Below are 139,864 nucleotides of genomic sequence, written 5' to 3'. Positions count from 1 at the left end.
CATTTGGGTTGTTTCCAGTTCATGGCTATCATGAATAAAGCTACTATAAACATTCTTGCACAAGTCTTTTTGTGGACATAGTTTTGGTTTATCTTAAGTAAATATCTAGGACTGTAATTGTTGGGTCGTAAGGTGAGCATGTATTTAATTTTACAGGAAACCACCAGATCTTTTTGCAAGGTGGCTGTACCATTTTAAACTCCTTCCCACAATATAAGAAAATTCTTTTTCCCATAACATATGACAAATTGGGGGTCTTTTTGTCTCACATTTCTCCATTTCTCCCATTTCTGAGGATCCCATGTTGCCATAGAACTTACCTTCTATTGCAGGAAGGGAGACAATAAGCAAATAAAGATCAAGGAAGTCCTTGGAGAAATAAGCCAAAGAAAAATAAAGAATGAAGGCTCAGAATGGGAGATTTTCAGGAGCAATCACTGGGGCCCAGCCATACCACCTAAAGTTTAAATAGAAGCCTAATTCAGCTGGGATGTCAGCTTTTTCAGCCTGCTCTCTGAGAAATGTTGAGTATATTCTGTCTATTTGATGTAAAAGGAAAGGGTAAGGGAATTGAGAGGATTTCGACATCATGAGAAATGATCAACCAATGAAACAAAGCCAGTAAATGGGGACTTCAGTATTCAAATGATTCCAACACACCTGGTAACATTCACAAGTTAGTAAGTCAGGTAGGTAGCGCCTCACCCTGCCACTCTTCACCTGATTTCTTGTCACTCACTTTTTTGTATGTTGCAATAGTATAATTGGTTTTAGAACCCAATTCAAAGAAGTTTTGAAATGAGTCTGGATGGATAGAAATAAGTTACTAAATATGAAAGCCCACATTGACAAGAGGTGACAAAGGGAGATAGACTAATCCAGTGTCCATCACTGCCTCCACAAATCAACCTGTTCCCACCCTTTTCTAGACTGCACGATCTGTGAGGGGCAGTGGCTCCCCACGGGGAGGACGTCTGTGCTAGCCTAGGCCACACTGAGATTGCTTCTCTGTCTGGGTGATCTATCACTGATGTAAGTGGAGTGTTACATTCCCCTTCTATTATTATATTACTGTCAATTTCTCTCTTTATGTCAGTTAATATTTGATTTATATATAGGTATTTCTTTGTTGGGTGCCCAGATATTTATAATTGCTGTTATCTTCTTGTGGGATTGAGCCCTTAATCATTTTATAATGTCCTTCTTTGTCTCTTGTTACTGTCTTTGCTTTAAAGTCTATTTTCTCTGATATAAGTGCTGCTGCTCCAGCTTTTTTCATTTCTATTTGCATGGAATATCTTTTTCTAACCCTTCAGTTTCAGTCTGCATGTGACTTTAAGTCTGAAATGAGTCTCTTATGGGCAGCACATAGATGAGTCTTGCTCATTTACATCCATTCAGCCACTCGATGCATTTTGACGGGCATTGAGTACATGTACATTTAGAGTAATTATTGATAGGTATGTACGTACTGACATTTTGTTAAATATTTTCTGGTTGCTTTTTTCATTGCTCTCTGACCCATTCTTCCTCTCCCGCTCTCTTCCCTTGCACATAATAACTTTCTTTAGTGTTACGGTTGGCTTCCCTTTAATTTTTTTTGTGTAGCTATTATAGGTTTTTGGTTTCTGGGTAACCGTGGGGTATATATATGACATCTGATGTATATAACATCTTATATGTGTTAAATTGGTGGTCACTGAAGTTTGAACACAGGCTAACAGCACTACATTTTCATTCACCGTCCCGTTTTATGTATATGATGTCTATCACACCTTTTTATTTAGTGATTCCCTTCACTAATTTTTAGAAGTGATTGATTTTACTACTTCCGTCTTTTAAACTTCATGCTAGATCTTTAAGTGATTGCTCTACTACCTTCACTATACGCTTCCTTCTACCAATTAAATGTTTGCCTTTCAAAATTTTCTTGCTTCTAATTATGGTTTTTTTCTTTTCCTCTTAACGAAATCCATCTAACATCTCTTATAAGGCCAGTTTAGTGGTGTCAAACTCTTTTAATTTGTGTTTATCTGGGGAGCTCTTTCTCTCTCCTTCAATTCTCAGTGATAACTTTGGTTGTAGGCTCTTTCCTTTCAGCACTTTGAAAATATCAAGCCGCTCCCTTGCGGTGTGTAGGGTTTCTGCCCAAACATCAGCTGATAGCCTTGTGGGACTTCCCTTGTAGGTCATAGATTACTTTTCTCTTACTACTTTTAAGATTCTCTCTCTGTCTTTGACATTTTATCTTTGACATGTGATCTTTGACATTTTAATTATAACGTGTCTTGGCGTGGACCTCCTTGGGTTTATATCTTATTTGAGGTTCTCTGTGTTCCCCAGGCCTATATGTCCATTTCCTTCCTCAAGGTAGGCAGTGTTTCAGCTAAATAATTTTTTCCACCCCTGTCTCTTCTCTTCTTTCTGAAACTCCTCTAATGTAAATATTAGGATGTTTGATGTTGTCCTAGAGGTCCCTAACCTATCCTCATTTCTTTTTATTATTTCTTCTTTCTGCTCTTCAGCTTGAGTGCTTTCCATTACTCCATCTCCCAGACCACTGATCCCTTCTTCTGCATCCTCAAGTCTGCTGTTGATTCCCTATAGTGTATTTTTCGTTTCACTTACTGTATTCTTCATCTCTGATCAGTTCCTTTTTATGTTTTATATCTCTTGTGGAGGTTCTCACTGAGTTCATCAACTCTTTCAAGTCTGATGAGCATCTTTATAACCATTACTTTAAACTCTGTATCAGAAAGGTTGCTTAAGTTTGTTTTATTTAGTTCTTTTTCTGAAGTTTTGTCATCTCACTTTGTTTCAAGCATATTCCTCCATCTCCCAATTTTGTTCGACTTTCTGTGTTTGTGTCTACAGATTAGGTGAAAGGGCCTCCTCTCCAAGTCTTAAAGTTGTGGCCTTGTGTAGGAACAGCCCCTGGGTAGATTGCATATGCCTGGCAGTTTCGGCTGGCTGTTTGGACACTGGGTGGTCATGGGCTGGAGTGTCCTGGTCCCAGGGATCCTGGGACATGGGCAAGGGGTCCCCTGGGTGGGTGCCATCAGGAGCCATGCTGAGGGGCACAGTTCAGAGGGCAATGGCAACTGAGCTGGGGTTGGAAGGCATGGTCCAGGAGTCCCCCAGGTGGGCCACGCAGACAGGGTGGCTGGGGATGGAAAGGGCCTGGGCAGGGTGATTCTGCATGGGCACCATGCTAGCACAGCCTTGGTGGAACTGCTGGATCTCTGGCAGGCGTGTTTGGGCACAGGCAGGGTCCAGGGGACTGCCGTGGTTAAATCCGGAGCTGCTGTGTGCACCTGACCCTCCTCTCCACATCATCAGTGTTTGGGGAGGAACATAGGCGCCGGCGCTCATGCTCCTCCACCTGCCCCGTCAGTATGCAGGGGAACATAAACAACGGTGCTGCCCAGCACCTCTGGTGCCAGAGAGACTTCTAGCAAAATTACCCCATCCTTTAGCAGGTGCTTTAGTTCTGAAAATTAGTTCCTGTTAACCCTTTCATTCTGCAGCTTTTCTTCTGTGCCCCAGGGCAGACCAGTCTGTGCTCTGGTCCCTCGGCGATACCCTTACCTACTTCAGGGCTGGGCAGGTAGAGGGGATCCCTTGTCTCCATCTCTCCTGCCAATTTTCATGTAGTCTTTTTGTCCTTCATGGTGCAGAAGGCGCTCCCGCAGGCCTCAGGTCTTCCTCGGGATGAGCTGCTCTGTGCGTAGGTGTAGATCTGGTGTGCACGTGGGAGGAGCCGGGCTCAGGCTGTTTCTGCGCTGCCATCTTGGGCCTGCCTCCCTAGACCACAGATATTTTTTAATCTCCGTTCTCAACTCCAGGAAGTTTCTCAACAGTCAAGAGAATGTGCTAGCAGGGGACTGAATAGGAAGACTTAGAGAGTCAAGGCCAGGAGGACCAGGGGAAGAAACAGCCAAGGAAGGAGGCACAGGACATGCAGAAAGGAAGCGAAAGACAAGGTACCATGTGTTTATCCAAAGGAAAGTGGGCAGAAAAGTCTATTTGGCCAAAATCAACCAAAGTTCTTCCTAGATGCAGTGACATAGCTTATATTTGAGGGAAGTAAACCTCCTTGTTTGCTTGTCCCTTTGCAGAGATTTCTATGGGACAGAACAAGAAAAACCAGAAACTTCCAGTATCTCAGGCCTGTGAGTTTGCCAGGCACTTAGTGACCTTGATGAATGTTAGGTTAGAATCCAAATATTTGGATATGAGGCCAGAGGGAGCTGGAACTTTTGTACATTAAAATACATTATCAAAAAGACATGAAAAGACAACCTACAGAAAGGGAGAAAACATCTGCAAATCACATATCTGATAAGGAATTACTATTCAGAATATATAAAGAAGTCCTGAACCTCAACAACAAAAAACCACAAAGGACTCAATTCAAAATGGACAAAGGTCTTGAGTAGACATTTCTCCAAAGAAGATGTATGAATGGTTGATAAGCACATGAAAAGATATTCAGCATCATTAGTCATTACGGAAATGTAAATCAAAATCACAAAGAGATACCACTTCATACCCCATAGACTGGCTATAATAAAAATAAACATTAAAAAGAAAAAGACCACACACACAGAAAATAACAAGTATTGTGAGGATGTGGAGAAGTTGGAACCCTAATGCATTGAAAATTGAACATGGAATATCGTATGACCTCGTAATTTCACTGCTGAAGTGAGGCTCCCCTCAGAGAACTCACACCGTGAGCCAGAGAGTGTCTGAAGTTGAGGATACCAGTTCATACTTTTGACCCAGCTGATAAATTGGGTCCCCCTCCACCCGCTGTTGCCCTGGCCACCTCCTCCCCTTAACTCTCCACCCCACTGTACCCTCCCAATCAGGGACCTGATATGAAAGGGGTCCTCCGGGAACCTGCTCCAGCCTTCTCCAGGTGTCAGTTCCCATCAGAAGCGCACAGAACGCGATGATAGGAAACCTCACTAGTGGGTTTGTATTCTCACTTTAGCAGGTGAAACTTTTAAAGTTGCATTTGACGTCCCATTCTCTCAGTACCCCTTGCCTCTCTCCAATTCTCCAGAAAGTCTACACTGTCCTCTGGTGGAAGAATGTTGCAATTGCATGGTCTCCTTTAGAAGTAATTTGCACATTTTCCTCTCCAGAGTCTTCCGGTTGTCCATCCTTAACCCTCTAAAGAAATAGCTCAAAATGAAGGTTAGAAGTGCCATTATTCCCTTCTCAATAACAGCGGAATAACGTAAGGAATTGGTGCATGAACTGATTTTCCTATTTGGCAATTCATGTGCCCATAAATGGACTTATGGCCTAGACAGATGTCTTGGATCAATATGTGAGGGGGGCCCTGTGACTTTTACTCTTTTCCACCTGCTCTCTGAGCTGCCCATCTTCCTAGGTTTTTGAGACCTTCATTGGGCCTGAGAATCCCCAAGGACAAGTATCTCTGGCCTCTGGATTTCCCCTCGGCTGGAATGCCGTGCCCTGAGCTCCCCTCAGAGGACTCAGGCAGTGAGCTGGGGGGGTGGGGGAGGGTATCTGCAGTTCCAGGGCAGTGAGATGGCTGTGGGATACCCATCTTCCACCAAGGCAGAGACCCTGATGGCTGCCACTGGCTCACCCTACAGCTCCTCCAGTCTGCACTTCCTGCAGGTGAAGTCAATGGTGGCTTGAACAGAGAAGAAAAAGCTGGGTCTTGAGGTGAACATAACCACAGCAGACAGTTGTCCTTGGGGGGATGTGAAGCAGGATGAATTAAGTAGAAGCCACCACGGAGAAGGCTTCATCCCGGCAGCTAAGTATTTTCTGGCATGAGTTAATGCACAGCACCTGACCATTGCTCTGGAGGCGATGTGTGGTGGGGAAGTGGCTCCCCACCAGAGGTGACATAAAAAGGGTCCTTCTCACCAGTGGGAGTTCTTTCTGTGAAATGTGTGGCTGACAGACAGAACCAAACACTTTGTGTGTTCGTGAGGGGTCCCATACAGAGACAGGCTGGGTCTGCTCAGACTGACAACCATAACTAAGGTGGCAGCATAGCTCTAGTATCCGCCTAGAGCATCCGCCAGAGGCAAGCAAGTGATTGGAGCAGGTGGTACAGTGCCTGCCTGGAGTTACCTGTTTCCCCTGTGCTGTGAAGAAGAAAGCAGCCTACATGAACAAAAGACCTTCATGTCACAAATCCTGAAAATCAAAATCCCAAGGAACAAAAATCCTTAATGCGTTTCCCCCTGGCACGAATATTAAGAACTCTTCATAAATTCTAAATGTTTTACTGGACAAACATTGTGACCTTTTCCAAATGTTTGTTAACAATATTGTTTCCGTATTGCCTTTTTGAAGAGTGTTAACTGTGGACTGCAGTGTTCCATCGCCCTGTCCCTGCTAAGTGTCTGGAGATCTCATTTTCCTTACCTACTGTCATGAGGCTCTTCTGCCCAGCTGAATCCAAAGCAATCCATGGAGGGGTGAATAGGTTGTATTCATGCTACGATTTCCAAAAAAACAAAAGCAGCTCACAAATATAAAACACATGTGAAAGATTTAATTAAATTAATTAATGAGGACCCAGGAAGATACTAAAATTGGTTCAAAGGAGATTTCGAGGCGCTGAGATTTAAATCAGTCAAGTTGAAGGAATGCGGAAATGAATTTGCTAATATATGCAAAATTTGTTAATATCCACCTAGGCATAACTATCTGAGGTCATCTTTTCTGCCAGACAGTTAGCAACTGCATCTCTCCCAGAGAAAATTCATTTTCATTACTATGGATAAGAATCATTTACAAGGCTTTCAGATAAGAATCATTTGTCATCTGTTATTATCAGTTTTCTGCAAGTTAACCTCTATCTCTTACAGTTATAAAATACCCAGGACACTAAAAGGTCAATCAGAGTAACAAGCTCAGCACTACACTAAAAGGACACCCAGTAATCTCTAGTTTGTTTGATAGTGTAGGAAATGAATGTATAAATTTGATACATTAAGAAACTGGGGCGTGTTGGTCCCCAGCCTCTGGCTGTGAGCATTACCTTCCTCCTATGTCCATACAAATGCTAAAGCTTGTTTAAAAGTTCTGAGCCTATAGGTTATTGTTTCCCTACAATACTGCTTTTTGCTCAGGTGTGTTTATGCCAGCTGTGGGGCCACATGAAGCCCCAGCGCGCCAGGCTGGCATCCTGTAGGCTCGGCACAGTAAAGCACAGAAGAGCACCTGGGTCTGGCCTTTCTGAAAGCACATTAAAGTGGGCCTGGAGCAAACTTGTTTTATAAAGGACCAGACAGCAAATATTTCAGGTTTTGTGGGCCAGAAGGTCTCTAGCAACTGGACTCTGCCACTGTGGTAGCACAAAAGCAACCACTGATAACATACAACAAATGACATGGCTGGGTTTCAATAAAACTTTATTTACAAAAATAGGTGGTAGGCTGGATTTGGCACATAAACACTCTATTTCCCCTGAGTCCATTGAGAAAATGCCACTTAAATTGAAACCAGATGTTTATTAAGATGCTGAGTTTGAGGTCCAGGGGATATCCAAGTAGAGATGTCATTAGGCAGGTAGATACTCTGAGTGGAGAAAGCAGGCTGGGCTGCAGATACTTGGAAGTTTTAGGAGGGGTTAAGGAAGCATAGGAGAGCAACTGGGACGAGACGGGTAGTGTGAGTGTCTACACCGGTGGTTCTCAAACTTGAACAAGCGTTGGAGTCACCTGAGGGCTTCTGAAAACACGGATTGCCGGGCTCAGCCCCCAGAGCTTCTGACTCAGTAGAAGGGGTGAGGCCGAAAACTTTGCATCTCTATAAAGTTCCCCAAGAAGAAGATACATCTGCAATATAGTTCAATTTTAGAAAAAGGGCTCTTAATTGCAAACTGGGTGTAACCAAGTAAGAGAGCCTTTAGTACCTGCCAGAGAAATGAAGACAGCCAAGTCCAAGATCTGACACCTTGGTTATAGAGTCAAGAAATAAACCCAGACAGAATGAAAGCAGACCGAAAAAGTCATCCCCACCATCACCGTCACCGTCATCCCCACCATCACCGTCACCGTCATCACCACCATCGTCGTCCATCCGCTGTCCATTTCCCTAACATCAGTCACGTTGGACCATCTAATTCAGAGCAATGAATCCCTTCCACGGGGATGGGGGTCACTTGGATCTCCATGTAAGCAATTTCTAAAGGAGAAAGCTTAATGGGCACCTATCAATGAAATAAAAGTTAATTATACAGCACAAGAGATCTAAAGGTAGAAATCCTCCACCCATTGAGCGGGGCTAGCCCTGGGCTTGATTTCTAGATCCATCATGTACTTTCTGTGACCTGAGGCACGTTACTTTCTATGACTATTTCTTTATATGAAAACAGGAATAATTCTAAGGTTGTTCTGAGAAATAAATTTTAAAATATGTGCAGAGAGCACAGTTCCTGACCTGTCATAAGTACTCAGTAAACAGTAACTATTTTTTATCAGTATTTCCTGTTTCATTATTGTTTGGAGAAGAAATGAAAAGTTGAAGAGTGTTTAATCAGCTCATAAAGCTGTCGAAGAGTTTTAACAGCTCGCTCTAGAGTAAAATGATAAAACAGACATCCTTCTAACATTAGGGAAGAGGTTTAAGAGTTATACAAAAAGCTGAATGGCCTTTATATTGTGTAAAAAACACCTTTCATGAGAAAAGAATACAGTTATAAATCCCAGGGGAACAACTAAAAACAGAAAAATGCAAAGGCAGCAAGAAGAATGATAAAGAGGGGCAGAGAACCATGCAAGCAGGGAAAAAAAATCATTTCCAAATTTATGAATAATGGGTAATAGTTCTTTCTGCAGAGGATACCAGAACAAAACACACTCTCCATTGCAGGTGTAACAGTTTGATTTCCTTTGGAGCAGCTGCAGGTATAGAGATCAAAATGCCCCTGCTGTTGAGTAATGGAGTCCCCAGGATGCAGGGCAGACCAGGTCAGGACAATAGCCACAGGACCCATGAACAGAATTGGCTAAACTGGAACAGGACCAAGGAAAAATCAAGGTGGGACCAGAAAAGTAACGATCCCAGTGCCCTGCTCTTCCTCAAGAAGAGGAATCAGTAGCTCAGCTTCGGCCTTTCCATATCCATGAATTCTTTTGTTGTCTTGGAATCTGGACTTAGACAACCCTCCGAGTAATACCAAGACAGCCGTGTTGACCCGAAACACCATCAGACACTTGCAGTCAAAACTGTAGACTTATTTCCATATGATTCCCAGGGATGGTTTTTGCAATTGCCTTTCTCCACCCATTTACACTCTTTTCCTCTTGTTTAAAAAAAAAAAGAAAAGATATTTTTTTACAGTGAAGAAAAAATAACTTCACTGAAGTCATTTTTACCTTCTAAGATGTGCAGGGGAGGAGTTGAGGAGGTGGGAATCAGAGAAGCAATCCTGACAGCAAATTTAACTCTGCCCATTACAAAAAAACAATCACAGGGTTTCTCCCTGTGCCCTGTGATGCTCAAAGATGCTAGAGGATGCTGAGGAGAGAGATGTCCTATGGGATGGGGGGACATTTATGAGTCTGGGGCAATGAAAAGATGATCTCCAAGCCCCTGTTGGAGACAGATTGGAGGAAAACATTTAGTTTCTAAAGAAGCAGCTGATAGAGAAGAAACGGATTAGAGCAATAACTCTGCAAGCTAGAGTCAAGTAGGAAGATGCTCCTGGTCAAGACTGACAGGACTCCCCTCTACTGCCTCAAACCTTCAGTAAAATTTTGGTCCATGCCGCTTCTTGGAAGGTTTTCAACAAGGCAGTGCAGGGGACATACAGAATGCCCAGGGGAGAAAAAAGAGCAGAGATGAAGGATTAAAAGGCAACAGAAAAAATATAAACCTTCCAGAGGCTTACCCTGAATGGGATACTGGCTCAAGCTAATGATCATTCATTCATTCTTTCACTTAACCAGTATTTATTGATCACTGCCCGTGTGACAAGTATAGAGCAGCAGGCTCCACGGACTCATGAAAGCCACTTGTGCTTATCAGTACCCAGCTCACATTCAGGGAAATTGGTCATGGTAGGAATATTTCTTTACACCACAGTAATGAGCAAATGCTACAGATTTTGTTTTTGGGGCAGGGGGAGGGAGGTGTTTCAGAGACTTGTTTTACCAGTATGCCATTGGCCAGCTACTATTTTTTGGAACACAGTAATGAATAAAACAGTCAAAGTCATAACTCTTGTAGAGCATGCGTCCTAGTAGGTGGTGATTGATATTGGTTGATTGATTGATTGACTGATTGGCTAACAAGCTATTTTCAGATGGTGAATATGGCTACTAGGAAAATAACATAGATGAATCCAATAGACTGTGGGCTCTGGGGAGGCTTCTTTAAGGAGGTAACACTTGAGCTGTCACCTAAATTGTCATTAGCAAAATTACACCATCATAGTGGAGTCACCCATAAAGCAAAGGGCTGTGATACACCTTTTGTTACTTTGAGGCATTGTTACACTCTCTACAATGAACTCTCGTGTGCGTACTCTATTACATTGCCAAAAAAGTTACCATGATTGATTCACTTGTGCCCTTGGCTAAGGTCACACCTCCGACATGCACACTGGACCTCATGCCTTCCTATCTATTCAAGGGCATCACCTCAGCAAGTCTACCCTCCACCTACTGCATCAGCAGGTTTTCCACAATATTAGGTCTTTTCCAGCAGCATAAAAACATACTACTATGTCTCCATCCTAAAAACACCATTTCCTGTCCTATTCCCCCTCCAGCTACTGCCCCATTCCTCTCCTTGCATTTACAGCAAAATTCTCCAATGAGGAGTTTTTATTCACTTTCTCCAATTCCTCTCCCCCCTTCTCTCCGGAACCACCACTCACCAGCCCTGCTCTGGTCAAGGTCAGAAGCAAACACTATATCACTGAATCCAGCGGTCAACTTTCCTCCTTCATCTGCTCAATCTTCCTGCAGATTCGACAAAATTGATCACTCCCTCCTTCTTACATGCCTCTTGCACTTGACTTCCAGGACTTGACCCTCTCCTGGATCTCCTACCGCCCCAACTGCCGTTTCCCAGTCTCTTGCTGGTCCCCCCCTTCCCACCTGACCTCTAAATGAAGACATGCTCCGGAGTTCAATTATTGGGCTTCACTGCTTTCCTAACTATGCTCATTCCTTAGAGATCTCATCCAGCTTTAGCTGCTTTAGATACTGTCTCTGAGCTGATGATTCTCAAACCGTTTCACCTAAAGCTAGAAAAATCCTTTGGAGTGTGAGTCAGATTTGTCACTTCTTGATTTAAAATCCTCCAATGGTTCCCATCTCGTTCAGAAAAAAACCCATCACCAAACTGGTCTACAGTACACCCCCATACACTGCACTCCCGTGATCCGCCCTGGATTCATTCTAAGACTTGCTTTGACTGCAAGAAGTTTGGAGGGAGTGGGGGAGACTTGTACCCTGTACTAGTTCAGTTTCCTCCAGAGGCAGGTAAAGGAAACTAGAATGTGTCACCCCAAAACATGCCTGTTTAATATGCAATTTTTTTTGAGCTGGAAGCAATAAAAAAGCAGGAAACACAGGAAGAGCTCTTTCTACCCTCCCCTTTTCAGCGTGAAGAGGATATGAATTCACCTTGTAGTAGAGACAGACTTATCAACAGCAGAGGAATCTGCAAATTACTCCATCAGTTGCCTCAGGCATATTGACCTTCACACAGTGAACTGCCCTTGGAAGCCTAAAATTGTATCCTTTTGTCCTGTCGTTTCTCTGCAGATTTTTGTTCTTTGTGGAAGATGCCAACAACCCAGGATTCTAAGCGTCCTCTTTGAGTTACATTTCATTGAGGTTTCGCCCACATGATGTGCCCTGCACAAGTTAATAAACTGTTCCTCTTGTTAATCTGTCTCTTCGATCAAGAACTCAGCTGAAAACCTAAGATGGGTGGAGGTGAGGTTTTTCCTCCCTTACTTAGGACTAAGGCAGGACTTGGGGACAGGCGGTCCATTTGCAGGATGGGCTGGGACACACACAGTGGCGGGGAGGGAGAAGCACCAACAGAAGGCCTGTGTTCCTGAGGGAACGGACATCTGGGCCTCCTTCCTGCGGGGAACCCTCCAGGAAACTGGGCAGCTCCGGAAGTGGCCTGCAAGGTGGCAGGCAGCCACTGCTCACTGGGCGACCCCACTGGCTGGGAGAAGCAATTCTCCCCTAGAGCTGTCAGAGAAACTCACCCTGCAGACACCTGTATTTTGGACTTCCAGCTTCCAGAATTGTCAGATGATAAATTTCTGCTCTTTTAAGCCACCCAGTTTTGAGGACTTTGTTACAGTGACCCTAAGACATTAGTACAATGGTCTATTCAGCAGCATCTCCCTCTTAATAAACCCACATTTTCATTTGTGTATTTACTCCTTCTGCACACTCACCATGTACTATAGAGGAAGTAACCTACCTCCAATGCTCATTTCCCACTCCCTCACCCATAAGTCATTGGTTCACAGGGGGACATGTATCTTAAACTGGGCCTCAGAATGATTCTCAGGACTCTCACTTAAATGGTGAGCAGAAGGCTCTCAGTGATCCACCGGCTGTGTACCAATACATACGGAGCCTGAATTGTCATCTGCCAACAGTCATCTTCAGATCAACCAACAGAGGGAGCAAGAGAGCACAGAAAAGCAAAGACCTTGGGTCCTTGGAACCATCTTTAAAGCACTAGATCAGTTTGCCCTGAAACAAATCAATCTTCCGTTAAAGGCTTTGCAGTTTAAAGAGTTTGACTTGCATTTAGCATTCCTTGCAACCCAAAGCTTCCTAGCCATCAAGCTGACATTGCATGGCATATGCATCACTTCAAGCCAGTGAGAAGGGCTTTAAGAGAATCCCTTGGAGAATTAGACAGGAAGGACACAGGGCTGGAACCATACCCGCAGAATCTAAAAGCTGGAGGCTGTGGCTAGAACTTATCCCAAGAGTCGCAGGAAGCTGGCAGCTGGAGAAAGAGACATGGCTGCAGTGGGAGTGGCCTGCCCTCTGAGAGCCTGACAGGACAAGGATGGATGTGCATCTTTGAAAGGCCAGAGGAGGGCTTGCTGAAGGGAGCTGGACCAGATCTTCTTGAGGGCGGCTCTGCCCTGCAGAACCACATGAAGTAGAGCAAGGGAATGAATCAGAAAGCAGAAAAGGGAGCCTTGCGCTGGAAATCAGTTGGCCAAGCAAGAGGAGTCGATGCCCACTTCAAGGGAAACGTAGGTGCAAGATACCCAGCAAGGGCAGAATCATCGACCAGCCCTCCAAAAAACGCTCCCTGAGAAAATAATCTAGCAACTGGGCATCTGACCCATGCAGAGACCACTGGGGGCAAATTACAATGGAACGAAATCACGCAAAGCCTTCCCTGTCCCTTACCTCCCCTCCCCAGCACCCTCAGCCCTGCAGACCAAGAAGTACGGGTGGTAAAGGAGGAAAAAGTTTGAGTCAGAAAGAAGAACAGTCAGATCATTTTCCTGCTGGTCCCTAGACTAAAGTAGCCAACATCAGGCAGAAGGATTTAAGTATGATACAATATCAAATATCAGAGCAGGTGAGACTTCTGATTATTAAAAGGAGTTTTTTCTTGTGATTAAAAAAATCTACTGGAAAAACTACAGGCCCTCCCTAGATTTTAAGCAGTTTTAGAGGACACTGTCATACCCATGTCCCTTGGCACTAACCCCAAGCAGGAAGTCTGTGTGTTGCCAATACCTGCAACTCTGGCTGAGAGCTTTTATTTGGCCAGGGAGGGTGCCCAGCCCTGCAGCAGGGCCAAGGAGAAGTGCAACAGAGCTCAAGTACCAGGACACAGTCCTCAACCGATGAGGGACAGGAGACTGGGCCACAGCTCCTGGCCCCCCAACTGGGATAGCTCTGGGATACCTGACCCAAAAACTTGCTCTTGACCAGCTTGCTGCCTTTCCCATCTCACTTCCTCACCCCTTAACCCGAGGGTCCTGGGATTACCTCCATATAAACTACTTACACTCATCTTCCTGGCTCTGGCTTTTTTCTGGTGAGACGCAAACCAGTACACCAGGAAAAAATAAGATGATTTCAAAGAGCAGGTTGGAGTTGGCATTAGAAGAAAAGATGGTTCCTTGCAGCTTGTCCATTCAACACATCAATCACACAGGCATTCTGGTTTTACTCATAATGAAGAAGTGTCCTGCCTAAAACCTGGGGACCTGAGGCAGTGGGGTTTCCCATTCTACTCTGCTTGTTCACCACATCTAGAAATTGAATCGAAATAGAGTCAGATACTCATCACAGAACTTTCTGACTTCCTCCTGCCAATTGAACTTTCCACTTCCTCCCATGATGTCCTTCGAATGGGCTTAACTGCACACGGATGGGGGCAGGTGGAGCTCACATAAGGCAAATATCATGGAGTTAGGACTGGTGGCTGATTCTATGTCAGGGTAGCTTGCTCCAGACAGCCCAAAAGCCTTACTTACTTTGTTTTTCCACTTTCTTATTAAAGTGTAATCTACATAGAAAAAGTCAATCATTTTCATGTAGAGCTCTGTCACTTCCTTTTTGCTTTTTTAAATAAATTTTTATAGTGAAGTACAATGAACAGATTAAAAGAGCACAAAATGTGTATGTGTGCATGTGTGTACTTGTGTGTAGCTGGATGAATTGTCACAAAGTGGACACTTTTAACAAGTCATACTGTCAAATAACTATCACCAGGGTAAAATATTCCATCCTGCTTATTGTTTTAATTTTCACATTCAGGACTACAATCTATCTCAAATTAACTACTACGCACTGTGTAAGGTAGAGGCCAAAATTAATTTTTTCCATATGGATGTTCAGTTGATCCACATTATTTATCGAAAAGCATCCTCTCCTTCCCGACTTGCCATAAATCCAGCTGTCATATACACGAGGACAGTTTTTTGACTCTCTTCCATTCCATCAGTCTATTTGTCTATTCGTACACCACTGCCAGACTGTCTTAATTACCGTAGCTTTATAGTAAGACTTAAAATGAAGTAGTGTAAGTCCTCTAGCTCTTTCTTTATTGAGAATTGCCTGAGCTACTGTACATCATTTGAATTTCCATTTATATGTTAGAATCTTCTTCTCAATTGTCACAAAATAACCAGCTGGGGCCTTTACTGGGATCGCTCTAAATCCACTGGTGAATTTAGGAAGAACCAACACAACTAGTTCTTAACGATATTTACTCCTCCAATCCACAAACAAGGTATAGATCTTCACTGATTTTGTCCTTCCTTAAATTCTCTCAGTAATTTTCAGTGCATTCACTGTTGAAATACTGAACGTCTTTCATTAGGTGGAGTCCACCCTATTTGATATTTTCTGATACTTTCCTAAGGTCAGGACTAGAATGAAGCAAGAGCAGAGAAGAGTGAGTGAGTGATTCCTTAAATTCTACACCCTGGGTGCTGCTTTAGCCTCCCCCAAGCCAACTCTGGCCGTTCTACAAGACGCTTCTTTAAAATTTTGTTTCTACTAATTTGTTTCATGTACATAAAAATTCACTTCAAGCTTGCATATAGACTTTGCATCCAGCAACCTTTGTGGCCCTGATGCTTACCTCCCAGAGAGGAGTGTGGGGCACCCTTGCTAACTCATGCCTGTAAGAGCTCAGGGACACACAGCTGCAGAAGGGGCTGCCCCAGAGACTGAAAAAGAGTGTCATGTCTGTGCTTTCAGGGATTTGTGGACTCTCCCCAAAAGCTCTCTTATCTATGGCATCCCTCCACTTCTGAGTCACGTACCAGGCTCCCAGGGCATCTTTGGCAACTGGGAATCCAGGAAGTGGAACCAGAAATCAGGGCCAGATAAATAACTGGGGAAGGGCAAGCATGAGCAGGAGCCCAGCTTCTGTGAGTCCACAGAAGCCCTGAGTCTATCCACCCATCTCCCTATCTACCTCTTGATTTTCCCATGCTTTGGGCTCATTAGGAAGGGGATATGAGGCGATTTACAAAACTGCCTACAATTTGGCAAGATGAAGTTAATATATAAGGAAATTGACGGGAAAATGGGGACGTGGATATAAACAGAAGTCAGACAGGGGTAAGCAAAACTAGGTAAAAAATAAATAAATGGGTCAGAGCCAGGGGGAGTCAAAGACAGTGCCCGGGCCAGAACAGGTAGAGATTTTAGAGCCAACCTATGGTTCTGCCTCAAAACATCGAGTCAAAATTTATTTTGACCACCATCAGCTCTTGTCTGGATGACTGCATTAGCCTCTTATCTGTTCTCCTAGGTCCCAGCTCTGCCCCCTATCCACAATCTACTATCAAAATAGTAACCACAGTGATCTTCTGAAAAGACAAGTCAGCCCCAGAAAGGGAGAAAATATACGTAACTCATGTACGTGAAAAGGGTTTAGTGTATAGACTATTTAAAGAACTCTTAAAAGTCATCAATAAAAAAGACAAATACCCAATTTTAAAATGGCAAAGCGTTTGAATAGACTTCTTTCCAAAGAAGACATACAAATGGCCAATAAGCACAATAAGTTTGCTCAGCATCATTAGCCATCAGGGAAATGCAAATCAAAACCATGTTGGGACACCACTTCATACCTGCTAGGATGGCTGTAATCAAAAAGACACTAATAAGTATTGGTGTAAATGTGGAGAAACTGGAACTCTTACACTCTACTGCTGGGCACTTAAAATGATTTGGAAGTTCCTCAAAAAGTTAACATGAAGTCAGCACGTGGCCCAAAAGTTCTACTCATGGGTATGCACTCAAAAGCTTTAGAAAACTAGAAAGCAGTTAACATGAAAAAATGACCACAACTGGTGACAAAATGGACAAATCTCACTAATATATTGTGTCAAAGAAACCATGACAAATGGGTACAAATTGTATGATTCCATTTATACAAAGGTTGAAAACAGGCCAAGCTCATTTCTGGCCATATCAGAAGTCTGGGAAGGGCCTGGAAGCCTTGGCTTGGGTATGGCAGGAATCAGGACCTGACACTACTTGGGCTCTGGAGTTTCCTTTCTTCATATCTCAGCTTGAATTTAAAACTCAGCTCCAATCTCTCCAAATGTCATTCTCCACAGTACAGAAACTGTGGTACTCAGAGGGACCCATATTTCCAACCCACTTCACTTGATCAAGACCTCTCTTTCCTTACTTCCCATTCAAAAAATGCTAAGGAAGGCTTCTAACTGGCCAGTGATTGTACTTACTGACCCGTGGATAGGCTGGCAAACAATAGCATAGGCAGCCCCTACTAGAACCCAGTGGTTGGCACTGAGGAGTGGGAGGAAATCTCTGCCAAAGAGCTGTGCTGTTTCCAAAGGACAGGTGGGTGCTTGACAGACAATTTCATACATGTCCCTTCATTCAGGTCCCACCTTTCCTGGAATTCACTCAACTGATGACTGCGGTTCTTTGCCGACCAATAGTTCATGCCTCTGTCCTCTCCTGGGTTAGTCCTCGCATGCACAGAGGCTGAAAGTCTTGCAGGCAGCTGGGGCAACACTCTCTTGGGTGTACCCAGGATGAACTGCCACTCCCTCTTGTAGCTGGCGCTGACCCCTCTAGGGGCCCACGGCATATTCTACCTTCAAGAAATTCACAAAATAACCCATGCTTGCCTTGTCAATTTGACAATGCCCAGTAAGTTTTAAGTGTTTATACCTTTGCCCCAGCATTTCTGCTTCTAGAAATCTATCCTCTTTTTATTAGATACACTATGACACTCTCACAGTTTTCCAAAAACATGTGTGAGGATGAAGTATTGGTCATGTAAAAGAAAAACTGTGTTGCAAGGGGTTGAGTTCCAAATATCTATCATTAGGAAACTCATTCAATAAATGAGTATTCATGGGCACAATCGAACGCTGTACATTTGTTTAAGAAATGACATCCTAATACTGAAAAGAAGCTCAAGAAATATTAAGTCAAAAAACAAGTTGCAAAACAATATCTAAGGCACAATGAAGAAAAGGATGGTGATAATAAAACTATCTATGTTAGTAGGTGCAGAGAAAAAAATCTGAGCAATATACAGCAAATACAAAAAACAAAGTATTTACAATAGTTTTCTGGCATTGGGGGTTGGGGTGAAGGAGGAGCAGATTTATGAGGGATTCATCTCCCAAAGTATATATTTCTGTGACATTTGAATTTTTAAACAAAAATGGGTTTCTCTAGATCTAAAACAAAATAAGATTTGCTTTTAAGAAAGGGTCTTGAAAGTGGGGGACGGTGTGACAGATGCTGTTTAATTGCCCTTTCAGACAGAGGTCTTGCGTTCACAAAGTTGTTTAAGAATTCAGACTGATCTCCTGGCTCACTGACCCAAAACACAACAGACTAAATGTTTGACATGGGAAAAATCTCCAGGACAAAAGAGCTTATTCAAGCAGACCTAACAGCCAAGAGCTGTCTCATCATCAGCAGAGAGACAGACGGGATGTGCCTATGCTGGGGGCGGGGAAAGGCTGGGTAGGACAGCCCCAGGCTGGGAAGGGGACTAGCCCTGTCCTCTGCTGCCAACCCTGGCAGCCTTGGCTTTGCTGAGAATGAAGCAGCAGTGGTGGGCTGGGGAGCGCCCGTGCGGGTCCTGGTGTAGGGGAGCCTGGGTGGGAGGCCGCAGGGAGGAGTCAGGAAGCCATGCACCTCAGAAGGCTTCACAGCTGGAGCAATCGGGAGTTAGAAAAGAAGGTGGGTGATGGGGGAGTTGAATGCCATTGAAAAGCAGGCCTCTTTAGGGAGACCAACGTAGCAGCTGCATCTTGAGGTTTTTTGGCTTGGAGCGGATTATCTCTAAATCAGATGAGAATAATCATAAGTCCCTGATTTATAAGCGGCCTTCTTTTCCAACTATGTTCCCAATCTAACCTTTATCCCAGTTGATCATCACAGCCTTTGAGAGAGGGAAGCGGGGCAACTGTCATCTCTGTGGACAAATGGTCACAGTGTTTGGCTCCCTCATCCCTCAGGGTGCAGTGTCCCCTCCAGGATCCCTGACATCACCGATCCCCATGAGTCCCCGTTAGACTCCAGGAAACCTACCACATACTTTACTGTTGTCTTAGGACATGTTTTTGTGTGACAGCCTCTCTTTGTGGGAGAGGAAGGGAAAGAGCTATTTCCACATCTCCTCACAGCCACACAGACATGACCACTTCCCACCACCGCACTCAGGGCAGCAGGGTGGGCAGGGCACTGGTTCCCACCAGCCTTAATTCCACTGAAGTTCATCAGAAATTTACTTCTACATTTCATCAGGACTGCTGGTTTCTTCCCAGAAGGAAATTGCTGATTGCTAATTACACAAAAAAAGTTCTATCTCAGACCTGTTCAGGGACCATTTCTCTTCTACAGATCGCTGACAAACAAAAAAATCTCCCCAGGTGCTGATTAAAGACAAATATGCTCATAGAAGAGGGTGGGGAGTTGACTCCTCCACACCCCAGGTTTGTCCAAGTGACCCCTCTCATCACAGGTGACCTCAAAGGTGTCCCCAGAGCTGTCTGCTCCATGGGGCACTGATCACTTGGCTGCTGTCACACTAGGGTTGAAGCCTCCAGGGTAATAACCTAGGGCATCCCCAAGGGCAGGGGAGAGCAGGGAGTCTGAACTTGGGATGGAAAGAGCCTCCCTTCCCTTTCCAGAGTGAACTCTACAATTTAGGTGCAGCCCACTTTCCTGAGTTTGAAGTGACAAGCCAGGGGCCTCCAGCACTGCAGCTACAAAGCCCCCGGCCATTCCACCTGCAGTGTTCTCCCCTCCCTGCTCACCCCCTTTGCCACCACAAACCTCACACCAGCTCCAACTCCTAAACGTTCCTTCCCATTTTATCATGCAGAGCAATTCCCTGCTAAGGAATTCCTACCACCAACCTGAGCCTCAGAGGGTCTTTCGCATTTTTAAAGAGTCATTACCATGCTTTTCCAGATAATCAGGTACCTTCTCCAAGTCTCACCCTCTCTTCCAGCCCCTCCCCACTTTTGAGAAAGGAGGTGTACAATGGGTGGATACATTACTACTGCATATCCACCGATAAGGCACTATTTCTCAAGATAGGTATTCTCTGCAGATTTGGGAATTGCAAGGGGAAAGGGCTCTTTAATATGAATGAAGCCACCAGCCTGCCCCTACACTCTCTCCCCCAGAGACTCGGTGGTCATCCCCTTCAGTCTTTTTCAACATGCTGAGAATGCATCTCAGCAAAAGCCAGGGGACAAAGGCCAACTGCAAGACAAAAGGCAGAGCTGATGCCAATTAGGCTTCAGAATGCCCCCCAAGGACCCACCTCTTCCCCCCAGCATCTGGACACTTCAGAGAGGCACTCTGCTACAAAAATTAGGAGGAGAAAAAGGAATAAATCAAGCATAAACTGGACTGCTGGGGAAGGAGTCACAGAAGCGGTGGATTTCCTGGACCTGGCTAAAGTACCTACCATGAGGCAGAAAGGGGCTGGAGATAGAGACTAAGTTTAGTTGTAGAGTAATTAAACTATTTTGTTAAGTCACATGCTTGGGTCTATAGCTTTGAAATAGGATTTGCTGCTATAAGAACTCAAGGTATTTTTTTAAATATCTTTATTAAACACTCAATATAATTCAGGATCTGCTGGGTACTGAGGATAAAAAATCAGCAGACAAGAACAGACGTGCTCATGGGAGGCTCCAGGTTGCCCACGTGAAAAGTACCTGGATGAGCGTCAAGGTGAGGGAGTAGGAACTGGGGGGAAAATGGGCTGGGATGCAGGGGTGTCCCAGCAGAGGGAGCAGGTGCTGAGGAATGGGGCCAGGACCCAAGGCTTCAGATGGAGATTCAATGGGACTAGACCCCATCTTGAGGTCAGAGAACTGGGCAAGTGGGAAGGAGATGGGGGGCCAACCACAGGGAGGGGGGCTGTGTTTGCTATGGGATTTGGGTTTTATCTAGAAGGTAATTAAAAGCCATTAAAGGAAACTCTGGCAGGGGCACTTGGATTTCTACACGTTTCTTGTTTGGCTCTTTGGAGAAGGGCCTGGGAGGAAGAGGCTGGAGGGGAGCCAGGCTCCGAGAGGCTGATGTGAGAATGGCTGGAGGAGGGAGGAAGGACCGAGCGGGCCAAAGGGTCAGATGAGTGGAGGTCAGTTGGACCTATGTGGGAGGCGTGTCCCAAGGGGAGAGGAGGTGAGCTGGGTAGGTGACGGGGCCGCATCCCGGATGCAGAGCAGGTTGTGAGGCACAGCTGATCGTTGGAATGATGCCCTGACTTCTCCGGGGGAAGGTGAGGTGGGGGGTTTTCATCTCTGTTCTGAAACATGGTCCAGAGTCTCTCAGGCTGCCATTGGAGTAATGGGAAAGGGTCCCCCTCGTGGGCAGTGAAGTCACTTCTCCAGAGGCCACGCTGGCGGCATCCGGAGGACGGAGAGGACCAGGCAAGGCAATGGGGCTGCTGCTCCACCACCTGGGCCTCAGCCCCGAAGGACTGGGCTACAGAGGGCGGGCCCGGGGCCTGCCAGGGGAGGGGTTGAAGGGCACCCAGGTTGTCTCTAAAATAGGCTAACACTCAAAACTCAGGCTACCTTTTCCAGTTTGCTGGGGGCTGTGTCCGGTAGAGATAGTAAGTACCACTTACTGGGAGCCAGCACTTAGCTTCTGGTGTCAAGCCCATAGTGACGGGAGGCCCAATTACTAATCCCTAATTACTTCTAGTCACTTTAATTGTGACTCCGCAAGCCATTCACACAGACACATGCCCTCATCCTTGTCTCTGTCTCCCTGTCTGTGGCCCATACAGCCCTGGAAGCCAAGTTCAGGCCACTTGCTCCCTGGCCCCAGGCCACCGGGCTGGCCCCACTCGGGAGTCCACACTCTGAGTCTTTTTAAAAAAAGACTTGCTTGGGTGCCTGGACCTTTCTGGTTTTTTGGGGGCTCAAAACCAGGGTCCTGCCTTGTTCACTTTTCTCTACAAGGTGTCTTGCACATATCAGGCTCTTTGCAGGCATCTGGAAGGAGCTGCTTCGAGCCCTGCAGCTGGGTAGGGGTCCCCAAAAGGGAATAGTGGGTGGGTATAGCCTCTGCTCCCCAGATGGGGCAGCTGACCTCTCAGTGGTGTTGTGTCCAAACCACATTCTCTGCCATAGCCTTTTGGTGACTGGATGGCACAAGGCCTGCAGAGACCCTTTCGTGGACGTGCTGGAAGCCCCTCCCCTGGTCACCAGCCCCACTCTGGGTTGTAGCACCCAGCCACAGCTTCAGGGCCTCTGCAGCAGCCCTGCTTTCTTCAGGCCCTTTCAGAAGAAAGTTCTTCATCCTCCTGTCTGACCGCACCCTGACCTGCAAACTTGCATGACAGGTAGAGGCTCAGGCCACTTGCTTCCACCCAGGCCTCCAGTGATCCCTCAACAGTCCTGACGTGGAGCAAACAGCAGCTGCTCTGAGCAGGCCTTTCATGTGCGGTCACAGGTGTGGCCCTGGGCACCTCGGCCACAGCCCTGGTGACCACGGCCCCCAGGAGAGCCCTGCCCTGGAACCTGCCCCACACTCCAGCTCCCAGTGAGGGAGCTTTGCCTGGCCTGGTGCGTCCCCAGCATCTGTAGCCAGACCTCTGCTGCTGTCCCTGCTACACTCCCCTTCCCCCCCACCTCCCTGCCCTCCGCACCTGCCCCTCCAACCCCAGCCAGGAATTACCAGTGCTCCCCTCCAGGGCTCTCCTGCTGCCCCTCCCAGCCCAGCAGGCCCAGGAAACCCAGCCTGCAGGAGTTCAGGCCCTGGGGCCTCTCATTTTACCCCTTTTAGCTATAAGTAGCCAGAGGTGACCCACGGAGTCACAAGGTACATGTCACCCACTTCCCAGGGAAGGCAGAAAACTCCTTCTCAGAACACAGCAGATTCTAATTTCTAAAGCTGCAGAGTCATCCAGAAAATGAGAAACAGGGTGTTGGGTGTCTGATAGGTAAAGATAGGGGTTTCAAAGGGTTGTAGGTCATGGGGGGTCAGAAGGGAAGGCAGTTAAACGACTTGTTCTTAAGAAGAGCCCAGAAACCAACCTCTAAAGGAGGATAAGTGTGATCCCATTAAGCCCATAAAGGAGGATAAGGAACTCGCCCTCGTTGTGGCCCAGCTCCAGCCACTGGTGCCAAGCCCAGCCCCCACAGGCGCGGGTTGAGAGGCCCCGGATGTGCAGCCAGCCTTTGCCCAGGCGGTTGGTGGGTACCTGGAGCCCGGGCCCTGCCACTTCCTCAGACTCAGGCAGGTGGGCGTGGCCTCGTGCAGCCGCCTCATGCCCTCTGGCTTCCCACCAAGGCCATCCAGCCCACCTGCCTCTGTGTCGCAGCCCATTGACACCACTGCCCTCTTCCTGTACCAAATGCCTTCCTGTCAGCCGCCCAAGGACCAGTGACAGGGCCCGGAGGCAGGGGAAGTGGGGAGAGGTACAGGCTCACTAGCAGACACATGCACTCCACCCCTAAGCAGGACATCAGACATGGAGGGCATGCCACCCCCACCAAGCTGCCACTCTCACCCCTGGAAGAGGCGCTGGGTCACAGGCAACTGCCCTCTGGGCCTGTGGAAGGAGGGAAGGGCCCTCCCTGGTTCACCAGCACCCAGATGCTACCCTGCAGAGGGTCCCAGGCTGTGAAGCTTGAAGCTGGGCTTACACAGCAGGTGATCAAAGGCCTCAGAAAGCCCCTCCTCAGGGCTCTTTCCACGCCAAGGGGAATGGCTGCAGTGTCGCTGAGGAGGAAAAGAATGTGGGCTCTGGCGGCCAGAGGCAAGGGGTTCTGAGGGCAGAGCACAGCAGCCCACCAGCCCAGGCCCGCAGATTCGCTTTGGACCTGTCCCCAGGCTGTGCTGAATCCCCTAGAAGGGCCTGGGCTATTCCAGCCGTGGGAAACTCCCTCCCCTCCTCTGCTGCAGACTGGCTAGGATGCTTTACAACCACCAGCCTATGACATGGAACTGCTGGCAAGGAGCACCACTGCCTCCCCCGGGAACCTGGCTGAGAGGAGCACGAGGTGGCCCTGATGGGGGAAGAGCCGGACAGAGGGACACCCTCAGCGCCCAGGCAGAGCCATCAGAGGGGGAGGTTTCCGGCCACCCATTTGGACTTCACATCACGGTCACGCTGCTGCCAGCGTTTCCATCTCTTCCCCACGAATTTCCTTCCTAGCTCTCTGCCCAGCGCAAAGAGCCTGGGGAACATTCTCCAGGGACTATAGCCTAAGGCAGCATGTGGCCGGGTATACAGCCAGCGCCACTTACGGTAGAGAAGCAGCACTGGAGTCAGACAGGACCCCGGCCCGACCACTTCGTAGCCAAGGGGTCCCTAGCTCACTAGTCACTTGAGGTTTCTGAGCCTGTATCCTCATCTGTAAAATGGTGATGATGTCAGTGAGCATCTTACACAGCTGCTCAGAAGATTAAATAAGAAACTCCATATAATATACTTAGGACAAGCCGTGGCACCTGTGAGGACCTCAGTGCCTACTAGCCACTACTGTCATCCTGATCTGGGGGACGGCTGAGCAGCCCGTGGGCTCCTCGCACCGTCGCCTGGGAGAATCGACCTCTCTGGACAGGCCTTCGGGCCAGCGCACCAGGACCAGGCGCGCCCTGAGCAGCCCCGAGGACATGCTTCCCACCCAGGGCTGCCTGACTTCTCCTCCCGCTGCTGGCCTCGGCATCTGAAACTGCACCACGGAGACCAGCTCCTTTGGGTAGTGCCCAACTGCGTGTCAGACGGCGTAACTCTGCACAGAGCTGCTGGTAGAGCATTTGGTGTGCAAGGGACCCAGCCTAGGCTCGCTGGGGTGGGAGGTGGGAACGGGCAGACAGAGGATGGCCTGATGGCCCATAGGACTCCAGTAAGGAGAGGCCCTAGTGCTGCCTTGTCCCCCCGCCCCATGGGGCCCAGCTCCCCAGGATGTAGCCTTTCCCAGGCCCCTTCCTCAGCACTTCCTGGGCCTCAGCTTCTGCATCCGAGAAGTCAGTACTTACCTCTTAGGGTTGTGGTTAAGATCAAATGAGGCACCCACACAAAACCCTTCAAACAGAGCCCGGCATGGCTGCTGTACTTCTCTGCTTGGGCTGCCATGACATAGGACCACAGGCTGGGTGGCTCAAGCTACAGAAATTAATTTTCTCATGCTTCTAGAAGCTAGAAGTCCGAGATCAAGGCATCAGTAGGGCTGGTTCCTTCTGAGGCCTCTCTCCTCGGCTGCAGTCAGCTGTCCTTTCCCTGTGGCCTCACGTGGTCCTCCCTGTTTGTGTCCTGATCTCCTTCTCTTGGGAGGACACCAGACGCATTGGATTAAAGCCCACCCCAATGACCTATTTTAACTTAAGTACCTCTTCAAAGGCCCCATCTCCAAATACAGTCACATTTCGAGGTACCGGAGGTTAGGACTTCGGCATAGGAATTTGGGGGAAGCACAAGCCAGCCCATAACAATTGGTGCTCAGGAAACATCACTATTTAATTCAGTTCAACAGACACCTTCCTCATACCAGCATCATCCTAGGCTGCTAGAATGTGTTAATGAGCAGAGCAGAGCAAGACCCTTACCTGCATGGGGTTTACTCTGGGGGTGGAGAGAGGAGTGACAGACATCACACAGCCAATACAATAAAAGCAGAGCATGTAGAATGCTAGAAGGTGATGAAAAATAGAGCAAGGGAAGGGGACTCAGGAGATAGGGGTTGGCATTTTGAATAGGGTGGTCAAAGTAGGCCCCAATGAGGCCACATTTAAAAAGGCCTTCAGTGAAGCTTTGATCTATTAATACTGTTGCCGCTGTTCTTATTCCCAGGGAGTCATATCAGACTCATTGGGCTGTGAACCCCCACATCTCTGATGCTTTACTCTGGCTCTTTACTAGCTGTGTGGTAAAGAGCAAGTCACTGAACCTCTCTGGGCCTCTGCCCCCACAGGCTGTACTCTTCTGGGCCATCACCTCTAGGTGGTGGGGTCAGGACAGAGGCACAGCCATCCAGAAGCCAGGCTGGCTTGGGCAGCTGCTGAGATTTCAGAGGAGCTTCCGGACTTTGCGTAGGGAGGCTGTGTATCAGTTAGGACCATGTTCAGCTGCAAATAACTAAAAACTAGAATAACAAGAACTTAAACAAAGAAGGGATTTTTTTTTTTAATGTCATACAGAAAATAAGTTCACAGTTGTCAGTCGAAGGCTGGTGCCACTGTGTAAGGGTGCCAACCAGACCCCTCCTTATCTTCTTCCTGCACCATACTTAGCACCTGGTTTTTATCCTCCTGTTTGAAAGATGGCTGCTGTACCTCCAGGCATCTAACCTATCTTCTATGAAGGTAGCAAGGAGAAAGGATGAAGTCAGCAATCAGAGGTAAAGAGCTGATGAACATGCCAGCTGAGTCGGTTCCTTTTTCAGTATCCACCCACTGGCTTCCCCTCCTTCCACCAGACAGAGCTGGTCAACATGGCCACCACTAGCTACAAAGGATCTGAGGAAATATTTTAGCTGGGCATTAGCAGGACCCCAAGTCAGGGTCCTGCTAGTAGGAAAAAGGGGAAAGCAGTCGTTGGGTAGGCACCTAGAATGCCGCTCTCAGCAGAGCTCAGTACAGCAAGGGGAGGTGGCACATCAGACCCCTGGGGAGGCCAGCACGGAGCCAGCCTGACTCAGGACCACCCCCACCAGCAGCCAGGGCCCCAGGACTGGCAGGAGAGTCCAGAGCTGAGAGGGGTAGACCTGGTGGCTGTGGGTCTGGAGGGGCTGTGGCCAGGCCAAGGGTGGGTAATTTCTTCCCTTCTCTAACCACAGACCCTCCCCTGTCATTTCAGAGACAAGGCCCCATGCACCAGCACTCTGCAGCCTCCCTTTTCACAGATGGTGGCATTCTCATCTCACACTCACCTGGGGGCTCCCTGGCACCAAGCTGGGGCCAAAGGGGGTGAGAGATGGTGACTGCCCCCTCATTGCTGCTCTCTCAGGTTTTCCCCTTCCACGTGGCCAAAGGAGGGATGTGGAGCTGGGGAGTGGGGGTTTCTTGCCAGGTTTATTATGATTCCTAGGGAATCCTGGCCAGTTTGCCACCCTTCAAAGTCTTTGGTAGACAGGCCGTTCTAGGTACCACCCATTCCTAAGGCCAAGACATTGCTGGAGATGGGGTGACAGCAGACATGCAGAGAGGAACCCCAAGTTAATATTTCAATAAATGATACTGTCAGGCACGTGGGATGACTAACAGGGTGTAGGGACAGCTTGATTCATAACAAGGCGTTACGGGCTCGCTGTCATCACACCTTCACAGGAAGACTCCCTGGGCCCTCCTGCCCGCGCTCAGTAGTGCTCCATTCTCCAGAAGCTTTTAGCAGAGCTGTAGATCAGGTGACTTTGTGACCAGAGGTGGCATTTGTGAATTCTTAGAGCCACATGGAAGCTGGAGGTGGTGACCCGGAAGAAAAGACCCCAGACTGGAGGCAGGTGAGAAGACAGCATTTTGGAAAGAGGCCCCAGCGTCAGTCAGCCACGGCTGCCATCACAGCACTGCACACTGGGGGCTTCAAACGACTAACATTTATTTTCTCATGGTCCTGGAGGCTGGAAGTCCAAGAGCAAGTTAGTGAGGTTGGTTTCTTCTTAGCCTGCAGCTGGGGCCTTCCCCCTGCATCCTTACAGAGTTGCCCCCCATCTTTGTCCCAATCTTGTCTTCCTATAAGGACACTAGTCATGTTGATTAGAGCCCACCCACATTTTAACATCATCACCTCTTTAAAGACCCCATCTTCAAATACAGCCACATTCTGAGGTCCTGGGGGTTAGGAGTCCAACATTTTGGGGACACAAGTCAGCCCATACGAGTAACCACACTGCTGGATGTGTGATGTGGGGATGGGCCCTGTGTGGGGAAGGGAAGGAGGGACGCAGAGGAGGCTGCCCAGCTCCCCAGTCCCCACTCCTGCCACCACCACTGGGCTGGGCTGCCTCCTTCCCACCTACCCTGCACCCACTCACACAGTGAGTGGCATCCTCTCCTCACCTCTCAAACCAGTTCCAGTGCCTTCTAAGGCAAGATGTGCTTCTCAAACAACTCGTAAGCCCTGCTGACAGCTCCTGCTCTCTCCTGGTGGTGACTAATGGAGGGACTTTCAGGCAAGGCCAGGAAGGAGGCTGGCACAAGGCACCGTGGGTGGCATGAGGGTTTCTGGTTGCTCTCTCCCCACCATCCCAGGGACCTGCCTATCTAGGCCTCTGGCCCTGGGTTGCTGGCCTAGGCCATGCTGCCAGAGCCTGCAGATCTGGAAGGGGAACGGGAAACCAAATAGGAAGCAGAATCAGGAAGGAGGGGACAGGCAGGGGCTCCCCCTCCCTCTTACCAGGCCCTCAAGATTGGGGAGCCCCCCATGGGAGACCGTGTCCTTGTTAGGAGCTGTACCCCCTGCCTGGCCCCAGGTGACCTGTTCTGCCTGCTGTAACCTGGGCAAAGCATGCCATTCCTGCACATATTCGTGCTTTCTGAAACCTGAGGAGGCCTGGAGGGCAAGGGGGAGTCCTGCACAGTCCAGGTCCAGCTGGTTGGACTAATTTTAGGCTTTTCCCAGCCTGACTGAGACCTACTAATCTCCACGCACCCAGAGAATGCACAGCAATCAGATGGTGCCTTCACTCACGGTGTTCCCCCTTTGCCCCCCACAAGAAAGCATATCCCTCTAATTTCAACCTCACTTTAACCTGCCCCAGTCCTACCCCTCTGAGGAAACCTGCCCTAACCACCACCTCCCAAGAGAGCCTTCCTCCCTCAGTGCCTGGAGCAAATGTGGTCTGAAGGTACAGTGGAGCTGTGTCCCCAGAGCTGGCACAGCACTAGGTCAAAAATAAGTACTAGGTAAGCTTGGGTGGAAGAACGAATGAATGAGCACTCTATTACACTGTGGCATCGCTACATGGACGTGAGGTCTAAAGTTAGCAAGCAAGGTCAAAAGAACTCAGAGTTCAAATCACCCTTGAAACTCCACCAAGGAGGCATAAATCAAATCTCTCCATAAGCCCAATACACCCATATTTATTTGGCAAGACCTGCCTTTCAGACCCCTATTCCCCAGCCTAAGGAGAGGGACTGGTTCTTCCTCCCAACCCAGACCCCTAGACCCCTGTCCCTCAACCCAAGGCTTGGGGCTAACAGGTGCTTCCCAGGGACCCTCAGGGTTTATGCAATGTGTCCCCAAAAGAACCCACATCTAGAAATCTTAAGAGGGTCTCCATGAATTTCTTAGAAGTAAGAGGGTTGCCGTGGCAGCCAGGGCAGGGTTTGGTGGGTCCTCAGAAAGTCCAGCAGACAGAGAATGAAGCCAGCGAGGGGCACAGAGGTGGCTGCAAGGCAGAGAGCAGAAACTGGAGGCCTGCGGTGAACAGCCAGAATGGCCCACTTTGGAAGAACCCTGAAGTGTTCCAGGAACATTATCCGGCCTGAGGCATGAAAGGGGAAGTGCCCTAGGCTAGAGCCAAAACCACCATTCAGGAGGGACCCCCATTTCTCTTGCCTCATTTCTTCTCCTTTAGTTCAATGGGTATGTCCCCCAGCTCCTGCACTTTTATTTGACAATTTCCAAACATCAAGAAAACAACCAGTCAAGACCATCCATCTAGAGTCAACAGTCGCTCATACCTTGCCTTCTTCTCTATCTACTTTGTATTGGAAACACTTGAGAGTGAGTAGCTACTGTGACGCGTCAGCCCGAACGCCTTCAGCTGCACCCGCTAAGAATTGCCTGTTCTCCTGCATAACCACAAAACCAAGGGTAACAACGACCTGGAAGTAAAATTTTTTCTAAATAAAGATGCTTTGCATGGCTAGAAAAATAAGGGAGGGTTAAGGATTACAGAGTAAAATCCCACCAAACCAAGCCTAGATTTGTTCCGAAAAACTTCTAAATTGGGTTCTCATCACAGAATAACAAGTCAGTTTCTCAGCTCTGCCAAACATCCAGGAAGCCTCTGGGTATATATTTAACAGCAAGCCTCCAAGTCATATATTTATACTTCCCAAAATAATGTTTTGTGACCCTGAAACTGTTCTCTAAATATATGCTTATCACATAGTAGGTGTTTAATAAATCCAAGTGCAGACTGCCCTGGGGCAGAAGAAAGTCTTCGGATCTGGGTCTGCACGGAACTGGCTCAGCCTGAATCGGCCTTAAGTCAGCCTCTCAGTAGTCTCCCTTATTTCACCAAGGATGCCTCCTCTAGTCCCACGGAGAGCTAGCTCTAGCTGCCCTGAGACCCTCTTAGCCACCCAAGTCCTCCCTTTTCTTCTTATCTAAATCCCTAATTTATTTGTGGCCAATATCACAAGTTAGCTCTTAATTTATCCTCTGTTTTCTTTCCATGGGTTAGTTTTATTTCCCCAACCTGAGCCTCAGGCCCTCCTGGGCAGCTGGGAGCTCACAGCTAGAGTTGGTTACACACTCCAGGCAGGTAAAGGTCAGAATCATCACAGAATCCCTGAGTCCTGATGTGTCAGATGCTGTGCTAAGCCCCTTCCAAACTGTCTCATTTAATTGCAGACAAAACCCTATGGCAAGTCCCAGCATAATCCCCGATTTACAGACAAGGAAACTGAGCTCAGAGAGATTAATAGAAGCCACACAACTAGTAAATTGCTGCAGAGGCAGGATCTGAACTGGTCGCTCAGGAGCTAAGTCCCAGATTAGATTTGTAATCACTAGGCACCAAAGATGGGACGTCAGGCAACGGGGCCTGTCTGGGTTCCCGTGCAGAGTGGAGTGGGCAGGGGTGAGAGAGAAGATTGAGGCCCTGCAGATGCAGCCTCGGGGCAGCATTGCTATGATTCTCTGTTCTGAATGCCAGTTTTGCATCCTCCTAGAGAGGGGGTCCCACAGAGCAAGGGACTCAATTTTCTCTAGCCTTCTCCTTGGACATTGCGTGACAGGTGTTCCACAAACACCAAGCAAATACAGGCAGGTATGAACAAATGTGGTTTATTTCTCCTTTGCCATGCCCCTAAGCAAATGTCCAGATGGCAGGGTGCAGCGGAATGTCCCAACCCACCCATTTGTGTCTCCTGACAACTGCCGTGCATGTGCTTGCCGCTGTTCAGGTTGTGTCCTGAGATCCTGGCACTGTCTCCCAGGGGAACGGATTTTCCACAGCAGGTGACCAGAGGTAGATATCCCACATTCTTCTCTAATACGGAGGACAGCTGTGTGGGTTACAAGGGGGGCCAGAAATGGATTGGAGATAGTGGAACTTGAGACAAGAGAATAAAGGGCTGGCTGCCCCCAACAGATTCCTTCATTGTTTGACTCATTCATTGTCTAGAAAATATGAAGAAGGAAACAAAGAGGAGAGCTCAGTTCTTTTCCTCACACAGCCAAACTGAACCTTTTGTGGATTTCTTGAGCAAGAACTTTGTATTTGCGCATGAAGAATGGATGAGTAGGAAGGTATATGATTTGCTTGAAAAATATTAATGAGACCTTGAACTTTCACTTTAGCCTGGGGAAATTTTAGGGTTTGTTACAGAAGTTAAATGAAGAAAAAAAATCTAGGTGCTCTTCAACTTAAAGAGAAAAGTCTTGCAAGTTAGGTTATTGCCTTGAAAAAGATATTCTGAATTACTTTATCTCCCCTCTACCCCACCTACCTCCTAAGTTAGCTTTTAACAAAATGTGCTCTCCCCATCCTGTGTGGAAGCAAGAGAAAAGTTGGCCCTGTCCAGCCCAGGAAACAGTGAGCAGCCTACAGAGAGAGGCGAGGGCCAGTTCAAAGAAATCCAGTGTCTATCCCAACCCATGGGAGGCGAAGGGAAATATAAACAAAGGCAAAGAGGAGGATAGAGGGGAGCCCTTCCCCACAAAACCCTGTCCCACCCCTACTCCTTACTTAGGCCTCTGGGGAAAGGCTGTCCATGCCTGCCTGGGATGCAGCCACATCTGTGCCCACCTGAGGGGTTAGGCAAGGCCCACTCTACATTTGAGCTCTGCCAAGCCATGCTGGATCTTGGGGTCAGGGCTGGACTTCGAAGGAGCAGCAGACAGGGAGTTTACCAGAGGGGCCATCATAGCAGGGGGGTTAGGGTGTAAGACTGCTAGTGGGACCAAGTACGAGTCCCAGGCTGACCTCAGAAGGGCCTTCTGCCCTGTGGATGCTGGGTGAGGAGAGTCAGTGGCGCAAGGAGCATTGCAGGGCCACAGGATGGTCTCCATGGATGCAGCAGCCAGTGTCCAATGTCACCGCCTGTCCCCCTGCTCTGTAGAGCTGGCCTGGGGACAGGTGGCACATTTGCCTAGGGGCCAAGGAGCTTCCCAGAACAAAAGCAATCCAGACCCTGGCCCTAGGGCCTCTGACCTTCAGCATCACTGATGAACTGAGACTGTCCCAGATGAGGACTGGTGGCAGGAAGGGCCTCAGAGGGAAACTCACCATGGGGACAGGTGGTGACAGCACTTGGGGCCCAGGTTCAACACATAGGCTAGAACGTGGAGCTCAGCCTGTGGACTGACCCTGCTTCCCCAGAGTTGCCTTCAGAGACCACAGCTGAGCAGGAGATTGTAAATGGAACATTCATACCTCGGCAAGCCAAGGGTGGGGCTCCACTGCCATCTGGGCTAAAAGTAGAGCAAGGGCATCACCCCAAGCAGAACAAGGAAGCCTTCTTCTGCATGGGACCCTTTCCCGGCAGCAACTCCATGTGGCAGGAGCAGCCACAATGGCAGCCAAAACAAGGAGCTGGCTTGAAGCCACCACCTATTTACTGTGCCCCTGACAACTGCAACCCTGTGCTATCAGAGGTGCTTGCCACCATGTCCTGGCCCCTCTGTCCCTGTGCTGACCAAGGTCCTAAGCCTCTCTCCTCTTACAGACCCAGTCCCAAAGTGCCCTGGGCTCTGTGGTCCCGTGTGATCCACTGCAGAGGAGCTTGGCTGTCCAGTCACTAGGAGAGTTCAGCACATGCCTTGGCCCTCTCCTGGTCTGACACTGAGTCCCAACACAGGAGCGAGTGCCTGTGTGTGCCCCAACCCTCCCCTCCCCAAAGAGGAACACCTGTAGCATTAGCTCTATTTCCACCCAGTCAGTGTCTACCTGCTTGGATGCCTGCCCCAAGGGGCAGGAGAGCCTGCCCCTTGAGAGTGGCGGGTACAACTGCGCCCACACCCGGGAGGCTTTCTGCTCTGAGGGCAGCCAGTCCAAGCATCAACCAGGCTGTTCCTTCCTCTGAGCCTTTTGCTTGTGATGCCCTCTCTCATCTGCCTACCTGGATCTACCTGGCTGATGCTTAGAGACACAGCTTATGCACCCTGACTTCAGAAAGCCACCTCTGAATCCCTAGTATGGACTAAATTTCTCTAGCACCCTGCATAAACCTTGCTCCTAGTCATTCATTCCTTCCTTCAACAAGTACTTAAGTCCTACTACACACCTGGCCTAGATCCCAGGGATACGGCAGTGAACACAATTAAAAAAATAAAAAAATCCCTGCTGTTATGGAATCTACACTCTAGATTGTGGCATCCAGAGTGTGTAGGAGGAAGGCAAATAAAAAACCTAAATAAATAAGTAAGCTGTATGGCATGTCAGATTCAAAGTTCTATGAAGATCAACAAAGCAGCAAAGGGGGTGAGGCATGGTGAGATCATTCATGTGCCTCTCACTGCGTGCTCCTAGAGGACAGGCATTTGGTTGTGTTTCTCCTGGGCCCCCAGGTGTAGCAGGGCACCCTACTTAGTGGTCTTGTCCACCAGGGCTGCTGCACAATGGCCACCTGCCCCTTGAGAGCCCAGAGACCCCTTGCATGTCTGGACCCTTGCTTCTCCCTCCCCACATCACCCAACCAGCCTTCTAGGAGTGCGGACCCACAAAGCCAGGTACAGCTTCCGCACAATCCCAGGACCACCCACGCAAACCCTTCTTGCACCCAGTTCTGGGGATCAAGTCAATATGATTTCCTTCAAGAAGAGGACTTCAGGCAAAAATCAATGGGCAGAAAATTCTGATTTTCAACAAACATATGAATCACAATGCAGCATTAACAGCCAGATGCATGAGAAGACAGCCCTACTCAGACAGCCTCATAGTAACCATAACTGGAGAGGCTGGCTCTGGACATGAGGGGCCACTTTAGTGCTGCTTTCTAGAAGATTCTTCACATGAGTTATTTTTAATCCATTATACTAGAGAGGGGTGTAATTTTCTCCCCGTCACAGCTCAGACAGGCAGCCCGTGTTCCAGAAGATCCCACTCCTACCCCCATTCCCTATTTGCCCATGGGTCACTTTCTCCTGGGGATGCGGAAGTGAGTCCTCAGTCCCAGAGATGCCGTTGCTACTTGGAAGCTGGCTCATGGGCACTGCTACAGGAAGGTGACAGAGCTGGTGTCAGTACCATCTGCAAGGCTCCCCCAGCTGCCAAGGGGAGTGTGGAGTAGAGGGTGGGGGCTGCAAGAGAGACAGAGGCACGGAGAGGTGGAGAAAAGAGGGAAGGCAGAACTGGGTCTGACTGTCTGAGATAATGTGCTGCGGAACATACAGTGGTAGAGGCATGCCCAGAAGGGGGGCATATCCCTCTGCCTGAGGACTCCAGACAGGTAAAGCTGACTAGCAGAGATCGGAGGGGCCCAAGGTGGGCACTCAGGATGAGTAAGAACGAGGCCTAGAGGAAAAGGAGCAGAACGGAGTCTCAGGCTGCACATCCCAGAACTCGGAGGGATGAGGCGTTGTGGTGTGGGCTGGGAAGGCCAGCGAGTCTGGAATGACGAGGCAGGGGATGAGCCTGAGGAAAGAGCGGGCACAGAGACCCGAGGGCACACACGCCATCCAGAGGAACTCGGGTTGGTGATCCACCACATGGCGATGCTCAAGGGGCAGCTAGAGGCACTCCACAGGCAACAGAGTAACTTTTTAGAAGCAGTATCAGTGTTGGCAGCAAAGAGGCGATAGAAACTCCAAGGTGGATGAGCAACAAGGCAGGGGGTGAGGAAAAGAGCACCATGCTGAGCACAGAACCCCAAGGAGCAAGACCCAGGCCTCAAGGCACTAAGCCTCTATCGAGGAGTCTCGGAAGAACCAGCTGATGAATAGAAGGAACACCAGGAGAAAGCTGTCTGGGAAGCCAAGGAAGCGGGAGGTCTCAAGAATAAGAGTGTGGTCAGCATGCCAAATCAACAAAGCAGGCCAGAAGGACAAGGACCGAAACGCATCCAGTGGGCTTGATAATCTAGAACTCGCTGGAGACTTTTGTGAATAGTTACCTGAAGTGGCAGGAACAGAACCAGAGTGCCATGGGGTGGGGAGCAATTGAGTGTTGAGGGACAGAATGACTCGGAGAAGGTGGCTCTTTTATGAAGCTCAGAGCAAAAGGAAAGGAGAAGGACATATAGGGCCAAGGGAAGATATTTGGGGGTTGGGGAAGCTTGAGTATGTTTCCCGGTAGAGGATAAGGGGGGAGAGACTGAAGACGTCAGAGGGAGACAGAAGTAGAAGGAGCACATCCTGGAGGTGCCAAGGGGAACAGAATCGAGTACATATGCGGAGGGACTGGACTGGATTATGAGGAAGGATGCCCAGTCCTCAGAGACGGGAGGGTGGGCAGGTGTGTGTGAAACAGGAGCTGGAGCAGCGCTCAATTCGGGGTGAACACTGGGAAAAGGTATTAGCAAGAGCTCAACTGTGGATCCTGACCCTTTCCAAAGGGGGTCCAGAATAACTTTCCCATTCCAAATAAATAAGCACTCTTACTGTCACCCCAGGAATAAGGAAGGATCAGAGTTTGGCTTGGAAACAGTTTATAACAGATATTGCAGGCATGGAATAGTTCTAGGTGATAACAAGGTCCAGGATTGGGATGTGGTACGGTGCTAAAATGAAGCAGAGACAAGAGTCACTGGAAGTGAGGGGATCAAAGAAATCTGAGGCTAGGCTTCTGGTTATGTGTAGAAGTGACATTCAGCTGCAAGCAACAGAAAATGACTACAGTGGCTTACATGAGTAATGGGTATATATAATAAGAAGTCCAGAGGTAGACAGATGTTGGTAAGAGTTCACTCACCTTTTGATGACAGGGTGGCCTCTGTCATCCGGTTCCTCAGTGTTCAAAGATGGCTGCCCCTGCTCCAGCCATCACATCCTCAGTGAAGGAAAGGTGGTACCAGTCATATATGTCCCGGGAAAGCAAAAGGTTTTCCAGGAAATACTCCCTCATCCTGGCAGATTCCCACCTGGGTATCTTTAAGAGAACTGAGTTACATGGCCTTCCCTGGCTGAAAGAAAACTGAGAGAACTGAACATGAGACTGCCTTGACAGATTTAAACCCTGAGGCTTGGCACACTGCTTCGTGGAACTAAATTCAAGGAAAAAGTGGGATTAGGTATGAGCTAGGCAAAGAAAGGTAAGACCTGCCACAACAGGTCCTCTGTGTAGGGAATGCCATCTTGACCTCCTGCAGAGTGCTGGGACTCAAGAGAGTGAGGGATGACATAGCTGTTAGGTTCAGCTGAGAGCAGGATTGGGAGGGAAGTAACGAGAAGGTGGTCAGAGGGGGGCTCTTAGCAAGGTTTTGAGCATCTGTGTGACAGGTAGAGCTGCACACAGGAAGATGGAAGCGATAGCCTTGGTCAGACAAAAAAGAGGCACGAGAGGACCACAGCAACAGTTTGGATGGAAGCAGTGGCTGCCCAGATTCCCATACCCCTTTTAAGCCATCAGGCATGCCAGAAACATGAATTAAGCAACCCAAGCTGCCATGGTCCATACACTGCTCTATTCACAAGAGGAAAGCCCTGTGGCATGTCACCAGAGGGGGCTCAGGTTGCACTGGTCCTCCACAGGCCTCAGTGCCCCTGACCCCCAAGCCCTGTGGTGCTCACCATGGACCTCTCATTTGAGGCTGGTCCTCTTGTCCACCCTCAGGCTCTGCTCACAATATTCTGGGTCCATCCCTCTGCCATGCTGGGTAAGGGCATACCAGGACTCCTGCCCCCACTCTTTCCCATGAGCAGAATAGGCAGGGCAACACAGAGGGGCAAACCATGGGTGAGACACTACCCAGGGTGGCTACTAACTGGCTGTGAGGGTCTGAGGGAGGTGGGAGGGCAAAGCTGACCCCATTTCTAGCCTGGTGACAGCCCATGGCAGTCCAGGGTACTTGGGCAGCAGTGGTATCCCAGATGTGGCCTGGATGTCAGCCTTTGTCTCAGGTCAGCCGGGTGGTAGGTGGATGAGCCCATGCTGAGCTCCTCCTGTTCCTCTGCCCTTTGGCCATCCTATCAAATGTGTCTTGCATCCTCTAACCACAGGGCCTTTGCACAAGTTGTCAGTCTACATGGAATGCTCCTCCCCATACGGTTTTCCAAGTTAACGCCCATTCTTCTTTTAGACTCTGGCTTAAATATCACTTCCCTAGGGAGATCTTTCCTGGCCTTTTGCCTGGTCTGTTCTTTCCCTGTTTTCCTTCACAGGGACATGGGATTCTGTGTTAGTTAAGGTAATTACCACCAGAGGCCAAGTCCAACCTGAGGTGTCAGTGAGCAAGCACAACAGAGGTTTATTTCCCTGGGAAGTAAAGTTTGGTGTGAACTGGGTAGAGCTCCTTCATGTTGTAGCTACACCATCTAGAACACAGTATCTGGGGGTCATCAAAGCAGAACAGAGAATTGAAAGAGACACACCAGTTCTTAAAGTCTTTCCCTGGAGGTGACACACATCACATCCACTCAAGGTCCTTGACCAGAATTAATCACATGTCCCCAATCCAAAGTGTACAGGGGAACGGGGCTGGGAAATATGGGGGAGCATCCAGACTATTTTGGGAGGTGCTGCCTCTGCCACAACTTTTTCTGAAAACCTTTTATCATAGTTGACATTCTTCATTTATTTACAAGCATCTCTGATGACACATGTCTCTCTTGCAAGACTGTGAACCCCAAGGAGATGGGAACTGTAAGTTGGCTTATCATTTGTCTTCAGAGTATCTGTATATTGTGGGTGTTCACTAAATATTAATCAAATCACTGAATGGATAAATGGAATAAGTGGGCAATGGGCTCAGCAATTAGGAGTTCACCTCAGGAGACAAAGAGCATCAATTCAAGGGGAAGAAAACTTTGAAGTTTCAGAGGTGACACTGAGTTAGGGATGAGAAGGGCAGCTCACATTGACAGAGATATGCAAGAAGATCTGACAAGGAGAGGCGTGGGTGAATCAGCCCAGCAGCTTCTAGCTCCCTAAATCAGCTTTTATTCATCTACTTACAAGTGCTGTGGACCCTGCCAGGCTGCCTCAGGGCAAGAAGCAGCAGAGCAAGTTGCTGTTGGGGGGAAGGGGACGGCTGCGTACCATCCCCAACACCCACTTCTTCCCTTCTGACCCTACCAGCCTCTATAATTAGGGGCCATGCTGAAGCGGGTGGTCTCAAAAGAGCCGCTGTTTTAGCTCTGTTAGCAGTCCAGCTAACTTAACAGGGGGTTGTGGGGGGATCCTATTTTCCATGACAGATGACTTCAGACCTGGTTCCTGTGAACAGACAGATAAGTAAAAAGAAAGCACTCCGGAAAAAAAAGAAAAAACCCTCTGCAGAGGCGCGGATTCTGGAACAGTCCCCGGAGCCTCAGCTTCCTCATCTGTAAAGTTCCTTGTCATCGATTCTATGAGCAATTTTCCCCTCACATTTTAACATCTCTAAAATTAGAATGCAATTTACAACCGATGGCCGGTTACAGATGAGATTATTTTTTTTTTCCTTAACATTAGTAATGGTGAGTCTTAGGGTCCTGGATTCAGTGAAATACAGTATTTCCCCTTTGTTTTAAGATCAGCAATCCTGTAGGTAAACCCTCTGGCATCGGACCTGCACATAGTAGTCTCAAAGAAAAAGAAAAAGTGCTATTTTAACCCTATTCAAATATTCAAATATTAGAAAACAGTCTTCAAAGACTTTGGGAATTGTTTGATTTCTACCCTCAGACTCTGTACTGTCATTATTGGCCTTAGGAGGCGTTTTTGCAAGACATGGGCCAAGCGCTCCGACTCTGCAGTTGGCACTGGAGAAAAGGCAAGAAGGTAGTGGGGTAGGGGGGAGACCAGAGAGATGAGCAGGAGAAGAATTATAGGTGCGTTGTGAACTGGTCACCTCACCGGAGCTCTGCAGTGGCAACTGAGCTGTAAGAGAAGCTGGTTCCAAGCCCGGAAAAGGCAAAGGAGCCCAAATGAAGGGATCAAGCCACATGAATGACTCAGCAATGAGGACAGAAGAATATCCAGAACAAATAATGTTAGCCTCAGAGCACCAGGCCTGAAAAAGTTGAGAAACCACGCACTTCAATTAGTAAAGTTGGACCAGTAAAACTAGCAACTGAAAATATAAAACTTTTTCTTTTTTCTCTCTCTCTTTTTTTTTTGGTCAGAAAGGGGCTTGCTTGGTGCAAAGCTCCCTGTTGATTTTGAAAGAAATGAAGGAATACTATGAGGTACATGGGAGTAGATCTGGAAAGAATGCCTACATTCACCTCTGGCTTAGAATCCAGCTGCTGCCCCCATCCCCACCCCCACCCCACCTCCTACCCACCCACCACAAGTGATTTGTTCAGTTTGGATGGTATCAGTTCTGCCCTTGGTTCACGGATTCTTGTTGACCTAGGTCTGGTCACCACGCTCCTATAAATCTTTGACAGGACAATCATTATTTTTATACATATTTCCCTATCTCTTGAGGCTGGGGGAACAAGTTCTGGGTAAGAGGAAGAAATACAAAAATAAGCCATAAGCTACAGGCAGAGATGAGCAAAAATTACTTAACCCAAGGTTGGGGCAGTGATATAGACACAATATAAAGGTAGAGATGCCAAGTTTTCATTCAGCCTGTTTCAGTTTGGTTTTGGAAATGCTTTTCATGAAAGGATCTCATTACTTAAGGGAGAAGGGGTCATACTTAAAGCAAGATCAGGGTTTCATCTGTATGGATCTGGAAAAGTTCTGCAGGATGTCAGGTGTTTACGGTTTTGCAGGTCCCAATTATAAGCACTAGAGAAGGACATTAAAACATCAAGATAAATAAACTTACAAAGAAATATGTGTAAGTAGTGATTCAGGACAGTCATTATTCCAGGAGAAGGGAATCACTACTGAATTAGTTTAGGGGTAGAATTGCCAATTGTTATGTTACTTTTATGGTTGAAAAGAGCAAAGGTGAAAATAGTCAATTCTGCATGTAATTCAGCATATGATTGTATAAGTTTGGCTAATTATGCTCAATGAATAAATAGACTTGTTTAATAGACTTACATCCAGAAAATACAGATCATCCAAAAATGCAGAACTGAGTCTTTTATACTAAGATAGCTTGGCAAATAGCAACATGTTTATAAATATTTTCTATGATGTCATTTGTTCCTTAATTTAATCAAGATGACTTTTTGTCAGAAATAATTTTTGTTTGGAACTTATGTTTGAAAGGCTGAGACAGAAATTGAACTGTTTTAATGTAATTTTAATTAAAAACATTCCATAGTGTTAGGGTTAATCTGCTTGGCAATTTTGATGGGGGCATGCCATGATTATTGGTGAAGTGGATAGGATTTTATGTTTTTAGCAATATCTCATCTACCCACAACCTGGCCTGTGTTCTGGGGAGCTTTGTGGTATAATTACGATTAAGTAGGCCTGGACCACTAAACACTCAACTCAGATCTACAGACTATAAACACTTTTAATGAAAAATGCTACATTGTTGATACTCTATATATTTTGAAAGTAATTTTTTATCTCTTTTCATTTGGAACTTGTTTATGGCATAGTCATCCCTGTTTATCCTTTGGGTGGTTCCAGAAATGGCTGGAAATAGATCTGCCTGATCCTGGGGATGGCTAGCAGAGTGTGCTATGGATGTGGAATTGGCACTGCTGGATACACCGCAGTTTGCAGAAGTTGGACCGAGATTGTGACTATACACACAGATCCTCAGCCTGTAAGAAATCAAGCTTCCTGGTTTTGATGAATTTGGATCTGGGCCATCTCCAGCACAGTTTATGTACCTTATGTACTGTTATGTACTGTTCCTCAGACACTTTGGCAATACAAATCACATCTTTTGCATTAATCCTAAAATAGCTGTAGATACTGTAGCTCCTTGGGGGCCTGGCTGACAAGTGGAAGCCAGGTGCCAAGTCCATCAGCTGCATCCCAGCTGCGCCACAGTGAGATGTCACCCAGATGATGCCTGGACAGGAGAGAGCCCATCCTGCACCATTCTAGGTCTGAATAATCCTTTCTGGAAGCAGTGGGACTAAGCAACAGTGGCTGGCAGCTTCCCTAGGCTCTCTTCCACTGTAGCAGAATCTTGAGAAGACTGGACTCCAGCCAGGGCTGCTGCTAGAGGGGGACCTGGTATCTCCATCCCATTCCCTGGACAGCCCTGACCCCGAGATCCTTCTTCTTCCAGGAGGTAAACCAGTGGGAGGCCAAGTATGCCTATACTAGGGCTTATTCAGCCTGGCAGACTCAACTCTTTATTTTTTTGGTAGGGAATTAACTGGGGACAAGATGTCAGGTTAATAGAGTTCTGCATCTTCTTGCCTTCCTGACCAGACCAGCATGCACTGCCTGGGTAGAGCAGTGTGCTTCCTATGTAAGTGCAATAGGCCACCTCCCAGTGCACCTTCTTCCCATTTAAAAACATTCATGCTCACTCACACACACACTCATTCACGTGTCTGCAACTCACATACACATACATTCCCACCAGCCAAATGGACCAACCACCCAAGGGAACCATGCATGGCCTTCCCTCAGCTTAATAGAAGCTCCTTTCCATCTATCCTCTCCCAGCACCCAAGAATGATGTCATTCACCAAGAATCAAAACCCAACCCTCCCTCCTAAAAACCAGGGCAGAAAGGATCTGCCTACCTGTGGAATTGCAGGTAACTATAATCTTTGTCATCACAGAGTACAGGGTGTCAAAGAGCCTTCTGAAGTCTGGGCCACACCAATATAGATAGACAGACAGCACAGATGTGTCCCTGCTACTGGAGTGCCCCACCACTGCCAAAACACACTCACAAGCTCCTTGACCACTACCCTTAAGCCCTGCTGAAGCCCCGCTGCTCCTGGTCCCACCTAACCAGAAACACTTGGCCAGTGCTCCATGCATCAGGAATAATAAGAATTCTCTCATTATCACAAGTATTCAAAAACTCATTTTTTCCATCACCCCCATATCAATGGACCTCCTCAAAGTAAATTAATAGTCTTTGAACCCTAAAGTGAGCCAAAGCTCCCCAGAAAACCATGAACCTGCTCTTTTCACCCTCATCTAAGCCTATCTGTGGCAAAAATGGAAGTTCCTATGGCCAGGATCCTCACCTGACCCTAAACTATTTGATGATGTAATTGGCTTATTGCTAAGCTAATGCTTCCACATCCACAGGCAATAAGTATTATGGACTGAGTCACTATATAAAGACTCCCACACAGTGCTCTGGGGGGAGGCAGAGATGGAGGTGGATTGTGGACCTGCAGGCTGCCTGCTGGATGCAGACTGATCCTAGTGCTCAACCTGCCAGCCTGAGAATAAAGCTGGATATAAACCCTTTTACCCCAAGAAGGTTTCATTGTCATTTCTTGGTCTCACCAAATCCATAGTGAACTTGTCTGGGGCTGGGGCTGAACCCCTCAGGCAAAACACTATCCTAGCTCAGCCCCCCAGCTGCCTGGTTTGGAGACTCCCAACCATATGTGTGGAGCCACCACATAACTAAAGGACTTTGCTCTTATGCCTGTTTTTCCAAGAATCTAGCTCTGTGTGAAGCCAACTCCCAGGACATGAATGACATTAAGAAGGCTTTTAAGACTTGGAGAAATGAACTCAGTGGAAACTGATACCAGTGGGCCATGAAGACTGACCACTGTGGTTTGAAACAACTCTAACAGACAGGAAAACAGTCACTTAGAGTGGGCACTTGCTTTTCAATGATAGGACTTTTCAAACAACTTGCCTAGGCAACCACTCAGCTAAAACCTTATCATATAGGCCCAAATAACAGGAGCCAGCCAAGGGCACCCTAACTCAAGGAAGATCCTCCCGTCTGAAAAAGTTACAACTAAGCACTCTGAGAACCAGTAACATGATCAGACACCAGCAACAGGCCAGTATTGCTTTTGGCGGCCCCGGACAATGTCCTGCACTCTTCTCTAGGAACCTACAGAATGCAGAGGATGGGGGAGGCTTGCTTTGCCATTACAACCCCTCGAGCATGTTCCTTGGGGAAAAGTGAGAACACAGGTGGTACAGCTGCAGGACACTCACCAGAAGGACCCAGAAGTCAGGTCTTCTGACAGAACATGCTCAGGTCTAGCGGCGGGCCAGGAAGGCCCTGAAGTCTCCTTTATCCATGTCTGATGCCAGAGGCCCCTGGAAAATTGGTGGTGGTCTTGGCCCCTTGAATTGCTAGTATTAGGGATGACATCATCAAGCCGATGCCCATGTGCTCCAGAATCAGAGCCCCATTTCCAGCCATCACAGTCCCACTTGTTGAGATTGGGTTCTAATCCACTGACTACCTAGTGGCCTCAGTTTACACCCCAGTGCTGGAGACGTGGTTCAAAGCCTAATGTATGCCAATCATCTCTGTCTCCAGTTTTGTTAAAAGAATAACTGAGCCACACTCCAGGGAGGTCCTACCATTGCTAACAGGGGCTGATTTTCAGCCAGAACCCATTCTGTTTAGTATGTGCTTGTGTAGTTCTAGTTATTAAAAGTTTTTAATATGACCCCTGGCTACATGTCATACAGTTGGCATAACCCATTCCTGTACCCCACCTCTGATGAGTTTTCTGGCTTTGTCAATCTTTGTATGACCCAGAACACACTTTGCACAGTAAGTACAGATTCTCCAGCACCTGAAATGCCTCCTCAGTCCCAGGTACTGTACCAGGTGTGAGAACCTCACAGAGACTATCCCCGGGCCCTGAGAATCCTCAGGGGCTTTCTGGTTATCACCGGCCCCTGGGACCTTGCCCCACACATGCTTCCTTCACCAAAGGGAATCAGATATATGACACATCAGAGGAAAATCTACCACAGATATCTACAGCCCTCAGGCTACCAGAGAGATGATTCCAGAAGGGAGGTGTCATCTGGACTTCTCACCCTTCTTGGCAACATGCCCTTGCTGAAACTGGGAAGGCCACTTTCTGATTCCTGCAAAGTTGCAGAGGTGGCGCATCCTGTCACATGCTACCTGCCAACAGCCCTGGCTGTGCACATTCTGTCCAGGGAAGTGAAGCCTTCCCTGCCTGGCCCTGCTCCCCCACCAAGAAGAGGCAGGAGATGGCTCAGGGTTGGTTAAAGGTATGCACACATTGAACTGTTTGGGCCAGTCTTATCCCCTGGACCTTCCCTCTTTGGGACCTCCCCTCCCCCAAGCTCTTACGGCTACTTCCTGGCATTTCTGAATTTCAGGCTCACCCTGGGCCTCCATGCAGTCATACTGACCTGAGTGGCACCTGCACTCATCCTGCCCTGCTCTGGCCTGTGCTTGTTCCAGCCCGTCCAGCCTGGGCCCTCTGCTGCCTTGATATCATTTCCTCTTTCCTTTAAAGACATAACTGGGTGTGTTTACCCTTAGCTCAGCTCAGAAGCACTCAGCCTGATTCCTTTCTGTCCCACTCAAGATAGGATGTGGGAGTTTCACTTCCACCGCTCCACCACTGCCGGATGACATCATCAAGTCAATGTCCATGTGCTCCTGAACCAGAGCCCCATTTCCGGCCATCACAGCCCCGCTTGTCGAGGTTGGGAATCCACTGACTACCTAGTGGCCTCAGTTTACACTACCCTTCCCTCATGTCTTGAGCTGTTGAAAGGGTGGTTGTCCACAGGGTTAAGTCATAGGAGGACTGCATAGAGCTTCAGGACACAGACGGCTGTCACTCCAGCAGGACAGTCAGGGGTGGCATGCTGGCTGTCATCAAAAGGAGGTCCTCATTGGAGCTGTGACACAAAATCCACCTGACAATTAAGGAGAGGATTTTATTCAGGCTATTGCAATGAGGTAAGCATTCAGTAATGAGAACATCTCAAAGAAAAGGCTGGGGGCCTGGGGTTTTACATGCAAACAAAGGAGTCATCTTGGAGTCTTATGGGAGTTTCAAGCACAGAAGGAGGTGAAACTTCTCTCAGAAACTCTGAGGGCAGCGTGGTCCTTTGTGGTTAGCTGGTTCGTCATTTCTGAAACACAACGGGGTGGGGGGATTTTTTAACCATCACTGCTGAGGTGGCACAAGGCTCAGATAAAGTGCTACATTGTCAGTCCTGCTTTATGTTCAAGATGAGTATTGTTTGTCAGTGAACGACCCAGAGGCAAGCACAGGTCTCCCGAGTGGGATGAAGCAGGGCCTAAGAAGTAGTCTCTCCAGGATCTGCGCTGGTGCTGTTCCTACATAACTGATGAGCCATCTGTGGAGAGGCAGGAAAAGATCCTTTGTTTTAGAGTCCTGGAGAGCAGACATCTTCAAAGAGTGATGCCTAAAACAGAGAAATAAAACCATAAAAGTTGTTTGAAAGTAAAAAGCCAGAGGTTATTCCTTGAGAATTAATCAGTCCAGTGGATCCCAGAGGTCAACTGGAGAAAATCTTGCTGCACCACTGCTTGGGTTTCTTGAAGGTAAGATGGCCATGCTCTTGGTGATGTTGTTCATAGTCTTGGCATGCATGACCCAAGCATTTTGTTGGACTTCCTTAGTAGTCCAGCAGCAGTTTGTCTGGTGAGAATTACAGCCCACTCATGGTCTACTGAGGAGATGAGCCTTTCAAGGTTTGTGCCGCATTACCAGGCATCAGCTTGCAGAGCATTTTTGGTTACCAGGGGGAAAAGCCAGCTGCAAGGGCAACCCTGAGTGCCAATAGGGATCCAGGAAGCCAAGTTTTTGTTCTTGGTGATGCTGAGTCGGGCACAAGAAGGAAAAATTTGAAAAGTCTGGAGGATTGTAGTCAGATATTGAAGAACACTGGAAGAGCTGAAAATTTGGTAAGGATTGACAATTTGGATAAGGCAACAGCATCCAGTCCAATTCAAAGGTAGGTAACCAAATTGATTTCTCCACAAGGGGTGGGGGAAGGAAGTCAATGAAATGTCATCAGACAAGACAGAGTTTACATAGTCATCAGCTATGAGCAATTTATGAAGAGGTGCAATAAAATTCAAAGGCAACCAGTAGGGCAAGAGTCTGATAACCCAGATGGGTATGCTGTAAACTGAAACATACTATTTCTCTTTTTTAGTCATTGATCTTTTGACAAAGGCAGATTCTTCTTGATCACCAAATAAGGCTGGTCTCATTAGATGTGGCCAATTTACAAAGGTGTAGCAAGAATGGCTATTTCCCATACAGGCCTTCTTAAGTTTGCTGGAAGCTTTAATAAGGAATCTCAGATTGGACTATTAAAAGCGTCTTGAGGCTAGGAATCCAGGCCACGAACTTGCCATCAAATGCACCTGCAGCACCTATAAATTTGGGCAAATTTTTCTCTTCTCAAGGTCTCCCAAGTATCCTAAGGTTCACAGGCCTGCTGGGAAGTGACCTTCCTTACTTCCCTGTAAGGCTTGCATCTCTGGGAACCAAATACCAGGACATTTTTCCCAAGGCTTTGTAATCACTGTCTCCATAAAATCAACCTTAGTTCTTTAAAAGTGTCAGGTCATTTCTGATCAAATGAACATCATTCTCAAATATGATATTCTGAGCAAAGCCTGGGTTTCATGACCTATGTTTCCAATTATGTTCTATTAACAGGGAAGACAGATTCTTATTAAACCTATGCAAATAACTATATTGCCATGAAATTAAGATTCACATAAAAGTTTCTGGATTTTGGAAGTGTCAAAGAGAGAGAATAAGATGGATTCACAAAGCTTATTTCTGGTTAGCAAAGCACTATCTATCAAATTTTTATGAATCATAGATAGCTTAAGAAAAAGGGGAGTGAGGTTCCTTATACCCAGAAAACAGAGCATCAAAGCAATGTCAACATTATTCCAAACAAAACCCACCATCATCCCTCATCTGTTCTTGTTTGAAGGCAATCCATTCTTGTTCCCTTGGGTTTTGGTTAGTAGTCTCATGAGCTCCTCTGTGACGTGATGACTTGACTAGTGTTCTAAAAATCCTGACTCGGTCCACTAGCATGGTCTCCAAGTTGTTTAAATGAGGCCCTCAGAAGCCTGTACCCCAAAGTCCCTAACACAGTCCTTTTCCCCAGAGCTCTAAGAAAGCCTTTCTTTGTCCAAGACAAATACTCTAATCTGTAGCTGATTGCAAATGCTTTCAGAGGGGCACCAGAGAAAAAATAAAAAAACTATCTGTTGATGACAAAATAAAATGGATGTGGTTAACCTATTGCTGACAATTTCAAAGAGCACAATTGAAGGAAATTTGGTTGATTGTGTGGCATACACACCAAAGTAATAAAGTCAATCCAGAAAACATTTTAGAGAAAACATCTGTTAACATAATGAGTAAGTCAATTTTCAAAGAGGAGTAGATATTATAGCTAATTTATAAAAATGGAGGAACACAATCTTCATGAAAGTAAAAATCTTCAGATACAGCATGGAATAATCCCGACATAATATTCCATGAATTTACTGAACACAGAGTTAGAATACCCTAAGAATATAGGAAGAATACTGAGTAAAGAGACTCTGTAAATCTGGAGTAAATTTGCATATAATATGTCTCCATGGTTAAGTGATGTGAGCGTCCAGTTGAAAACTGCCATCCTTGTATATGCCAGATTCAAAGTAAAGAAGTTGTGATCAGTTCCCATTTGAAGAAATAGCTGAAATTATGACTAGTAACACTCACTGTGGTTGTCTACTGTCAGGTACAGCAGCACCAAGAACTATCTGGGGCAGTGGGACATTGACAAAGCTCTAGGAATTTCCCATTCAACATACAGTTCCTGAAATCCAAATATGATGAGATTTTACCAAACTGATTTAACCCAGGGCAAGCTAAGTAGCATCTCTTCTGATTTAACTACTCTTCTCATGAAACTCATCAACAGTAACCATCAAATAAACCTGATTATTTCCTAGCATTTCTCTTTTTACAAGGTGAAAGAACAATCCTTTGTGGTTTTTTTATTTGGGAAATCTCAAAGAGTTTTAAGTGGAAAAGCTATCATTTAGGATCAATTTGGGGAAGGCAAACTATTAAAAGTTGTCAGGAGATTTGAACACCTGAAGAAGGTAGGATCATGAATTTCTGAGAAATACTTGGCTACTTACTTAGAGCAACAATAAAGGATATTTTAAAAATAAACACAGGAGGTAATATGATTGAATCTCAGGTCTTTCCTAATGAGAAAACTTTGTTCTCTTGCAAAATCAAGGACATGATCAAGGACACACAGTCAACATAAACTGTAGAAGGGCATTTAGGTAAAATAAAGAATCTTTGTCATCCAGGCAGCTACACGGAAGGTAAACACTATACTTGCAAAGTACCAGCTTACATTCATTTCCTATGGTACTTCCAACAAATCACCACAAATTGAAGAGCTTAAAACAGCACCATTATCTTAGAGTTAACATAGCACATTATCTTAGAGTTCTAGATCTCAGAAGTCTAAAATCAGTCTCACTGGGTTAAATAAATTTAAGGTGCCAGCAAGCTCTTTCCTTTTGGAGGCTTTTGGAGAGAACCCACCTCCTTGCGTTTTCCAGCATCTAGAGGCCCCTTTCATTCCTGCCTCATGGCCCTTTCCTCCATCTTCAAAGCCAGCAAAGAATCATTGTCCAGTCTCTTTCTGCCTCAGTTGCCGTATTACCTTTTTTTCATTCTGCCCCTCCTGTCTGCCTCTTATAAGGACCCTTGTGATTACACTGAGCCCACCAGATGACCCAGGATAGTTTCCCTGACTCAAGGTCCTTAACTGAATCATACCTGCAAAGTTCCTTTTATTTATATTCACAGGTTCCAGGGATTGGGTTTGGGCCATCTTTAGGGGGCCATTATTTAATCTACCACAAACCCTTATGACAAGCAGATCAACAATCTTCTCATTTTAAAAGACAGAAAACCAAAATCTCGCTTTGCATCAGTATATTTGATACTAAATCTCTTTTTGAAACTCTTATAAATAAATCCATCAAATCTTAGCTAGCTTTGATCATTCTATTTTTCTAGAAAATAATAGGGGAAAAATCTATTTTTCTAGAACCTTCTGTCACTTTCTATATCCATTCAGGTTGTGTTGTACATTTTCCTGTTGCTCTTTCTGGAACAACTAGTACTTTAGGGCAAAACTACTCTTTTTTTTTCCTTAACAAAACACATCCTGCATACCTCAGCTCCCAGGAACTTCCCCATTTTCACTCAGCCACCCTCCCCTTGGACCTCCATCCTCTTCTTCCTCTATTACAAACAGGGAGCTCCTATGCTCCTTTTCCTGCTCCTATGCTCTCATAAAGCCTCTTCCCTCCTTAGAGGCCTCCAGGCATCTACGATCTCTTCTCTTTCCCGTATCTTCAGCTTCTTGAATTATTCCCTCCCATCAGCCTTTAAACATGTTCCATTCTCTGCTACCTTCCAGACCCCTCCTAACCAGGCTTCCCTCTCCACTTCCCTGTCTTGACAGTACTACCCTGTGCCTACTATTTCCAGTTCCATGCTTTCCATTGACACCTTGAGCCCATTGCCCTCTGGGGGCTTCTTCACCATCACTCCAGTGGTATCGCTCTCTCCGAGATCACCAAAATTCTCCTGTTGCCACACCCATCCGGTAACTTCCAATCTTTGATCCTGCTGCAGCACTGGCTTATTGTCTGTTCTTTCTCATGGAATGAGTCTGTGGGACATAAGGCCCTCCTGGTTTTCCTCTGACATTCTGATGGTTCTTACATGGTGTCTATTCAAGTAAATAACCTTACTATCCAGCCAGTTGTTCATGTCAAAAGCCTTGCTTTCATCCTGTATTTCCCCTTCTGTCCTGCCATCTATATCCATCAAGTCACCAAATACTACCTTCTAATATTTTTTTTCTATCTGGTTCACTTTTTTCCATGCCCACTGCCATAGTCCTAGCTCAGGACCTGTTTTTCCTTACCAGAATAAGAATAGCCTCCTACTGGTCTCACTACTTCTAACCTGGCCTTTTTCCCATCTACAGTGAGCACAGGATCAGAGTGGTATTTCTAATCCTAAAATACACATATGAGCTTCTCCCTCCATGGCTTCAAGCTTCAATGCCCACTCCACCCAGTCTACTCACCCTGCTTTCACGTTGAAACCCAGTCTCCTTGGCCTGGATGATACGGCTTTTCATGATTGGACCTTTGCTTATCTCTCCATCCCTATCAGGTGCCAACTCCCATCCTTAGATCCTGCCATTTGTGACAACATCAATGGACCTTGAGAGCATTCTGCTAAGTGAAGTAAGTCAGAGAAAGACAAATGCCATATGTTCTTACATATATGCAGAATCTAAGAAAGTTGAACTCATACACACACACAATATACACACATAATTATGTGAAGAGACAAAGGTGCTCACCACCTGCAGTTTGGTAATTGTTTTGCAATATATACATGTCTCTAATCATCACATTACACACCTTAAATTTATATATATCATGTTTTAATAAGATAACGCTAGAAGAAAATAGCAATAAAAAAAATTCCCCTCCTCAAAAACTCTAAGCTTAATACTGAGCTACTCATATGCACTTCCCCAAATTCACCATGCTTTCCTACTTTTGGTGCTATTTGCACAATTTTCCTTGAACATTTACCCCATCTTCAATTGGCTAAATCTCATTCATGTGTCATGTCCCACTCTTCTGTAATTGCCTGTAAAAGTCCCTCTTGGACTACAAGCTCGTTGCAAGCAGGGACCATCTACTATTCAGTGTCTCATTGTCACTGCTTATGCTCAGTAATTATGTGTTCCCAATAATTATTTGTTGAGTAAACAAAGTTTCAATGAGATTTAGAACAGGTTTGGTGGGTATGAGGGTGTGGGAAGGGTAAAGTGGACGGGAGGAGCAGTGAAATAGGAGAGTTACAGAGTTCAAGCTTCAAAGGTGAGTCCTTGGTGACTGCAGAGACGAGGGTGGGGCTAACCAAGAGGTAGTTAAAAGTGGAATGGAAGTGAAGCTTCCTGGGGTGGCAAACACAGGGAACCAGTGACCCAGCTTTGGGATGAGTGGCGCTTATGCTGTCCAGGAGAGGTTGGGCTCTGGGTGGGGTGGGGAAGAAGTGTGAGTCAGGTTCCAAAATCCTTTCACAGATGTTGTGATTAACATAGGGAGGTGCCTTCATCTCCTGGCCCAGCTTCAGTGGAGGAGAGAAAGGGAAATGAAAGTGATGAAAGATTTATACAGGACCAGTTTGGTGATGATGTGGCGGAGAACGATGACCTTGCCCTGCGACCCTGAGATCTGTGGACATGTGCAGGAGGGTGAGGGGCCTCTGTGGAGAGGTTTTCCAGATGAAGAGGTGGTGGAATTTCCCAGAATGAGGTTGTGCCTACGAAGAAATATACTCATAGAAAGGGCTTTCCAGAAAGCCTGATAGAAGGATTGACAACATGTCTCCCCAGAGTACATTTATGAGGCCAGATGACATAATTCCTTCCACTTTGGCTTCAGAATTTGTTACAAGCCCCTGCTCCAGAAATTTCTGCCTTCTTGATGCTACAACTCTTAGCTCTAAGGGGCTTATGCCAGTTGAGATTAGGCTGGAAATCCTGTTCTGACCCTTAAAGGAATCAAACACCTGCATGTGGGATTATCCACTTGCATGCATTCTTTTATTCTGTGGGTCAGTAGGTCCTAACTTGTTTTTGTGGACTGTCAGCACATTAAAGGCCTCCCTTTGGAACTACCAATAAAAAGAACTCTTGTCTTAAAAAAAAAAGAAAAAAGCTGTGTGGGTAAAATCCTTATTGAACAAGTTTCAAAATTAGATAAAACTTGCAGTCCACTCACAAGCGAGGCCAGGTACCTCTCTTCCACAGTTAACTAGAGAGAAGCAGAGACAGCCCCAGGGAACAGCCTCTCACCATCTCCTGGACTTCCTTGCCTATCAGCTGATCTCTCTCTCAGCCTAGACAGTCCTTAGACAGCTATGGTTTTACAAAAGCTTCTAATAGGCTTGAGATGAACTGTCCTTCTTGAATGGACTTTACTTTTATTTTGCATGTATTTCATACTTTGTATTTAGGATTTTCGTAAATAGTCACTGGCAAGGTAAGTCTAGTTCTCTTTTTTAGCATGTTCCATTCATTGAGGTTTGCCATCAAGGCTCTAATAAGAATGAGAGTAATCAGCACCCTCCCCCATCCTACTTCCACCTTGTTAGAAATGCAGGTCATGGGTCCCACCTAGAGCAAAGGAATCAATATCTGCATTTCCACTGCATCCCCTGGGAATGCACACGGATGTTGGGGTTTGAGAAGCTGTGCTAAGCCTTGTCATGTACTAGAAACTGCTCCTTCCATTACCTTAGTGTCAGAAACCTGACTGTGCAGCCAGCACCCTCTTCTTTCTAGATCATTCCCCGTGATGTTGATTCCAACAATCCTTTTGCTCATTGTTCCAACCATTTTTACAGGGTCTCTCCCCTCCTAAGGCTCCCCCTTTTCTCACTCAGCCCCCATTTTCTCACTCCCTCCTTATCTGCTTTGGATCCAACACTTGGCCATTATTAAAGTCACTTCCTTGTATGTATCCTCTCCTCCCTTTCCCCCACTCTCTCTCCGTGGCGTTATCTAATGAAAATAACCCTGGGTGAGTCCAACTCCCCACTCTCCCATGCCTGCACCTTCCCAGCAAAATGTGGCCAGTGAAAAACATAGAATAACCTTGCCTACTGGTCCTCTCCTAACCCCTCAAATTTCCCCCTCCTCACTTCAAGTTGAAGACCTTGCTTCCTCTTGCACTGAGAAAATAGAAGCCCACAGAAGGAACTGTCCAGATGTTCCAGCGCCTGGTGCTTCAGGTTCTGGAGTCTGTGCTCACACTCTGCCTGCCCTCTGTTACTGTGTGTGGATGCCGCCTTGCTGGTGTCCAAGGCCAAGCCCTCCACCATGAGCTGCAACCTTCTCTCCTTGCTCACTCAAGAACAGCCCACCAGAAAAGGTGCTCCCACCCCCACCCAACTCCTCCTCATCAAATTTTCCCTTACTACTGAATCACTCCCATCAACACATAAGCAGGTTATAAGAGCTCCCATCCCAGAAACAAAACAAAATAAAATGAAACAAAAACTCTGCTTTGACACCACCTTCCCCTCCAGTTGCCACCCCATTTCAATGCTTCCCTTTAGAGCAAAACTTCATGAAAAAGTTGTCTACACTCATGGTCTCTCTTTCTAGAGCCCTATTGTTTCCAGAGATTTTTCTAGGTCTCATTCTTTCTAGAGACCACTCCAATTGCTTTCCCACCCACCTGTGCTGAAACAGCTCTTCCCAAGGCTGCATTATCTCCATAGAGCTGACACCAATGATCAATCACCAATACTCACCTTACTTGAACTAGCAGCCTCATTTGGAGGCATTGATCCATCCCCCATCCCTGGTCTTCTAGTACATGAAGCTCTCCTGGGTCTCCTCCTGCCACCCCGCTTCTATCTGAATCCTCACTGGTTACTGGTTCCCTGTCATCTCCCTGGCTTCTCAAAGCTGGGGGCCTCAGGCTCATTCTTGGCCTTGCCCTTTATTAACACTCACTCCTTAAATGATGTCATTTGAGTCCTGAGAATTTTCTTACCCTGAGGACTCCCAGAATTCTGTTTCCAGGCTGGACCTCTCCCCACAAACTCTGACTTCTGTATCCAGTTTCTTACTTGGGTGTCTAACAGGCTCAAACTTAATATACCCCCAAATGTATTCCCAAGTTCCTCCCTCTGTTTCTGTTTAAGTCTTCCCCATTTTACCAAATCTATCTTCTAGTTGCTTGAGAACACAAAAACTGTAACACTTCAGAAATTAAACCAAATCCTGTCCGTTCTGCCTTTTAAATGTGTCTGGAACCTGAACACTTCTTCCCTCCGCTGCCACTACCATCCTGGACCCAGCCTGTCTTCTCTCAACTGAATTATCTCAAAAGCCTTTTAACTAGTATCTTGACTGAAACACTCAGACCCTTCAGGCTGGTCTTCACATCACAACTAGAGTGATCCTTTTAAAATGCCAGACCACGTCCTTTCTCTGCTCAAAACCATCCAAATAGCTGCCCCGTCTCATTCAGCGTGAAAAACAAAGTCCTGACCTCGGTCTACATGCTCCTCCTCCCCCCACCCCCGCCACAGCCCTCATCCCAGTGACCTTGCCTGGCTGGGCTCCAGGGCATCCCATCTCAGCACCCTGGTCCTTGCTGTTCCCTCTGCCTTTCCATACTCATGGCTCACAGCAGGTTTTTTCCTTCCCTTCCCGCAGCTGCTCCTTGTAAGAGTGCTATAAATAACAATACCCACACTTCCCCCTCCCCCCTTAGCCCGCCTGTTGCTTTTCTCCTTAGCACTGAAAACCACCCATGTATGTGTTGGTTTGTTTATTGTTTGTCTCAGGAGCAGCAACAGTTTTGTTTATTGCCCTACCACCTAGAATAGTGCCTGGCACACAGTAGATGCTTCAAAAATATCTGTTCAGTTATAAATTTAAAACAAAGAAAAAGAAAAACGAAAATATGCATGTATGGCACTTTTATGTACCAGACTCTGCTGTCCAAGTTTTGCAATGCATTACCTCGTTCATCCTCATAAGCCTATAGAACTATATTATTATACTTTTGTACGTGTGTGCATGAAGGAACCCAGACCTAGGGACATGAAATAGCCAAGGTGACTAAACGGTGGAGCGGGGGGTTAAATCCATGCTGTCGAATACTATTAATCTGGATCATTCCATCACTTTCAATGCTTTCTCTCCGAGGCTGCTAAAATGAGAACTATCTGTCCCTTGCAAGCTTGACAGAATGGGTCTGCACAAAGTCAGCCCCTGGCTTTAGCAGAATGCTCTGTTAAGAACTGAGAAAGTGGTCGTAAAAAGTGGACGTAGGATTCCTCCAAGAAGAGTGCTTAGACCAGAAGGGACTGAGCACAACATTTAAGTGGGAGGTGAAAGAGGACTCCGGTTCTCTGCGTCCCCTCCCGCTTTGGCCTCCGCAAGAACTCCAGCGCCCTGAGTCCGCCCGGGAGCCCGGGGGCGCTCTAAGCCCAGGGGGTCTGGGGAGGCGTTGGGGCGCCGCCCGACGTCGCGCCCTCGGCGGCTGCGCAGTGCGCACGTCAAAGCCGGGCTAGGGCCGGGAGCGGGCAGCGGGGAGCGGCGCGGCCTGGGAGAGACCGAGCGTCTGGGAGCCGGGCAAACGCGAAGGCGAAGGTGAAGGCGGCGCCGGGCCCCGCAGCCGCAGCCGGAGCGAGCGAGCGCGTACAGCAGTGCGGCGGCCGTCGTGGGAGCCCCTGGGTCGCCGTCCGCCCGCGCAGCCGCCGCCGCGGGAGCCCGTCGCCGGGAGCAGGAGCAGGCGGAAGACAACGGAGGGGCAGAGCGCCCGAGCCGCGCCGCGGGGACCCAGCAAACAGCCCGAGGCGGCGGCGGCCGACGACGGGGACGGCGACGACTCGGAGGCGGAGAGGGAGCCGCCCGGCCCAGCCCCGTGAGTGACCCCGGCCCGGCCCTGCTCGCGGCGCGGACGCCCGCCCGGTTTCCGCCCTCCCTGCTCGGCCCGTCACCGGCCCCGGGGCTGCCTCCATTTTCGCGGGTGGCTGAGGCGGCGGCTGCGGCTCCGGCCCGGCAGGCGGTGGGAGCGGCCCTGCCGGCCCCTCTCGGAGCCCTCGCCGGCGCGGCGCCTGGGAGCCCCGCGCTCTCCCGCCGCACTCCGCGGGCTGGCAGCGGGGGTGTCGGCTGCCGGAGCCGCGAGGGCAGGGAGCCTGGGGCCTAGCCAGCTGTCACTCGCCCGGTCCCCGGGCTCCGGCCGCCTATGTCTTAGCCCCTGGTAAACTTCCTGTTGTCGGGAGGCAGGTAGCATCGCAGTGATCTTCGTTTCAGGAAAATGCCTACCTGATTTCTGGTTAGGAATTGTGCGGCCGGAGCGTTCCCGGGTTCGGTTGAACCAACTCGAGCGTTGACTGCACGCAGCGCCGTGGTCGGTCCGCGCCGGAGGGATTCAAAGGCGAACCGGGGCCCGCAGTCCCCTCCCCCGAGGAGCTTACTCTCTGGTGTGGGAGATAAGACCAGTACACAAATAACCTTGATACCAGGAAAGGGGTGATAAGTCCTCTGAAAGAACTACCAAGTGCTAGGAAGCCACCCAGGGAAGACCGGACCAGTCGATCACTTCCGCCTAGCAGCAATCTGGAAGGCTTCCTGGGCAAGGCGGTGCCAAACCAGGTCTTGAAGGCCCGATGGGATTTAGGAGGTTGAAGAAGAGTCTCACGGTATGTGGAGGGGGAGCAACTAGAGGATAAAGGTAAAAAGGCATCGACTAGAAATTAGTGGATAATTAGGTTTGTTGCCTAGGGCCATGTTGGGGAGATGGGAGTGAGTAAAGAGGTAACTGGGGACCAGATCCTTGGATGCTGTAGAGAAGCTGTTTGAGTGGCATTGTAAGGGAAACTTAGAGCTCATTTCTCAGTGACTCATGAGCCCGGAAATGTAAGCTGGGGGATATTGAAGGCGCTGTTGCGAGGGAAAGGAAAGGAGGCCCAGTAAAGAGTTGACATTGTGTGCCTGTAATATAATGCAGTTTGAGATCAATTTGACAGATTCCCGGATATTCAAATAAATCTGTGGCCAAGCTAAGCAAAGTACCTTTTGCAAAAAGCTTCATTAGATGTCAGGAGGCTCTTAAGTAATGGAAAGAAGTGTAAAAAATAAATTGCTCTGCACATAAGGAGTTTCTTCTGTTGGTGCAGCTTACTAAAATGCATCAAAACTTATTGACTAGACTTTGGAATTGTTGAGCTGAACATCTTTGAGATGGCATTTGTGTAAAACATTCTAAATTGATGGTTAGAAAAACTAGATTGGTGCTAATATTCTGGGATGTGAAGTTGGACATAGAACTTTCTTATAGAAAGGTAATAATTATTTTAATGAAAATCCTTATGAGAGCCATAAGTGAAAGTCTTAGTTTTATCTTGTACTTTTTTTTTCAAATTACTAGCAAGTAATTAGCAGCTGTGTTTGAAATCGAGAATATATGATCTGTGGAAGCATATTAGAACCTGTGTTGGTTTGTAAGCACCCATTTCTTGTTTGCTTTTATGACAAATGAATGTCAACTTTTTTCAGTTAGAAATAAAAACTTGTAAAGTGCAGGAAGTACTGGAAATTTTTAAAAAATTATCTTCAATCTTACCACTTTGATTTGGTTACTGTTAACATTTTTGCATATTTCCTTTTCAGTCTTTGCTTGTTTCTTCTTTACGTAATGAAATTAACTGCATACACATAAACACTCACATATATAATTTAAGCTTTTCTTTTTTTTGTCATTAAATATCTTCACATAAAAATGTTTTTACCCAAGTAAAGGAAATATTAAATGTATTTCTTTTATGGCATTGCATTATTTACCTCAGATAAAGTGCAGTAGTCATATTTAATAACTGCTACTGTGAACAATTTTTTCCACAGGTTTCTCATTTGAAGTATCTTTATTAACTTCTCTGTAAGATTTAGATCCTATTGCTTGTGGAATAAAGATGGGATTCCTGTTGTCATTAGGTACGGAAGAGATCACACATTTCTGCAGTCTGAACGGATGGAACTTTATAAAAAGACACTTTAAAAAGGGTATTTCAGAAAAGGGACACTATAAAAAGACTTTGACAGTGGTATAGTATCTCCCATATACTGTGATGCATCTCCCCTTTGCACACCCTTTCCACCACCACTCCTGCTTATAAATAGTATAAATAATATAAAATTAGGGCCATCCATGTAGGTTAACTACTTACTGATCATGACATCACAAAGATCCAGGCTAGATGTATTTAGTTTTCCTATTGGTATTTCTTTAGTAAAGTATAGGGGCTTTGGCAAGAAATAGTTTGGTGTTATAACAAAAGGATCTTTTTGTTTTTAATTTCAAGGCTGTTCACTGTATTAGCATTTCAGACTGCAGATTCTTGCCTAAACTAGTTTTTTCCCTTTTGCTTTACATTCTAAAATGTTGTTTATGAGGTCTGTGTTTCTACTTCTAATGGTGAATTGGAAATGCAGAGTTAGACTGTACACCTTTTCTAAAGTTAATATAAACAAATAACTAAAGTCCAGGTTAAGTATGGGGTTTGGTTTTATAATTTGCTTTTATTTGAATCTTTATTTGTATGTCACAAATCTGTATACCACAGGCATCCTTTATTACTTTTTAATATTTACTAAAGTTTTTTCTCTTTGATCAACTTTTGTATATTACAGATTTCTGTAATTACTACCATACTTCCCCCAAAACCATTTTTCCAGAAGGATTTATCACTGGTCATTCACATTTTCACCATCTGCCATAAAGATAGACAAATCCAAATTGTGTCCCTCTCCACCCCCACAATATGCAAAAAAGATCTAATATATAAAGGCAGAATTTTATTTCAACAAGTGCCTTCTGGTCACCTTTATGGTGGTGTTTCTGTTTTAAAAATCCATTTTCCACTTTTCCATAGCTCCTTTTAATTAGGAATTTAATTTTATGGATGTTGTCTGGTGTTACAGAATAGGAATTTTTGTAATTGGTCAATTAGGATGGATAATGGCAAAACTTTGTTGTGTGATAAAATTTTGGGAAAAAAGATGAAATCTCTGAACCACTGGATTAAATTGCTTGTGACTTGTTTTGTTGTTTAATTAGTGAGGAGTAAAGATCTTGTATTTGTGTGAATGCGTATCAAGCCAAGTAGTCTAAAAATTGCATAACAATTTAGCCATCAGTCTGTATTTTGGTTTTTACTAGAGAAAAGACTGGTATTGGAGCCATCCTGTTTAAAGAAGGAAATGACCTGTATGAGAGTTCATTCTTTGTGTGCCTCACCATTCTGGACCCTAGTTGGTACTTTTATCAGTCCAGAGTATGGTGCAGAGCAAAATGAGGCAGATATTTCTACTACCGGCATTTATAGAGTAGACTAGTTGGGAGTAAATGTTTGTTTGCTTTGATTCTTAGGCCTTCCAAGGATTGTGAGAAGAGTTCTTGCAGGATTGGTGGCAGAAGCTACACTGATGGTGATGAAATTAAGGTTAATAGCTTGTTGCCATCAGCATTTTTTGGTAGGTGGATGATGTGTGTATCTTCTCCTATAACCTCACTGAGCTTCTGACCCCACTGTGCTTTCATCTTTTCTCTTGAGATGGAAGGGGGTGAGGGGGCCACAGTATTGTGGTTTAGTAGCAGCTGTGATGTTAAGCAGGCAGAGGAAGGAAGAATGGCATGCAGAGAATTGCAAGAGGTCAGTCAAGTGTGAAGTGGCCCCAAAGGAGGAAGGTAAAGCCTGCCCTGCCATTTAAGTTAGTGTCCAGCACATACCTGTTTGCTGATCCTTAATTCATTGTGTCTGACTTGAGCATTTGATACTCATAGTACAGTGTTTAACTTGTAGGTTTTTGTTTGCTTGTTTATATGGATTTATGCATTTTCAAATGCATAGTTACAGAGATTGAGAAAAGCTAGTTTTCTAATAAAAAAACAGTATTTAGTCTAGTTTTACATAATTATCCCTTAGGAATTTTATCCAGCAGATAAATTGTTGATAACCAAGGAAGTATACGATAATGTTAAAACATTATACTTTGATTACTTTGATAAAATGAGAAACAAAATAAACATTTTGTAGCTTGATCTTAATTAAGTTGCTATTTTATAACTGTCTAATGAACTGTAGCTTGCTCTTTTACAGGGTACTGTTAACATGTTAGTCACTGCTCTCTCCATCCACAGATTATGTATTAGCTGTATTTAGGCGCAAGGAAGAAATAGCATGAACAGGTTTCTATTTACATCTCTATAGGTAACGCCCACTCTGGGATTTATAGAATTCTGAATGGCATTAGTGGTTAAAAGTATAGGTACAGCCAGACCCCCTGGATTGTTGTACTCTCACCTCTCCTATGGTCTCTGTAACTTCAGGCAAGTTCCTTTCCTTCTCTGTAGGTTAGATACCTTGGATATGAGTGATATAGACCATACCCGAGAAGACTGTAGGGGGATTAAATGAGTTACAATGTCTGAAGTACTTAGAACAAGGCCTTGCACATATCAAATGCCAGACATAATAAGTTTTGTGGTGATGCTGATAATAAACTGTTTAAGGTAAAAGAAATGTGGGAACTTAAGAATCCCTCTAGTTGGAATGATTATGGGCATACTGAGGTCCACTAGCTAGAGCAGTGTGTGGCTAAGTTTGGGCTGTACCTCGTGGAGCTTTCTGGAGTCACTTGCTTAGGGTTGTGTGGCTTATTAGCTGTAGGGCTGATCAGGAGCCTAAGTTCTCTTCTTCATCCAGTTTTATTTGAAAGAAATTCAGTTTTGTACTTCATACAGTAATGTCTTCTCTGAACCTTTTCAGTAACATTTACAAACATTTACTGTATTCATGCATTAAATGTTGTTTGGCACAGTCTTTTTTTTAAGGTGTTAAAATGTTAATGTTTATAATCACGATGTAGCTGGCAAGTTTTTGGGAGATGGTCTTATGAAGTTTAAAGTTGAAATAGACAAAGAAGAAATGGACAAAAATAGACTGGGGAAGAAAATTATCCATTTGAGTAACATTAAATGTAGAGCAAACCTCTGAGTTAGGTATTATTGTTGTTCCCCAGCATCATTACTGATAGAAATCTGAAATCTAGGGGCTAAGGTCACACACATATTGCACAGTTGAGTTAGGATTTGAACCCAGATCTGCTGCACTTCAAAATGTGTATTCCCTGGAACAGGATATGACTCACATACAAAATAGTTTTATTTTCCTCCATAGGGTCTTATTTTTTTTGCTGACCATTTTTAATTCAGTACTTCATAATGAAGGTTTATAAATATAGCTTAATGAGGATTTTAATAGGTTTCTAGGCAGTGACCACATGTTATAATAAAAATGAGATGGTTTATTTTAAATGTTGTAGTTATATAGACTCATAATTTGATTAGTGGTTTTTAGTTTTCATTAGGCCATTAGGTAGTGTTTGTTTTTCATGTTAGTCTTATAGAGAAAACAGGATACCTTGTGTTAGAGTGGGCAGTGCAGAAGTCTGGGAATGGGACGATCTGGGCTGAGTCCTGACTCAGTGACTAATCATGTCATTCTGGGCAAGTCACTCCACCTCTCTAGGTTGTTATGATACTAAAGGGGCCAGATTGAAAATCTCTTAAGTTTCTTTTGCTCGTATTTTCAGTGATCAAAGATATGCAGACTTTCTGACTTGCCTTTTTTTCCTGTACTAGGTACCTCTCCTCTTGTCCGTGGTCTTCAAGTCAGTTTCTTTATGAGAGCTTTATGGCATGTAACCATGCTTAAAATTTTTTTCTCCTGGTTGGTCATGTGCTGATGTTATTTTATGTATGATAGTTCTCGGCTTTGGGTAATGTAACATCAAAATGTGTATATTCACATTTTCTACTTTTCTACTTATGAATAAACAGGTAAGAACAAAATGTTAAGTAGTTGTAAAGTTCAAGCTTGGTAAAGCAAGTTAATGATTAACAAATCCTCAAGTTTTCGTTGTCAGCTTTTTAAGTATATATGTTGTGAAGTTCTATGAGCTCTTTGTTTTGGGGAAAGGAAAAACATTAACCAAAGGCAATGAGAGTGGGAAAAAAAAGGAGGACCAAAATTATAGAATCAAATTTGATGATATGAAGAAAATGTTTAAGATAGTATTTTTTGGCTATAATTGGTGCATGCTAATCCTCTACCTATATAAAGGTAGTATGCTCTCTTAGATCTTAGGGTAATTTCTAGCTCACAGTTCAAGCACTGATAAGAGATGACTGCAATATTCACGACCCTGAGTGTTCATGACTCCTCAAACATCTATTATGAATTAATTTGTTCCACAAGCAGTTTTTATTGCCCATTATGCTGGGTCCTGTTCTGTAAGCCAGTCTCAAAGGATTCCTAGTCTAAGTAAACCAGCTCACCCCTCTTTGCTGGCATGCTGTCAGCCAGTTCATTTTCTTCTGGATTCTTCAGCAGAGATAGAAACTCAGGTCAATAATATGATCCTTGCAGATCTTTTGGCTCTCTACTTACAGTATGGATTTATTCTCTATTCACCCTTTGTTCATGTGTGAGTTGGAAGTTTTTCCTGTATGTGTAAGGTTTTATCTCCGAGTTCCTGTGTATGTAAGTTTTGTACAATAGATTGTGATTAATTTGAATCACATTTTTTATACCTCTTTTCATCTCTCTCATCTTTTCGACCACCTTGTGATTTTAGAGTACAATACATTGTTTCTTTAAATATTTATTAAATGGTACAACTACATAATACTATTATAAAACTGCTCAGCAGAGATAAAATTTTAACCAAAATACATTTTGTTCTGTGTAGTTTTTATATCTTTGCTGTGTTTGTGTTCTTTTGAATGAGATTTAAATATCATAAGTGAAGCTTATTAGGATGTCCCTTTTCCACATCAGTTCACATAAAGCAGTGTTTTTCAAATTTTTTTTTGAAGAGCACTACTCTTAGGAAAGATTAGCAGTAGGTGAGAGAGGTTCCAGAATGAAATGTGTTCGGGAAAATAGTTAAAAATACTTAATCAGATTTGAATTTTTGTTGGTGGTTGTGTTTCTGTTTTTCTGCAGAGCTTGTCAGAGCTTTGAATAATGTGCATTGTGATTGTCCAGGAAGGAAATATAATGTGCAGTATTTCCCACTTTGCCAGCATTATTTGGTCACAAGAACACTCCCTCCCCTAGGTACTGACAGCAAACATCTTGAAGGAGGGTTCTACTGGAACACAATTTGGGAAACCCTCTTATTCACATACGTATCAGTGTGGAATTCAAAGCATTTATTTTTCAATTGGGACGATTACTTTGGTTTGGAATTCAACTAAGGTTGGAATGATTAATTTTCAGTTTGTTAAGTAAAGGAATGAATGCTTCAGATGATTGACTTTTCAAGCTTTTTATTGTTATTTTTTTGAACTTCAACCTCTGGTGAGAAATTACATTTGTGATCAGTGACCCAGCACATGTATAATAAACACAGTCAAAACTGAAAAAAGTTTCATGAACCAATACTTGGGCCTTGTTATGTACAATGAATTCTAATACTTTTTATCTTCTATTTTTTAATATATGTTACAAGTTAAAATAATTCACCATGCAATTTGAGAAACACTGTGAAGTTATGTGAATTTATAAACTCCTAAGATGTTGGACTGAGGAGATGCCATAGACTGTTCTGTGAGGAGAAACCTAGAGCTTAGTGTAGAGATAAGAGGAAGGGCTCTAGCCTTAGAATTCTTGGGTTTAGATTCTGGTTTTTTTCCTTGGGTGGGGTCTTAATGTGCATTTTGCCTGTTTTCTTATCTGTAAAATAGCAAGAGTAGAACCTATGCGTAAAGTATTTGTGAGGATTCAGTAAAAAGTGCCTTGCTCAATGTGTCTGGTGCCCAGTACATTTTAGCTTTTATGATTATTGAAAACACTTTCTGCTGCATATGCTTCCAAGAATATTTCAGGACTTCGAAAGTGTTAAAGCAGCCTTTAAGTGAACCTGGGCTCTTGATCTGTAGCTGGATGTTATCATTTATTGTGATATCAGCCCCCTGGAATAGTAAGTTTTAAAATAGCCAGGATCCACTTAAAGTTTATTTGCCTCATAGTTTCCAGTGGACTCATAGTTGCTGAACTCTATGCTATATTACTGTATATTTTTAAACTATTCTTTTTTAACGATATGTTAAATTTAGAGTAAACTTTATAGTATGCAATTAAATATAAGTATGTGCGTACCTACATCAGTGATTACTTTAGCATTCTTATACTTTTAATCCACTAAAAGAACAAGGTAAAAGTTGCTGTTTCCTGTTTTATCCCTGTTTTTGCAGTTTTTAAAAAATCCTCCCCTGCCCCCCACCTCCCCCAGTATTTTATTGGGAGTTTAATTTTGTGTCCTGATGTAAGAAAAGGGACGTTCAGAGGGGATTAACAATGGTGGGGGCCAAATTGAGTCTGTATACTTCCTCTGTTGTCCTGAACATAGCTGGCTACCGTATACATTTACGTCACCTACTGAGGCATTTGCACTGTCTGTCCCTGATTAAAAGTTTTTCTTTTTTCTTTTTTTTATTGTCCATTGGTCCTCAGTATGGCCTGAAGCTGCTGAAATGCATTTCCAGTCAGCTTCATTGAGGTATATGAATTCAGTATTAAAGTAGCATGAAGATTTTCTACTTGTATAAGTCAAAGGAATGAGGTAAAAAGAATAAATAATTGCTAACTTGACACATACATGTTACCTGCTGGTGTAAAGTTTAAGACCTCCTCATATATTTACCTCATTTGATGCTATAATAACCCTGCTTTCATCCCCATATTCTCAGGTGAGTAAACAGAGAAAAGCAGCTAAGTAATTGGTCTGAAATCATATACCTGGAAAGAGACCCTGGTCCCAGAGCATGTGCTTCTGACCCGCCCTGCTCTGTTGCCTCCGCCACTGGAGGTAGTGGAATGTAGAATCATCCTGGAGCATAAGAAATTTTTGTTACAGAAACAGATGAGGTCAAGTCTTCTGGTTGGGATGTGTGATATCCTGGGACATGAGAGAACTTGCACATTGCAGAGTTGCTGGCTGTGGTCTGAGGAGCTGTGAGGAGAGGGAGCTGGACAGGAAGATGAGAGAAGCTAATGTACTGTTTTTCCAAAAAAGGAAAAGGTGGAATTCATAAATCATAGTGACTGAACTTGATTGCTGGACAAATTCCAGAAGGAAATGAATCCTTAGCATAGTGTTGATTTCTAGACGCTAACATCCTTTTTTATTAATTATTTCCTTTCCTAATAAAATTCTATTAAGTGTCATGGATACACATGTAGGCAGGATATGGCTATCTGGGAGGATTCAGAATTTCATACATATTTGAGATTATCTGAAAAGTGTTAAATCATATAATTAAGTTGGAATATTTTTTAGGACTTAAGTTTTTACCAGGTCATTTTACTTATGTTCATTGCCTTAGAATACAGTTATATAGTATGCTTTTCCTAAACTGTATATGGCAGATTAGTTGCAGATGCAGTGGCCCACATCTCTGTGCCTTGCCTTCTCAAGCAGGCAAGAAGGAACTAGAAGTGGTAACATTTTCCTGGTATGTGCACACAGCACAATAAATACTTCCTAGTTATATTGTTAAAATCATTCATCCCTGTTCTTTAAGATTGATCATAACTCATTTGTCACTTACGAGCTAGCTAATCTTGGCTCTTATTGCTGAAGACTGCATAGTGAGTGATTGGAAGCTAAATTAATGGGAAGAAGGGTAGACAGAGAGTGCATTCCTTCCTCACAAAAGCTAAAAACTTGCTGCGGGTGAGGGTGTTGAGGGTGAAGAATGTCAGCTTTTTCTTGTTTATCTTATGAAGGTCTACCCACTTTTAAAATTGGTGTAGTGAAAGGAAGACATAGGGATGAGTGTTGTTAGCATAGGATAGTTTGTTCTAGGGTCCAATAGATGTTTGGAAAGGGCAAAAGTGTCTTTTACAGAGACTTTTGTTGTTGAAAGAAGGAACGAATAAGAAGTAGGGAGGAGGAACAATACAGTATATCCAAAGGAAGCGACCAGAGACACTGGGTCTGAATTTGCAAGATGTACAACATTGAAAGATCTCATGATGAAAGTGGAACTGGTTGCTTTTCAGAGCTGTCTTATGAAGTGGAGTACCTGAATAGATTATTAATCATGGAATATAGTAAATATAAATTAAAGACCATGGTCTTCCCAACCAAAAGAGGGAAGGGAGCTCCAGACCTAGACAGTATAGAAGTTAAAAGTCTTCTTTTTAATTTGGGAAAACTTAATAAACTATCTTATTTATTCTAGATCCTAGAACAATATCAAAAGATATCAAGTTCATGTTTTAAAATTAGTGTAAACTCTTAGAAAACTAATAAAATATAAGAAAGGCAACCTGATAGGACATTACAAAGAAAAAAAACTATGTTCCAGTATCACTTATGGAAGTAGCCATGAAAATTGTTAAGTGAAACACCAGCACATTTAATGAAATAGGGAATTATCTTAATTAAAGAGGACAAGTAAATGGTAATACTTTATATTTACTGTGTCCCAGACATTGTTCTAATACATTACCACAGTTAATCCACACAGCAACCCCAAAGAAAGTGAGTGTTATCATTATTACCCTCATTTATGGATGAAGAAATTTAGGCCAAGAGGTTAAATGATACGCCCAATGATAAATTTCTAGTAAGTCATGGAGCCAGGTTTTGAACCTCTGGAGTCCAGCACCAGTGAATATTTAACTCTCATGCTGTATCATCCCAGTATGTGCCAAGATAACACTGTTAAAGGAACAGTTTTTCTTGATTATGAATGCTTTAAAAGCTGGTAGGAGATAAAAGAATATCTGTCTTAAACCAACAGCAAGCAACCTACTAATGGGAAAGCACTCGTGGAATTTCCTTTGAAAGCAGAAAGTGAAACAGGTGTGCCCAGTTACATCTCTACCGTTTGACATTATCCCTGGGCAGTGCAAGAATGCATCAAATAAAAGGTGTGACCGTTGGGGAAAAATAGTGAAAAATAGCAGTATTTGCCATTGTCACAACCTTAAACCGAGGAAAACCAACAGAATCGATAGAAAAACTTAAAATAAAAGTTCAGTAAGATAGTTGTATGCTGCATAAAGATATTTTAAAGTTGTTAGCATTATTCTTGCTAACAAAATCCAGTTATAAAATGTTGGGAGAAAAATCTCATTATAACAACAAAAGATGAAGTGCTTAAGATAGAGGGATCTATCTACATAAAATGTTTGAGATTTCTATAAAGAAAACTATAAACTTAATTGAGTGAAAAAAGACTTAAGAATGGAGAGTTACAATGTTCTTGAATGTGCAGACAGTGTTATGAGGCAAGAAAATTTCCCCAGTTAAATTCGTGTACCCTTGGCCAGTGAGTATGATCAGATTTTTTTAAAAGTCAACTTTAGGTTTGTAAAAGGCATATGTGCACTGTGACGTGAGCAAGATCACATACCGACCGGTGCAGAAGGAGGAAGGATTATTTAGTAGAAGATTTTTAGGTAATTAGTTATCTATTCTTTGGGGAAATTATTTTTGATAATTAAGCTGCCCTTTATGAAAATAAATCTGATGGAAGAATGAGTTTAAAAACATGAATTAGAAGAACATGTATATGAATATCAGACCTTTGGATAAGGAAGCAGGCTTCTTTCTATTGTAGTCAGGTGATTGAAAGGGGAAAAAAAAGCCTAAGATAAAATTTCACATTATGATAGACAAAAGGCTAATATTTCATCTGGTAAAAGCCCTTACAAACTGGTAACTGCCGTTTATTAGTAACCTCCTCTTTACGTTTTAAATGCTACACACTGGACATTTTGTTAATGTTAAAATTTTAACAGTCATCCTATAATTTTAAAAGATATTTGAGACTCAGAAGGTAAATGTTGTACCTAAGGGTACACACCTCTTCTAAATGGCAGAACTAGGATTCAGAATTGGGTCTGATGAGTTTATACTTTTAACCCTTTTAAACATACTGTTTTTCAAACAAAACACTGGTAAATGAACAGTCAATTCAGATAGCGGCTAAATAAAAGACATGCTAAACAATGGGGGGGAGCTGTTAAATAGAGATTTTTTTTAAAATTGGCTATGCTTATGCTGTAGGGATGCACTGAGATGTGATAAAGACAATACATATACTACACATTTGTTCTTTTTGGGAAATAATTTGGTCCAGTATATATATCCAGATTCTTAAGATGTTCACTTCATGTAAGCCAGGGAAAAACAATTTGTATTTATTTTTCATCCTTGCTACAGGTGATCTCCAATGTCTTAAAAAATCTAGCTATTTTATTGATTGTGGTGATGGCCACACAGTTCTGTGAATATACTAAAACCTGTTACTTGTATGCTTTAAATAGGTGAATTATATTGTATGTGAATTATGTCAATAAGGCAGTTATTTAAAGTTATCTAGCGATTTTAGATATTGGCTGAAAGAAGAAAACTGAGTTTGCTTCTCTGAATCATTGAATTGATAAAGATGTTCAAACAAGTTAAAACTCAATTGTATTAAATTTTATTTAATAAATTTAATTTTATTGGTACATCCTAGTTGATTCAGCATCATGAACCTTAAGAAGGTGGAATTAGTGCTGAGAATCTCCTGGTGGTCAAAGTAGAGTGAACTGATAGCCCAGTAAAGCCATCGCCTGCAGGTTGCTCAGAGGTTTTCCTTACACTTCACCTTCATTTAAAACTCATGTGCACACAGACACCTTCTCTCACTGTTGATTTTCTCTGATCTCACCTTGTGAAAGCCCTTGCTTTCTAGGGGCATGCATGTAATGTGTTTTTTGTAATTTTCAAATACAAAGGTACATAGTAAGATGGTAAATAAGCTCAAAGGTTCAGTGAGAGGGGGGAAAGGTTACATTGAGATACTGAGTTGTGGGAAATGAGAACAGTGAGAGCAGGATGGGATGAAAGATGGTAACATTTAAGCATGTACCTGTAGGGCAACATGTTGACCCCCTGGCTTGGAGCAAAGAGTAGTTTGGCAGAGGTTGAAGTATCACAGGTATTTTGTGACATGAACGTGTTCCTCTGTAAACCTGGTGAATTGTAGATGTTTACTGATTTGAAATACCAAATGTTGCCATGAAAGACTTGTATTTATCATCACTAACAAATATTTACGTGCAGGTAACCCTGCTAGCCCTGCTTAGAGTCCTGCTCTAAGTGGAGGGTACTTTGCCCTTGCTAGATCAGGGGAAATAAAATAGAAAAGTTAGCTGGTCATAGGAGAAGCAAGATACCCACAGTTTAGACCAAATGTCCTGATTTGCCAGGGAAGGTCCATAATTATGCCTATTGTCCCACATATTTATTTATTGTGTCCCCCCTCATGCCCCAAATAGTCCTGGTTTGGATGGTAAATTTTCTCATCTAACATTCATTAATTGCAAAACTAGCTGTTTCTTGCCACCCACACCCCCTCACTTTTTTTGATACTTAGGGTGCATAGCTGCCTGTCCAGTCCTCGTGTCTCCCCTAAAGTGGCTTGATTTTGAGGCACTGTTTCTGGAGCCATAGCAGCTACCTGGTCGGTCGTCTTTGGAACCAAAAGGGTTTTTAGTAGATGCCTTGACTTTTCTCTCTGAATGGGAACTGTAATGTTCTAACTCTAAAATTCTCTGCTTTGCCTCAAGTCAGATACTGAAAGGAGAGATTCTAAAGGTAAACACCTTGTTTTTGCCCAGATTCCCTCCTTCACTCTTTCTCCACTCTGTAGCTTCTCAGGAACTGTTGAAGAAAGAGAAGTGGGGGAGTTCTAGTTTTTAAAGGGTTGTTATTTTAAATGTTGTTATTGGATGCCATGTAAGTCTTAGAAAGGACTGTTTAGGAAGAAAATATACCAGATTCATACACATAAATACTTAGGTAATCTTTAATTCTTTATACTTAACTTTTCCATAACTCTTCCAAGTTTTAGGGCAAGGGTATCCAAGGAAAAGATCATGAGTTTCAAAAGACCTTGAGTTTGGTTTAGGGAGGCCAGGGAAAAAATTGCATTTAATTTGCATTTGCTTATAGAATCTTGAACATTATTCTCAGTTTGTGAGAGTAAACAGACCTATCAGTTTTTACACTTCCATTTTATCATGTTTCATCCTTTATAATTTAATGCCACATCTCACATATCTGACCCCAAGAGTCTGTGTGCAGAATATCTGGTAGAATAAAAGATGGCACCACTTAGTCTTCTCCAGGCCAGTTTCAACCCTCAAAAAGGTTAAGAGGGGGAATGTTTCAGCCCTGCCTATTACAGCTGCCTTTCTGGGGCACAAGACAAGGGTGGTAATGCCTTTGAACTCTTGTTTCTTCCAACAGGGCAGGGATTTAGTGAAAGTTTATGTCAAGGAAGAGTAACACACTCAAGGCACTTGTGGCTGCGTTTTTCTGCTTATGTATCTCATCCTCGTGCAGACCAGCTTTCTCCACCTGGTAGAAACCCTGGCCACCTTCATTGCCTCTGTTCACTCATGGAGCTTCAGCCCTTCAATAGCAACTTTAATGGGAGGTCTCCCTGCCCCTCTAGGTTACTTTGCTGGGCCAGCAACGGTCTGGTTCTTACCAGATTACAGCACCTTCCATTGGAGCTGTGTTACTAGAGTTGGAGGTGGGCAGTTGCCAGAAGGAGATGGTGCTGAAAGAAGTATAGATTGACCCTGTGACCTTTCCAACAGGAGAACTATTGTGATTCTTACACTCCTGTCCAGTTTGTTTAGCTGTTCTAGTAGACTTAGGTTTATTTGACTGTCCTGGAGCCATATTCCTTCCTGTTCTTACTTTGTCCTTTCTCTCTCATTTTGGCCTTAAAAACAGGTTCTATTTTAGCTTTTCTGGCCATAGATATCCTCAAGGCCCAGAGAAGTCTGTGAAAGACTGGACCACGGGATCCCAAAGGAGTTCCACCCGTGACTGAAAAGCTACTACCCTTCTGTCCCCTCAACAGTCCCAGAAATGTAGAAGCAGGGCCTGGAATGTTTGCTACCCAAGGGTGTGGAACATTGTTCTGCTTTGCTAATCTGCTTTTAGTCTAAACTACCAATTTTGTTGGTTAGGTAGCATTTTAATTTAGCTCATCATTCTGCTTATTTACATTTATATTGTTCACTTTGCCTCCACTGCCCTCACCCCCAGTCGTATTCTTGTTTTTCCTCATTTCCTGGAAGAAATTGTAGTAGAGTACAGAACAGAGGTTTGGAAAAACAGCTCAACCATTATATTAATTTATGAATGGTATTTCTTAAACTTGTTGAATAGAATACATTTTTTCTGGTATTTTTTTTAATTTTTTTATTGAAGGGTAGTTGACACACAGTATTACATTAGTTTCAGGTGTACAACACAGTGATTCAACATTTATATACATGATAATTCTAGCTACCAGCTATCACCTGAAAAGAACATTTTGTGTAAACTGGTTAAAAAATATTTTCTTATAGAGGCAGTGATTTAGACCTTAACATCTGTAATGTCTCATGCATAATAAGGGATTGAAAAATACATTGAATAAACTTGAAAATACTTTTTATCCTTAAATTCACCAGAAAGAATGACAGACTAAACATGCATTGCATGCTGGAGTAGGAGCTCTTTGAAAAATAAAGGAGCTGTGACTACTCTGTAACATTATAAAGGAGGTCATGGCCATTGTTATTCACAGATAGAAATTATTTGACTCTGAATAAAAAGGATGAAAGTACCTTATTTTGCTGTATGCCATACATGTTGATTGCCTTGATATACTTTCCTTGTTTGAATTAATTTAGTATAATCTCCCCAAGCCATGTTACCTATTTCCACCTGAGCAAGAAAGTTGATGTTGAAGTATTTAACAAATTTATCATGGTGATATTGTTAAAAGCTACACCCTTATGCCACAGTTAGCTAGCTATTTTTTCATGTTTCTTGCTTTCCGTTTTAGGGAAGTGGAAAAAATCAGGGGTGTACTTCTTTCTCTTTTCCTCTCCCTCCTGACCCATCTTCTCCCTCACCCCAAATAATTAGACAAGGAGCAAAGGAAAAATAAGGAAAGACAAAATTATTCCTGGGGCATGGTTAGTACACAAATAAATACATGTCTTTTACAGTAGCGCATTTGGCTTTGAGTTTTAGTAGCCAGAACAAGGAGGAAAACAAGACCAATTCCAAAACTATTCATGAGATTTAAAAAAAACAAAAAAAACAGCCACTTAGGAGAAACATAATTTTTTCAAGAATTCAGGCCCCATGGATCATTTATCAATGCAGGCCCTGGGTTCTTAATAGATTTCTGTGAATTCTGTACAGTGTATGTAAAAGTAAAGTACCTGAGTTCAAGTTTAAAGAATCTTAGCAGAAGACGACATAGGAGTAGTAGTAGGCCAGAGTGCGGTTTAGTTAAATCATCAGTTTCCTGATGCAGTGGAGCTCTGGAAGCAGCCCTCTATAATTTTTCATACCACTGAGCTTTTTATTAAAATTGCGTACCAGAGAAGTCCACGGTTATAGTTTTCTAGTAACCACTCTGCTTTAACAATTAGCTGATCTGGCTGGTAGCACTAATAACTGCATTAAAAAATAGAACAACTTAACAAGGACTTGATTTCAAATCTAGTTGTATAAGTTAACTTGGAAATCAAGTCACTGTTTTCCATAGAAAATAGTTGTGCATGCAACATAAAGGCATTTTTAATGGACACTGTTTCAAGTCATAAAATAACAGTTTAAAATTTTTTGATTAATTTCTGACACAGAAGGCCATTATAAAAAACTCATTAAGAGTGAGATGTTTGGGCTAGAGAGGAGATAAACCATCATTTGCCTCCAGATCTTTGAGTAAGGTTTAAAAGCCACTGTCGGATTGTGGCTAACGTCATTTAGTCTGGAAAAATTTCAAAACCTGGATCATCAGTCTCCCACTTTAATGAAACAAGCTCACCCTATGCACCTTCCTATCCCCAAGAACATCTGTAGAAACCCTGATTATAATTAACATTAATGTTCTGTTTGAGCCACTAGGATTCTGACAACTTGGCAGTATGGTTACAATGACCCAAACATTTGGAAGATGAAATTAAAAACCAACAAGGTAGATTTTGAGGCCTGCACAAAAATGACAATCTCTATTTCGTATGCTTTTTTGCAATTATAGAGCACTTTTACCCATAGTTTAGTCATCACATTCAGTTGAGTTAGAAGCATTCTTCTGAATGCTGAAATAGTAAAGGAAAAATGGAATCTCACATTCAAAATTTTTGTGGAAGGAAATATGTTTTTAATGTAAGTAAATGTAGCCATGGTAGCTCTTCCTGAATGTTTTGGGGCCTCTACCTAAAACTCTGTATACTTCCTTGACTATAATATGTTTTTGTTGTGAATTTTAGATACAGTTTAATAGATTAAAAAGGAAGTTTTCCATTGTGACTATATTGTGATATCAACACTCTCCTGGAAAGCACCACTCCATCAAGTGTGGAATGTTCTTTGAGCAATAAAAGAAGGCTAGTGGTTATTCTGTAAACAACACGTGGGTCTACGGTGAGTTTTTTACCATCTGCCTTTTCACTTGATGCTTTATTACACACCAGAGTTTGATGAAATTACAAAATAATTTTTGTTCCCTTATCATGGTTCATATTGTTGTGGAAAGCTCTCCAGTCAACTGTAATACATTTTCTGACTCTTACCAAATTTATCCTGTCTACAAAAGGCAGCGCAAGAAGTATCTAATGTGTTGAAGCCTGAGAACAGCACACAGTGCCTTGTCTACCTTTTGAACTTGTTACTTGTTACTTAGTGATTGGGGGTTTTTCAGAGGGTCTGGTGGCATGTGTTAGTCTCCTATAGATGTTAATCTTCCTGTGTGTGTGTGCCTTGTCTCCCCAGCTATGTTCTAAGTCCCAAAACAAAAGCTAGTGAATGTGTACCATAAGATGAGGCATGACAACATCTTTGGGTCCATAAGCTAAGGACTGGGAAATCTGACACTAGGATTGGGAAATTTTTACCTTTAAAAGCACAAGAGCTTTTATATTTGATCATGCCATTCCGTTGACAAATGACCTTCAGTTACTACTTCTGAAATGAAATGTTCTCAGCCTCATTATTTCATCTAGAATGTTTCTTTCTCTCAACCCAGGAACAAGCTTCCATATGCCAGTTAGTGTGTTGATGTGGAGAGGTAGAAAGTATTGAATCATTGGCCGATAAGGAGAATTCTCATATCATCCTTGGGTAAAATGTCCTACATGATCCTCTAAAGGGTCATGTAATTGTATATTCTGTGACTCTAAATACTTCTACTGGAAAAAGTCTGTTTATACTAAATACCACCATACAGCAGCCTTTGAGCAGTTTAAAAAGAAAACAAACTAAATCTCCAACTATGGGACATCAGCTAAGACTGGTTTTGTGGCATGTCTGTGCTTTTGTGGGCATTTGGCCAGAACAGAAATAGCAGTGCTGGACCTTGATGGAGAGTGATTATCCAGGTTTACATCTGATCCCCTAGAAATAAGTTTTAAGGTTGTAAATTTTAAAAAGGAAATTGTTTTTTCAAAATACAGTTCTTCATTGGAATGACTAAAAAGGAAAAAAACAAAAGTCATTGTCACTTTCAGGTGTAACTTCTTAGAACCACAGTATTTTCTCACTTTTCCAATCTAAAATTTTGACACAAAAATAGTTTTCTGAAAGGCTTCTTTTAACAAATTTTTTATTCAGGTATTATTGATACACTCTTATGAAGGTTTCACATGAAAAACAATGTGGTTACTACATTCACCTATATTATCGAGTCTCCCACCCATACCCCATTGCAGTCACTGTTCATCAGTGTAGAAAGATGCCACCAAGTCCCTACTTGTCTTCTCTGTGCTACATTGTCTTCCCCATGATCCCCCACACACCATGTGTACTAATCATGATACCCCTCAATCCCCTTCTCCCTCCCTCCCCACCTGCCCTCCCCCACCCCTCCCCTTCAGTAACAGCTAGTCCCTTCTTGGAGTTTGTGGGTCAGCTGCTTTTTTGTTCCTTCAGTTATGCTTCGTTGTTACACTTCACAGATGAGGGAAATCATTTGGTACTTGTCTTTCTCTGCCTGGCTTATTTCACTGAGCATAATACCCTCCAGCTCCATCCATGTTGCAAATGGTAGGATTTGTTTCTTTCTTATGGCTGAATAGTATTCCATTGTGTGTATGTACCACATCTTTATCCATTCATCTATTGATGGACACTTAGGTTGCTTCCATATCTTGGCTATTGTAAATAGTGCTGCAGTACACATAGGGGTGCATATGTCTTTTTGAATCTGAACTTGTATTCTAAAAGGCTTTTTTTTTATATTTGAACTTTGTTTCTCGCTGTTCAAGTTTTGAGTTACACATTCTTTTTAAGGAATTATCATCTTTTTAAAAGAGCAGGATTGGCTGTTTGCTTTTCTTATTTACCAAAACGGGGGTGAGGCCGTGATATTTGTTCATGATCATATGGACTATGTTTATACAACCTTGTGGCAAAGTGAGTAGTAAATTTAAACAGAAGAAAAGTAGATTTATAGTTTCAGCTTTGAAGATTGATGGTTTCAACATTTAAAATGTGGACATTGATTAACCTTTTATATTGTTAAAATGCAGTGCTAATTTGTAAAGATATAGTTGAAGTTCTCATTTTCTGAAACTAATCCTTAAACTATGTTAATGTAACTCTTAATTCTTTAGAATATTTGAATGAATCAGTGTAGATAAAATTAAAGATGGTAGATCCACATTGAAAAAAGGCCTTTAACATATTCATGGAAATCAGTCATTTATTACTGATGTTTCTAAATAATGCTTTGTAATATGTAGCTGTAATTTCGATTCTTAAACTAAGTGATGAAGTCTTTTTGCCTTGTGATAAAATGAAAAGTTCAGCATTGTGAATAAAATAACTATCATTAGTACAAGAGCTACTCGGATTGATTATAAATCTGTTTTATAAACTGCAGGTCCCATCCTATCAGTTGGTAGTGAAATCAGCTTGGTGGGCTACAACGAACATTTGAAAAGGGTGGGAAGGGAGCAGGGTATGAGGATAGAATAAAATAGACTAGAGAATATCGTGTAATGGCACATAGTAAGGATAAGTGCTGTTTGGGGATACTGTGTGGAGGTGAGGAGGGAGAGACTTTTTAATGTAAGAATGTGTGTCGTGAGGTCAGAGAAATCTAAGCCATTGTTGCTGGTGGTAATGTAGTTCGGTGATGGGGAGGCCTTGTGGTTGTTTACATGGCTGTACACACAGTGCATATTGATGGCAGACTTTAACTGGAAAGCTCCAGTATTTGTAGTTGTAGCAAAGTGTAAACAAAGATCTGTGTGAGTTGCTGATCAGATTTATAGTTGACAAGTATCTGGTAGGGAAAGCTAATAGTACACTGGATAATAGACTCAAGATCCAAGAAAATTTTTGAAATGTCTAAATCTGAAGCAAATAATAGGAATAATTGTTCAGTCCTGCAAGTATGTCCCAAAATACAATAGTAAGCAGTGAGTGAAGACGTGGCTCACTACAGAACATGTGGAGAAGATTTAAGGTCAATTAAATTGCTCAGGAGAAAGGAGCCATGTAATGTGACTCAAAAAATATTACTGGAGTTTAAGACTACATTTATGAAATACATGGAGAGGTAGCCTTGGCTGGTCAGATCAAATATGGAGTACAGGGTCCAGTTTGAAACACTATATTCTTAAGAGGGATGGTGATAAACTAGAATGCCCAGAGAAAACTAAGGTGCAGGGGAGGGAGGGGTCTTCTGATTAAGTCAGCTCCCCCAAGGCTCATCCTTATAACAAAACTACAACTGATAAATTTATAGGAATTTGGTTGCCAGCTATGCCAAATGTAGTGCAGATTAAATGTGAATGAATATATGGCCTTCCTCCCAGACAATTCACAGGTTAGTCTGGAAATGATTATTTATGTATTAACATGTCTGATTAGACTGTTCAGAATGCTTTGAGTTCTTTTATGACATCTCTCACTTTCAGTTCACTCCAATCTTGGATGCCTCAGAGCTTAGGACATGAGGATAACAGGTCTACTGCAAAATACTCTTATTGATGCCCACTGAAATTGCCCAGGTTTGATGGTATATTCTGTTAATTCTAATTCTAGTATTTGCCTCTGGATTGACATAGACTAGGATAAAGTCTAGGGAAGTCTGTCACATCATTAGTTGGACTCCATTTCTAAAAGGCATGTCTGTAATTTTTTTTATATATTATCAAATCATAGACCTATAATTTTGAAACATTAAATTTAAATAAGTTTATTTAACATCACACTTACTTAACATGTATTTTAATATAGTTACCATACCTTAAGAATATATCCTGCTCCATCCCCACCCCACCCTAATAACTTAATTAGTTGGTGATTAACTGGGGAGAGGTCATGAATTCATGCTACAATAGATTTCTTGATCAACCTTTTCCCACAACTAAGGAGTGCTAGTGTGAAAGTTGCCACACTTGTCAAATTGCATAACGTAAGATTAGTAAAATTAGATTCTACTAGAACTTATTTCAGAAAAGAATACCATTGTTTAAATGTAAATAATGCCTAATACCTAAAAGTGTGAAATCTTGCCTTCATATTCAACAGGATGTTACAAGTCTGATAGGAAAGCCAGAATTCATAAAGAAAAAAATTACAGATCAAATTATAAGAAAATGAAAACTTTGTACATTAAGTGACAAAGTTGAAACACAATGGAAAAGTCTGAGAACATATTTGTAAAAAAAAAGTCAAAGGGATAATATTCATAATTATATTATACCCTACACACAAATCAATAAGAGAGACTCCAGACCCAGTAAATTAATGGGCAGTAGAGTCATTACAAACAATTTCACTAAGGAAATACAAGTGGATAATAGGAATGAAAATATGATCATTGTTATCGGTGATCAGCAGTTTAGATCAAAATTAGCAAGAGGGAGGGAAGAGGAGGAGGTTAAGAAAATAGAATTTTTAATCTGAGAGATTAACAAAACTCAAGGATTTATAGGGCCTTGGTTGGTTAGCTGCTGAGGAAATGGCTGTCCTCTTGCACTGTTGATGACATATAAAATGGCATAAGCTTTTGGTACAAGTTAAGAATCTTCATGTTTTGACTCAGACTGCTACTTTACTAGAGTCACTAAGAATCTTGGCTTCTTTTACTCCGGTATCTGGTATCCAGAACTGCACAGAACATAATGTGGTCTTTTTGTGGCCAGAGCAACTCTTTATTTACTCTTCTTTATGAAATACTGCTTTCTGAGGTGGGCGGGTCAGGGATCATTTCTTCTGTTTTTATAAAGATGAAAAACTGACACATATTCAGCGACTGGCCTGGGTCAAATAGGTCTGACTTGTAGAGAGAAAGACAAGGAGTTTCTTTACCCTCACTCAGTTTCTTTGACTTGCAGGGACAACTGGGTTGGTACCTAAGACAGAGTAAAGCTGGGCAGGTCCTGAACAGAAGGGAAGGGACATACAATATGCATCAGAAATAAGACCCAAAGCCTATAACCTCTGAGTACTTTGCTGAAATAGTTACAAAACAGCCTGTCCTTTTGAGAAATGTTGCAGTAACCACCCCTCCCCGACAACCCCGCCCCACACACGCACACACACACTGACTTGGAATAAGAGCTGTGTTGGTCCAACAATTTCAGCTATGAAGAAAGTGTGTATTTACTTTTATGATGAATTTAAGTAAATATTTGTGTGGAATTATTGATATAAAATATTGAAAGTTTTGCCTAGCTACATTCGTACAGAAAATTGAAATAACAAGGACATAGACCTTAATTTTCAAAACTCAACTTTATTTATAATACTGTTAAGCAGATTTAGAACTTGATACTCATTTAATTACAATCAGAAGTAAAAAATTTAGAAGAGCACTGCCATTCATGGAAGCTTAATTCAGTCCTGAGCAAACTACGTTTCTGTGGGAAAAAAAAAAAAAGGCATTTAAAAACTACTTCTGGGGCCAATACCCAATTGGAGCAAAAAGCAAATATATAATCACACTTTTTTTCTGCAAAAGTCAGAAATCAAGTTAGTGTGTGTGTGTTTTTAAAGATTATTTAACCTTACAAGAACCAAGTCATAGAGCTCTGATACATGATACATTCCTAACTCCTAAGAGTTACTTAGTTATATTTGGTTAAAGTACTTTAAACTATATCCTTAAGAGAATTCTGGAACTATTCAAGAGGATACTTATACATGCCTTGCCTTGTGCCAGAAAGGATTTAAGGCAGCTTGAAATATTCTATTGTATTTCATTATCATAATTTTAGTTTTGGCAGTGCATGATTGCATGGCACACTGAAATTACCACAAACTTGACACTAATAGTATGAGTCTCTCAATAAGTGTTTGAGCAACATGAGGTTGCTGTTTGTAAAATTATCAGTTTTTTTTTTCTTTTTGTAAGATCTGGTACCTAAAAAAAAAAATCCTGTGTAATTTTGTCTAAAAATCAGCAAAGGCCTCTCCCTATAAGCAAATGTCTTTTGCTTTGTTGCTCAAATAGAGTGAACTTTACCATTAGATCATATTTCACAAACATCCATAATTTGACATTCCTGTGTTTATTGTGAGTAAAAAGAAAACTTTCCAGGATTAGCAACAGAAAGCCTATTTAGAAGAACACAAAAAAATTATTTCTAACATCACATTTACTAAGCCCATTTCATTTAGTATTCTGTAATTTATTCAGAAGAAAAGCTATTAATTTAAAATGACATCTTTTTTTAAAAAATTTAAACTTGTGTCAATACTGGTAAAGATAGATTCACATAAGAATTGTTCTTCACATTCAGTTGAGATTACAAATATGCAGTTAACAGTCCATGTGACATATATTATAGGTACTTTAAACTTTAGGGTCATGGAGAATGTTCCACTAATAATTGTTTACCCTTACCTACACCTTTAAATTCTGAAAATGTGAAAAAGATTTGAAGGCTCTGAAAATCTCTCTGTTTAAAAAAATGTTCTGAAGGCAATGTAAGCATATACCTAAAGGAACTTTGTGTTAGTTTAAGACTGCATCTCCCAAAGGATGAGTGGATGGAGAAGCTCAGTCACTCAGAGGGAGACTTGGTGAAACCTAGAAAGCTTTCTGTAGCATTCAGAGCCTAGCTCACTATGCAGCGCATTTCTGATCTTTAATAGAAAAACAACTTGGGTTGTCAGTGATAAGCAATAAATATCCTGTCCAAAGCATATGAAAACAGGTGTGGCTGATTTTTTGTTTTTTTGAGGGCAGGGAGTTAGAGGACATTGAGGGAGTATCCTTTTGATATTTACTTAACTCATATGTTTAGAAATTGTCTTTTGCCTATTTGATCAGAATTCTAAAAATGAGTATTTTTATTTTTTAATTCAATCAATTCAATATTAATTTAAAAATTAATATTTAAAGAGTCAGCATTTATTTCTGCTTATGTTCTGTTATTGCATTTGATAGTTAAACTACCCTTTTATGTTGTACATTTTTATAATACTTCATCTGTGTATAAGATGACATGACAAGTAAATATAAAGAGGATTTGGAGTCAAAGAGAGTTTCCTTGAATCTACACACTCAGTATGGGATCTGCCTTTGTGAATCTAAGTTGTAAAATAAGTATGTAATATATATATATATGAAATTGGAGAGAGTGAGAAGGAGTAGTTTTGTGGATAGAAAGTATACTCACAGGCATTAGATTAGAGAATACACATCACAATATAACGCCCAAGTGATTAGTGCTAAGTTCATTCTAATTTAACATTAATGAAAACAGTGCAAAAAAGTGAAGATCTAAAAGAGGATGGCTTTACAAACTGAGCCACAATCTTGGGGACTCAGATCAACCCTTTCAGTATTCCGTCTTAGTTATTATTTACATGAATCTATCACACTTTAGTCAGAATTTTGCCATGTTTATATTCATGGCACATACAAGTAGACAAATTAGGTTTGCTCAGCAAGTATGGATCCAGTTTTGTACATAGCAATAAGTAAATTATAGGTGCTTTCCTAGATATCTTGCTCATTTACCCTCCCAAGACCATCTAGGTGGTAGCCCCTATTCCCTTTCTGGCTGGCTTTCAGATTAAAACTTTTAAGTAAACTCCTGGTTATATATGTATCAATCATTTTTATGGCCTTTTTTGTTTTGAGAAAGGTTTCTCAATTCCAGTCAATACATGTGTCTTGAGTCGTATATAAAGCAGTATGCCAGATATTATGAGCATATAACATGATGGCTTTATTTATGTTTAGTTTTTCCACCAAGGTTGCTTCCTGAGTCTTTGAGGGCGATGCATATGTACATAATAATAGCATACTATAATCAAGATTTTGAAAGCATAGGATTGTGAGCAGGGAGATTACTTTTATGGTGTTCTTCATGGAGGAGCTAGTATTTAAAAGTTTTAGTGTTATAATCTTCATGGAGTTAGAGATGGGCAGGGTGTTAGAGAAGTAAGGGCATTCCCAAGACGGGGTACTATGTTGGCAATTGCTATAGTTTTCCCAAGAATAATTTCAGGCAGGGGCTCTGTAAGGCAGCTGCTGAAGGCATTGCCCATATTCCTATTTTCTTTAGAGATACTCTTTCTCATCTGCCATCAACAGATAAGTTTATTTATTGAATTGCGGCAGAACAAAATGAAAACACATGTAGATCGGAACAGTTAAGTAAGAGAGCTGTGAGGCTATAGAGGAAAAAGGGTTATTTTTAATGTCAGAAACACAAGGTAGCCGTTGGCAAGTAAGGAGGAAAAAAAAAGCACAATGGACAAACTAATTATAAAAGAAACATACAAATTCTTCAGAATAGACATTTTTCCCTTAACTAATTTTTTACAAATTACAAAAATGTTCAAGAATATACAAATGGACTCTAGTATAATGAATTTCCAGTGTCAACAGTTATTAATACTTCGCTAACCTTGTTTCGTCTATTTCCCCACCTTAATCTTAGGGAGGGATGGTATTTGGAGTATTTTAAAGCAAATCCCAAATCCCTCATGCTTCAGTATGTGTGTCCAACTGGTAAGGACATTTTTTAACATATCTGCTATATTCTGAAAATAACAGTAATTCCCTTATTATCATACCCAGTGTATAATTTCAGATTGCCTGTATATCTTTATTATAGTTGGTTTATTTGAAGCAGGGTCAAGAGAAGGTCTGTACATTTGACTGTCTTCTGAGTCTCTTTTATTATTTAACATTCCCCTCTGCCCCCCTCCCCTTGTACTAATTAATCTGTTGTAGAAACCCAGGATTTGTCTCTTCAAGTGTCCCTTGTGGACTTGTTTTACTGTTTCCTTATGATGTTTAATTTGTTTCTCTCTCTACCCCATGTTTCTTCTAGACCTAGAAGATCTAGGAGCTTGATTAGATTCAGATTTTTTTTTTTAAGTGGGTGAAAGGAGATCCAATAGTTTCATAGATGGAGCTTTGTACTTCCTATTGCATTGTATCATGAGACACATTGATGTCTGGTTGCCCTGTTTTTAGTAATAGATCAGTGTGTTCCAAGTTGTCACCTGTGATTTTAATGGCCTTTGATGAGTGTTGCCTAGATCCATTATTTCATCAAGGATTACAAAATGATAATTTTCTATTTTTGTATAGTTAACTAGTTTTGTGAATCATTTGTAAAGAGCTTTCTTGTCACCTATTTGGTTACCCTCAAATACAGGCTATACAGAAAAGACAGGATAAATGTGCTGTTCCCTTTTTATTTACCAGTTTTTGGTGTATTGAGTTGCTCTCACAAATTCCAAAGTGACCAGTACATTTACTTTTTTAGTGTTATAATTTTCATGGATTTTAATGTTTTACTTAGATTAACCATATTATGTATACTTAATACTGTTGTATATATAATATAATATATGCAGATGTTTAATTTGCATGTCAATTCATTGTGATAATTTTCCTTTTTTGGCATGGCCCCATTCATCTTTGCTCTCTGAGGCAACATGTCCGCCCAGGCTCATCTTGTGTATTTCCTGCTCTTTTATAGAACCCTGGTTCCTTTTACTGGAAATAATCTTGTATTAATTTTTTTAAATAGTACTTTTATAATCAGGAAAAAACAGTTATTACATAATCACTGTAAATATGTAGCCTTCAGACAAATTTACTGTGCAACTCAATTCTTACTACCTATTACTAACCTTTGCTATTTTTTTTCTCCTGGTCCAGCTTATGTCTGCAACTAGAGATCATACATGGGGTTACTTTAAAAATATATACCTTTGTATCTTAAGTGTTTTCAGTTAAGAGTAATTGTGGGCATTTTTCATATTAGAAATCTTTAGAAACATTGATTTTAAATGACTTTCAAATGTTCAGTTATATTTTCTGAAGATTTTTGTTCTCCCCTTTTTCCACTGTTTTAAATAATGATCCAGTTGCCATCTTGGTACATAAATCTTAGAGAGAAGAAACATTTTTAAGGCTACTGTTATATAGTGTACATATTTCTTGTAATATTTAAGATACGGGAATAACCTGATAGAAATGTAGTAAGAGTTGGAGCAAAACCTTGTTTGAAATCCCAGCTCTTCCATTTTACTAGCTTCATAGTATTTGAACAAATTATCAGTATTTTTGACCCTTAGTTTATTCTATAGAGCAGAAAAAATAAATCTTTTAGGAATGAAGGACCAAAACAATCTTATTATTTCCTTGAGGATCAAAAGAAATAGTTCATTCATTCTACAAATACTCTACAAGTATGTGCCAGGCATGATTCCAGTTTCTGGGTATATAATAGTGAATGAGTGAAAACAATGAAGTCTTTGTTTTCATGGGATTAACATTGATAGAGAAGGAAACAGATAAACATACATCAGGTTGTGGTGACAAGTTCTGGAAGAGCAATGAAACAGGAAGGAGATGAGAGTTAGGGAGAGGTGCTGTTTTGGAAACAGCAGCCAGGGAAGGCCCTATTGATAGGGTGTCATAGTAGTGAAAGTGTGAGTAAAATGAGAGCAAGCCACAGTGATTTGAGCTTAAAGTTGCTCCACAAACATTATGGGGAGTTGTACTTAGGCCTGGCCCACACTGGGCTAGAAAGTATGACTGAAGCCTAGAGTATAAGAGATTAGAACAGAGAGGAGTAGATTGCAAGGGTCCTAGTAGGCCCTTGGTCAGGAGTTTGGATTTATTCTAAGTGAAATGGGAAGTCATCAGGGGAGGAATTGAACAGGAAAGTGACAGTGCTTTGTGAACTGTAAAGTGTAGTAAGAAGAGAGATCTTACATTTATTAAACACTGCTACTGTTACCACCACTACAGCCACCTGGTTTACCATCTAGGCTACAAAAGAATGTCATTTTGACACGTGCAGAATTTCAGGTGTTGAAACATCTGGCCCCTGAAAGTCTGTCTGGTCAAGATACATTATTTGTGAAATACACTTCAAAGTCTTAAATGCTCTTGAACACTTAATTTTGGGTTTGACATAGTTAATGAAGAGCTATGTGTTCGCTAGCTTTAATAGTTAACCAAAAGTCAACTGCTTCTAAAAGTTACTCATGGTTTTAATGGAGCTAAGTCATTACGTTTTAGCTAAGAAGGGCAAGTATCATATCCATCCAAAAGCTAAATCAAACCTTTTTGATTCAGGTTTAAAAGTGATAAGATCACTCATTTTAATTGCTATCCAGTCTGTAGATATCTTTTTTTTTTAAGCCATTTTGGTCATGGAAATAATAGTCACAATTCAGATTTTGGAAGACCCATATAACTGTCCTTTACTACTATATTCAGATACTAGCATATGCAGATGTTGTGGTAAGCACTTCAAATATATATAGTTCTTATACCAAGTTCTAAGGTAGCTATTGTTTTTCTTGTTTTAGAGATGAGGAAAGGGGGGCTAGAAAAGGCTACCTCTGCTAAGACGTGGTAAATTCAAGATTTGAACTCAGATTATCTTTAAAACCCATGTAATTAAATACTGTGCAGTACATAATTGCCCTGCACTACTATATTGGTAGTCTAGCTCATAATACATTATCTGGCATATTGTAGATACTCAGAATTTATTTCAATTACGTAACATTAATCCTAGAAGCAGAAATTAGGTCTCAGAGACCCTATGTAAAAAATGGGTTCAGGTGGGTACAACATTTCACACTTTCTGTGACTGCTTAATTAAGTACCTTTATAGTCCTTATGTGCAACAATCTTATTGTATGTGGAGGGGTTTTGTTTGCCATTTTTGCATTTAACCACCAAGTTTATGAATCAGATCTAATAGATAATATTAGTGTAGAGTACTGTGAACTTAACCGTCTGGGAATTTGTTGTCATTCAGCAGCTTTTCATTGTCTCTGAACACATACACCCCCATCATACACACCAGAATGTTGTTTTCTTGAGAGCAGGCACTCTTGATGCGTCTAATTTATGGCATATAGTGACTGTACAGTTAGTATTTGAATGAATGAATATCCCAACTAGTGGCTTATGGATCATTTGACCATTTCTCAGCATTAAGTACATGGGTGAATAGAGATACAGAATTAAGAATGTGTTGCACAAGCCAAAAGCAATCAGATTGCCTAAAAAGGGCAGTATCTAACACGACTGAATTTAGTAATATCCAACTTTTATTTTCCCAGTAGGTGTCATGTATGTTCTACAGCATTTTGTTGGGGTGGAGCGTTGTACTTTTGAGAGTATTAATGTGATTTGAGGTTTTTGTGCCTTGTAAGATGGAAGTGACCATTTCTAGTATCATCTGGTCTCCATCTGATGATGTTTTGGAGAAGAGAGTAGACTCCCATTGCAAAAGACCACAAATACGGAGCAAGTAATAAACAGGAGGACGTATAGCCAACTGTTAATCCCAGCTGTGATTTTCTATAGGCCTTGCAGGTGATTTTCACTCTTTCCCTTGTGTAGACCTTTACATTTGAATTTTGCATAATGAACAGTGTAACCATTACTTAAAAGCTAGAAGTTAAATTCTCAGTGATGGATATAGCTACAGGGGTAGATAGAAAGACTTCATTATTCTGACCCCCAGCCCAGCCCCCCAAGGATATAGAAGCTAGTCAAAGGCTATGCTTATGTAAACAACAACAACACAACAAAACAATCTTTTTATGTATTTTTTATTTTTATGATTTCAATGGTCAGTAAATGTCCCAATCACTGTGACAACCAAATTTCCCAAAACAGACGCCCTAGGGGTAATATTGCCCTCATTGACAACCACTGCCCTATGTGCAGAATAGTGAAGGTCTACACTTAACATCTGTAGGGATAGAGAGGTTTAGAAAATAGAACTGACTGAAATTGTGAACTGATTATATATGGAAGAGTTAACAAGTAGAAAGAGTCTGATATGACGACCATGTTTTATGATCGGGTGTCCAGTCACTCACTGTGAAGGGAAACTTAGAAGAAGAAGCAGGACTTGGGGATGAGGTTTGAGTTGCCTGGAAGATCCCTTACAGGAAACAGGAGTTGGAAATGTAAGCTAATTGTTTGAAACAGAAGGTAGAGTTCAGGTTGTTGAAACCATGGGTAGATGAGATCACTCAGAGAATGTGGGGTAAGAAGACAGCCAAGGGTGGAAACTTGAAGGACATCAACACTGGAGCAAAGATGAGTCATTTAATTAAATGCAGAGAGTATTTGGAGAGAGAGAGGAACCCATCTAGGGGAGAGCAATGCAAGAAAGCTAATGGGTGTTCCATGCTGCATGTTCATGCAGATTTAGCATACAATTCCATAAATGTTAATTTAATATAAAAGTAGTATATTAAATATCCCCCCACTTCTTCCCCTCTCCCCTCAAATTTTCAAGTTAAGTTTCTCCTCCAAAACTTTTTCTTTTTTTTTAATCTTGAGGATTCAAACATATACCACAGTTGATCATCAGGAGCCAGCTTTGAATCCTAACAGTGGCTGACTTTGTCCCAGTTACAGTAGTAATTTTGGCTCAGCCCAAAGAACCCTGCCAAAATTTATTATGACAGGAATTTTTTTTTTTAAGGAATGGGGGTTAGGAGGAATTAATGTATTAAAACCTAAATGAATTTTTTAAGTTATAATATGTGCTTTTGTCCATTTCCTTCACAAACTGTAGTTGTGTTCAAAACATAGTTTAAGTAGTTTTAAAACACTATTAAGAAAAAGTTTGAACATACTGAAAAGTTGAGTAACAATGACAACCTATACACCCAACATCTAGATTTAAAAATTAAGATTTTTACCATATTTGTAAATGTAGTACTCTAGCTTAGAAAGTAGTTGGCATATTCAAGGAGCAGAAAGGACATCTTTGTCAGTGGACCTCTGATAAAGGCTGGAGGACTGTGCTACAAGTGGACAATGGAAAGAGTCTAGAGGACCATGGTAAGGAATTTGGATTTTTTTAAATAAGGGCAGTGTAAAGTTACTGAAGGACTTACATCAGTGGACCTGTTATTTTTTGTAAAATTCCCTCAAATGCTTATAATGAAGTACTGCTGCTTATAATGAAATACTGCTGCAGGTAAAGGAGGAAAGGGGAAAATGAGAAAGGTAGGCTGATGGTTACGGTGAATGTCGTCTTTTAACCGTCTTAACCCTTGTGTAACCATTGTTACTTCCAGCTTGGGCATCTGTATACTCTTAGGATTATCAGTTACAAAACTCAAGACATGTGTCTGTGTGTTTCACATCCTTCAGGGTCACAGAGCACTTTGAATAGTACTGCTTGATGGTGGACCAGACCCTTTTGAAGGCACTGCCTCCCTCCTGGGAGAAAGCAGTGTGGGCTGCAGTCGGCTCATAGTGGGCCTTTGCTATCATTGAAGCATTGTTGGGAAGTGATATGTTGTTCTATGAAGGGATTAACTTCTGTTTCTTGTGATTAAGGCTTGATGTTACGAGACTGAAGGAAGAGTTGAAGCATTAGATTCAACTCTTTATACTGAAATTTGTGGATTCCAAATCTTCATTCCCTCTTTATTATCAGTAAAGTTAATTCGATTCATGAAATCTGTTTAATCATCAGTATTTTTTTAAAATAAGAAATATCAGTTTTAGCTTTGTGTGTATGTGTGTGCACTATATTAAATAGTTTCTTAATTACAGATCATGATCAAAGTTTGAAAAACACAAGTGGTTCTATTGGCTCTGTTTAACTTTCAGGATTAGTTGGATTAGTATATGTGGCAGCTTTATACTTTTCTCTGTCATTCAGCCTTCCATGCAAATGTTTTATGAATAGTACTTTATATGTATTAAGGATAGATTGTTTTATATTATTCATTGATTTCTTTAAACTTAGTTTTTATGTTTATCAAAATTCAACATGTGTATAGTTGAAGGAGGCAAATTGTTACAAAAAAAGGCTTGTAAGAAGGAATACCAGTCCTCTGCCCTTTTTCTGCTCCCCAGAGGGGTCCCACTTTCAGCTCTTTTGACCAGTTGTTCTGGTATCTTTTCTCTGCATCTTTAGTGAGCATACTTACATGACACATCCATGATTTCACCATAGTACTTGTAACATTTGCTTCAATAGCTACAGTTGTTTTCTGTATTCTACTCATTGTAAATTCAGTAACGCAATGAATACTTAGTAGCTCTATGCATATAAATCTAACATGCTTTTTGAAAATATTGTTTCCTAAAGCATTACTCTTAGCCTTTTAGCAGTGTTCTAGGTACATGCGTTGTCTGTGTAAGAATTATTCATAAATTTTAAACTCTGTTTTCAATTAATTATTTAAAAAGTTGGATCACTGAGTGGCGCACAATATTAGTATATTTAAGCTTAATACATGCAGGCTTAGACATAACCAAATTCAAATGTAGAAGTTTTAAGGGGTATTTTTTTCCTTGCCTCCTTCCCCCCAGAATCTTGGACAATTGTGTAAGAACTGATGAATCTGAGGACACAAATGAAAGAAAGATTTTGTAAAATTACTGCAGTCATGCTTTAAGAACTATCTAGTTCTTTTGTTATTTGTGTTTTATAATAAAGTCATTTATATAGTTCTTACTTATTTTTATACTCAATATATTTTAACTCTATTTTTTAAATAATACATCATAAAAGATGTGTGTGTGTGTGAGAAACGGAGGAAGGCAGAGAGAGAAAACATGAAGAAGTCATAAATAATTTCACCACTGTGATGAATCCTGGGGATGAAACCTGCTTGTTTAGGGTACTGTTACTATCTGTATTTCCTCAAAGTACAGGCTTTTTCATTTGTATGTTCTGCAAACTCTTTGCTGCCTAGTGTACTAATTAAGAGGAATGAATGTACCATGTCTCCCCTTTCTGTCACACAAGCCTTTTATCTATGTATTCTCTCTAGCAGCTGTACTCTTTTCTTCTATGACCAGTATTTGGTGTGTGGTAGGACTTCTTAAAACCCTTTGCCCTAGAAAGTCACTTCTTCCACCATTGAGCCAGAGCTGAAAATATCTCTGTTGCATAGCACCATAACACTTCCTGCAAAATACCATTAAACATTCCCACCCTCCACCCAGCATTTACTTGTAGCATCACAGCTATTATTCGCAGAGTACAACTAGGAGAAAATGTATTTTCAGAGGACTTATTGTGAGTGTGAATCCACTGTGTTTATGGAAATGCAACCTGCATTACTGCCCACCTCCCTTTAAGAAAAGGTTAAAAAGAGAAAAGTAATGGAAAAGAATGATACAGGAATTGTGTCTCATCTAGCCAGGTAATCAGAGAGATAATATAACAGCCACTTGGGAATGACTTACCTATATTTGATCCCAACTTGTAATAGAAAAGATATTTAGAAGTAAATTTATGTGCCTTTGAATTTAAGAACCTGTGTCTGAGGACATTTCCCTTTGGTTAAGTAAGGTTTTAATTTAATCAAAAAAGGATTTGCAAGGTGACAGAAGGTGATATGTATATATATAATATTTGGGCATAGAGATTGATCAGAACAAATGTCAAAATATGTCAAGCAGTAACATTACCTGTTCATGATTTAATCGTAGCTTTCACATTAGCATTCATTTGCATGCTCTTTCCCTAAATGTTTGCTTATAAACAGATAAGCAGGTCACTGTATCTCAAACTGTAGAGAAAAAACTCATATACTCTTTTCAAATAAAGTCAGGCAAAGTTCAAAAGAACTGTTATGTTGCTGTGCAACGGAGATGTTTTATGTTGGCAAAGGCAGGAAAAACAAAGTAGGGTTGGGGTATCTGAGACCCACCTCTCCCTGCTTTAGTGGAGGTGGGTGGTGAGCACCAGGGGAGTTTGGAACTCCCAGTTTGAACATCACTTATCTAAGTGGTCTTCTCAAAGCTGTTATCTTTAGTGTCTGAGGCTGTTTAATGCCTATGAGTATAACTTCTTTTAGTTTATTTAGTGAAAGAAATTGTAACTTCTGACATGTTCCCAAGTTATTTTCCATTGTCTTGTGTACTTTGTTTTTCATGGTGACTTCTTGGAATAGTTGATGTCCTTTCTCCTTATGCATGATGTAATATTGTGGTTTATGTGGTTGAAATGTTGCTTTCTACTCCCCACAAAAAAATTAAGAACTTCCAGAAGTTCATTATCACCAGGGTTTTGTCCAGTGAGTTCCCTCATAGGAGGTAGTCATATCCAAATGTTGAAACTGTCACTTAAAGGGATTTGAGGATCTGATGGGAGATTGGGCCAAGGCTCCATCCAAGGTTCTCTCCCGCTTGGAGACCCCGTGACTGACTGAAAAGGAGAATGGGTGTGCTGAGAAGGTGTGTGCCCATCCAGGATGTGGGGGGAGGCAGCATGAGCACTGGAGCCTCTGTAGGGACCAAGATAGTGCTAGTCATGTGTGCTAGTGCTGTTCGGCTAAGCTCCTTAACTAACTTATGTCTCAGTTTCCTCAGCTGTAAAATAGAGGTGCCTATTAATTGGAGGTATAGTGTGGTGATTAAGGACACTTTGGATCAAGAAAGACCTGAGCTTGAGCTGGTTTTACCACTTGGTACTTCGAAGCAGTTTATTAACCTTGTTGAACTTCACTTATAAATGGGAATAATAATGTCCCTCAGGGAATTGTTTGAAAAGATCCCATGAGATGATGAATTAAAGTGCTGAGCATGTGGCCTGGCAATACTGGTTGCCTTACATCATCAGCACCAACATGTCCCTCCTCAAATGGGTAGTTAGGAAAGCAGGTGATAAAAAAGCTGCTGTGAAAAGTAAAAAGTGTTCTATAATCCTGAGAGGTCTGTATTTTCATCGCTCTCATTCATATATTTGTGGGTTTCCCAATCCATCCTGATTTAAAAAGTCACATAAAATGACTTTCTCAAACACTGATTTTCTTTACAGATTAGGATTTAGACAGTATGCCCTCTGGTGACCCTCCTTCTTCTCAGTGGTGCCTTGTGTTGTGTCCCCAGGTAAAGCAGGCAGAGTGCAGTGAGGCGCCTGTCGCTGCCGCCATGCCGTTCCCTTTTGGGAAGTCTCACAAATCTCCAGCAGACATTGTGAAGAACCTGAAGGAGAGCATGGCCGTTCTGGAAAAGCAAGACATTTCTGACAAAAAAGCAGAAAAAGTATGTATTTGGCTTTATTTTATATTTTTAGTCTTTTGATTAGGAGCAAATGTAAGGCAAATTTTGAAGTGAATTTTTAAAAAACATTAATCAAATCCCAATTTGGATTTATTTTGTGTTCTTAAAGTACAGTCCTAAAGTGGTATTTGCTGCAGCTTAACCACATTTTCTCCTGTACTGTCATCTAACAAATAAACTTCCAGCTTTTTTGCTTTTTTCATTTGAGGTTTTCAAGTTTATTTAAATTTGGGGTTTGTTTTTTTTTTTTCCATTCTTGAAGTGGTTTACCTGCTTCCTGAAATCAGTGTTTCCACTGGTAGTCTTCCTGGGGAGATAACCTCTCCTGGTTTTCTGTTCTCTGTACCCATGACGAGTATCTCCCTCTACCCAGGCACCATGGTCCAAAACCTGACTTTCATCCCAACCTTCTTCCCCCTCTCTCTAAAACAGCATCTTTCACTAAGTAGTATGACTCCCTTCTTCCTAAGGGGTGTATGAATTGACCATGACTTCCATTCCTACTTGGCAAAGATCCTTATGGACATTAGCAGTAGCCTCCTTCCTGCTCTTTCTAGAATACATTGCCTGCTTTAAACCTTGAGTGCAGTCTCTTCACATGGCACGCAAGACCCTTTGTGACCTGGTCTCTGCTTCTCTAGGTGAATTTGAATCCCTCTCTCCCTTACTGTGTATGCTCTAGCAATCTCAGCTTGCTTCTGTTCATTTAAAGCAACTAAAGCAAATAATCAGCTATCCTGTTTTTAATGCCTTTGTCTTACCCGCATCCCATTTCCACCCAGCCCCATTTATCTTTCAGAATTACCATTTTCCTTTCTTTTCCTAGATGGCTTCCCAGAATACTCCTCTCCTGCCTCACCTGCCCCCGAATAAATCCCTACCCATTGGCCATCTCCTTTGGAAATGCCAGGACTGCTGGCATGTTCAACATGATTTTATTTGTGTTATATTTTTGTCTCCTTTACTAGCCCATGAGCTCTTTGATCCATGTGTCATTTTTAGACCACCTGTGATCTCTCTAGTACCTGACTCTGAGACACTGGATGCCTGGTATTTATTGAATGAGTGTTTGATTGGGGCATCATTTTTTCACCCTAGCTTTTATTTAAGGAGATTGTTTGCTGTTTTGGGTTGAAAATTAGATTGCTTAACTGCTACCATCTTTTTAAATCTAAGACTCTGTAGTGTACCTGTGTTCTGACAAGGAAAAAGTAGTCCAAAGTCATGGATTAAGATTTATAATTACAGGCTACTGAGTTAGTACTATCTTTCTGTCGTAAAGCAGTCTATAATTAGTAAGTTTGTTTATAATTCAACTTTACTTTAGATCTCCCATGGAAATTCTAGAAAACTTCTTGTATACCTATAGTAAGAAAAGTAGATGGATACTAATAGTAAGAAAAAACTTCTTTTAAAAATGTCTGACTTAGCAGAAGATAGCTATATTCTCACATTGTTCCCTTTCAGTCTGCTGTCATTTGTTATTTTGGTTGAACTATATAAAGAAAATCTGGCCTCATACAGATGTATATAGTTGGAAAGGGGAGGAATATTTTAATAGCCTTTCAGATAATTTTGAATATTTTTTAACACCACACCAAAATATGACAGTTAATAATTTTGGTTGTGATAGACTCTATGAGTGAACTTTTCATGCTCTGCACTTTGAAAAGATCACTTATTAATGCATGATTTTTAACATGCATTGATCATTTAGAAAGTATTGGATCACCGACTTATACACATCTACCAATACATTATCAAACATTCACATTTTAAAATATCACCACTGATTTCATCAGAAAAGTCTAAGAATTGGAAAGTGATCAGACTTACTCATGTTGCATTCAAATTTCAAAATTCAAATTTGGCAACAAATACTGTTCGTTGTTTTCCTTAAAGTGACAGGTCCACTTCATTCATTTTCAAGAAAATGTCTGCCAAATATTCAAGGCTGATAATGTGTCAGTTTTTCTTTCAAGTAAAAATGATGTTCCATTAAAAAAACAGCTTATTTAGCACATAGCTCAAATAGTCATACAACTACTTTTCCTTAAGACCCCCAGTTGTATCTCAGTAAGGGCAGAAGGTGTTGTATACGTACTTCCTGTTTATGACACTAAATGTTAAAACAGATGTGTGTGTGCACACAAGTCATAATTTAATAAAATGGGTATCTTTTTCTGTTTCCTCATGACATTCTTAAGTGAAACTGCTTTTTTTTTTTTTAATGGAGTACATGGTGATGAAGACTACCGTGATGGCTAGTATAGTCTGTTGACGCTGCCTTGACTTGACCTAAGGCATCAGCACCATCAGTGCAAATGGCAGTACAGTGGAAAAAGGCAAAGCATGTGTTAGTATTGATATGAAAACAGTTTTGACCTTATGGACTCCTTGAAAGGGTCTACGTATTGAAATCTACTGTGATATTTAATGGAAGGTATGTGTGTGAGTAGGCGGAGTCCTAATGTAGATAGGTAATACGGGGAAGTCTCATTGAGGAGGTGGCATTGGACATGACTCTGTAATGACAGAAAGCAATTTTAATCTCTGTTAGAATCCATACCATCTACTTAACTAAATCATTGGTTTCCAGTTGGGGGCAGTTTTGCCCTCCACTGGAACATTTGACAGTGTCTGGAAACATTGTTGGTTGTATACCCCAATGGAGTATTGGTTATATAACAGTAGATAGCTCTACTGGCATCTAGTTAGTAGAGTCCAAAGATGGTGCTAAACATGAGACAGCCCCCACAACAAAGAATTATCTGGCCCAAAATGTCAGTAACGCCAAGGTTGAAAACTGCTCTAAACCTACAAAAATACACCTGCAATTAGGACAAACAGCAAGATAGTTAAATTTATGAAGAATAAATTTCATTTCAAAAGAAAGGAACAGACAGCTCTGAAGAGCAATCCATGCAAATCACTTACTCTGAAATAGATTAAGAATAGGGAGGAAAACCCTGAAATTTCTTATTCACTTTCTTATGAAGATTCAGAAGAAATTAGCAACTAATGCATATGGCAAAGAAGAGGGAACTGAGACCTGAAGAAAATGAAGAGACTTGAAAACAAGAGATGAAAACGTAATCACTAGATTAAAAACCATGTAAAACAATTTTGACATCATACTCAAGACTGAAAACTTGAAGGAAGCCCCATTAAAACCAGAGTGCTTGCTATGACTTGTGTTTTAGAAATTCTAGCCAATGCGTAAAGGAATGGTTTAGATATAAAAAATATAGCAGTTGCAAATATATACTGGAAAAAATCACAGTGTTGAAATAGTTATATATCTTAACAAAACATAAGAGAATCAATGCAAAAATAAGAGTTCAGTACAACAGCTAAGTAAACAAATTTCATATTTTCCCTAAAATCCGGTCGAAACTATCCAGAAATTTTTTTTAACATTTACAGTAGCAACAAAAAAGTATACAATGTCTGGGAATACTTTCATAGGAAGTACAGAGAACTTATAGGAAGAAAACTGTAAAACTTTATTCAGAGGCAAAAGAGAATACCTGGTCCATGTTTATAGAATGGAAGATAGTTAAGAAGCCATTTCTTCACAAGTTAATTTTTACACTTAGAGCAGTTCCATTAAATCACAACAGGATCTTTTTGTAACTTTACAAAAAAAATGATTCTGAAGTTCTGGAAGAATAAATAAAATAGCTACAAAGTTGTGGTGGGACTTGAGGAATATGAATTCTACTTTATTTTGAAACAAAACACACACTTTATACATCCGCTCCCAGTCTTCCCAATCATGGGTAATAAATAAAATGCTCTTCTGGTTGTTCAGGCCAAAAGTACTGAGTCACCCATGACTCCTTTCACACCTCGCGAATCCAATTCGTGAGCATATCCATCCACTTTATCTGGAGAGGAGGGAAAAATGTAAAAGCCAGAATCTAACCACGTCTCCTTATTTTCCTGGTTACCACCCTTGTCTGAGCTACCATTATCTCTGCTCTGGATTACTGCAGTGTCCTAATAATTGGAATTTCCTCCCTACAGCCGTAGCGATTCTTTCAAAATGAGTCAAATAGTATTTTCCTTAGAGTAAAAGCCAAAGTCCTTTCAAGGGCCTGGAGTAAGTTTTACAGACCAAATTCTGCCTAGGCCTGTTTCTGTAAGGCTAATGAGCTAAGAATGGTTTTTACCTTTTTAAAGCGTTGATTTGATTAAACTAGAAAACAAAGAAGAATATGTAATAGAGATCTTAAGTGGCCTGCAAAGCTTAAAATATTTACAGTCTGTCCTCTTACAGAAAATTAAATGCCCACCTTTGCTGTGGACAGTCAGACACATGACTTCAATGGCTCCTTCTCCTAATACTCGCTCCATTTTGGCTTCCTCTCCTCATATACTCCAGTCATACTCCTGCCTTTAGGACTTTGCATTTGGCTGGTCCCTTTGCCTAGAATGTTTTCCCCCAGCTCTCTGCTTTGCTTGCTCCCTTATCATCTTTAAGTCTGCTGAAGTGCCACTTTTCACCCAACCTCCTATAAAATGTATCCCTGCCCTCTGGCATTCCTGTTTCCCTCTAATCCTGCTCTATTTAACTGTAGAGCACTTAACATCTTTAATATACTTAATAATATTTGTTTACTATTTCTTCCCACATTTGAATATAAGCCTTCCAAAGACAGAGCTCAATAATTAGTTGTATTTGTTGAAAAGGAATATAGAGTCAACACAAAGCACTGTTGCCTTGTGACTCTTCTGAACTTTTAATTCTTACTGTATAGTATAAAACAGGTATTACTGAGTATTGTTAACAGTTTGTATGTTGAGTTTGTGGCTATTAAGAGTTATCATAGCCAGGTGTATTCTGGATTTTATGATGGTAGCTACATGTTACATTCCCTTTTTAAAAAGTGCTACCAGCCACAGAAGTTGTGAGATAAATTACCTTTCTCAAGAGATCTATTCTGTTGGCCCTAGTTTCTTCCATATAGTTTTGTGTTCATTAATTATCTTACCCTATAAGTCAAGATACTCAGAGGAAATTTTTCATGATGAATGAATAATTATACTCAATGGATCTTATTAGTGGATCACTCAGAGCTTCTAGGCAGTTTTCCAGTGATCTCTTGCTGGACAGTGTCCTCAACTCTGAACTGTTTGATGTTTATAATTTTGATTTATATGAAGATAATTAAAGGGATTAATTAGCAGAGTTTGTGAATGACAAAAATTGGAGAAGCATAGTAAACTCTGTAGGTGACAGAATCCAGTACCAAAGAAGGGTCAGTGAGCTAGGGGTGGTGGGGCAGAGGTTGGAGGAAGGACATGACCTTAACTCATAAAGTGCAATACAGATTAAAGTATGGCTCTATACTAAGACCTTAAGAAGAAAGATTAGATGCCAAAGGAAAAAATAAGCAGAATCATTGAAAATGCTTGTTTAAACTAAAAGAAGGCAGAAAAAGAAGAAAAGGGGGGATTAAAGAACAGATGGGACAAATGGAAGACAAATAGCAAGACAATAATCACATTAAATATAAATGGTCTCAACACCCAATTAAAAGGCAGAGATTGTCAGATTGGATGAAAAAGCCCTAACTATATGCACCTATAAGAAATGCTCTTTAACAGTAATGACATACTTAGGTTACAAGTACAAGGATAGAAAAGGATACACCACATTAACACCTGTCAAAAGAAAGCAGGAATAGCTATATTAATATCAGACAAAAATAGATGTTAGAAGAATATTATCAAGGATAAAATTATTTCATGATAAAATAGGAATTAATCCAAGAGACATAACAATCCTGTATATACATCTAATAGCAGAGCTTTAAAATAAAGCAAAAATTGATAAACTACAAGATGAAACAGTCAAATCCACAACTATCTTTGGAGATTTCAATACACTTTAGTAATTGATAGAACACGTAGGTATAAAATCAAGTATTTTCTGGTAAACCAGAATGAAACAATCAACCAATTTGACCTGATGGACATTTGTAGATCACTCCACCCAACATAGCAGAACTCTCCTACACCCTTTTGAAGTATACATGGAACATATTTAGTAAATTTAGACCATAATCTCGGCCTTAAAAGAAGTTTCAATATATTTAAAAGGATAAATTTATGTAACGTATGTTCTATGACTACAGTGTAATTAAGTCAGACATCAAAACAGAAAGAGCCTTGGAAACATTCCAAAATATTTGCACACTAGATATCATACTTCTAAATAGCTCATGGATCAAAGAAGAAATCAGTTACTTGAGTGGAATAAAAATGAAAATACAACATACCAAATTAGTGAGATGTTGCTAAAGCATTACTTGAGGAAATTTTATAGCACTAAATGCATGTATTAGAAAAGAGGTAAGTCTTAGCTTCTACCTTAAGAAAATAGAAAAAGCAAATTAAACACAGAGTAAGGAGAAAGGAAATCAAAGCAGAAATCAGTTAAATAAAAACTAAGGGAAAAAAACAAAACAAAACAAAACCTGGTTCTTTGAGAAGATGAATAAAATTGATAAACTCTAGTTAAGACTTATCAGGAGAGGAGGAGAAAAGATAGATTACCAGTGTCTGGAATGAAAGAATTGATATCACTACAGAGTCTACAGATAATTAAAGGATGGTAATAAGGGAATACTATGAACAACTTTATGCCAGTAAACTTGACAACTCAGATGAAATGGGGAGATTCTTGGAAAGATAGAAATTGCCCACACTTACTCAAGAATAAAATAGATAACCTTAGTAGGCCTATATGTATTAAAGTAATTCAAAATTTAGTCAATGATTTTCCCACAAATTAAAAGCAAGGCACAGATGGTTTCACTATAGATTTCTACTAAGCATTTCAGGAAGATATAATACAATTTCTACAGAAACTGTTCCAGAAAATGTAGGAGGAAAGAATAGTTCTTAACTCAAACTTGTGAAGCCAAGATTATTCTGGTACCAAAACCAAAGATGTTACAAGAAAACTATAGACTGATACCCTCTCACAAACATAAATGTATAAGTTCTAAATAAATTTTAGCAAACTGAATTTTCACAGTAGGATACATCAATACCAAGTGGAATTTATTCCCAGAATGCAGGGCTTGTTTAACATTCAAAATTCAGTCAATGTAATTCATTTATATTGACAGATTACATATCAGTAAATCCCCCTCCCCACCGTAAAAGAGACCAGCCTCCATTCCTAATAGAAACTCTCAGCAAACCTAGTAATGGAAGAGAACTTCCTCAACCTAAATAAAGAACATCTAATAAAAAACTATGCAGCTAGCATTATACAAAATAGTGAAAGGCTGAATCAAATACCTCTAAGAGCAAGGATAAGATAGGAATATCTACTCTGACCACTTGTATTTAACTGTGTACTTGGAGGTTCTAGCCTCTGCAGTTAGGCAAGAAAAAGAAATAAAAGGCCTGAAAAGGAAGAAGTAAAACTGTCTTTGTGAATGACATGATTATCCATATAGAAAAGCTGAAGGAATCTATAAAGAAGCTAGTAGAACTAATGTGAATTCAGCAAGGTCACAGGTTACAGCATCAATATATAAAGAGCACTTGTATTTCTGTATAGTAGCAATGAAAAACCTAAAATTGAAGTTCAAAAAAATAAATTTGGACACTCCTTTCTCTGAGGTCGCCTGCACTTTCTAAGTGCTTAACCTTTTAAGCTTAAACTTTGTCTCTCCAAACCTTTCAAGGTGCCTCTCCTTGCTGAGGTTGCCTGCTGCACTTCTCTAAGTAACCTTAAATAAAACTTTCACTCTGCTTCAAAAAAAATAATAAATTTGGAGTAGTATTTAAAAATATGAAACAGATAATTTGACAGAAGTTAAAGACCTGTACACTGAAAGCTATAAAACATTTCTAAGAAATAAAGGCTTAAATAAATGAGAGATACACCTTGTTTGTGGATTGGAAGACTCAATATTGTTAAAATGGCAGTTCTCCCCAAATTGATTTATAGATTTATTTCTATCTCAGCAGACTTTTTTATAGAAATTAATAAGCTGGTCCTAAAATTTATATAGAAATGCAAAGACCTAGAATAATCAAAACAAGTTGGAACAGAAACAAAGCTGAAGGGTTCACACCATGTGATTTTAACAATTATAAAGCTGCAGTAATCAAAACAGTGTGGCATTGACATAAAGATAGATAAATGAATGTGTAAACAATGCAGAAAAACACTTGCACATGTATGGAAAATTTTTACAGAAGAGAAAATACAATTTAATGGAGAAAGGGTAGTTGTTTCAACAATTGGTGCTGAAACAATTTAATAGCCACATACACCAAAAGAAAAAAAAAGGTGGACCCATACCTCATACTGCATATAAAAGTTAAAATAGATCAGACAGCTTACTGTAAAACCTAAAATTATAAAGCTTCTAGAAGAAAAAGGATACTCCAAACAAGAACAAATTAATGAATTGGAATTTACTAACATTAAAACCTTCTCTTCAGAGGACACTGTTGAAAGAATAAAAAGATAAGCCACAGAGAGAAAAACCTTTGCAACCAGAATATGTATCTGATAAAAGATTGCAACCAGAATATATAAAGAAAACTCTCAAAACTTAACTAAGAAAACAATCCAGTAAAAACTGGGCAAGAAACTTGAATATACACTCACCAAAGAAGATATACAGATTCCAGATAAGCACTTGAAGATACATTAATCATTAGAAAATTGCAGAGTAAAGCCATAATGAAATACCACTATATAACTATTAGAAAGGTTAAAATTAAAAAATACTGGCTATACCAGATATTGGTGGTTATGCAGAACAACTGGGACTGCTTCTGAGAATATAAAATGATAGAATCACTTTGAAAAATAGTTCGGCAGTTTCTTAAAAAGCTATACTTATATCTAGCCATTCCACTCCTAGTTCTTTACCCAAGAGAATAAGAAATATATGTCCGTGCAAAGATTTTACATCTTTACATAAGTGTTCATAGCAACTTTAAAAAATAACGCAGGTGTGTGAATAAACCAGTGATGGTATATCCATAGAATGGAGTACTACTCCGAAATAACAAAGAATGGACTGTTGGCATCCACAATTACATGAATGAATCTCAAAATGCTTCTGTTGAGTGAAAGAAGCCAAACTGTAAAGAATATATAATATATGATTATGTTTTTACAAAACTCTATGGGTAACCAAGTGACAGAAAGCAGATGAGTGGTTGCTTTGGGATTCCCAGGGATGTGGAGGGTCAGTGGTGTTGGTAGAGTAAGGGAACTAGAGAGGAATCTTGGTGGTGATGGATATGTTCACTATTTTAGTGGTTTCATGAGTGTGTACTTAAGTCCAGATTTACCAGATGTATTCCTTAAATCTGTGTGATTTGTTGTATGTCAATCATAACTCAATAAAGAGGGTAAGAAAAGACTCCCCATGTACAACGGAGGTAGAGGTGGCTTAGAAACCCCATGTTTGCCCTAGGAACAGCTCATGTATTAAAAGCACCCAGAAAGACTACCGAAAGCCTAGGTTGCAATAAAAGAAATACACTATTTAAATTCAAAGTGGTCATTTGCTCTGTGTAGACAAGTCCACACTTGATGTAGAGAAATTAGAGTATGTTGATAGAGGAGTGACCAGGCTGGCATGGAAATTCAAAACTCTGCCATGAGGAATAGTTGAACAGGAGATATGAAGTAGAGAGAGAACAAAATTTGAGCCCTTAGAGCTCTTACAATGTTTTTAGGGTGTCATCTTTCATGAGGAAAAGAAAAGTTCCAGATGGTGGTAGGAGGCAGAATTAAGACCTGTGAAGGGTAGTAAAACAGGGAGTCCAGTTTCATCTTTATATTAGGAAAAATAATAGGTGGGAGTTAGCTTCCTTAAGAGAGAGCAAGTTTCTGTCTCTGGATATGCATTGGTGTGGGCTAGGTGACCACTTGGGTCCTACAGAATGAATTCAAGCTTTGCGTGGTTGACATATCCTCATATGGATAAAACACCCATGTTTTGCAAGGTAGAGAATAGGCCTTCATTTTATTTTGAGGCAGAATGGTTTTCCCTTATGATTCTCATAGTCCACATGAAGAAAGCTATTGTTTCCTAGGTAACCCATTATATTAGAGACAGACTTCACTCCTAGCTCTGCCAAACCCATGGTAAAATTATATCTATTTCTGCTTTATACATTATACCCAAAAGCATTTTCTCATTCATTTCTTGTGATGTTACAGACAGAATGATAAATACAACATTTGAGTGTTTATTCCTTTAATTGCAATGTGTTGGTATCTTGTTTTATATGGTACACAGTTGCCATATTAAGGATTGTGTATAGCACAAATTAGGTTAGTCCCTGAGCAACTATACCACACCTTTTAAAAAGAATTTAAAAACTTATACCTTTAGAAAACAATGATTTATCTTACCATCCTTATTTTTAGGTAAATGGGAAATGGGGGTAGAGTGGGGTGGGTGGAATTTGTTCTTTCATTGCTAACAGCCACACAGATCTGGTGTATGTGATGATTATTTACACATTCTTTGCCCACTGCACGCTGTAGAAAGAAGGTATGGCTGCCTTGCTCAGCTTGTGCTTGGTTCCCTTCATTGCTGTGAATGCATGTCTTCACAGTGTTGAATAGCTATATTCACATTTCATGAGAGGAATAAGTTTGCTGGCATATTTAAGATGGGGGAAGGGAATAACCTTTTCATAGCATAGCCATTTAACAGTGACTCATGGTACTAAACTTGTTTAGAGTAATCTTTGACACCAGAAGGTTATTAATAGGTTTTTCTTAGTGCATGATCTTTCAGCTTAGACTACTCAGACATTTTCTTCAGTAGAGAGACACATGTATGTGTGAGTAGACTTAAAAAAAAAGTAATAGAGGAATTAATGTGATAATAGAATTGTTCTCATCAAATATTTGGCACCGACATATTCTTCAGTTTAATTCTAAATTCCATCTCACATCCTTTATCTTAATTTACTTTAAGAACTTCCTTTTCTCACTGAGGTCATTTAATAGATTCCTTATTGATAATGAATTGATATTTAAGGCAATAAATACAGATTGGTATATATTTAGAGGACTCTTGTTTAAAATGATTCTTTTGCAACAAAACAAACAGAAAACGGAAACAGACTTATAATACACAGAACAAACTGGTGGTTGCTAAATGGGATAGGGTAGGAGCATGGGCAAAATAGGTGAAGGGGATTAAGAGTTATAGACTTCCAGTTATAAAATAAATAAGTCATGGGGATGAAAAGTACAGCATAGAGTATATAGTCAATAATATTGTGATAATTTGGTATGATAACAGGTGGTGACTACAATTATATACATTTTATAATGTATAAACTGTCAAATCAGAATGTTTTACACCTGCAACTAATGTAATACTGTATGTCAACCATACTTGAATTAAAAATTAATAAAATATAATAAAATTATTCTTTTGCTAGAGAGTACATATAAAGAAACTCAGTAAAAGAAAAGACAAAATAATAAATTATTTAAGCTTGTTCCCTCCCCACCACACACAAAATCTGGCTCTTTGAGGTATTCTCAATAATAATTAGTTACATGTAAATTATAATAAACTCAGCTAAGAAACTAGTGGTGAATAGAAGCATAGAAAATTCAGCTGAATAGACCATTTCAAAATTGTTTCTAAAAAAGGTGACTTTAAATGATTCCTATCTGCATTGTTTTCTTGTGCAGAGTTTCGTGTGCACAGTAGTTGGCAGGAGATTCTTTTGTGAAAGATAACCATGGAACCAATTACTTCCATTAACTCCACAGACCATTTTAGTGCCCTCACGTCTGTGGACAGATAGATGGGCACATGAATCAAATATTGTCCCTGTCCTTAAGGAGTTCATAATCTAGTAGAGGAAATAAGTATATAAATAATATAGTATAGAGATCCTTGAAGATATAAATGAAGTTCTGTGAGCATAAAGAAGTTACTGCCTCATACCATGTAATTAACGGCTGTATGGATTACACATACTTATTCTACAAATTAAAGTTATGGTTACCAACGATTAAGAAAAAAAGTTACTGCCTCTGTCAGAAACAGGTACAGAGATAGCAGTAGGTTTGCAGTGACATTTGAACTTGTTATTAAGGTTTTTGGCAAACAGAGTGAGAGGGAATGGAATATGAAACAGCCTGAAGGTCGCATTTTCAGAAAATGGTAACCAGATAGAGGGGAATGATGGGAAGTGAGACTGGAGGTGTGGGGTTGTGGTAGATTGAAAAGAGCCTTGTATACAACCTAACAAGACACTGAGGGAGCCGATGAAATCTTTTGTTGTTTTGTTGTTTTAAATGTTCATTTTTAAATAATTATTAATTCACAGGAAGTTGCAAAAAAGCAAACAGGGGATCCCATGTACCTTTCACCCAGTTTTCCCTGGTGGTAACATCTCATATAACTATATACTTTATCAAGACCAGGAACTCAACATTAGTACAGTCCACAGGTCTAACTCACATTTCACCAGTGACAAGGTATGTATATGTGTGTGTGTAGCTCTATACAGTATTATCACATGTAGCCTATGTGGTTTCTCTGTAGCCCCACCATAATATAGGTACAGAACTGCTCCATCATCACAAAGCCCCCTGTTTTCTGCTTTTATAGCCATGTCCTTCTCTGCCCCTGTTTTAACCCTTGCTGGCAACCACTAATCTATTAGTATAATTTTGTTATTTCAGAATAACAAATCTGTAATTTTGTTACTTAAAAAATGTCTTATAAATAGAATAATATAGTATGTAACCTTTTGAGGTTGGCTTTTTTTCACTCAGCTTAATTCCCAGGAGATCCATGCATCTATTAGTAATTCCTTTTTATTGCTGAGTAGTATTCCATTCTGTGGATATACCACAGTGTGTTTAACCACTCCATTGTTGAAAGGACACTTAGACTGTTTCCAGTGTTTGGCTATTACAAATAAAGCTACTGCAAACCTTTTGTACATGTTTTGTGTGAACATATCCCTCTGGGTCAAATGCCCAAGAGGGCAATTCTTGGATCTTACGGTAAGTACATGGTTAGTTTTATAAGAAAATACCAAACTGTTTTCCAGAGTTGCTGCCGCACTTTACATTCCTACTAGTCATGTTTCAAAGTCAGAGATGCAGTGAGTTTGGAAGTGTTTTGGGGAAGATGGACATAATGGCATAAGATGATCTTGGTAAGGGAACTCTGGTGACAAGGAAAGCTTAAGGGTAAGGAAAAGAAACAAGATAGGAGACTAGATTTCTGAGGGAAAATTGAGAGTATTTGATGGTTGTCTACAGTTAACTCTAGGTTCACATACCCTTTGGCCTATCTTCAACCCACCAAATATTTCCCAGCACATGAGTCAATAAACTATGGCCCAGTTTGGCCATTACCTGGGTTTGTAAATAAAGTTTTATTGGAACACAGCCATGCCCATTCAGGAAAGCCAGGTTTTCCTGCCTCAGTAGCAGAGTTGAGTAGTTGTGATAGAGACCATAAGACCCACAAAAAGTTTGCTACCTACTGATCTAGAGAAGCTTAATAGGTACTTCTGATGAGATAAATTATAGCAGGGATTCTTGTTTTGGTTAGAAATGCGGGGGTAGGGAGCAGGGAAAATGTGTTTAGTGTATGTGTTTGTTTTGCTTTTAAGCTTAATGTTATACATATGTGCAGAGGTTCCTGTAGAGGAGCGGGTAATTCCTTTTTATAGGCCTGGTTGCAGGTGCTCTTTCACCCTTCATCTACTTCTTTAGTTTTACTTTATCCTAATTTGTATATTGGGATTCTATATAAGCTTTTTACTTTGAAAAATGGTGGCAGGCAGGAATAAAGAGTAGGGTATCAGTGGCCCCAAAAGCATTTCAAAACTACTGATTTAGATGACCTCTGACATCTCTTTCAGCGCGTAAGATGCCATGGTTCTGTACTGCAGCATCACTTCAGACTTAACACTTCAATGCAGAATTCATGTACTCTGCCCTAGAATCGGTCTCTCTCTTCCTGACTGACTGGTTTAAGGAATGTTACCTTTATATCCCTGGCCCAAAACCTTAGTCATCAGATTTTTTCTCCTTCCTTTAGCATCTGTTTGCCAAGTCCTGTTCATTTGAAATTACTTGGTGAGGGGAGAGGAGGCTGACATGTGCAGCATCTCCCTCCTTCTCTTCTCACAGCACTTTGCAGGTAGTGCGGGGCTGTGGGGGGGGATGTATGTGTATGTATGTGTGTGTGACACATCTGTGCTTCCTTCATCATGAGCCTAATAGTTTTAATTGATTTCAATGTTTATCTCTACCTCTGTGAAATAATATGTCCTAATATGTGTTCATTCCAAAAATTCAGGAAATAACAACAGAGTATAAAGAAAAAAATAAAGCCCCTCTTAGCTCCACTACCACATGAAATGACTGCTGTCAACATGGTGGGGGATCCCTGCAGATTCTCGTTCCTATTCTAGCTCTGGCCTTCTCCCTCGTACAGATAAGTAAACCTGGGATCATGCTATTCTGCAGCCTGGTTTGTTTTTAATTTTATGTTCACATCTTTATATGTCAGTATAGATGTACTTAATTATTTTTAAGGCTTGCATGGTCTTCCATCTTATGGATGCACCATGTTTTAACTGGTTTAGCAGGATAACTTTATTTCTAATTTTTTGCTGTTTGTACCTATATCTTAGTTTAATGATCTATCTACTTCCCTGTAGGTATAATGGGTGATTGAGAGGGATTGCACCTTCTAAAACTTTCTGATAAATTTGCCAAGTTGCCTTGCAATAAGTTGTATAATTTATTTTTCCACCACCAATGTATTTTCTAAGTCTTTGCCACTGTTACGAAGGAAAAAAGTATTTTACAGCTTTAACTTAATTATTATGAAGTAGAGTATTTTTTTAAAGGTTATTCCCTTTTTAATTTTTGAATTAGGCGTATCTATACTTAACCATTTTATTCTTGCTATATTTATCTTTGTGTGCTTTATGCATTAAGACTAGGCTTAACTGGTAACTTTATTAAAAATAAAGGGTGAGGGCAGAACCAGTCTTATACGCCACCAGGTAAAACCCGGTACCTCCATCTATGAGTAGCCACCATGTCACCTTTCACCTCCTGCAGTGAGGTCACTCTGGTATCTACTGAGTAGTTGGGCCTTGTTACGTCCAGAGAAGGAGTGGGTGATAAGGGAAGGGCCATGAGCACTTCAGGGACATATCTGGAAGCACTAATGGGTTAAGAGAGTATCTCCTTTAGCCTTCTAAAGTTGTATTTTTGCATTGAGTGGTTGTCACTGATGATGGTAAAATAGTACAGTAATAAGTATTGTGGGAACATTGGATTTAAGGCAAGAGATTTAATATGGAACCTTCTGAGTTTTTTGAAGTCTTTAAATAGGCCATTTGTACCAATGTTTGGTTTTCTAATTGCTTATTTTTTCCACTTTGTTGTATTTTTTTAATGGAAAAGCAGGCAGTGGACAGTCTCACAGCCCTTGTTGTAATGGGAAAGTTATGATGGGTTGCTACCCTTAAAAAATTTGGACTAGTTACTTGTCCCCTCACCCTGGGAAGGAAGGTATAGTTCTGATATTGTTACTAGTGAGGGAGTAGGTGTAACTTAGTTTAATTGTTAAGTATTTTTAAAAGATATTTACAAATAAAGTTGCATGTGGAAGTCATTGAGGCTTACGGTGGAAGATGAATGTGCCTGACCCCCTGGCGGTTAGGCGCAATGCCTGCCAACTCAGAGCCTGTCTGGGAAGCTCTGCCAAGCCCCAGACTCTCTCCTCTATGACTGCTCTGCTGGTGTTCCCAGACTCCCACTGTATATGCTCAGGGAAATCCATAGGGCAAACCACTTCTCAAAAGCTGCAAGAAAATAACTAAGAACTTAAAATTGCATGCCTCTCAGCTACCCCAGGCAGCAGCGAGCAAGTTGGTAAGGCACAATGCGCATCGTTTCCCAGTCAAGAGAGTGGGCTCATCACAAGGGGAGCTCTTCTCACGAGATTCTCTTCATGACCACGTGTCTATAAAGCATTTGGCTACTACAGTAGCCTGTGCCCATGAAACATAATAGGAGGCTTACTGGCCACACAGTTGTAGCATCTGTGTCTCAGAACACTGTGTTTGAACTGACAAAACATCCCAGACAGTTCAGTTAATTACCAAAATCATCAAGTCAGGCAATTGTAAATCACCATCTTAGACATTGGAGGGGTGGGGGTATAAAGAAATGTAAGTGCAAGCCTTTCCAGAGGCCTTGAATGTATGAGGGAAATGAGAGGTGCAGATCAGCAAGGCCAAGGGGTGAAACAAGGGAACAGCTGTGGCATCAGAAGAGAGGGGGAGGAGTGAGGGGAGACACCTGGACTCAGGAGTAGTGGGGAGGAGGAGTGTGAGCATTCAGACTTCGGGGTCTCTTGAGGAGAGACCAAGATGTGCACAGTGAGAGAGTGAGAGTAGATGACTGGGCAAAAGAGAATTGGGAGAAGCTTTGTTTGGGATTTGGGATCTTAAGAAATGGAATGGGTCTCAGCAGTCATCTGGCCCAGAACCTTCCATAAGGTCACATAGCTGGCAAAATTGCACAGGGAGGACTTGAAATGATGCCAGGCTTTTGTTTAGGGACACATACATAGAGCCATCAGCCTTGGAACTAAGAAGGGGTACCTCTTATCTGTGAAGAAAAAGCAAATTAAGAGGATTGATGAACTTTTCAGACATATAAAATGGTTGCAAAAGAGGACCCCTTCCCCCCAGCTTCCCCAGATGCTATCATTTTAGAGAACCACAGTACAGTGATCAAAATCAGGAAGCCAACATTGGTGTAATGCTATTAACTAATCCACAGACCTTTTCCAAATTTCATCAGTTTTCCTACTAATGTCCTTTTTCTGGACCAGGTTCCAGTTCTAGATCACACATTGCATATAGTTGTAACGTCTCTTTAATCTCCTTTAATCTGGGACAGTTTCTCTGTTTTTCGACATTCATGACCTTAACACTTTTGAAAAAAGTACTGGCCACTTAGTTTGTACAATGGCCCTTAATTTGGGGTATGGCTGATGTTTCCTCATGATTCAATGCAGGTGATGCCTTTTTGCAGGAAAACCCCTCTTTGCACTGACAGCGTCTTGTCAGAAGGCACATGAGGTCAGTGGTCTTGTTATGTTCACTTTGATCACATGGTTATTATGGTGCCTCCATGTAAAAGTACTGTTTTTCCTTTTGTCATTAATAAGTCTCGTGGGGGACTGGGCATTTTTTTTAAACGTCTCTTAAGTGATTCTGGTGTGTCTCCAGGGATGAGACAGAGGATGGCAGAAATACATCAAGATGGATAGAGAAAGTCAAGGATATTTTCATTAAAAACTCTTATCTCAGTATGGAAGGAGTGAAACTATAAATTCGCAATTGGAGCTGAGAGAGACCAAAGTCTATTGGGAAAAGTAGAGCAACTTTGAAATATTTGCTGCTGAGAGTTACTAGCTGGAAGTCAATCCAGTATGAGAGAATGTTTCTCACTGGATTGAACCACATGAATTTTAGTGAACCAAGCACGCACACGTCCTGTCACTTTTTCCACAGTGCTCAGAACCCTGGGAACTGAAGTAGAGAAAGTTTTTGTCCAACATTGTTAGGTGAGCAGGAGACCTGGAGCCTTGAGCATGGGCAGCACTGAAACATGCAGTCTCAGCAGGACATGTAACATGGTCATTGAGGAGCCCAGTGGATGAGATGGCATGATGACCTCAGTAGCTTTGAAAGGGTACAGTGTTTGGAGGAGCTGTAAGTGTGAATAGCTTTCTCAGTAGGTGTGGGGGGTCAGATGGAGGTGGCAAATAAGGAGGATGTGGTCAGAGCAGAGAACATATTGACATAATGTAGGCAGGCCAGGTACAGATAAGGGACTTGCGGTGTCACTAACGTGAGTAAATATTGATAAAGGAAACCAAGTCAGATCTAAAGAACAGCCAAGTTCATTTTTCTGTGTGTTGCATCTTCGTTCATTAAGTCCTTGGTGCATCACCATTTTCTGGTGAAGTACTTGACTTCTTAAGCTTTTGCTACCCACCATTTAGTAATACTTGGGCTTTCTTTAAAAGATTTGTTTAACAGGTAATTGGGGAACACGAGGGGAACAGAAATCACACAAATAGTTGAAATATGTATAAAGTTAAATGTCATTTGAAATATGAACTTAATTCTCTCATTTATCAGGATTGTTAATGAAGTTGATGAATTTTCGTTTTTCTTTAATATTGTGCCACTGATTATCCTGTATAGATGGTAACTAATCCCACATCCAGTGCCTGCAAGCATGGGCTCTGATGGAGCAGAAGGGAACTGACATTAATTAGAAATCACAGGAAAAGTAGAATTATATACAACTGTGAGAAATACTATGAAGAAATACATGATGGTAGGAGAATATATGATAGAATTTACCAATAAAGATGTCTCTGAGGATGTGAACATTGAGTTGAGTGATGAAGAAAATACATTGATTTGGCTGGGAGGTGGGAACAGGATATGGGCACAAAGAATATTCCAGACATAGGAAACCACATGTGCAAGGACCATGGAAGTACACTGATGTGACCAGAGCATTGGCTTTAGAGGTAGTCGGGGAGGAATTGTAGTGCAGAGTGTGATCAAAGAGACCATACAGGGTTTTACAGGCCATGTTAAGAAGGAATTTTCTCTGTCCTAAGAGCAACAGGTAACTGAAGCATTTTAAGCAGAGAAAATGACTAAATTACATTTGTGTTACAGAAAGATCATTCTTTATGAGATGTAAAGAATAAATTATACCAGTCAATAGTACTTAGTAGTCCATTAAGAGTTATGGGATTTCAACTTGGATGATGATGGTGAATTGGGGATCGGGAGTGGGGGGTGGTAAATGGATGGATTTGAGAGACTTCATGATAAATGAGATATTAGGGCAAGGTGAGAAAGGGGGGATAGAGTTTCTGACATGTATGTACAAGAGCATCAGTAGTGGTATCATTCCCTGAAATAGAGAACAAGGGAAGAATGTCTGGCATTAGGGCAAGATCATGAGTTCTGTTTTAGATGAGTCAGGTTTGAGGTGCCTTGAGATAGCCAAGTGGAGACATTTGAAGTAGGCTGCTGAATGTACTGGTAAGAACTGGATTAGAGATAGGAATCTGAGGCATCTGCATTTAGGTATTAATTAAAGCTGTGGGTGTGGATGAGATCACTTAACGGAGGTGTGAAAGAACGAGAAGAAGACCTTATACCCAGCCTTGAGGAATTCCCAGTATTTAAATGATGAGCCAAAAAGGAGACAGAAGGAGAACCAGGGAGACAGGAAAGAGAAATTAGGGTGGTGGTAAGTCACAGAGGGCAAGGGAGGAGCCGTTTTAAAAGAAAAGTGTAATGAACAATTTCAAATGCTGCCAAGAACTCATGTGCAGTGAAGATTGAAAATTGTATTTTAAGGCAAGCAGGTCATTGGTGACTGGCTAAAAGCTGTGAAGGACCAGCTGTAAAAAAGCCACATGGAACTGGCTGACAAGTGCTTAAGAAGGAGATGTGGCCTGTAGCAAGCACAAGTCGATGTTCTGAGGTTTAATGAGGAGTGGAAAGTAGATGGGAGGAGCTATGGAGTCAAGGGAGAGCTTACCTGATTTTGATAATGGATGTCCTGATCAGAGGAAAAAATGAGGTGAGAGCAGAGATGACTGTATGAGGAGTAGAAGAGAGAACAGACAGGGTGAGTGTCTGAGAGGGCAGGAGATGAGTGAACTTCAGCAGCAGGGATCGTTAATAAAGGAGATGAGTATAATGGTTAGCAAATGAGAGAATTCCACTGGTGTCTTTTCCCACCTGAAGGTAAAGTGTCATCTTCTGAAAGGGAAGAAGAAAGTGAATTTCTGTTGAATCCATATTGCCTTACATCTTTGAAGTATCATGAGTAGCTTTCCGTTTCTCTGCTTGTCTTCTCCCTGGCTTTTTAAACTGCTTTTTTGAAATATAACTTACATTTCATGTAATTAATTTAAAGTGTACCATACAGTGGTTTTTAAGTTTATTCACAGATAATATACAAAATAACCACAGTCAATTTTAGAACATTACCTCAGAAAGAAACCCCAGAACCTTTAGCAATCTACCCCCACCCCACCTTAATTCATCTTTTGCTGTCAGAAGAGAGCAGAGAGTGTGGTCCAAAATTCAGATTTAAAATCACATGATTTCAAAAAAGAGTATAAACTGAGGCATATGAAGGGTTGCTGAGAGCCTCAAAACTGACCTAGCCAGAGATGCAAAGGGGCTGAGGCCTGCTTATTAGGGTCACTGTTTGAAAATCAACAGATTACACACACACAAAGCCTGTTAAATGTCAGGTTCTTCCTTGTGAAGGAGAATCATCTTAAAAATAAAGATTAATAAAATGAAATTGAAACAGCAGCACACACAGATTATGAGAACACTTACAGTTGATAAATGATTTTATCTGTTGGCCCAGGAACAGTACATTCTGGGGTACTTAAAATTTGTATATGGAGTGATAAACTCCTGTCAGTAATCAAAGGCATTCACAGAATAGGGCAATAACAGCAGGCTGGAAAAGGTAAAGATTCATTTTAACATTGATACTGAATAAGGTTTTATAATAATGGAATAAATTACTAGGAAGATGATGATAATAGTAGTAAAAAGGTCATACATAGCAAATTAACTTTATTTCATTTTCTTAATATTCAGGAAATACAGAAGAAATGGCATATTCATATTTTATCAAAGTATTTAACAAAAACCTTTTTCAATATGATTGTGAAATATATGTAAGTGGCTGAGCAACCATGCCCAAAGATTATTAGTAGATCATTACTGGAAAGAGCATGATGATGCAAAGGCATGATAGGCTCCACTCGTGGTCATTTCCTTTTCAACATTTTGGTTAATGAGTGAGGCCATTGGAAGTACATCTATCAGATTTTCAGATGATGCCAATATAAGAGTGATAGCTGGTATATTGGATATTCTTAGAATCCAGAAATACCTCCATAGTGTTAACTGATGGGCTGTTGACAAGATTAAATCAGTGAGAAGAGTTAAAACCTTCATTGCAGTGTCATTCAAAGATGTGGTTTTGAATGAATTGTATAATTGCAAAATTTCTTAAAGGAAGCCTTGGGCTACATTAACATGTGTGACATTTGTAGGGAAATGGTGGTCTGGTGTCTTCTGCATTATTCCATTCTGGATAGCATTGGAGTATTAACCCTGCCTTAAGAATATTAGCCAAAAAAAAAAAGGAATATTAGCCTGTTCTTAAGAGGATAAAGAGGCTGAGAGGAGGTTTTCTGGAGAAGACTTTTTAGGGACAACAGGCAAGCTGCTTTCAAAGAGGAGCCTTTGTGTGAAAGAGAAATCAGGATACTGCCTGATCAGCAGTGCAGACCCAGGACCAGCAGGCACTGTAGTGAAGCAAAATTTGTGTCTCGTTATAACATTTTCTAACCACTGTCTGATTGTGAAAACTGCTAATACTGCATTACTAGACACTGAAAGTATTAGAGGTGAAGCAGTGTGATCATTTGGTAAGGTTAGAAGGCTGTAGAAGTGAGTACCATGGAATTAGGTGATTCTTTACATACCGTCAAATGCCCATGTCCTATGAGTCTGTGCTAAGTGATCTTGATCTCCCTGAAGTATATTTCTGGTTCTAAATGCTTCAGCTTACATACCTTTATGTAGTCTTTATGTTTTTTACATATCTTTAATAGTCTACTGGAGTCTCCTTTGTTGGTTTGTTAGGTGTAACATAGCTTTTTTTAGTGGTTCTTTTAGGACTTAACAGAATATTTATTGCAGTCTGTTGTCACTTACATTGCTCCACATATAAGAACCTTAACAGCATTATACTCTATTTACCCCCTTTGAACTATTATTGTTGCCACATATTTTTGTTCTATATATCTCATAACCCCAAAATGCATATTTATGTTTTACGGAGCCAATAATCTTTTAAAGATTTTTTTAATAATAGACGGGAAATATTTTTTCTGTTTACACACATTACTATTTCCAGTGCTCTTCATTCCTTTGTTTAAATACAGATTTTCATCTTGAATCATTTTCCTTCTGCCTTTAGGACTTAAAACATTTCCTATAGCATAGTGAGAAAATCTTCCAGCTTTTCTATGTCTCAGAAGCTCTTTATTTCACCCTCATTTTTGAATGAAGTTTTGCAAGGTATAGAATTCTAAGATGACAGTTCTGTTAATGTTTTTGCCCCAGAACTTTAATAATGTTCTTCCACTATCTTTCAACTTACATCACTTCTGTACAGAAATGTGTTGTCATTCTTTAGTTCTTTGTAATGTTTTTTTCCCCTCTGGTTGCTTTTAAGATTTTTCTCTTCACTGAATATAAACAACTTGATTGAACCATGCCTTGGCCTGGTTTTCTTCTTTTTCTAGTATTTAGGATTTTTTTTTTAACTTCTTGGCTCTGTGTGATTATAGTTCTCATCAAATTTGGAGACTTTTCAGTCCTTATGTCTTCAAATATTTTGTCTGTTCTTCCCCCTCTTTTGGGATTGCATTTATACATATACTGGACCACTTAACAGTCATCCTGTAGCTCACTGATGTGCTGTGTTTTTCTCCCCATCTCTTGTATCACTTGGATGGTTTTTATTGTTTTGTCCCCACTTTACTAACCATTCTTCTGTGGTGTCTAATCTGCTGTTAATCCCTTCCAGTGTAAGTTTTATTTAGGCAGTGTAGTTATTCTAAGTGTTTGAGTTGGGATGTTTTTTTATTGTCTTCTGTATCTTTACTTAACATGCTAATTTTTTTCTTGAACATAATGACCATGGTTACAGTAACTCTTAATGTCCTTGTATTAATTCTCCCATCTGTGTCATCTGCAGGAATGTTTTTGTTGATTGATTTTTCTCCTTGTTGGTTGTGTTTTCCAGTTTTGATCCTTTCCAAGCTTTCATTTAAGCTTTGTTTGGTGGAACCATATAGAATTTAGGGCTAATTTTGTGTAACAAATGAGACAAAACCCTTTCTGTGCTCTGCATGATGCCCTGCTAAGATGAGGTTTTCTATCAGGTTGATGGGAATAAGAAATATTTCAGCCTTGTGTGAGCTTGAGCTCCGTGGTTCTGATCCCTAGCTGTTGGTACTTGCCTCTCATGCATGTGCTAATTAGTACTCTGCCCAGCAAATTCTCATCTCCTTCACCTCTGCAGATTCCCAGCTGTGCCTCCTCAATTCATGGAGACCACCTGTTCTTCGTGATTCCCTCACCCCACCCCTGCCATGGTGTGGCCTCCAGACAGTAAGCCAGGGAATTGTGAGGTTCACTTCATTTGTTTACCCTTCTCTCAGTCCTTTGCTGTCTGAAGGAAATTCAGTATTTAAACTTCATTGTTTCAAATATTTTCTCCTATCTTTTTAGTCTTTTTCATAATGGAAGATAAATATGGCTCCTGCTCCTTCATCTTGGTCAGAAGTGGAAGCTTTTTAGTGACTTTTTATTTGTTGTTAGTATTTTAACTTTGCATTCAAAGCCTCCTGCAGTGACATTTTCTGCTGTTCCCTTGCTCCCTCCACACTGTTCTCTGACAGACCCTGTGCTTCTCCCTCCCTCTTTAGCACATGCCACTCCTTTCCCCTCAGTCTCCTTTTCCTTAGTTTCTGCATTGTTTCTAGTCTCAGGAGCAGCTCAGGTGCCTCTTCCATGTTGTTTCCCTCTCATTTGAGGCAGAATTGAGCAGTTTCTCCTTGTTGTATTCCTACCATAATAACATTGTTTTCAGCTTTGGAGTGTACATGTTGCGAGTCTGCCAACCTTGCCTGTTCACGTATGTCAGTCTCCACATGTGCACACACATGCACAGTTTTCGGCTCCTGAGGGCAGGGGTGGGGATTACCTACTGTTGCAGTCTGCACATAGGTATGTGGTATACAAATAGAGAGAAGGTATTTAACAACTGTAGGTGTGTTATATATGTTGTTGAAATGAATTTGCCTTTCTCCTGTCCCCTAAAATCAGGCTACAGAAGAAGTTTCCAAAAATCTGGTTGCCATGAAAGAAATTCTGTATGGCACAAATGAAAAAGAGCCACAGACAGAAGCAGTGGCACAACTTGCTCAAGAACTGTATAATAGTGGGCTCCTTAGCACCCTGGTAGCTGATTTACAGCTCATTGACTTTGAGGTAAGAAATCAGTTTCTCATTTTTTAAAAACAGTACCCTATTCATGGTTGTTTTCCATGTGATCTCTCCTTTTGAAATATCTTAAGATTCCTGTTGGATTCTTGGCTCAGCTGTGACCTGCCTAGGTGGCCTGTCTAATTAGAGCCAGGGCAGGAAGTCAAGGGCATCTCAGCTAAGGCCAGCTTTTCCCCACTCTGTTTTGCCATATTGTATATGAAGTTTCTTATGTATTTGTTGTGCCCTTTCATTTAGGTTGTATTTAATAAGCATCTGCTGTTTTACATAATTCAGTGGTCTTTGGAACTCAAGGAATAAACAATCTAAAGAAAACAATGCTAGAATTTTAGAGGTAGATGTAATCTTAGAGTGCATTTAGTTAGTTATGAGTTTTGTTTTTTAATCTGTTGAGAACTCATTACACCACGGATCATACATGTTTAAATTAGGGTAACATTTCAATAACAGGAAACTTTTATCCACAGGTCTTTAAATTTAGGAATTTTCTTGAAAAATTTGGCGACATTGGGCCTATAAGTCCTACATAGGACTCGTTTAGAGCAGAGTAGCTACTGTCCCATGACCCCGGGCATCCATGCATGGGTGTTCTGTGCACAGTACAGCTTGCTCTTCTCAGGGCCTGCTTTACCTATTTGCATCTCCTGTCTGGCCCTGGTAGACAGTTGAGATAGTTGCCCAAACTTAAGACAGCCAGATTGTGCCATGTTAGATATTTAGTGAATCTAACAGTCCAGAATAATGGTCCTTGACCCTAGTCTTACTAGTCTGAAAGTATATATGGTAATAAAGGGCTCTGGCACAGTCATGAGCAGTCTTCTCTGTGACTCTGTTGTGGGTATGCTTTGTTTTAAAGTCCTGCTGTGTCTCATCCTGAGTGATTGGATATCTGTCCAGGTGCTTGAAAAACCAGGGGTGAAAATGGCAGATATACAGCCAGATGCAGTTTTGGAGAGGGATGAGGTGGTTGAAGTCATAGGTTACTTGCATATAATATTGATAATAAAAGACAGTAAAAATTTACTTACATAGAACAGATAGAACTGTGATATTTCCATTCAGATAGCTGATGTCATATTTTTTAATAGTGTATCAAATTCCAACATCAACAATTTTTTTTCTGCAAAGGTGAGAATGTATTGGAATATCCAGTTCCTTCCCCTTTGCCCACCCATCCCATTCCTCAACCTGGACACTGAATTTAATGTTTAGAAATATAAAAGAAATGTGTGCCCTAAGAGATTAGTTTTGATGCATTGCCATTACTACTCCTGACGTAGTGCTGGCACCAGGGTGACCTCAGGTGCCTAAGCCAGGGTTTCACTCACTCACCTGCAGACTTGTCAGCCTTGTAACAAGTGGCCATTCTGGAGCATCTCTTGGGATCCAGTCTCCAGTTGTTAATTTCTTGTGCAGCTTTCTAAGTACAAGGCTTACTGCATAATGGCACTGTTCATCTCTTTGGCTTAATACAGTGGTGTAATTCTCATCTCTGAACTATTGCAAAGGTATACTTAATACCTTTGTTATTAATCTGTATAAAGTCTTTTCTAACTGGACCTAGTTTAATAGGGGTGTATGTCTGCTTGCAATTAAAGCTCAGCTTCCTAGAATTCTTTCATTTTTATTACACTAGCAGACTACAGTTTCTCTTCTTCCATCACTGTAAAAGGAAAGTATATGTATTGTTTACAACACAAGCATCTTTTTGAGGGTGCTGCTTGTTCCATCTGGGTGGGAATCAGATCCCTGAACATTGTAAGCATACAGTAAGGTTTCATTTTTCATAACCGAGGCAGCATGATTCTGAGAGTTAGAAATGGTTGAAATTATATGTAATGTGATTTCACTTTGTCGACATATTCCTCATGTTAAAAACAGTATAATATTGAAACTTAGAATTTGGAGTTATAAATAGAAAATCTAATGTCTGTGTTTTAAAGTCAGATATTCAGTCAAAATTATAAATATGCAATGCCTTGATTTGTTTACTTGTAAGAGTGGATGGGTTTTTTGATGTTTTATCAGGTAAACATTTTAATGATTGTATTCCTAATAGGGCAAAAAAGATGTGGCTCAAATTTTCAACAATATTCTCAGAAGACAGATTGGTACAAGAACTCCTACTGTTGAATACATCTGCACCCAACAGAATATTTTATTCATGTTATTGAAAGGGTATGTACGTTGTAATACGATTTATATTCTCAGTTGAAAAATAAAAAGGAAAGATGGTGTTGGGCAAAAACAGGATGGTAAATGTGGGAAAGCATCTCCTGTTAGTTCAATCAGCTCATTTTTCTGTAGATCTTAAACACATTACTCTCCTTAAAATTCAACTTGTGTAATATTATTCAGCCATAGAAAGAAAAGAAATCCTGCCATTTACAACAACATGGATGGATCTAGAGGCTATTATTCTCCGTGAAATAAGCCAGGTAGAGAAAGATGAATACCATATTATTTCACTTATTTGTAGAATATAAAAACAAAGCAAAATAGAAGGAACAAAACAGCAGTAGATTCTCATAGACACTGAGAAGTGACTGGTGGTTACCAAGTGGGAAGGGTTGGGGTGGTGGTGTGGGATTGGGTGGGAGAAAAAGGGACAATAATTTGCAGTCACAATAGAGTTGATCAGGGACAGTAGTATGGCAGAGAATATAGTCAGTGATACTGTAACATCTTTCTATGTTGACAGTAACCATACTAGAGGGGGTGAGGATTTAATAATGCGGGTAACTGTTGAATCACTATGTTGTGCATTTAAAACCAATGTAAGATTGTATATCAAAGATATTTCAAGAAAAAAAAAAGGTCTGGAAGGATATATATATACTAACTATTAAAAAATTTTCAACATATGAGTTAACTTGAATTTGAAAATGCCCATGGCAGTTTAAATGTCAGTGAATTATGGACTCTTAAGTTCTCAAATCATGCAGGACCAAAGAAAAAAGGTCCACTGTGGTCTCATTTCTGTTCCCTAAGACTTAAAAAGCATAATTGTATGAAGTTATATCATGTATTAAAAAGCATCTTTGGACATACATGCACTCTCTTAAGGCAGTAAAAGCTGCCTAGTAATGAAGCTTGGATGCTACATAGCTTAACTTTGTTCAGTCAACAAAGAACATGTTTATAGTGCCCTCTCCTTTTTACCCCTGTGTGTCCACTCATTCACCCACTTAATTTGATAATGTAGTGCGTCTTCCTGAAATCATCTTTGGACCAAGCAGGCCATGTATGTTTGTGTAGTCTGTCAGTTTCAAAATATAAACAAAAGCCTAAAAACTAAATGTCAAAAACAAATCCTCTTCTCCTTCATCACTGAGCCTCCCTGATTGGCAAGGTAACCTCGTGTTGTTTCACACTAGAGTCATTTGCCAGCTCTTGGTATGGTGTGCATTTGTCTGTCCCAGCATTGGTGGTATTCTGTTAACTTGGTGGACAGGCATTTTACTGGCATGCCTGTTGGCACAAATCAGCTTGCTCTGCTACCCCTCGCTTTATAGCTTGCCTTACTCTGATTCATATCTCTGTGGTTTAACACTTCCCCCAAGTTCAAACTTGTTGAGACAAAGCATGATTCAGTGTGTATGTTAGTTGCCAACATTCTATTTCCTTCTTTCTATTGCTAACTATGTTTCTTCTTCAGATGTTGCCATACAGAACTTCTGGCATTTATTTTTTGTTACATCAAAATGCACAGGTGCATGTGTAAACATCTAGAAGTAGTCGGAAATTTTGGCTTAGAGCAGCTTCCAGATGCCTTTGTATGTTTTCAAAGCCAATATTTCCTTTTCCATAGAAGGCAGTATTTGTTAAAATCTACAAATTAGTTGCCTATGTTTTCACTTTAGGTAACTAGGGGTGTGATAAGAACATCAAGAATTTTAAGATACAGTTTAAAGCCCTCAGCAGAGCTGGCCAGAGCAGAATCCTCAGCTAGGGCTGAGAGGAGGAGGAGCATGGAGAACGCAGCTGCTGTTGGTATCCCACAGATCCTGTCTCCCTCATCCTCTTTAGCCTTTACTGTGGAAAATATATGGAAAACTGGAGGGAATAGTAAACCGCTTCTTATCCGTCACCAGCTCCAACAGTTATTAACCTCCAGCCACTCTTGTGCCCCCTTTTTTCCTCTTCTCATACCATCATTTCAGTGTGCATACCTAGGATGTAAAATACATGAGGACTTTCCCTTGAATTTTCACCAAAAAGAAGTCAGTTTTCAGGTAGTTTTGAGTAGGTTCCAAGCAAGGTCCACAAACTGAATTTGGTTGATATGACTTAATTCTCTTTTAGTCTATAATAATTCTTGCCTCCTTTTTTTAAATACCATTTATTTGTTGAAGCAATTGGGTCATTTGTAGAAAAATTCTGTTTTAGATTTGCATCCCTGTGGTTTCATTTAACATGTTCCTTTACCCTCTGTGGTTTTAAATTGGTGATAAGGTCATTATGAACTCAAGTTTTGGTTTGTTTGTTTGTTTTTTAAGTATATCTGATGTTTCAACTGTTATAGTCATTATGTCCAAGTTGCCCCATCTTAGGCTGTTTGGGAGCTTCTTCAGGTTGCTCCCATGTCCTTTTGGCAAGACCCTGTTTGTGTCTGACAGATCCTTGCTTCCTGGCACTAGATGCGCTTTGTTCATTTTGTACAGATTCCTGCCTCAGACCAGGAAACAGCCATTTCAGGGAGCCCTGTGAGCTACCTTTCAAGATTTTTTGTACTTTCAGTCAGTTTAATTAATTACTTTAGGCTACTAGTAGTTGGTAAGTTCGTTCAGACTACTTTCATACAATGTGGTTATGTACTTAGGCTGTAAGTACAGTGAAGTTGGACATTGGGGGAGTAGCACCACCAGTGTTAGGGGGCATTTGAAAGTAAGGTTGTTGCTAGTGTCAGACTGCATCTGGAGGCAGTAGTTCTCTGGTGATTTAAATGTTAATGTGCTCTCTACTCTAGTGCTCACAGGTTGTACAGCCTAACTGTTTGCCTTGCACTTACTGGTTTGTGGTTAAATCATTTAAGACAAGCTCGACAGACTGCCATCAAAACCTGCTCAACTTGTTCCAAACTGTCTTACCCTCTTCTTTCTAGTCTCCTGCTTATTAAAGATTGGTGAAGATGAACTGTGATTGGCCATTTTGTGAGCAGACATTTCAGTTGCCTAAGAGCTGTCAACATTCTAGCTGCCATGCCACTAGTGATACAAAGGAATGTTTTGATGTTGTTGAGAATCTGTAATGAACCTGTGTACAACAAAAGGATACTACTACTAGATAACATTGAGTGCCGTGGGATTTCAGGGGATCGAATGTAGGTTTAGTCAATAAGACAAGGGTTGATAAAAGAGATGGTATTTAAGATGGAAGTTCCAGATGGTTTAGAATATACATAGGCACAAGGGCAGGAATGAACTTAGTGATTGGCAACTTGAGGAGATCATCAGAATGCTGAATGGGAGATGATGATGGGAGCTGAGGATGTACCAGGGCATAAAGCTGATGAGGGGAAGCCTGAACAGTAAGCCCAGAAGTTCATCTTTGATTTTAAGAAGCCATTTTAAACTCCTAAGCTAGAAATGCTGTTGGTAAATTTGTTAAGAGAGGGCTAAACAAAGATGCTAGTTAGGGGGCACTGGTATTTCTCTAGGCATGAGTTAATGCAGCTGTGGGATGGGTAAAAGGAAATGAAACTAAGATAATTCAAAGAAACATTACAAGGGACTGATGGTGCTGCAGATGAGAAGATGGGAACAGGCAGAGGGGCAGGGTTAGGACTGTGCTAATATAATACCTACAAACAACATATAATTACTTTATGTTAAAAACATTTAAGATTCAATCCTTCAGTCATACAGAGTAGCCAAATTTTAAGTACTCACTAGCCACATGTGGCTGGCTAGTAGCTACTCCAATGGACAGAACAGATAAAAAAGAGCCTTTCTGTTTCTAAAGAAAGTTCTGTTAGACCTCTTTGAGACCTGGGTATCTGAAACCCAGTAGTCATATCATATTACAGAATTGAAGGCACAGGGGTGGAGGGCTATTTCATGGAAGGAGATGAGATTTGATTTTAGACCTGTACAGCTTCTGGTAGACATTTAACCAAAGTTGTCCAGAGGCAACAGAAAATGCCTAATCATAGTTCCAGAGTAGACCTGGACGGGGGAGATTCAGGAGCCATGAGGTCGTACAGGGGTGCACCAGCAGCCTGGAGACAACACAAGACAGGCCTCAGCAGGGCAAGAAATAGGAACAGATGGGGAGAACGGGGAACTGGGAGATTTTTTTTTCCTAAAATTTTTTAAAAAGAGATGCAGAGCTCGGCACTGAGAGGACACAAAAGAGTAGAATTTATGTTAATAAGGAAAGACCATTTGTTTTAGCCAAGAAGAGATCTTTGCTTGGGGTGCGTTGGGAATTGGCATTTGATTGCAGGAACCTAGAGGGAGACTGAGTGTTGGGAAAGACCTAACACCAGTGCATGCAGCATAAGAGGAAGTGGAGAGGAGTGCAGTGCTTCTGAGTAAAACGGCAGAGTGCAGTCCTAGAGGCTTGGTGCACATCGCAAGGATAGAGGCTGCTGGGCTGACAGGGAAACAGGCTTTCATTTGATCACAGGGAAGGAAGAGTCAGATTACGCCGAGATGGGGGCGGAGGAAAGCTGTGTGCCCAGAACTGAGGGTGCAGTCCATCTCCTGTGCTCGCCGCAGGGGTCCCTCCTGGAGCGCTCTGTGACAAGGCACTTGTACTGTCCTTGGAACCAGGCTTTCAACTTCATAGGAGTCGTGTGTTGCCGAGAATCCTGAAAGTACTGTTTTGAGTGTAGAATTGAAGCAACAAAGTATAAATGCTGTATACTTAGTAGACCTATTTAGATACTATAAATTTGGAAAACTTTCATACTACTCAGTTTTGGTTTTTCTGAAGTGTTGAGAATGCCACATGTAAAAGTAACCCCTCTTTAGAGGTGTGACCTATTCTCTTTAAAATTTTTTAGCATAAATAATGACTTTTATTCATAAGATCACTGTTGTGGCTGTAATTTTTCTTTGCGTTCAAGCAGTCATCACCAATTAATGTATATATGTGCCCTGTAGAGTAAATTCACCTGGGTATACGTTCTACTCTGGTCACTTAGGAAACACCTGAAACTTCCTGTTCTAAAATTGAACTCTTCAGTGTTGGAGCTGTTGCAATCATGTTTGGTTTTTGTTTTTTCTTTTTGCAGATATGAATCTCCAGAAATAGCTCTAAATTGTGGAATAATGTTAAGAGAATGCATCAGACATGAACCACTTGCAAAAATCATTTTGTGGTCAGAACAGTTTTATGATTTCTTCAGATATGTCGAAATGTCAACATTTGACATAGCTTCAGATGCATTTGCCACATTCAAGGTAACATAAAAACTGTAGATTTCTGAATATACTTGCAAGTCAGATTAAACAGTTGTACTGTTTTTCCTTAACTCTGTCTACCCTCTAAAACTATACATGGCTGCCCTCTAGTGGGAATAAGGAAGATATATTTTATATGTGTGTGTGCAATTTAGCAGTATAGTCACCGTTTAAAAAGGGTGGAAGAGTTAGATTGTAAAATCTGCCTAGGTTCTGTATGGTCAAAGTAGACTTTTCTGTTAGATTACCTATTAAGTGTGGTATATATATATACAAAGTACATCTAACAGCCAGGTTTTCCACCTGTGTTGGGCTGCACTATAGCAGCTTCTTTGGTTAAGCACCAGATGCAGTAGTTGACTTCTATTCAGGACCACGTTCATTTGGAATATTCACATCTTTAAATACTAGAACCACATCCAGGGCAGAGATTTCCCCATTGTGGGCAGGCCCAAGGGAGCAGTATCCTTAGACTCCCAACTGATGCTCATGCCAGCACATGTTTATTAAATGCCAGGAGGCTGGGGTGTGCTGGCAGAATCACCTGCACTATTCAAATTACTGCCTATCCTCCCAGTCTACTTTATCTCCCTATTGTATATATTTGCATAGATCAGATACATACATGATATGCTATCACTGTACAACATACACATTTTTGTTTTGAATTGCAAAGTTCTCTGCTGTTTAGGGTGTATCAGTAAAGCAGTCATCGTTACTGGTGTTTTTCACAATGAGAGCAAGCCTCTATGTTATATTCCTGTGCGTAAAATGTCTGGCCTCGTAAGTGAATATTTACAACTATGATTTTAATATCTGAATTTACAGTGTACTAACCTGCAGACTATTGTGCTCAGACACTTACAGTGAGAAGTAGCCCCTTTTCTTGTGAGGGTTCAGTTTTATGATTGTAAAGAGCCCCCGAGATAATGAACACACACCTTGGTCTCTGGGTAATACATGTCCCTCAGAATGAATGAACACCTTTCACATGGGATGAAAGCCTGGGGACCTGGCCATTAAGGTTTCACACTGAGTGAGAATAAGGTAATAGTGTGAGAGGTGCCTAGGATTGATTTTCCTGAAACCATAAAGAGGATGTTAGAAGCCTTAGGTAAGACCTCAGAAGGTTAGTATACAAAGCAAAATGAGATAAATTTGAGATGATACTGTAGATGGTAAATATAATGTCTCGGGTAGCACCACACTGTGGGTTAGAACCATGATTGGGGTCTGTTGATGGAAGGAAATGCTCCATTCAAAAGCAGCAGACCTCTTATGAAGGGAGGTGTGATAGTGCCATGTGTCAAGAAGAGATACTCCTATGTGGAAAGAAGTCTATGAGCTGGGGAGCAGGGCAGTACGGGCACAGGAGAGGGCCAGCAGCAGTAGGGCAGAGTGCACGGGAGCTAGGATTCTAAGGATGAGCTGTAGAAGAGAGAGCATGGATAAGCTGGCTTAGATACGGTATCTCAGCTGGTCCTGACTACACAGAAAGGGGAGAGCTAATTACAGAGGCCTGTAAACAGAGAACTGCGGCAGAAATGAAATGAAGTAGAGCTCAAACCAGCACGGTGTATGGGAGAGAGGCCCAGACCTGTCAGACGGAAGCTACCACAGCTCTCCCTAGAAGCCTCTGGCCATGGCAAGAAGAAAGGCGGGCAGAGAGAATCTCCTAGCTTCATGCCAAGGTGCTGGTGAGGGCAGAAGGCGGACGACTGCTCTCCTGGTTTGCTGGTGTCCTCTTTGGAGGGAATATATTTATAATAGAAAAGGAGAAGAGGCCCAAGGGTCATGCTCTCCTTTGAGAATGTGACCACAGCTACTGCCCCAGAAGAGCACTCTGCACACGAAAACTTGCCAACAAGTACTGCTCATCCATAAGCCAGATTTAAAGACGCTGAACAGGGACTGTCTCAAAGGAAATTAACATTGCCTGATTGACAGCTGGAATGAATGGGCGCTTGGAGAGAAAGTCAGGGGCCAGAAACTTCTTTATGACTTTTTTGGCAGGGCAGGGCAGGAATTCAGGAGATGGAGAGGGGGATCAGAAGGCCAAAAATTTATTTCCAATTTTCCAGAGTTAAAGAAAGTAGATTCCCCAGAGAAGCTGGTGGAACTTGGAGCTTGATGTTATACCTGTGTGAGGTTCTAGAAAGTATTTCATAAGAGATGATTTCTGAGCATTTGGAAAGGAAACCATGTACCCAGAGCCAGCATGGATTCACTAAGAGTAAGTTCGGTCATACTAATCTCATAGATGCTAGTAGATCAGGGGCTAAGGGCATGGCTGCCTGGGTTCAGTTCCCAGCTCTGCTGCTGATTTAACCTCAGTCTCTTCATCTGTTAAAATGGAGGTAATACCTACATGTCAGAGTTATTGTGCTGTACGCAATATGTGTGCAGTAAACAGTAGCTGTAAAAAAAGCCATATTCCTTTACAACAATGAGGATTTATACTAGATGTTGAATAATTGGACAGATCTATTTTCATGGAAACAATGGAAAGATAGGAACTAGATGGAGTTTCACTGTACTGATTCACAACTAATTGAATGCTGTGTCCAAAAGGTGCTAGAAAATGGATTTCCATCACCCTGGCAAGAAATTGCTAGTGGATTTCCACTGGGCCTTGTCTCCACTCAGCCCAGTTGAACGTTTTTATTAATGACATAGATAATGGCTGACAGGGCATACTTACCAAATGTGTAGATGACAGCTGCGAAGGGAGAGAACAGACGACAGCGATCCTAAAACAAGGCTTCCCAGAGATCTGGAGAAGCCAGAGCACAACAGGCTGAAATTTGATTACAGGCAATGGAGGCCTTCCACTTGAGGACCCAACTCCCTTGAATATGGGACGTTGAAATAAGGCATCATGATAAGAAATCCTAAATGTAATAATTACTGAGTATAATAATTACTGAAGTGTAGGTAACTTGATGTCATCCTCAACCCTGTGAAGGAAGTACTGTTGCCTCCTTTATGGAAAAGGAAAGAGAAGCCTAGAAAGTTGGGTAAAGTCAGACAAATGGGGGAAGTCCAAGTTTGAACCCAGGCAGTCTGACTACAGAGCCCATTCTGAGCAAACAAAATCCCGAGTGTGTCCAGTAAAATAACAGTATGATGGTGCTGCCCCAAAGCCACACGTGCCCACGTGGTGTGTGACCTAAGGAGCTGCTGGTGGTCTCACCCCACTGTAAGCTTGTGAGGTAACCACACATAAATGTGTTCCATTCCAGGCGCTACACTAAGAGGCACATAGACACGTAGATGACTTTCAGAAGACAGTAGATGGTGAGGGGGACTCAGAACCTGTCATTCGAGGAGTGGTTAAAGGAACTGGACGTATTTAGCCTGCAGAAGAGAAGACTCGGTAGGGACTTGCCGTGAGAGTACTACTTGTGTTGGAAGCGGGGTCTATGGATTAAACCTGTTTCTGTCGGCTCTGACAGTTTCTGGAAAGAACCTGGGGATAGGTTTTGACTCTAGCACAGGAAGAACTTCTAACTCTAAGAGCTCCAAAGGTGAACCACACAGTAGGAAGAATTGAGTCTCTTGTCCTTGGACATGATCAAGCAGGAAGTTGGGCCAGTGACTTGCCAAGGCCCTGTGAAAAGAAACCCTTGGTCAGCAGCGTTCCTTCAGAGAGTCCAGGGCTGTCTTGTCACATGATGTTTGGAGCCCCCAACTCATGTACTTTTCAGAATCTTTTTTTAATACATCCCACCCTAAAAGTTGGCTGCTCAATCTGCTGGACTTGGGAGATGATACCTGACCTTTCTCCAAGTCAACAGCACGGCCTTGGAAATACTGGAATCTAGACAGGTGGGAAATCAAAAGTCCCGTTCTTCCTCCCTGCTGCTGGCTGACCCAGCTATTCTCTGGCGTGGGACCACATGTGTCCCGCACACGTCACAGGTCACTGACCAGGTGTGACCAGATCCTGACGGGGTGACCTCTTTTCATCCTCTGTCCTGTTGGTTTCGTCCCTCACCCCAGTTTGAGCTCTCTAAAGCTCCTAGCTCTAGTCCCTTAGGTAAGGTTTCTTTTCATCTGGTAGATAGAGGCTCTGCCCAAGTCCCACCTCCTCTCTTCCCAGCCTTTTCCCCCGAGCTGGCTCTCAGTAATTGCTCCTTTCCAACTCATCGACTGATGGTTGACTGTTCCTCCAGGCCCTGGCATGGCCCTTCTTAATGAAGGCCTTTCCTCCTGTCGTGCAGTGGGGACATGCAAAGGCCCACTCTGCCTTTAGCTGTCTCAAGACGTTCCTCTTAATTTCTCTTCCCCCAAGGCCATTGAGACTTGACTCCTAGATTGGCAGTGGTTTCCCAGGTTCCTTGGTCTCTTCAACAAGATAACAAATATAATCTCCCCTAGATGGGGAGAGGTTGGAGGCTTCCCCTTTTACTATGAGCCTCCTGCTTCTAATTCAGATCTATTCGTCAGTCACCTTACTGAAATTTTAAGTAGAAATCTGTTTAGCACCTTTGCTTTTAAAAGCACTACTTTCTACCTGACTGCTTCTGAGACTTCAGCCCCAGTTGAGAGCCCCTCCCTTGGTGTTCTCTTCCGTCAGATTGTTACAGAGCAGTGAGCACTGGGTCCTTGAGCTGTACTTGCTCACAGCAGCCACCAGAATGATTTAGCCACAAAAAAGTGGAAGTGACACTCAATCTCACATGGATCCTGACACAAAAACACCTAATTTGCTGACTCATTTGTCCATTCTGCAAGTCTCTGGGTACTCTTCCTGTGTCAGGCACTGTTCTTCAGATTCTGGGGTTCAGGAGTGAACTGTGTGGACAAACCCCTGCTTTGAGGCACCTACACAGGGAGCCCACTGTAAACAGACCACAGCAGCCGTTAAAAGGCAGGCAGGAACTTTAAGAAACATGCTTAATAGAATCCCTTGAGGTTCCCATGTCCCCTCTCCCTGACATGTGGCCCCATGGGTCAGTACAGCTCACTCAGGGCCTGTGGACTCTCCTACCTCTGCCCTCTTCTCTTTCCCCATATGGGGAAGGCCAACCACATTTCCTTCCAGATTCTTGAAGGTACTCACAATAAACCTCCAAATTTTCTAATTCTGCTTGTTTAATCCCCAAGGGGGATTTGGAAAAAAATGGATAGGTCTTTCCTGGGTATACCATACATACCCTATCCAGCAGTTTGAACACCTGTAAATCTTTGGGGTGGAGTTGGAAGCCTTCTTGAAAGCATACTTTGAAGGTTGCTTAATGTGGTGTTTTCCCCACACATGTTCGTTGATACAGTTGGTTCATTCATTTATTTGTTAAATATTAAGCTCTTACTATGTGCTAGGCACTGCATGGGTGCTGGGGATTCAAAGATTAGTAAAAACAGACATGACCCTTACATTTATAGAATTCATATAGGACTCATGAGAGACCTTAGTCAGATGATCTCACAGATGAAAAGTCATAGCTGTGACCATGCTTTGGTGCTGGTGACCAGTTGGGGAGGGTTCCCTGGGGCAGGGATGTTTGAGTCAAGGCCCACAGGTAGCAGCGGGTGGCTGGGCTGAGGGCAAAGCCTGTATGCAGAAGGCCTTTGGGGCAGAACGTTCATGAACTAGGCAACAAAACCTCCCTTTTGCCAACAAAAGCAGGATCTCTTGAGACCTGGTGGATCCCGTGAATGACTCAGAGCTGTAGCACTTCCCACATTTGTTCAACTTGGGAACATTTTGTAGAGCTTTTCACAGGACCAGTATTACACTTGGACATACTTCAGAAAGCACTAGTTAATTGTGACCTGAGTTAACTCAAATACGTACAGCAAAGAAAACAAGTTAAGGAAAGTTGGTTCAAAGGAAGGGGACTATTGGCACTAACCTCTCCAGTAGGCTTCTCTGAAGGAATTTTACCATTAATTCACCAAATACTGACTGGCCGTGTCTGCTCACATGTTCCCATTCTCATTCCTCCCTGGTGAGGCCAAGGCTGGTTCATTGCTAAGCTCTTGGTCCTTAAAGGCAAGCGCCCCATCTGTTTGTCTTTGCAGCTCCAGCACCTGCAACTTTACCTGGCACATAGTAGTTATTTTCTGAATGAATGATCCTTGAGGTATTTCTAGGGAAAGCCATGGGATGAGGCATAAGCTCTATTTCATAGTAATGCAGAATTGGACTCTAGGTTATGCTAATTCTGGATTCTGCATTTTTGCAGCATTAGTCTGCTTACTTAGGAGTTAATGTAAACATTATGTTGGGGTTTTAAACAACATTTTACCTCTGCACTGTATATGAACTGGATGGATGTAACTGAATTTAGGAGGAAGAAAATAGAGGCTTCAGTACTTTTCTACTAAAAGAAATTCCTCTTTTTCCACCAGGAACAGTATTCTATTTGATGTTTTACCACAGTCACTTCCTTTTTTTTCACTTCATTTCTTCATTATTTTCTTTGAATTTGTATTTCCATTGCCTTATATGTTTGTTTTTTAATTTTTCCTTCTAAGAGCTATAGACCTGTTACTAATGGTAATCATAACAATTACAGTTTCGAATTACTGTTATTTGCTCTTACATAGAATCAACATGTTCAGTGCAATTCATGCTGAAATATTTTTAAGTATAGTAATTTTTAACAGTTTTTATCAGGTATAATGGCGTGGAATGTTATAGGATTCTCCTAAAAGAACTTGAATGCCTAACAACTGTAAAAAATTATATTTTCTTTTTCTAGGATTTACTTACAAGACATAAACTGCTCAGTGCAGAATTTTTGGAGCAGCATTATGATAAAGTAAGTATATGAAATACTCTTTTCAAATAACAAATGACAAATTTTATTACTGGAAATGAAAGATTTAAGTAAATTTTGTGCCAGAAAGTTATTTTGCAGATACAGTGTTTTTAAATGGTGCTATGATCATGTCTACTGAAACGAGGTACAGAGTATATTCCTTGGTCAGAAGCAGAATTTTTTTTTTGATGACACACTGCCCTTTGCATCGTTCTTGCTTTAGATGAGGAAAGTAAAGCACTCTGCTGCTGAAATAAACTAGTTAAGATAAAAGAGAAATTATTATCTGACTTCCTCATTTTCTCTTCCTGTCCATCAGCTGCTCACATTCCCTACGTACAAATGAGGGAAAGGCGGGCAGCAGTTGGCTGGCAGGCTGAGGAGAGTGCTAGCCGGGAGGAGTCAGGACCCGGTTCTGCCCCTGCCCTGCCGCTGACCTTGTGGCCGTGACCCTCAGGCGCTCTGAAGCTAGTCCTTACTTGTGAAATGAGGACCTTGGGCTAGCCCAGGGTGGGCCCTTGCAGCTTGAGTCAGTGCCAGACTGCCTGGTCCTAGAACCCCTCACAGAGGTCTGTAAACAATTCCGAGTCCTCCCAGGACCTAACTGCCCTTGATCCTCACAGCAGCCCACAGGCCCGAGTATCGGATGTGCTCTTCCAGCGCGTGCCAGCTCTGCTGTCCACGGCACCCATAAGCACATCCTCGTGCCTTGGCTTTAATTTTCATGGTGTCCGAAATCCAGTGGCTGGGTGCCCTCAGGGAGGTGATGGAGACAGTGATCCATGTAAATTCACCCTCCGCCCCCGAGACTTGGCTCAGGCTGTCACTCTTGCACTAGTCATTTGAGGTTTTGAAATCCTGGGTGTTACTAATTCTCCATTGTTCACTTTGCTGTTCAACTAAATTATAAGATTCTTGGAGGAAGAATATATGTTTCCTAATTCTTTTTGTGTTCCTTTTTCCCAGTCTTCCTCTGCCACTCCCGGTAACATCATAACACATGCTGAATACAAAGTCCCTCATAAATAGCCTCTTAAGTGGCTTGAACATTGCAGGTCACTTAACTTTGGATTTGGATGTGGGTGTGTTTTCTTTTTGTGTGTTTGTTGTTTTAAAGTGGCAGCACAGCCATTTCATCAGTGCCTTTTTAGAGTAAGAAGTCTGGGCTTTGGCGCCAGGCCACCTGGAGTGTGGCTTCAAGCCCCAGCCCCACCATCAGTTTGAACAGCTGCCTTCATTCCCCCCCATGTGCCTTTAGGATTGTTAGCCCTAAAACAAAGTCGTAACCACACCTTCACAATTGTTGCCAGTCGTGAGGATTAAATAAGACTGTGGGCCGGGTGCCTGACAGGGGCCTGGAATACAGTAGGCATTTAATAAACATTAGCTATGTTACTTTTATCACCACATGGTCCCAAAGATGTTTTTAATTTAACAAAGCAGTATCTTAATTTAAAACCTACCAAAGATACAAGCTAATTTTTGAAAAATTTACTACAGGCAGTGACATCACTTTAATTTTGCAATAAAATATTTTCCTTCATGTAATTAATGGATGATTTTGGCTAACAGGACTTCAGAAAAATTTATGTGAAGCAACTAACAAATATATATACAGTGCGGTCAGATCTGAGAAGGGGACAAGGGGGGATATACAGGTAATTTAAATTAAGCCAGGGTTGAGTTTTACACAGAAATACATACAGCTTTCTAATAAAGCATACAGGGAAACAAAATCGAGAGATCACAATATCTGAAAAGCAAAACATGCTGTTGCTCAAAAGAAACAGCTTTTTCAAACACTGGAACCTGTAACAGATTCTTCCTCATGGCATTATTAAAGGAGAATTAAACTTCAGTGTCATGTAGTGGATGCAGTCCGCAGGGTGACTGCAGTAAGTCTGTCCTCGGCCCATGCTCCTGACGCACGGATAGAGCCTGACATGCCTAGGGGAGCACAAGGACTACAGATCCAACCTTCTCAGGCGGTTCTCATGAGAACAGTTTCTTGCACCCAAGCTCATCCTAAGAATTATGCAGTTAGAAAATCTTGACTTGCCTTTTCTGTCAGTAACTCAAGCTGGGCATATTCTGTGTTGTTAATAAAGGCAGATTCAGTTGTGTGGATCATCGCTTTGAGGATCATTTGAGAAGGTAGGGCTTGCCTGCATTCTAAATAGACGGCCATCCCCACCTCCGCCTAGACGTAAGCAAAAGAAGTAATGCATAGGCAGTTCTGGGTTAGCTCCAAACCAAGGGCCAGATGGTGGGTCCTGGAGGTTTCGTGGCCACACAGTCTCGGTCAGCTGTCCAGTCTGCTGCAGTGCAGAGCAGCCATAAACAGTGCATAAGCGAATTCATTTACAGCACGTGAATGAGCGTAGCTGTGTTCCAACAAAACTTCGTCTGTGCAGACAGGCAGCAGGCTGGATTCGGCCCATGAGCTGTAGTTGCTGACCCTTGCTCTAAACCACAGTTGAGTGGCTAATGAGGACCCATCATAAAGCATGGGCACAAATCACAAGGCAGCACCCTCTGCCACCCGCCGCAGCCAGTGAAAACTCTCCTGAAGCACCGATGCCCAGCACAGTGGTACTCGGACTGCAAAATTTTGGAACTTTAAAAACCTATCCATAATTAAAATCAACAAATATGTCTGTCATTGTGTGTGTGTGTGTGTGTGTGTGTGTGTGTGTGTGTGTCCCCTTCATTTCTATTCCCTGCTTCCCTGCTTTAATCCAGCTTCTCCTCACCATTCCAGTGACACTGTCCTTCATAGTGACACTATCTTATAAGTCCGGTGGAGGCTTGTCAGTTCTTAAATCAGTACCATTCTGTGTTCTCCAGGTCTTCCCTCATACTGTGTCCTTTTTTCATCCCAAAGAATGTCTTTTCTCCCCATTTCTCACTAAAATCCTTCCCATTATTCCAGTTTGAGCCCAAGTCCTACCTTCTCTAGAGCATCTACCTGCTTAACAGTGCTGGATTTCTCTTCTAGTCACTTTCTCTTCTTGCTGATCCTTTGAAAGAATAGGTAACTTTTCTCTTTGTAGTTGTGCTTGGGCTAGTTAAGTTGTGAAAAATCTGGATTTTCTAATCTAACACCAAAAGACGAGAGCTGAGTCAACCCCTTGTAAACAGTGGGGGATTGTGAGTCATGTTTTGTGCACAGGGAATCTGGATGACAGGAGAGGACGAGATGCCAGCTGCCTGTAGGCCTGGCCAGAGCCGAGCCCTCTTCACGGAGGCGACAGTGGCCCCTCCTGCGGGAGGAGGCAGGCGTGGCAGCAGCTGGCTTTGGTGGCGGTAGAGGTTTATTCTCTACCAATCTTTAAAAAAATAACTCTGATACATATTTTCTTGTCTTTTAGTTCTTCAGTGAATATGAGAAGTTACTTCATTCAGAAAATTATGTGACAAAAAGACAGTCACTCAAGGTATGACGGATTATTTATTTTATGTAGTTTTATTTCTCTTCACCCTGTGTTTGAAATTTGTATTTGGGGAAAGGGAGATATGCTGGGATAATAAATGAGACCTTTGGGGACAAATGTACTTACCCATGGTCCAGGTTTTTGTGGAACAGAATGGAGCTGCACAGTGTCCATGTGGGACACCTGCCCACCTCCTTGTAAGTTAGAGATACCAACGTGCAAGATGCAAGATTTTGAAAAGGACCTTCACTTTCTCTCCTAGCAATGCAGTGTTTTAGAGTTTGAAACTTCTTTAAACCTTGGAATTACGTCAACCAGGGGAAGGCACTACAGGGGGCGCGCTCCTGGCTGCTGCCCAGTGGATTGGGCTTGCTGTGTGAAAGGAGGGGCTGCTGGGAGCCTGACATGGTGTGCCTGTGTGTGTCTAACGAGGATATGGACAGTTCCACTCGGAACTTAAATTTAAGGTGTAAAACTCTAGGGCAGGGGTTGGCAAACTACAGCTCATGGACCAGGTCCAGCTCACTGCCTGTTTTTGTAAATTAGGGTTTTTTTACAGAAGTACATACATTCATTTATGTGTTGTCTATGGCCGTTTTGGGCTACAACACCAAATTTGGATGGTTGTCCCATAGACTAAGGCCTTCAAAGTCTAAAATATTTACTATCTGGCTCTTTACAGAAAATTTGCTGACCCCTGCTTTAGAGATTTCTTATTGCAGTTAAAAAATGCCTGTCCCTCATTCGGTCAGTAAGTGGTCCTGACACAAACTGTAATTGGAATCACAAAGGAATCATAATTCTATTTACATTTTGTTGTCAGGCCCACTTAAGTCCTGCCGTGCCCAGAGCTCCTCCCGTAGGCCTCCATTACTGCTCCCGTGGCCACGGTGGGGCTTCACTCTCGAAGTCCTTCCTGTTCTGTGGAAATTGACTGCAGGACATCGGGAGCATTGTTACACTTTGTGTCCTTTGATAAAAACACTCTCTACCATGCAAATTTCCAAAAGAATCTTTTCCATCTGGCCAGTTACTTCCTCCTTTCCCCTTAAGGTTGTAACTCCTACAATCAGAGACCAGAAATAGCGTGACAGCCATGGTGTGGAAAGGGTCGCCACTGAAACGGTCTCTCACACTCCCTGCGGTTGTGGGGGCCTTGCCTCCCAGCTGTCCCATAGTCCAGTCAGGGTCCTTAACCTGAGCCTCCACCCCAGGTATGCTGGTTGCATGATCACTGGTGATCTGATTGCTGAAAAGAACCCTTTTATTTGCGGGGGTTGGTGCAGGGCTTCTGGCAGTCGTTCAGGGAATTTTTCCTTCATATATCAGTGTAATAAAGTGTAGGTTTCCTCGATCCTCCACTCAGCCAGGTGGTCCTGTGCCAGGAGCCTCTCCGTGTCCAGGGCCCGGGCGTCCTGTTCTCAGCAGTCACACGGATGTGAGTAGCTGGGTGGAGTCAGTGTCTCTCAAGGCCAAGGAGGCCAGAAAGGACCGCCTACCATAGTAGCTTCCTGGGCTAATAACTCTTCATGGGGAAATCAGTAGACTTTAGCTGAATTCTGAATTGGACTGCTTAGATAAAGAGAAAGGCTTTCAAGACCTTTCTGCAACCTCAGAATTACCAACATGAAAAGGGAGGTAAAGACTGCCATTTGGGAAACCTTAGTAATGGAGACCCCGAAGTCTTTCACCCCTTGTAACATGATAGCTTACGAATACTGAGGACCAGTGGTACTTTACAAGTGGATTTTAATTGTACTCTCCTTTCTGTAGCCACATTGGCATTTATTTATTTGTTCTTATACTTCTTATACTTACTTTACCAGCAAATTATATTCCCGGTGTAACACCTCAAATTTTTTAATTTTTATGTCCAAAGAAGTTTAAAAAATTGCCAGTCATCATTCTCCAGGTAACCAAACCATAATGAGCCCTTTTATTCTTTTTTGGGTTTCTGTGATAGAAAATGAATGGCAATAAAGCTATAAACCTTCACATACTTAACTACTGAGTCTTCGTAAAAGTAGATACTGATTGTTTCTTTCCTTGAAACCTGTGGATTTTGTGATTCAGATTGATATGAAGCCTGTCTGAGCTCTTGAGTTCTTCCTATAGATTGTTGATAAATCCTCAGTAGAATAGATTTGTTTTCCTGCACATCAGCTTATTTTTTCTTTAATGTGAGATCAGTTATCTGGAGACTTCAAGTTATCTAGCACATAGCCAGGAGCCCAGAAAGGAGCTGGCAAAGGCAGTTACATCACAGTGAGGTGGTTCATGCACCTCCTTTCCTTGGGCCTCGCTCCACATCTCCCCTTAGAGTCGGGTCGAACATGCTTTGCATGTATTCACACCTTCATCCTCATACACAGTCATGAGACATAGGTACTGTTATCCACCCATTATACACATGATGAAACTGAGGCACAGAGAAGTAAAGTAACATGCTCAAGGCTAATAGCTCACAAGGAATAGGGAGGCAGGATTCGAACACGGGTGTTCTGGTGCCAGGCACAGGCTCCCCACGGCTCTGTCTGCCCACAAGGACTGCAGCTGGGCTCCTCACCCACTTAGGTTATGCCACCTGCACATGAGCCCTTGACTAGAAGTTGGCACACTGACAGCATAACTAGGTTAATGTAAATGCATATCTAAAGAGTGGCTCTGACGGTCTCAGATTCTGGGCCAAATGTGCTTTGAATGTCCTCTTCAGAGAACAGTGTCAGACGCAGTGTAAGTTTAATCCCTAAGAGGAAAGGTGGGTGTTCCAGTGGCAGACGGGGGACCCACGACAGCTTTCAGGTCATCACTGGGTCCAGTTCATCAGTCTTTTGAGGGCCTGCTAATATTCTATGCTTAATAATAATGACTATCAAACAAATTATTTTTTAAACTTTGTTTTACTTCAAATCTCAATGTAAGCGTAATTGTTTAAATGTCTTCACAGCTTCTCGGTGAGCTACTATTAGACAGACACAACTTCACAATTATGACAAAATACATCAGTAAGCCTGAGAACCTCAAGTTAATGATGAACCTCCTACGAGACAAGAGTCGTAACATCCAGTTTGAGGCCTTTCATGTTTTTAAGGTAGGATACTAAAATCTTAAAGATTATTTTCCTCTAGAGTTGTTAGTCTCATTCCATTTACCAATTACCAAAATGCTATTGGCTTCATTTTGGTAATCTGCACAATACAGTTCAGTCAACTTTGATATTTGTGTACTACAACATAGAGACAAAAATTTGGATAAAAGTTTATTTACAAAAGAATGTCATTTATCTTTGTCAAAAAAGATAATTAATCACAAAGGGTAATCTATTTCTTAAAAGGTTTTTGTACTTAAAATTCATTCTGACTTCAGTGCCCAGAAATCATTTCTGCCCATTTTATTCTAAAATTAAGGTCTATGTTTAATACCACTACTTAGTTTCAGAGCATGAATGAATATGTCATTCTTTTTGTGCTGAAACAAGTAATTCATTTTTCCCTCAAAATTGTAAAGTAGATCTTGCAAAGCAAAGCCCTCCTGTCTGCTGTGCAGGCTCTGCCTGCATCCGGGGAAGCCCTGGATGCGGCCGCATGTGCCCTGCTCCCTGCGGCGCGGTCTGCCTGGGTCTTGTTCTTCCCGGGGACTGATGGCGCTTTCTCCCCACACAGGTGTTTGTAGCCAATCCCAACAAGACGCAGCCTATCCTAGACATCCTCCTCAAGAATCAGACCAAGCTCATAGAGTTCCTCAGCAAGTTCCAGAACGACAGGACCGAGGACGAACAGTTCAACGATGAGAAGACCTATTTAGTTAAACAGATCAGGGATTTGAAGAGACCAGCTCAGCAAGAAGCCTAATTTCCAATAAACATCTACAATATTAAATCCAAATTCAGCATTTGCTGTTAGCTATTAAGCATCAGGCACTCTTATCGATTCATGAGGAACATTACCGCTAACCTGCTGTTAAGTGAACGGTTTTCCATTTACCTTTTTTGTTTCTTAGTCCAAGTCGGAGAACGTAGCTGCTGCTTTCTTGCACACTAGAGCACACATGGACTTTCTCTTGATCTTTGTGTCATTTCAGAATTGAAAGACTCCGTTTGCTATAGGAGTTTTGAACATGGCTAGTTTCATGAGGGCAAATGTATAGATGATAGTGTGGTTTTAGGCAAGAAGAGTGCTGATATTATCAGATTAATCCTACATGTTTGCATTTATCTTTGTTAAGATCTGAGTATGGACTCTTGGTGAGATCATACCCCTTCACTAAAGGAAGATCGTGCAGAGCTTTATTTGAAATCAGAGGGGAACTGTATCCAAGATGTGAGCTTTTTGGGTGGATAAAGTTGACATGCTACTAAATTGATACTGAAACTTAGCAACTTTTCTAAAGTGTGAAGCTTCATAAGGTCATAAGGAAAATGTATATATGCTTTTCACAGCTTTCTAGAATTTTTTTGACATTTGATTTTCTTGAGACTTGTAAACCTGGAAATGTTGAAGGGTATTTGTTAATTACTTTTTGAAGGTATTTTAAAACTAGAGCTAGCAACTACACCTTGCATTTCATTTCATTGATGCTTACAGGTTTCTTTTGTATATAATTCTTAGAATGCTCATTTCTTTTAAATGACTTAATTTGTACAGCAGAGGAATGTTATTGTATTAGTATGTAACTATTACCTAATATTGAGTTTTTGCAAAAAATGAATGCTCATATGTAATTGAAATACTTCAGATCACATGAAAGTGCTGATTTAACATTTAAGTATCACAGCATTAAAAGAAAAAAGAAGTAAACCAACCCTTTGTATTTAGTTATCTAATGGGGTGCCATCAGTAGTCTGCAAGACAGACCTGCAGCTCAGTCAGCTATACTCTTCTACATAATATTGGCCTTTCTCATTGAAAATGAGTCGCGAGTTTGCCAGATCTATGAATGATACCGATTATGCTAAATTAATGCTGATTCCTTGTGTGTGTGGGAACTTCTAGAACACGTTTTCTTTCTTATAGTAAGTAATCCAGTACAATAGTTGTGAAACTGAATAATTAAAACTTCAGCACCTCTTAGGAAGAGGAATTCCTAGTCATAGGTGTCCTATGGGGAAATTTTTTTTTTTAACGTCCTGTTCCTTAATGCTGCAAATTATCAGTATTTATAAAGTAACTGATTTTGCACCACTTTTTTGTTACTGTGACCACGGCAGAGCAACTTCTAGAATAGATCTGTGTAAAGTTACTAGAATGGTATCTGTTCATCTTAGTGATACAAAGATCATGACTGGCAATTCACAAATCAGTTTGCCAGTTCAAATTCAGCGTAGCTGTAGCTGATTAAGAAATTTACATAATTATTTTTTGCGAGCCTCTTTTACTGATTGAATTATTTATCAGCCAGTAAAAAGAGACTCCCAGCTGATGTCTCAGCAGGTTTTAAGACTTCTAGGAACCCCAGTTAGGAAAATACCTCCAGAGAACATAGCTGTAGTTTATCTAATTAAAAGGGCAGTCTACATTATAATTGGTTTTCCCGAGGCTGTCTTTACCAAAATCTGAATAAAATAATTCATGTTTTTCTATTGGAAATAGGGAAAGTGATCCGTGATCCAAGCTCCTTGAAATGAAAATATCCAAGTCGTTGAGGAAGGCAGGGTGGCTGTGTGATGAAGCATCCCGGGTCTCCTGGTCTGGTGCTCGGTATCGGGGCTTAGTGTGAAAACAGCAGTCGCACCAAATGGAAGAAAGGTCTCCATGCCAGGACGTTTCTTAGACCCTGAAACAACAAAACAGCTTCCCCTTCAGGGATGCTGTTGTGGCACCAGAGCCTCCTGTGTGGAAGATGGGGGCGGGCAGCATGTCAGAGAAAACATGGAGAGTTACTGTCGCCTTGGAATCTGGAGATGGTTGACTCTTTTTGGATTTTGGTTTTTTTGTCATTTTTTTTTTTTGAAACAAAAATGTGAAAACATTCAAAGTTGGAAAGTCACACTTGAAGTTATGATTATTTAATATATACATATTACCAAAACTATTATCCTGGAAGTGGTTTCTTTTTGTGTTACAAAGGTTTAATTTTATGTCAGTTAGTTACTCCATGTGATTTTTAACCCTTTAAAAAAAAAGGTGGAGATGTATACAGTTGTTAACAATGCCATGAAAGCATTTCCTTTCTCTTGAGGAAAAGTAAATTTCTTCTCAGAATATCTGGCTGGCCCTGTAATTTAAATTAAAATAAAATTTTGAAGAAACAGTGTTGTATGTTTTTACCGATGACTCAAAGACACTTGCATTTGTGTCACTCTAAACAGCCCCAGCTGGAGACCCACCACACAGATTCTGCCACAAACTGTAACCAGAAACCGTTCATGCGCACGCCCTCTCCACGCCTTTTTTTTCCTACTCAGGCTTTTCTTTTTGATGTCAAAAATTGAATTTTAGTGTCAAGACAGCATAGTATAGGGCTCCTGCCTTTCTCAGTGAACTAGTGTTACCCCTGACTAGCATCACTTTTTAGACCCTAACAGTGGGGAAGCGAAGCCTTTCCGGTTGGTTCTGTGACCCTTTGTTAATAACCTAAGATAAGACTAAGGCACTTGGCAGGAGTATTCAGAAGTGCCCCCGGAGGGACAAGACTGTGGCAGCGCT

General features: G+C 41.9%; 1 protein-coding gene across 2 annotated transcripts; it reads left to right on the top strand.

Moving 5' to 3' along the window:
- Positions 1-55,258: 55,258 nt before the first annotated feature.
- Positions 55,259-139,469, top strand: CAB39 (calcium binding protein 39). 2 transcript variants are annotated; one of them, XM_036997831.2, is made up of 9 exons: positions 55,259-55,634; positions 91,197-91,352; positions 115,428-115,592; positions 117,667-117,785; positions 122,848-123,016; positions 129,727-129,786; positions 133,158-133,223; positions 136,168-136,311; positions 136,883-139,469. In XM_036997831.2, exons 2-9 carry the CDS (start codon positions 91,239-91,241, stop codon positions 137,069-137,071), a joined length of 1,026 nt encoding a protein of 341 aa, XP_036853726.1. In that variant the 5' UTR covers positions 55,259-55,634; positions 91,197-91,238; the 3' UTR covers positions 137,072-139,469. The 2 variants fall into 2 exon arrangements, with proteins under 2 accessions (XP_036853726.1, XP_017535558.1); XM_017680069.3 differs by lacking the exon at positions 55,259-55,634 and adding an exon at positions 55,714-56,415.
- Positions 139,470-139,864: the final 395 nt, after the last annotated feature.

Source organism: Manis javanica, chromosome 12, assembly GCF_040802235.1.
Source record: "Manis javanica isolate MJ-LG chromosome 12, MJ_LKY, whole genome shotgun sequence".
NCBI classification, from domain to species: Eukaryota; Metazoa; Chordata; class Mammalia; order Pholidota; family Manidae; genus Manis; species Manis javanica.
This window is presented reverse-complemented; position numbering and strand designations above follow the sequence as displayed.

Excerpts from the sequence above, each read along its gene's own strand:
- CAB39 (XM_017680069.3), top strand. The coding sequence starts at position 56,383 with ATGGGATTTAGGAGGTTGAAGAAGAGTCTCACG. Across the intron at positions 115,593-117,666 it reads TACAGCTCATTGACTTTGAG|GGCAAAAAAGATGTGGCTCA; the intron begins GTAAGAAATCAG and ends TATTCCTAATAG. Across the intron at positions 136,312-136,882 it reads AGGCCTTTCATGTTTTTAAG|GTGTTTGTAGCCAATCCCAA; the intron begins GTAGGATACTAA and ends CTCCCCACACAG.